At 42.3% G+C, this 102,943-nt stretch overlaps 5 protein-coding genes and 1 non-coding gene across 7 annotated transcripts; 3 read left to right on the top strand and 3 right to left on the bottom strand.

Moving 5' to 3' along the window:
- The first annotated feature begins 14,158 nt into the window (after positions 1-14,158).
- Positions 14,159-31,097, top strand: LOC120058269 (serine/threonine-protein kinase 24-like). Its single transcript, XM_039006808.1, has 11 exons — positions 14,159-14,659; positions 22,125-22,355; positions 24,983-25,039; positions 25,462-25,570; positions 25,682-25,839; positions 26,504-26,689; positions 26,840-26,985; positions 27,193-27,325; positions 27,648-27,716; positions 28,867-29,006; positions 29,177-31,097. The coding sequence occupies exons 1-11, from the start codon at positions 14,618-14,620 to the stop codon at positions 29,208-29,210; spliced, it is 1,305 nt and encodes a 434-aa protein (XP_038862736.1). The 5' UTR covers positions 14,159-14,617; the 3' UTR covers positions 29,211-31,097.
- Positions 31,098-32,306: 1,209 nt separating this feature from the next.
- On the bottom strand, positions 32,307-44,600 carry LOC120058268 (INO80 complex subunit D-like). Of its 2 annotated transcripts, none has more exons than XM_039006807.1 (10): positions 44,266-44,600; positions 42,596-42,842; positions 41,669-42,480; positions 41,079-41,184; positions 40,766-40,990; positions 40,352-40,455; positions 40,017-40,150; positions 39,691-39,911; positions 36,535-36,692; positions 32,307-36,218 (listed from the first exon to the last, which is right to left on the bottom strand). In XM_039006807.1, exons 2-10 carry the CDS (start codon positions 42,811-42,813, stop codon positions 35,212-35,214), a joined length of 2,985 nt encoding a protein of 994 aa, XP_038862735.1. In that variant the 5' UTR covers positions 42,814-42,842; positions 44,266-44,600; the 3' UTR covers positions 32,307-35,211. The 2 variants fall into 2 exon arrangements, with proteins under 2 accessions (XP_038862735.1, XP_038862734.1); XM_039006806.1 differs by having other exon boundaries at positions 44,370-44,600.
- A 755-nt stretch (positions 44,601-45,355) lies between these two features.
- LOC120057885 (NADH-ubiquinone oxidoreductase 75 kDa subunit, mitochondrial-like) lies at positions 45,356-52,006 on the bottom strand. The gene is made up of 19 exons (XM_039006361.1): positions 51,966-52,006; positions 51,337-51,413; positions 50,865-50,959; positions 50,631-50,738; positions 50,444-50,520; positions 50,261-50,342; positions 49,973-50,103; positions 49,680-49,865; positions 48,762-48,896; positions 48,557-48,671; positions 48,050-48,195; positions 47,823-47,951; positions 47,503-47,632; positions 47,245-47,405; positions 46,982-47,136; positions 46,673-46,848; positions 46,451-46,585; positions 46,113-46,185; positions 45,356-46,033 (listed from the first exon to the last, which is right to left on the bottom strand). The coding sequence occupies exons 1-19, from the start codon at positions 51,977-51,979 to the stop codon at positions 45,942-45,944; spliced, it is 2,217 nt and encodes a 738-aa protein (XP_038862289.1). The 5' UTR covers positions 51,980-52,006; the 3' UTR covers positions 45,356-45,941.
- A 3,574-nt stretch (positions 52,007-55,580) lies between these two features.
- LOC120057884 (G-protein coupled receptor 1-like) lies at positions 55,581-58,862 on the bottom strand. Its single transcript, XM_039006360.1, has 3 exons — positions 58,656-58,862; positions 57,921-58,037; positions 55,581-57,678 (listed from the first exon to the last, which is right to left on the bottom strand). Exon 3 carries the CDS (start codon positions 57,642-57,644, stop codon positions 56,556-56,558), a length of 1,089 nt encoding a protein of 362 aa, XP_038862288.1. The 5' UTR covers positions 57,645-57,678; positions 57,921-58,037; positions 58,656-58,862; the 3' UTR covers positions 55,581-56,555.
- A 2,668-nt stretch (positions 58,863-61,530) lies between these two features.
- On the top strand, positions 61,531-98,885 carry LOC120057787 (disintegrin and metalloproteinase domain-containing protein 23-like). The gene is made up of 25 exons (XM_039006252.1): positions 61,531-61,750; positions 62,612-62,838; positions 63,610-63,686; positions 68,063-68,126; positions 70,218-70,300; positions 73,346-73,418; positions 75,106-75,115; positions 75,148-75,173; positions 75,481-75,546; positions 75,930-75,998; positions 76,844-77,010; positions 77,276-77,360; positions 77,446-77,533; positions 78,832-78,883; positions 80,529-80,628; positions 80,751-80,822; positions 80,911-80,997; positions 94,387-94,467; positions 94,559-94,609; positions 94,743-94,806; positions 94,949-95,054; positions 95,214-95,333; positions 95,474-95,642; positions 95,910-96,021; positions 97,925-98,885. Exons 1-25 carry the CDS (start codon positions 61,675-61,677, stop codon positions 98,017-98,019), a joined length of 2,220 nt encoding a protein of 739 aa, XP_038862180.1. The 5' UTR covers positions 61,531-61,674; the 3' UTR covers positions 98,020-98,885.
- trnae-uuc lies at positions 91,132-91,201 on the top strand. The gene has a single exon. It is a non-coding gene; the product is annotated as a tRNA-Glu (tRNA).
- Positions 98,886-102,943: the final 4,058 nt, after the last annotated feature.

The raw sequence follows: 102,943 nt of genomic DNA, 5'->3' as shown, positions 1-102,943 counted from the left end.
ATGTGGATATATTGAAACATCTCAAGACATCAGTCAGGAAGTTAAAGCTTGGCCGCAAATGGGTCTTCCAAATGTACAATGACCCCAAGCATACTTCCAAAGTTGTGGCAAAATGGCTTATTAAGGACAACATTGGAGTGGCCATCACAAAGCCCTGACCTCAATCCTATAGAACATTTGTGGGCAGAACTGAAAAAGCGTGTGCGAGCAAGGAGGCCTACAAACATGACTCAGTTACTCCAGCTCTGTCAGGAGGAATGGGCCAAAATTCACCCAACTTATTGTGGGAAGCTTGTGGAAGGCTACCCGAAATGTTTGACCCAAGTGAAACAATTTGAAGGCAATGCTACCAAATACTAATTGAGTGTATGTAAACTTCTGACCCACTGGGAATGTGATGAAAGAAATAAAAGCTGAAATAAATAATTCTCTCTGCTATTATTCTGACATTTCACATTCTTAAAATAAAGTGGTGATCCTAACTGACCTAAAACAGAGAATTTTTACTAGGATTAAATGTCAGGAATTTTGAAAAACTGAGTTTAAATGTATTTGGCTAAGGTGTATGTAAACTTCCGTCTTCAACTGTATTTCATGGATTTATTGTGATGATTGATTTATTATACTTTTTTAAATGTAGATGTTCCATCTTTTTAAATGTAGATGTTCCAAGCTGCTTGTGTGCAATCAAAATTGCGTATAAACTATTCTAAAATACTACTTATGAACGGAATTTAGAATGTTCGTAGGCATACACACTGAAAAATGCAGCGTGTGCCAAATCTTCCAACAGAGCAAGATCAGGCATCTCTCATTTGATTTCCATTGTCGCAGTATTTTATAGTATTTCTACAATGGTTTCACTTTAACATGTGCCTCTAATTCAACAAATTACTGTAGGCTACTTTATATGGATTATTATCATAACAAAAGCACTGATGTCAACTTAAATATGTATCCTGTCAACAGTTGTTGCATGAATTCACAATGGAAATACAAGTCAATTAAAAAAAATATATATATATATTACTCTAACAATTTCCCACATTTTCAACATATTCTCCCCATTCTTGACAAGCAGTTCCCTTATTCCACCACTTGGCACTGTGCCTACACATGGCCGTGTCTGTGCTTAAATGTACACTCACAAGCAAACATTTATATTGATATATCTCACACTATGCGTGGAAATGATCCCACGCATGGTTTACGCACAGATTTGTGCCTTTGCACGGTTGATAAAAGAGGCCCCTGGAGATGCTAAATGTGTTTGTTAATTAAGGGTCACGGCAGGCTTTTGTATGACAATCAAATCCAATTGTATTTATCACATGCGCCGAATACAACAGGTGTAGTAGACCTTACCGTGAAATGCTTACTTTCAAGCCCTTAACCAACAATACAGTAAAATATTTTCTAAGTAAAAAAATCCAATCAAAAAGTAACACAAGAAATGTACATAACAGTAATGAGGCTATATACAGGGGGTACAGGTACCGAGTCAATGTGCGGGGTACAGGTTAGTCAAGGTAATTTGTAAAGTGACTATGCATAGATAATAAACAGCGAGTAGCATGTAAATAGTCCGGGTGGCCATTTGATTAGTTTAGTGGTTCAGCAGTCTTATGGCTTGGGGGTAGAAGCTGTTAAGGAGCCTTTTGGTCCTAGACTTGGCCCTCCGGTACCGCTTGCCGTGCGGTAGCAGAGGGAACAATCTATGACTTGGGTGACTGGAGTCTTTGACAATTTTTTGGGCCTTCCTCTAGTATACAGGTCCTGGACGGCAGGAAGCATGACCCCAGTGATGTACTGGGCCATACACACTACCCTCTGTAGCGCCTTACGGTCAGATGCCAAGCATTTGCCAGACCAGGCGGTGATGCATCCGGTCAGGATGCTCTCGATGGTGTAGCTGTAGAACTTTTTGAGGATCTGGGGACCCATGCCTAATCTTTTCTGTCTTCTGAAGGGGAAAAGGTGTTGTTGTGCCCTCTTCACAACTGTCTTGGTGTGTTTGGACCATGATAGTTTGTTGGTGATGTGGAAACCAAGGAACTTAACTCTCGACCTGCTCCACTTCAGTCCTGTCAATGTTAATGGGGGCCTGTTCTGCCCTCCTTTTCCTATAGTCCACAATCAGCTCGTTTGTCTTGCTCACATTGATAGAGAGGTTGTTGTCCTGGCACCACACTGCCAGGTCTCTGACCTCCTCCCTATAGGCTGTCTCATCGTTAACGGTGATCAGATTGTGTCGTCAGCCAACTAATGATGGTGTTGGAGTCGTGCTTGGCCACGCAGTCGTGGGTGAACAGGGAGTACAGGAGGGGACTGAGCACGCACCCCTGAGGGGCCCCAGTGTTGAGGATCAGTGTGGCGGATGTGTTGTTGCCTAACCTTACCACCTGGGGGCGGTCCGTCAGGAAGTCCAGGATCCAGTTGCAGAGGGAGGTGTTTAGTCCCAATATCCTTAGCTTCGTGATGAGCTTTGTGGGCACTATGGTGTTGAATGCTGAGCTGTAGTCAATGAAAAGCATTCTCACATAGGTGTTCCTTTAGTCCAGGTGGGAAAGGGCAGTTTGGAGTGCGATTGAAATTGCATCATCTGTGGATCTGTTGGGGCGGTATGGTAATTGGAGTGGGTCTAGGGTTTCTGGCATGATGGTGTTGATGTGATCCATGACCAGCCTTTCAAAGCACTTCATAGTTACCGACGTGAGTGCTACAAGGCGGTAATCATTTAGGCAGGTTACCTTCGCTCTCTTGGCCACAGGGTCTGTTTGAAACATGTAGGTATTACAGACTTTGCCAGGAAGAGGTTGAAAATGTCAGTGAAGACACTTGCCAGTTGGTCTGCACATGCTTTGAGTACACGTCCTGGTAATCCATCTGGCCCCATGGCTTTGTGAATGTTGACCTGTTTAAAGGTTTTGCCCACATTGGCTACGGAGAGCGTGATCACATAGTCGTCCAGAACAGCTGGTGCTCTCATGTAGGCTTCAGTGTTGCTTGCCTCAAAGTGAGCATAATAAAATAAAAAATACAATGTATGCTTGATCCGAAAATGTGGTCGGAGGCTTTGTATGAAGGTTGTGATGCAATTGCGGAGCCTCCGGAGGCATGCAGAGGCTAAACTGAGCTCCGTACCTCATCACCGTGCGCTTCTCAAATTTTGTAACAATGCGGAAGGCTCTGTATAGCTCCGCATTGACATGATTGGTTGATGGTAGGTGGGGGCGGGAGGTCTTGTATAAACAAAAACTCACTTCCTTGACAACTTCCTTGAAGCTCAAGTATGAATGCCCTGACTTCTGCAGAGGTCATTTTACCGTAAATGCTACATGGCCAATGCAGACGTCAGATTGACCATTCACTTTTGCATGACAATAACTGGCTGACAAAATTCCATGACTACCATAGCCTTAGCCACGATATGTCTGGAAATCACAGGACAGGTGAGGGGCCGAGCAGACAGGTTGCAATGTGAGAAAACTCATGTAATCTGAGCATGCAGGTCGCAGACTTCAGGATGACAAGATTATGCAGACAATTTGCATTTTATTGCTCACAAAATGTCAACATTTTTGTCATAGCCTAATGTATGCCTAGGGGCTCTTTTCAATCGGGATCGAGGAAGTTCAGCATTACTGTGATTTAAATTTAAAGACAATGATCCCGTGTTAGAAAAGACTGGATTCACGGTAAACGTGGCATATGTTGGCTCAATCATAAAGTAATTAAACATTTATTATCAGGTATCAAGGTAAGACCCAGATGCAGACTGTGTCGAAGTAACAATGTTTATTACAAGGACAGCGGCAACGGTACAGGACGGCAGGCAGGCTCAGGGTCAGGTCAGGCAGAGGTCAGTAGTACAGAGGTGGGGCAAAGGTACAGGACGGCAGGCAGGCTCAGGGTCAGGGGCAGGCAGAGTGGTCAGGCAGGTGGGTACAGGGTCAGGACAGGCAAGGGTCAAAAACCAGGAGCACGAGAAAAGAGAGACTGGGGAAAAGCAGGAGCTGACACAAAAACGCTGGTTGGCTTGACAAACAAGACGAACTGGCAACAGACAAACAGAGAACACAGGTATAAATATAATGGGGAAGATGGGTGACACCTGACACATGGAGGGGGGTGGAGACGGTCACAAAGACAGGTGAAACAGATCAGGGTGTGACAATTTATATTGCGCAATCTGTAACGTTTCAGAGATACAGATTGAATAGAGCCCTACTAAGAGATTTCACTGTCTTTCAGTTCATCAAGTGGTGGGTCGCCTTCAATTTCTTTGCAATACTTAAGCCAACCTGCTAGCTACTGTAACATTGCTACTGACTCAAGGAAGTCAACGCACATCCACACTAGCTAGCTGTGTTAACTAGTTTATTAAATTACTAGCTATCCAACTATGGGAAGACATAAGATATTGAATCATTTGCACCAGAAAAAGGCCCGCTGATAAGGCCAATCTATTGAGCCATACACTGAGTGTACAAAACATTAAATTAAGGACACCTGCTCTTTCCATTACATAGACTGACCAGGTGAATCCAATAATCCCTTATTGATGTCGCTTGTTAAATCCACTTCAATCAGTGTAGATGAAGGGGAGGAGCTGGGTTAAATAATGATATTTAAGCCTTATAACAATTGAGACATGGATTGTGTATGTGTGCCATTCAGGGTGAATGGGCAAGATGAAAGATTTCAGTGTCTTTGAACGGGGTATGGTAGTAGGTGCAAGGTGCATTGGTTTGAGTGTGTCAAAAGCTGCAATGCTGCTGGGTTTTTCACGCCAACAGTTTCCCCTGTGTATCAAGAATAGTCTACCACACAAAGGACATCCAGCCAACTTGACACAACTGTGGGAATTATTGGCGTCAACATGGGCCAGCATTCTTGTGGAATGCTTTCAACACCTTGTAGAGTCCATGTCGTGACGGACTGAGCCTGTTCTGAGGGCAAAAGGGGGGAAAACTCAGTATTAGGATGGTGTTCCTAATGTTTTTTTACACAGTGTATATGTGCAAAAAAGGCAGTGTCTGGTATGCTGATGTTTTAATCATGTAGTCTTGTAGATTGTATTATCATTCTTGTCAAGCGGTGTTTCACTAATTTCTCTGTCTTTTTATCTAGATAAAAAGATTTGCAAATGCAATTTGGACTGCAGGACAGCAGTGGCATGGTGCTAAGGGAAGCCAGGCTTCCCCCCAAAAATGTACAAGGAAAAACATACAAAAACATACAAAATAGTGTATCTTTCGTCTCTGTGTTTCATAAATGTCTTTCAATTGGCTTGACTGTATCTCACCAGATAAAGCATCCGAGCAAACGAAACAGCGCCCATCTGTCTCAGTATGTGTAGCCCGTCTACCTGATGCTGTCTGATCAAAAAGAGTATGACATTGTTGCCGCCCGTAGCATTGAATGCAAGGGAAGCCAGCGAGTATTTGGCCTCCCTTGATAAAAAAATTATAAAATAATAGCCAATCAGCGTTGAGCTAAACTGAGTGAGGTCAGCTGTGAATTGTACTGGTGTACCCAAAAAAGTGTCAAGGGAAGGGCTTCACACCAATCACAACACATCAGAAGCCATTGACAGAACAAAATTGAATTGTTGCATCATCTCGTTGTGTTGTTGTTCTCCGGTGGCTGGCTAGCTAGCTAAAATTGTCCCTTTCCTAAATTAGCCATAGATGGAGATAGGGATTTGGACTTGTGGTTTAATGCTGGCCAAGGATTATAATGCCGGTTCTGATCAAACCATAAATTCATACATTGTGCCCCTGGCCTGAGAGTATTGAAGTTCAACAGGAAGCTAGATGTAGTAGGCTAATGTTAATTAGAAGACCCTGCGCACCGCTGCCCATGAAATAAAGTTAGGCTACGAGCAGAAATCAGTACATATGGACAGCCATATTTAGTTTACGTTGATTGGACTAAATCATTTTTGGTATATTTTAGTTGTCACTATTAGACTAAGCATAGGTGATTAGATGATGTTGAAGTTGAAATGGTGCTCGAATAGTGACAGTAGTGCCTGTTTTCTTTGCTACTTGCGTTAACTCTCCGTGGCTCTAAATCAGTAGTTGTTTAGTAGTCAGAAATGTCGAAAACATGAACTCTATTGACCATGCTGTAGGTCATGTAACTGTTTGTTACATGCAATATGTTTTGTGGACTTCACCGGACAGATGTTGCTCTCCGGTTTTGTGATGAAACAAAGGTGTGGTTGAATTTATTCTGCTGCTGTCTCCTTATTGTCTCAGCCTTAGCCATATATACCACGGTGTCAAGACATATGAACTAACAAGATATTATAGACCAAACAACGCAATTATCACAACACAGGTTGTAATATGGATTTCCCCCCCTGGCTTGGCTTCTCTGGTGATCTTACCCATGCACCGCTACTGTAGGACAGATGGCCATTATCACTGCCCCCAGTCTGAAAAAATTAGGGGAATTAACATGACAATTCACCTGCTGTCGACTCAAGGGGCTTCTCTTGTTACGTCATCTACACTGCCCTCCATGCCTGCTTGGTTGTCTATGACAAACAGAAAGTGTTTTTTTTAATCTATGAATTATTTGAGATTAATGGCTATAAATCAATCTGTGAATGTGCTACCATGATGAAACGACTCTCTCCTGGTGCACTACGATGTAACAATTGCAGGCACATGCTTTGTCAGTGGCTGTGACGTATGCTTCAGCCAGGAGTTGATGGACAGTCGGAAGAGCGAATTAAAGTGTAGGGAGGGACATCCCAGCTTCAGGTGATTTCAGATTTCACATCCTACGTTATAAAGGCTCAGAAAATATAGTCTGTGTCCGTGGGAACCAATGCAAGCCATTTTGATCTATGGTTTCCACAGATCTAATTGTAAATGAAAATGTTGGTTGGAACTGATACCAGAACCACACAGGTCCCCTAAACAGGGGACTTTACAACTAAGAGGTTTTAAAAGTAATTTTGCCACCCACATAACCCAAAAACATACAGACACTTCCAAAGATTGTAACAGTCACAAGCCATCTAAAACGCATCTGTGTAGATGCTACAAATAGGATATTAGCATTTAAATAAAACTGAAAGGATTTTCAGTACCCATACACGTACAGTAGAAAACCTGGGGCAAAAGTCATTCCATCAGGTGCGAGTTAGAGGAGTGTCGACAGTATCGTTTCTTTGCACAAAGGAGTAATCTACCCTTCAGTCAGTGTGAACATGTCCGTTCACTTGATTACTGTGAACACACACAGTCTGAAGAATTTCTTGAAACAACAGTTTTCAATGAATCGGTTGCATGCACATTTGTGGGAGAAACTAAAAAGGCATCTTGCCTAAAGAGGCAAAAAGCTGCCCCAGAAAGCTCATGCACCATTTTCTGTTTTGGTCCAATTTGGTGAATCCCCAAAACAGATCGGTCTGTCAATCCATGAGCACGTAATAAAGCATTTTAGTCGGCTTGGCAGAGGTAAAGTGACCTACAACACAAACAATAACACTTGGCATTGTTTGGCATATCCTGCCATCACAAAAAAAACATAGGAAAATTGCACTTATTTGAGACAGACTGATTCACCACAAGAACCCCAAAATTATGTCATCTGTCCGCTCACCAATGATTTGGAATGCATTGTTCGATATATACACTGAGGAAAAAGTTCCAGGCAACCTCCCAGAAGAAGTAATCCGTTTTTAAACACCAACTGAGTATGCTACACAGTTATTTCCTGCGTATACCAAATGCACTCTCTGTCCAGACCATCCAAAGCTTCAAAAACCAGTTCAGATAACTAAAAAATGTGTAATCTCTTTCTCTCTCGCTCTCTCTCCCCCCCTGTTGCTCCTTCAAATGTTTCCCCTAGGGCTTGTGTGATGGCCTCACTCTCCATGGATGGACACACGCCTGAGGCTATTGTGGGAAACTGTTTTACTATGCAAGGGTCTACTGTTATGGTTGTGAATGGAAAGGTATCATGTAGTTATGAAAGTTCAATCAGTAAGGCTGGTCTGAATGGATCGTCACTTTTCATTCATCAAGTAAACTCATAACTCATATCACTTTCTCTCACTCATCAGCATAGCAGGTATTTCTATGGTGGTGGTTATAATGTTACCTCATCAGCTTAGCGTCATGTTTCTCCTCCTCCTTTACTATTAGCAAGTGTTCGGAATGTCATCCACCTATTTAACTTCGGCCTATAAGCATGGCACACTAAGTCAATTCCACCACGGTTGCTGATTAACCTATGGGCTAACTCATGCAATAATCACTTCCCTTTCTTTCAACCAATGGGCGTGAATCTAGGGGAGTATTTATATGTCATCTCAAACCTCATCTCCCACTTGATGTTTTGCAGCAAAAGTCTTCCAATGACCTTCCACCACCCCATCACCACCAACTGAAGGCCCGTCATCAGGGTCCCCGTTCTCCCATTGGGTTCCGATGCCAGCTGTCCAGGGCAACCTGTCATCAGCATCTGGCTCTGAGGAGCATTCCTCGGAGACGAGGCCTACCCCAAACTATTCAATAAAATTCCATAATGTATTCTGTCTATATTGTCATTCAGTTAAGACTTTACTCGACTGAACTGTTGTGCTTGAATGTGTAAGTCTGGTTCAGTATGACCTACAGTACCAGTCAAAAGTTTGGACACACCTACTCATTCAAGGGTTTTTCTTTGGCTTCCTATTTTTTACATTGTTGAATATTAGTGAAGACATCAAAACTATGAAATAACACATTTGAAATAATGTAGTAACCAAAAAAGTGTTAACCAAAACAAAATATATTTTATATTTGAGATTCTTCAAATATCCCCCCTTTGCCTTGATGACAGCTTTGCACACTCTTGGCATTCTCTGAACCAGCTTCACAAGGAATGCTTTTCCAACAGTCTTGAAGGAGTTCCCACATATGCAGAGCACTTGTTGGCTGCTTTTCCTTCACTCTGCGGTCCAACTCATCCCAAACCATCTCAATTGGGTTGAGGACGGGTGATTGTGGAGGCCAGGTCATCTGATGCCGCACTCCACCACTCTCCTTCTTGGTCAAATAGCCCTTACACAACCTGGAGGTGTGTTGTGTCATTGTCCTGTTGAAAAACAAATGACAGTCCCACTAAGTGCAAACCAGATGGGATGGCGTATCGCTGCAGCCATGCTGGTTAAGTGTGCCTTGAATTCTAAATAAATCACAGACAGTGTCACCAGCAAAGCACCCCCACACCATCACACCACCTACTCCATGCTTCACGGTGGAAACCACACATCCAGAGATCATCCTTTCACCTACTCTGCGTTTCACAAAAACACAGAGTAGGTTGAAACCAAAAATGTCCAATTTGGACTCATCAGACCAAAGGACAGATTTCCACCAGTCTAATGTCCGTTGTTCGTGTTTCTTGGCCCAAGCAAGTCTCTTCTTATTATTGGTGTCCTTCAGTAGTGGTTCCTTTGCTGCAATTCGACCATGATGGTTTTTGCGACTGCACTTAAAGAAACTTTCAAAGTTCTTGAAATTTTCCATATTGACTGACCTTAAAGTCTTAAAGTAATGATGGACTGTTGTTTCTCTTTGCTTATTTGAGCTGTTCTGGACTTGGTCTTTTACCAAATGGAGCTATCTTCTGTATACCACCACTACCTTGTCACAACACAACTGATTGGCTCAAATGCATTAAGAAGGAAAGAAATTCTACAAATTAACTTTTAACAAGGCACACCTGTTAATTTAAATGCATTCCGACTACCTCATGAAGCTGGGTGACGGAATGCCAAGAGTGTGCAAAGCTGTCTTCAAGGCAAAGAGTGGCTACTTTGATACTTCTCAAATATAAAATACACTTTTTTGGTTACTATATGATTCCATATGTGTTATTTCACAGTTTTGATGTTATTCTACAATGTAGAAAATATTACAAATAAAGAAAAACCCTTAAATGAGTAGGTGTGTCCAAACTTGTAACTGATACTGTATACCTTTCATAATATTTTCCCTAATGTTATTAGCCTACCTCCTCTTTCTCGCTCTATCGTTACTTCATTCCTTCCTGGCTTTCAACAGTTAAATGAAATACGTTTCGATGTCCTTATCTTCATCATTCTAATGACATCCTTGAATAATATAGGACTAGAATTAGATGCAGAAGGCCTTCTCTTTTTGAAGATGGAATGGTTATGGGTCAGAAGGAATAACTGCTATAGCGTAGCGCCGTCGTGCATTCGCTCTTCTTTCAAACTATCCTGTGAGTTATATTGTCTGCTGTATTTAACATTCAGCAAACAAGAGCTTGCCTCCCTCTTCGAATAGTCTATTGGTATAAGAAATGCAAAAAATAAATAATGTCCAGCAAGCTGTTTTAGAGCACAGGTGTGTGCATATTGCACAAGAGACGGCTATAAATTAGAAGCTTATTATGCATAACCCATCATTAATTAGATAAATATAAGGTGAATAGTGAATTGAATGTACTACCTGAAAGTGGTAGGCTAGAACATCTATATATAGGCCTATATATCAATCCAGAACAGGATGATCTATTTTGGATGCAATTTGAATCATGGAGAGAAAGAGTTGATGGAGAGAAAGACTGTGAGAGAGTGCTCGCGCGTGCACTGATTTAAAGCAACGATATTCAAGTGATAGGCTGTTTTAAAACTCTTTACAATAGAAAAATAAGGTGACCCCCTAAAGCCAGATGGAGATGGATAAATTTGACGGGCATTCGGTCTTTATATTACTGTAGCATAGACTATGCTGCAGCAAATGCAGACCTACCTGTCACAGGAATAAAAGTTACCATGATGAGATAGATGATAGGTCTACATGCATTGTGAACTGCGCTCCATACTGAGATGGGCTGTCTGTCCCCACCATGAGCATTGATGATTCATCATGCAGAGGCCGTAGAGAAACCAGATTTAGACATCACATATAATTTAACAGTTCCATTTCACTCCATGCTGTTCATATAAATAATTTATCATAATTTACCGGTTTCTAGCAGTTATCATGAAAAAGGGACTGGTTTTGGGCAGTAAATCCCAGTAAATCTCAGCAACCTGTTTCCCTTGATTCAATTCTAGTCTACATGTAGTCATCTTTTAGGCCCTGTGCTGAACTTGAATCATTTTGATCTGCCCAACAACAGGGGAAAGTATAAAGTAATCTCTTGAATTTTCAGTTGTAAAATAATGGGTGGCTGTACTCCAATTTGCAGCCTAATTTACCAAGCTATATTTCTTTCTTCAAAGGCACCGAGCAACATGAAGGCAGTGCTACAAGCAGGCTGGCTGTTCACTGTAGCTATTGGCAACTTTATTGTCCTTATTGTGGCTGAGATTGCACAGATCGAAGAACAGGTACAGTGACACTACACTACACTCTCCTGATAACTCTCTCATAACACTCATAGCACTCCTGCAGCATGTGGTCCGTGTATAGGGCGAGCCAGCCCTGACTCTATGGGTGAAAGAGCTGAAGTATTCAGTGCCCATGAAGCATACCTCAAGGGCCAGATCTGTTCAAATCTTTGTGTTTTTTCCTCCTGCAGTGGGCAGAGTTTGTCCTCTTCGCCTCCCTCCTAGTGGCAGTGTGTCATCTTCTCCATCATGGCCTATTTCTATACCTACATGGACCCTGCAGAGATCGAGGCCCAGTTCAGGGACGAAGGTGGTAAGAAAGAATCAGACAAAGAGGAGCTTAAAATGCAGAAGAAAGAGTCCGTAGCCCATCACAATCAAGATGATGAAGCCAAACAAACTAAAATGTAAACAGCTGAGCATTTCTCAATTCATCTCTGTCAATTTGCATAAGTGTGTGCGTGCGTGCGTGCGTGCGAGAGGGGATTAGAGAAAGCGAAAATTACATGAATTAGAGAAAATACACACATCAAATGCAAGCAGAAAGAAAAACATGGTCATAAAAAACAAACACATTAGTAATAAGGTCCTCAAACAGCTTTCTGAATTGCCCTAGGCACCAAAACATTTTGAAGATTGTTCCACAAATAAGGTGCAAGAAAACTAAAATCTGATTTATCTAACTCAGTAGAGACCAAAGGAATTTCCAGAGTTAGCCATTCTATGTCAAGTCATTTTTTACCAGTTACATGCAGCCTGATCTAGGCCAATTGAGGAAAGCCTCTGAACTAGCAGTGAGTGGTCAACATATTGAAAGCCTTCTGACAGGTCAATGAAGAGGGCAGCACCATGTTGACTTTTATCCATATAGTTAACCACATCATTTATAACTAGGGATGCAGCAGAGATAGTGCCGTGACCTGGTCTAAAACCTGACTGATGTACATTTAGAATAGCTTTCAAAGATAAAAAAAAAAGATATTAGCTGAGAATTAATCAAGGATTCTAAGATTTTAGCTAGGCAAGAAAGGCAAGGGTCACCACCTTTGTGAAGGGGCAGTACATGGGCAGTCTTCCAAACCTTGGGGATAGGACGAGATATAATCATCAGGTAAAAAATATGGGTTATTTATTCAGCAATCAGGGGGCAGACAAAATGGATCAAACATATCAGCCCCAGTGGATTTCTTTTACATCAATCTTTAACAAGGCATCTAGTACATCACAGAAAGTAAATTGTTGAATTGTTGAATACCAATGCTATTATATTGTAGTTTTGATATGCACAAAATAACTGCTCCAAGTATGGTGCAGAGAGGGAAAAGGACATTGGTACTATATTTAAGATACATTTAAAGTCCAGACTTTTTTAAGCTTTCAGCTGTGAAAGAAAATAACAAAACATTACAAACGGAACCATCTGTTATTTCTTAAAAGTCTAAGCCAATGGGGGTGGGGACCCCTTTAGGTATACAATAAATATATATTTTTTAAAAATGAATAGTCTCCATTTTGATAGTCTCCCCTTTCGGACGCTACAGACGTTTTCGTGAGAAGACCGATTTTCGGGATGCGGTGGATTGAGACACATCCAATGCAAAAAACATATCTCTAGCTTAAACTGATGGATTTTGATGAGGATTGTTTTATTATGTTACTTACATTGACCCACAGGCAGTAGTGGAAAAAGTACCAAATTGTTATACTTGAGTAAAAGTAAAGATACCTAATGGAAAATTACTCAAGTAAAAGTGAAAATTACCCAGTAAAATACTACTTGAGTAAAAGTCTAAAAGTATTTGGTTTAAAATATACTTAAGTATCAAAAGTAAAAGTATAAATAATTTCAAAGTAGTACTTTAAAGTATTTTTACTTAAGTACTTTACACCACTGCCCACCGGTGCATCAATCGGCTCTAGGGGGTTATTAAAAATAACTGTAAAACATCCCAATGTCCCTAGATCAGGATTCATTTGTACACTTGTATATGTTGCATTATTTTTATATCGAAGTTAGTGTGTATTAAAAAACACATTTTTTCTTGATTTGATTAAATAACTGGAACAATTTTTTTCCTTGTCATTGCTTTAAAAAACATGGAAAGACAATTTTTGTCATGGCTGTTATTTAAGGTCACTTACATTAATCTAATCTGTCTGGGGATAATAACATCCTGTCCTTGTGATTGGCCTTAGACTATAACAAAAATGTTGAAAGGAGGACTGGGTTTGCATAAGCCAGTAAATTATAACAGTGATATTTAGGGACATAATTAGACAATATTGACCTCCCCACCTGTTCAAGTTGGTACATTTCCATTTGTCCCATGTGTTGGACCAGTGTGCTTGCTCCCCGAAAGCTCCAATGTAACTACTTCCTAAATAGGGCTACTGGCTTCTGATATTTGAAGAAAAATATACACCCGACACACATGAAAACTAGATGTATAGCTAGATAAGGTGTATACATTTTACTGAAGGGATACAGGGCATACCTGATTGTCAGTAGTTACCACAGCCACAAAGTCAATAAATTTAAACAAACATTTGCTTTTTCGTCTTAATGTAAGGTTAGACATAAGGTTAGCAATGTGGTTAAGGTTATGGTTATGTTTAAAATCAGATTTTAAGAAGATAAATGTTTAAATAGGCGTGGTTTAGCCATGACTATGACTTTGTGGATGTGGTAACTAGTGACGACCGTCATCCCTTCGTTCTATGACGTTAAAGCACAGCTGTAGTTTTTCTGGAGTGTGATTGGTTCCCCTTATATGTGAATGACAGCAATCAAGATGGCGGACGGCAATAGAGAAAAGTGATGAGGACAGGACAACAAATGATACAACTAGCCTCAATTTAGACATTCAATATCTTATTACTATCCTCACTGTTCACCGGATATTTGCAGAAACGTTGCGAATTAATCAGACTTGTGTGGAAGGAGCGCATAACCTAGTTTGCGCTTATGTTAAAGATTTAGGTAGCTAGCTAGCCAGCTGCTAACGTTATCTGCGGAAGAAGAGGCACGTTGCAGCCAAAAAACAAGTACTGTTTTTGAGCTGAATGCGTGGTAGACTTTTGTATATTCGGTCACCGATTATAATACCTATAACGCAAGGTAACGTTAGGTTGGCATAAACAGCGTTGCGTTCTCCGATTTGGGCTTGCTAGATAGATAAACTAGCTAATCGACTTCGCTATCTAGCTAGCGTCAACTGAGTGAGGATTTTTTTTTTTACTGACGACATGGCTCACTCCCCGGTTCAGAGTGGCATTCCAGGGATGCAGGTAAGGTATTTCGCCGTCCTTTCAGCTCATCAAGTGGTCGGTCTCCTTAAATTTCTTTGCAATACTTTAAAAGTTTAGCATACTCCCTAGCTACTGTAACGTCGTTACTGACTCAAGGAAGTCGACTTTATTATTGATATTGTCACACCCACACTAGCTAGTTGTGTTAACTCGTTTTTTTTTTACAAGTTAGTCCACTATGGCAAGACATAAGGTATTGGCCCACTGATGAGGCCGATCTATTTAGTCATATGAATGTTGAGCAGAGATGTGGCTATATTTGCCCCATGTGTTGCAGCATGTCTCTGGCAGTGCTGCTGTAAATCCTTCAGAATCCAAGAGTAGAAGACTTAAATATCCCTTTAATACTAAGACATTTTTCCGACAATTTTACCAAACCGCTAACGTCACTACTTTATATCTGAAAGGTATTACCGATATCAAATTAAAAACTTTTATTTCTGCCAAACCACCAAGTAATTATTTCAGTGAAGTTCTACCTGCAGGCTTTAGTATTCCCGAGCTGACAAGTTAAACAGCTGTCGTTCTGCCCCTGTCCCTAGGCCGTCATTGAAAATAAGAATTTGTTCTTAACTGACTTGCCTAGTTAAATAACGGTAAAGTAATAAACGTAGCCGCAATGCTGAGGCTGCATTTGGCATACACTAAACTCTTAAACTATTGGTTGCTAGGCAGCGCCTCGTTACCATCCTTCTGGCAGTTCTAAACTTTGCAAGGCATGTCACTTCGCCCATCGCTTTGCATAGCCCACCACTAAGCAGTGGTGTAAAAATACTTTAAAGTTCTACTTAAGTCGTTTTTTTGTGATATCTGGACTTTACTATTTCAATTTGACAACTTTTACTTCACTACATTCCTAAATAACATGTACTTTTTACACCATACATTTTCCCTGACAAACAAAAGTACTTGTTACATTTTGAATACTCAGCAGGACAGGAAAATGGTTTAATTCACACACTTATCAAGAGCATCCCTGGTCATCCCTATTGCCTCTGATCTGGCATACTCACTAAACACAAATGCTTTGTTTGTAAATTATGTCACTGTTGGAGTGCTATCCGTGAATAAATAAAAACAAGGAAATGGTGCCATCTACTTAATATAAAGAATTTGAAATTATTTTTACTTTTGATACTTAAGTATATTTTAAACCAAATATGTTTATACTTATGTTGTATTTTACTGGGTGACTTTTACATTAATAGAAAATTACTCAAGTATCTTTACTTTTAATCAAGTTTGACAATTGGGTACTTTTCCCACCACTGCTACTACACGTGCACTGTTTTCTTAACTACAACTGGATGGCTCCATAAAGAATTACTGTGGGAAAAATAAAACTGAATAAAGAAAACATTGGGGAAAAAGTAGGCTAATTCAATTAATATAAGGCATGTATCAAATTGTTTCTTACTGAAACTCCCAAACTCATCCAATCCTTGTAATACATTTGAAGCAATAGGCTATATACCCGTGTGTGGTCAGTTAGATGATAATTTCAGAACTGTTTTGATTGGGACAGCTCCATCGCACTGCTTAAGACAAGCGTGGGGACTCATCTTGTTAAATCAATCCATGTCAGATTGTTTTCAATGAATCTCCGTTTGGATATTGGTTAGGCTCAAATTCAAATCAAATGTCACATTCGCTACAGCCCCTTACTGTGAAATGCTTACTTACAATCCCTTAACCAACAATGCAGTTTTAATAAAAATAAGAGTTAAGAAAAATATTTACTAAATAAACTGAAGTAAAAAATAAAAGAGCAACAATAAAATAACAATAAGGAGGCAATATACAGGGGTGGCAGGTAGCCTAGTGGTTGGAGCGTTGGGCCAGTAACCGAAAGGTTGCTGGATCGAATCCCCCGAGCTGACAAGGTAAAAATCTTTCGTTCTTCCCCTGAACAAGGCAGTTAACCCACTGTTCCTAGGCCATCATTGTAAATACGAATATGTTCTTAACTGACTTGCGTAGTTAAATAAAAAAAATACAGGGGGTGCCGGTACCGAGTCAATGTGCGGGGGTACAGGTTAGTCGAGGTAATATGTAGGTAGGGGTAAAATGACTATGCATAGATAATAAACAGCGAGTAGCAGCAGTGTAAAAGAAAATGTCCAGGTAGCCATTTGATTAGCTGTTAAGCAGTCTTATGGCTTGGTGGTAGAAGCTTTTTGGACCTAGACGTGGCACTCCGGTACCGCTTGCCGTGCGGGTGCAGAGAGAACAGTCTATGACTAGGGTGGCTGGAGTATATGGCAATTTTTTTAGGGCCTTCCTCTGACACGCCTGGTATAGAGGTCCTGGGTGGCAGGAAGCTTGGCCCCAGTGATGTACTGGGCCGTAGGTACTACTCTGTAGCGCCTTGCAGTCGGAGGCTGAGCAGTTGCCATACCAGGCGATGATGAAACCAGTCAGGATGCTCTCGATGGTGCAGCTGTAGAAGTTTTTGAGGATCTGAGGACCTATGCCAAATCTTTTCAGTCTCCTGAGGGGGAATAGGTGTTGTCGTGCCCTCTTCACAACTGTCTTGGCGTGTTTGGACCATGATAGTTTGTTGATGTGGACACCAAGGAACTTGAAGCGCTCAACCTGCTCCACTACAGCCCCGTCGATGAGAATGCGGGTGTGCTCTGCCCTCCTTTTCCTGTAGTCCACTATCATCTCCTTTTTCTTGATCACGTTGAGGGAGAGGTTGTTTTCCTGGCACCACATTTCCAGGTCTCTGAGCTCCTCCCTATAGGCTGTCTCATCGTTGTTGGTGATCAGGCCTACCGCTGTTGTCATCGGCAAACTTGAAGGTGTTGGACTCGTGCCTGGCCATGCAGTAATGAGTGAGCAAGGAGTACAGGAGGGGACTGAGCACGTACCCCTGAGGGGCCCCTGTGTTGAGGATGGGCGTGGCGGATGTGGTGTTACCGATCCTTACCATCAGGAAGTGCAGGATCCAGTTGCAGAGGGAGGGGTTTAGTCCCAGGGTCATTAGCTTAGGGATGAGCTTTGTGGGCACTATGGTGTTTTTCACTAAATGTAATCCATAGAAGGGTCCTTCTAGAGGAAGGATTGTTGACTTTTATATTTTACATTTGTATCTTAACTTTAAAACTAACAGAAATCCCACTGGAACTTTGCTATGCCCCTAGAGTATATTATGTTCAACAATATATTGACAAATTTGACAAATCAAAAATCGTATTTTCCATATTCATGTTTATATTTTGTTGCGATGCACGATATATAGGTGTGCCTATCGGAATCGTCCGATATTAGCTAAAAATGCCAGGATCGGTCCGATGTCAAGTTTAATGCCGACGACATCGGTTTTGCACAAAGCTGACGTGCATACCTATATAACGTAGGTAGATGACGTCATGACGCCACGAAAATACAGTGCTACACAGAACAAAAGCAGAAAAATACTAAGTGCACTTCCATCAACTGAACAAGTTCAAGTCGAGCAGTCATTTGAAAGAGTAAGAACATTTCAGCGAGACAACTCAAAGGCGAAATCCATTAATGCCAGACTAATGGAATTCATTGCCCTTGACAATCAACCGTTCTCTGTCGTGGATGATGATGTCTTTTGCCGACTGGTCGAGCACCAGTACACACTACCAAGTAGGCGCTAGTTTTCAGATGTTGCCCTACCGGAGGTACACAGTATTGTTGAAACGCACATCCGTGAGCTACTTGCTATGGGTGTCACTGCTATTAGCTTCACGACTGACATTTGGACCAGCTATGTCAGCCCCATGAGCATGCTGAGTGACAGCACAGTGGGTCGACGAGGATTCAGTGCAGAGGAAAGCCATATTGCATGCTCAAGAATGTTTGTTCTCATACCGCTGCCGCCATTTCAATGGCATTTGAGAACATGTTTGAAACTTGGAAACATGAACACACTCCTAGCTCCATTCGAACAACTGACTTGAGAAATAAGCTAATCAGCTGCGTCTGCGGCAGACGTGATACCATCTGTCATGGCATTGAAACGCCTGCTCAAAAAAACGTACAAAAGTACTCAAGGCTGTAAACAAGCGATTCGGTGGCATTCTCTCTGAGCCTCTTTACTGTGTCGCCACCATGCTCGATGCTAGGTACAAGGACCGCTACTTCGATGCAGACAAGAAACAGGGTTTACGTGAAATGTTACACACACAGCTGGACCAGATGGAAACGGACACAGTGACAATGCGCACAGAGGGAGAGGCCACGGACAGACAGAGCTGAAACTTCACTGCTTGACATGTATGATGAAATCCTGGTTGAGAATGAAATTACTGATCAAATGAACAACGAAACAGCACAGCAAGTAAGTGAAAGAAATAGATTTTGATTGTTTTACTGGTAATGGGGACATGCGTAAATGCCAACTACTTTTTGTGGTGTGTGTGTGACCTTTATTAAACTAGGCAAGTAAGTTAAGAACAAATTATTATTTACAATGACGGCCTACCCCCGCCAAACCCGGACGACGCTGGCCAATTGTGCGCCGCCCTATGGGACTATCAATCACGTCCGGATGTGATACAGCCTGGATTCAAACCAGGGACTGCAATAACGCCTCTTGCACTGAGATGCAGTTCCTTAGACCGCTGCGTCCGTGTGTGTGTTTGCTAACTATTTAACTGTACTAGAATGCTTAAAATCCAGCTAAAATGTTTAATATCGGATATCTGTAATGGGTGTTTTTGGCAAGGAAAATATCGGAATCCGCCAAAAATGGCATATCGGTGCATCCCTAATATTTTCCAATCTTCATAAATTAATATAAGCAAATTATTAAAATGTAAATACTACTCATTACAGAGCAAGTGGTAAAGCTTGTTTTTGCTTTGTAGCACTTACAGATGAAACAACATGGTATCTTAAAGGAGGCCTGGGTAAGGTCATAAGGTCACATGCTCCAACGTCAATTAATTATTTCTCCATTATGCTTTAATGTCAAATATACAAATGTCAACAATCCTCCAAAGGATCTTCTGTTGATTACGTTTTGTGAAATTCCCCAATATCATGGTTTTGTTCTAGTTTCGTGAGGAATCACCCACACGTTATTGAGGTGTCTGCCATTTTATGAGGCAGTGGAAATTAAGTCTTTACTTTTTAATAAGAACTGCAAGGACATGACTTATCTCGTAAACTAGGTCACTTGGTCTTTCCCCAGTCAGACAATGGACATATGACTGACATTCTCATGAGGCACCGTGGCATAGCCTTGAGTAGGGCTGTGACAGTCATGCAATTTTGGATGACAGTTATTGGTCAGCCAAATGACCATGGTCACTGTTACAAGTTTTTTTTTAAATGTAACTTTACATTTTTGAGGCACATTTTCTCTTCGCCGCCGCTCCTGACTTCATATGCTGCTGCTGCAGGAGGGAGGGCAAACACTCGTTTGCTTGTCTCAGCAAGGACCAAAAGTTTCATCATGTTGTAAAGGGTCCAGGTAACTGCGGAAAAGCGCTCAATTGCGCAAATGCCCGGCTGTCCAGTTGTCAGTCAGCTGTTCGTTTCACCCACTTTTTTAAGTTTCATGACGGACTTCGTCCATAATTGTCGGTTACACGATTATACGCTAATTGTGCCAGCCCTAGCCTTGAGCTGCATGAATAGAGCCATGTTTCACCTCCATACTGTCCTCTCCTGAATAGTGGCAACCTGGTTCATGCTGTGTCCAGCATGGGCTTGGAGAGCAGGCCCAGAGAGGGCGATATGTCATTTGTATATGGGGTTGGGGGGGAGCCGATGAGCTTCAGGGCGCGGACTGACTGCAGTGGACCACACAATCGGGTGGTGTAGCTGGTAGAGGATCAAACGCATGCTTTTAGAGGGAGGTTTCGGGTAGCTTTAGCAGTCGTGATAAACCTGCTGACTGTGGGAACAGCACAGTGTTTTTCCAGCATGTGGAATCTGTAGTAACAGTGCCCAGTGTTGTTTTTCCCCATTGTGACCACCAAAGTCAGACTCAACAGGATGATTTTCACCTGGATGACCACTCTGCTGTTGGGCTTTTATTTGCCTTGCTTCATTTTTCTTCACCCCCGCCCCTTTCAGTCTCTTGACTTAAGGCTCTCTTGGAAACTCAAGTTAATGACTCCTCTCTTTCCCTTCTTTGTGGCAGATTTACAACATTCTCTAGGGGATGGCTTGAGAGCAATGGCTGCACAGGCATTGCTTATCTGGTAAATTAAACTATAATTCTGGTGCAAGCAAATCAAGTCAATCTCCAGAATGTCCCTTAATGGGTATTAAAATGTTATTAGTGTGTAGGAATATGAAATCTTTATGCCTGTATTGAAATTAATTGGACATTGTCTGTCGATTTTTAAAGCGGTATTGTGACTGGAAAATGTTCCTTCACACTATTTTTGTCATGCAAGTTATTTTATGCTGCAACAAAAGTGCTTCTGCTTCAGGCAGTTAATCGTTGCACTGCAGGAAGTATAAAGATGTTATTGGTTCCTGCTTTTGGGACTGCAAAGCTGTGACTCCCCCAGGTTAATTTGTATTATAGCATTTCATGATCGGCCTAATGAAGCATGAAGAACTGAACGCAGGCTACGCAGCCCTAATACATTTACATTCTAGTCATTTATTAGCAGAGTACGTTGTGCAAAGCCTATATAGCTATTATGTGCCCTTGCGTTCACGCGCTACAGGTTCATAAATGCAACTCATAGCTTTAGAGTCTTGAATGAAATCATTATCTTGAAGAGCGAGGCACCTTTGCAACCCACTAGTGCTGGACAGGCACGCTTTGCATTGAATAGTCAGCCTGGGTAATATTTGGTAACAATTTATTTTAGCCACCCCTGTCATAAGGCCTAGTAACACAGCAGATCATAAATAGACATGACCACACTAGGCTAATTGAAATGTACCACGGCGTGCTCCTCTGCATTGTCAATGTTTCTAAGTTTTGTTTCACGTCTACAGCCTGCGTCTTGCCATTTGCTCTAAAAGGCCTAGCTGGTTTGAAATGCACCATACACATTTTGTTGACCTTTTTAACCCAGATATGAAACCTTTTTTTTTTAGGTAGGGCTGAGAATTGCCAGGGACCTCACGATACAATGTTATCATGATACATAGGTGCCGATGTGATATGTATTGCGAGACGAGGTACAAGAAAGAGGGATCCATGAGAAAACAAGTTTTGATCAGTCATGGAAATAAGTGCTGAAAACAATTTGGCTCCCTATTATTTTTTTTAAATGTTGGTGAAGGTAGAAAAATAATATTGCAATATTGTCAAAAGGATATGATATATTGGCAAATATACTTTTAGGCCTATGATCTAAACCCAAACAGGCTACAACCATAAACTAAAAACCTATGCTAAATCTCTTGATTGCATGGTCCTTAATTACCTGTAATTGAAACAATGCCTGCTCTGCTGTTTTTACTCCAACCCACTTTGTTTCTCTCCTTCCCTCAGAACTTTAAAGCTGATCCAGAGGAGCTGTTCACCAAGCTGGAGAGGATAGGGAAAGGCTCTTTTGGAGAGGTGTTCAAAGGCATTGACAATCGGACTCAGAAAGTAGTGGCCATTAAGATAATTGACCTTGAGGAGGCAGAGGATGAAATCGAAGACATTCAACAGGAAATAACAGTCCTTAGCCAGTGTGACAGTCCCTTCGTTACCAAGTATTATGGATCATATCTGAAGGTAAGTTGACTAAACCAAATGTAATCTCAGAATGCTGTGAGAAAGGATTTAGGCTAGATGGTCAATCGTCCTTATTTTTATTTGTTTTATGTTCTTTTTCTACACACATTTGAGATGCTGTGCTCTATTTGTGTTACAGATTTGGTGTAGATTTAAGTATAGTTGTCAGTGGTGGGATCTGTAACAATTGCAGACAACTGTATGTGGGTCAATAAATCATTCATACGGGCAATGGGACAAGGCTCCCATGAATTGTGCCTGAGCATTAGGCCTATGGCATGAATTGGCACTGGTGCTGGCGAACAGAACACACAGGCATACATCACACTTCCCTTCACATTGGCCTATATTACCTTCAATGTATGTCATGCAAAGACAGGAACACTATGAAAAACCAAGAGACATTGAGCATCCTGTGTTGACTTGATTGTGAGAGATTGCATCATTTCCTGGCCTCGGTTGCTGTCAACCATAAGTTTGAAGTGAATGTGGAGTAGACAGAGTACTAGTAGACTTACATGTGATGGGGCTTAAGTGGCTCACAGAGCATGTTGTGTGTTAGTGGTTTACTTAAGGCCAGTGGGGAGAGGGCCAGTGGGCTGTCGGGTCCAGTTGTACTGATGGATGCATGAAGAGGTCCCGTGTGGCTCAGTTGGTAGAGCATGGCGCTTGCAACGCCAGGGTTGTGGGTTCAATTCCCACGGGGGGACCAGGATGAATATGTATGAACTTTCCAATTTGTAAGTCGCTCTGGATAAGAGCATCTGCTAAATGACTTAAATGTAAATGTAAATGTAAGAGGGAGGGAGGCTAGCGTTGCGTGCGTGACTAACAGTGGGGCAGGCAGCAGGTGCTACTCCAGCCCTCGGCGTGCTGGATCATACGGCTCAGACCCCAACATCTGCTCAGAGAGAGAGAGAGAGAGAGAGCCGCCTGACAGCCTTCCAGCTCTGCTCTGGAGAAGCCAGGCAGCTAGCAACAGCCGGGCTCATTCTGCCCATACCCTGTTCAGACAGACAATTAGTGCTACAGGCTATCAGGCCTTCCAAGGGCGTCTATGCATACTGATCTTATGCAGTCTCTGAAAAGGTAGGCCAATCATGTCGAACAGGGGTGTCAAACATACGGTCTGTCCCGTGAGGGGATCCAGTCTAGCTCAAGGGTGGTTTTGAGTTGTGGAAATGACAATGGACCTACGTTTCTTTACTGTGTCCAGCTCGCTAATAATCGCCACATTTTGACGACTAGGAAGTATAACCACACGGCCTACATTACCTGTCTATAAGGGGGAAATCACTTCCGCAGCATGCACAGCCATTTAGAAACAAAAATGTCCACTCGGGCAGAATGCCGTTAATGACATAGAAGTTATATTATAAATAAACCATATTGCAACCTGTCAGAGGTTTCAATTTGGTTCATTTTATATATTATTCAGATATTTCCCCCCTGACTTCCAACCTTTTGGTATAGAAGTTTTCTGCAGAGTTGGTCATATTTGTGCTGGATCATTGCTCTTCCTTATGGGCCGTATGAGTGCATGGGCTACTTCCTAATCTCTCGGGTATTGTTAGCTGTGAGGGCTTCGGTTTGGGTCAGTGCATGACTGTATATCTAGTATTGTGTAAGGATCAGCCACCAGCATCTAAAACATGCACTCTTCCACACTGCTACTAGTGAGAAGACACTTCTCAAGACCCCAGGCGACGTGCTCTGTCTGATGGAGGCTATTGAGTGTGTGTAACTCTCATGTCTGCTCTCACCGTAGGCTTGCTACCTCCCTAAGACGACGGGGTTCTTCTACCATGTGATTGGCTCAGTGCAGGGCCCATTACTTCACCTACTGTTTGGTTATGGTTTACATATGAAATTCTCTGTCTGCTCCCATACTGAGGATACTTTCTGGTGAGTTAGTATGTCAAGCTGCTGCTGATGCACTCTCAAAACAGGCTGCATCTCAGACTGAAGAGGTTCCTGCCAGGGAGACTGACTGATTTATGGATCATAAAGTCTGAATGGTCTTGTGTTTTGACGTTTTGGCCTACACACTGGACTGGTATATCTAGAACCTCCGTTAGTATTTCTTTGACCTAATGCTAGCCTCCCTTTTAGAAATGGTGTATAATGCTATCTCAAGGTTATCAAGTCTGCTATAATAAGGTGTAGGCCTAAACTGTCCTATAGGACGCCAGGCTTTAGGCCACTACACCTAATGAAAGCAAAGGGGCTTCAGCAGTACTTCCTCCTCCAAAGCACATTGTTAATGTGCTGCTTTATTGAACTGCACTTGGTCCAGGCATCACTAGGCTGTTATGGCTTCATACCTTAAATGACATAATTGTCCGTTATCTAATATGATCCCTGATGCGGCCAGATGTGCTGTGATTGGCTCCCCTAGACTCACTGGGGGAAGGGATGGCTGAAGTGCTTAGCTTAAGCTGCCTTTTAATATGTATGAAAATGGTTGAATTTTTATGAAAGTGAAGGGAGGAGATTAGCGCTGTCTTGATTTTGAGATTTAATTTCCCTTTCCACTCTATTCCAGTATGATGCTAAATTATAACTGTACAGGTTGATCTGTTTTAATGGAGACTCTGCGTGATTTCTAAAATCATTCTCATTTTCAGGATGCAAAATTATGGATTATTATGGAATATTTAGGAGGAGGATCAGCTCTGGATTTGGTAAGTTTCCCTAAGATTGAGGTGATGTAGGCCTACACAATCCAAAGGCTATAATTAAGCAATCAGGCATGAGGAGGTGTGGTATATGGCCAATATACCACAGCTAACTGCTGTTCTTAGGCACAACGCATCGCGGAGTTCCTGGATACAACCATTAGCAGTGGTTAATTAGCCATAAACCACAAACCCCCGATGTGCCTTATTGCTATTATAAACTGGTTACCAATGTAATTTTAAAGCGGTAAAAATAAATGTTTTGTCATACCCATGGTATACAGTCTCATTCCACGGTTGACAGCCAATCAGCATTCAGGGCTGGAACCACCCAGTTTATAATCACATTTCAGTCACGGTGCATGCAAGTAGCCTAACCAAATATTGGTTCAGGAAGACCCTCGACACAAGCCTTCTTTCTGTTTCAGTTGGAGCCGGGTGCCTTGGACGAAACCCAGATAGCCACAATTGTCAGAGAGATCCTGAAGGGGCTTGAATACCTGCACTCTGAAAAGAAAATCCACCGAGATATTAAAGGTACTGTTCAGAACACTTTAGCAACCCTTTAGCAACATTACATCTTAACATAGTATTGTCTAAGTTTAGATGTCTGGACAACTGTCTTATTTAACTGTGTTTTCCCCCCAGCTGCCAACGTGCTGCTGTCGGAGCAAGGAGATGTGAAGCTGGCAGACTTTGGAGTGGCGGGGCAGTTAACGGACACTCAGATAAAGAGGAACACGTTCGTGGGCACTCCGTTCTGGATGGCACCTGAAGTCATAAAACAGTCTGCGTACGACTCAAAGGTCCGAAATACCACAAGCTCTCTTTCAGGTTCCAGGTTAAGATGAAACGGCAGTTCATAGGTTGATCCACGTGTTATAATGGGTCATAGGTAACGTTATGGAAATGTCAACACAGTTTTGAATACTAACTCTGTTTTCCATAATTGTCTAATGAAGATGTTTTTTTCCCCTGGTACTGAAATGTGCTGTGTAGAGACATTGCAGAGGTAGCTTCAGCTCTGTGACCTGCTTTGATCACACTGGAAGTCCGTGCACAGCGCTGCACACAGATGGAAATATCACCAGACACATTAGGAAAGGCCACAACATGCGGATAACCAGAAACACCACACTATCTCATCCTGGGTTGACTGTAGTTCCTTAAATGGACTATTACAGCCTCCGTTGATATAGGCCTACTAAATTGGGCCTTTCTAGTGGGTGTGAATGTTGTTACTAGCTAGAGTGTTAATGTGTGACTATAAAATGCCACCCTCCATCTTTTGAGTACAAATCTCTAGTCACGTCTCAAGAAGTGTTATTTATCACTTTCATCCAGTGAATCATGCCAGCTGTATATCAGTTGCATCACCAAACCGGCCCTGTTGGTATTTTCCTATGACGTTTTTGAAGTGTGTAGTGGGAGTGTGACGAATTTGTACTCCCTTTTTTATTGTTGTCTCAGGCGGATATCTGGTCGCTAGGCATAACGGCCATAGAGCTAGCCAAAGGAGAGCCGCCCCACTCAGAGCTCCACCCTATGAAGGTCTTATTCCTCATCCCAAAGAACAACCCGCCCACGCTGGAAGGAAACTACTGCAAACCCCTCAAAGAATTCATTGAAGCCTGTTTGAACAAAGAGCCCAGCTTTGTAAGTGGTGTTTGGGGAGAAATTGAGCTCAAATTGCCATTCTGATAATGGTCTTCTTTCTAGAAAGTCGACCCTCTGTACGTTATGCAAAGATGCTAATGTTGAGAACATCCAATATTTACACTTGCTTGACGCTCTGCGCCTCCTTAGAGGCCAACTGCCAAAGAGCTGCTGAAACACAAGCTGATCGTCCGGCACGCCAAGAAGACATCCTACCTTTCAGAGCTGGTGGACAAGTACAAGAGGTGGAAAGCAGAGCAGTCTCGGGAGGAATCCAGCGACGATGAGTCGGACTCGTAAGTCATTCTCATTTGGTCCCTTCGTCTGTCCTCTAGTGTTGTTCAGCAGATCGTGGTCACTCTTTTCTCTGCAATTCACACAGAAGGGCTGGTTTACCAGATTGTGTTTTGGAACAGTTCACTGATATGCTCTTTTTAAAGGTGCATGCTTCAGACGGCGTCTCCATGTGAGGTTGTCTAAAGGTTGTTGCCTTGTCTTGTCAGGGAGCAGGATGGCCAGGCGTCTGGAGGGAACGACTCTGGGAACGATGACTGGATCTTCAACACCATCAGGGAGAAGGACCCCAAGAAGTTCCAGAACGGAGCCGCCCAGCCTGATGAGCTGGAGAGGAACAAGGTAAGATGGAACCTGGTTGAAATGGCAATATAACAAGTCATATGAAAGGGGTTTCAAGAGAAAAATGCTACTTAGTTTTGGAGTTTGATTCACATGGTTATTCTCACCTAAAATGCTGATTTTAAGCATAGTGTATATTCATACCTCAAGCTTTCTCGTTTCAGTTTTTTTATATACATGTTCAAACTACAGTACTTCAGGAAGTGGTTTCTGGGCGTTTTCAATCTCATGTGGTGTCTCTGACCTTATTCTTCTGCTTTTTTTATTTAGCTCTTTCTCTGAGCCGTTGTTGTAAAATGAGTGATTATACTTCCTTTTTCAGGTGCAAGAAAGTCCAAAGAGGCCTTTGTCACAGAGCTTGTCCACTATAATTTCCCCTTTGTTTTCTGAGGTAAGAATATATTTATGCAAATGTAGGGTATCTTCTGACCCCTTGTGGTGATCCCTTTTCTATTTTTATTATTTCACTGAAAGGTATGAGAGAATCTGTCAAGTTAAATTATTCAGTGTCAAACTGTTCTGAGATCTGTGTTGAAGCTATTGAGGCTTCAGCTGCACACCATGCATAGAGCCCTACCGTGGAGGTGTCATAATATCCATAAAACCTAGCGGTCAAACGAGGAAATAGTTCAAATCGTTTCTCCACCATTTTTCCCATATGAGATTTTAGAAACACTTCAAATAAGGGCTGTGTTTTGTGTAGGCGTACCCTGGCGAGATGTTTTGATAACCATGTAAATCTATCTTGGACAAGGTGACGTTTATCAATATATTGGGCTCTGTTTACTCTGATTTGGAAATGCTAATTACCATCGAAGTAGACTTATTGCAAAACTACAAATCCTTGCAAGCTCCTGCACGTCATCTCAACCTGAAACCTTCGCTGATAGTTATTGTGTCAATTTAAAACTTGCACGACAGTTCACAGAATTGTTAATTTTTAAAGAAATGTTGCCAATTTATTCATTACTACATTTAGCTAACATAAGATAGTTAATCCAGAGATTCTTACCTTTGCCTCGATTCTGCAGTCTGTCCACATAATCATGACATTTGTAGTTCTTTATGATAGCCACATTAGCAGCTAATTAGCGTTTCATTTTTGGGGCTTAAATACATGTGAATATATTGATAAAAGTTAGCTTGTCCTAGAGAGATTTACATGGTTATAAAAACGTCACGCCAGGATAAGCCTACACGTAAAACAGCATTTATTTGAAGTGCCGTAGTCCCGTATGGTGGAAATACAATTGGAACAATTTCCCTGTTTGACCGCTAGGTTTTATGGGTATTATGACTTTTATACTGTGGTACTCTATTAGGATGATCCAGTAAACCATGTGTCAAACTCATTCCACAGAGGGCCAAGTGTCTTAGGGTTTTCGCTCCTCACTTGATTGAAGGTGACTAATTAGTAAAGAACTCCCCTCAGCTGCTTGTCTAGGTGTTAATTGAAAGAAAAAAACAAACCCACAGACACTAGGCCCTACATGGAATGAGTTTGACAACCCTGCAGTAAACGGTCTCTCCTTCCCTTGCAGTTAAAAGAGAAGCAGGTTGAGGCGACCAATGGCAAGCCAGAGGCTGTAGATGAGTTGAGGGAGGCCATTTTCCTGGCAGAAGAGTCATATCCTGGCATCTCTGACTCCCTGGTGTCTGAACTAGTGCAGAGACTACAGAGGTAATGGCAATACCATCATTGCCTCCATGATTTGATTTAGGTTATAGCTTCAAGTTTTTCTGCTCATACATTTTCATTTTATTCCAACATTAGGGTGCAGACCTGTTGTTTCTCACACCTCCATTCCAAGCTACGTCTTCCCATTTTTAATTCCTCCTTTGCTTCTGCAGGTTCTCTCTACCCGGGGCCGCCTCCTCTCAGTAAGACCTGCTGTGTCCAGCAACCATCCACCTCCCACCCATAGCAGCAGTCAGTCCATGGCCTCTGACATCAACAGCCAAGATGAAGTCTCCCAGGAAGTTCTCATCACTCATTCGCCTAAAGCAAAACCTCGACCCACTTTATCTCTACTTGTCCACGCCAACATATTGTCACATTGGGGACAGTCAGTGGCTAGTTGATAATCTGCCACCTTGACTTCCACCTGCTGTAAGACATCTTAGTCTCATTAACTCCAACATGAGTGCAGTTTATTTTAGGGGGGGGGGGGAATTTCATTCACAATTCTTCTAAAAGAACCATTGATTTAAAAAAGTTGGTGTGGCTTATTCTGAAATGTCTATCTGCAGCCTTTGGGGGAGTATGTAACTTTCTTTAGTTTGCGTGGTTGTGTGCGAGTCAGTGTGTGCGAGCGCATGTGAGCATCTCCCTTGATATCCTGTGAAATGTGCGGTGGAGATTTGAAGCATTCGTTTTGAAAACTCAGGTGTCCTGCTTTAAGTGGATGTGGTTCTCTGGGAGATGGAGAGAGCTCTGTTGGGTGGCTGTACAAACTTGTATATAGGCACATTTTTACAGATATTGAGAAATAATGGCGTGTACGCAAAGGAATCACTGTGTACAAATGGCCAAATGCTTCTGTAGATATATTCTGTTAGAAAAGGTAAATATTTAAAGAGACATAAATGGCCATAACTGAGATTGCCTTGCCTTTATTACTTGTTATTTTGTATTTCAATCTTTGATTCCCTCTTGTTTTAATACATTTTTCAAGGACACTCATCATTTCAATGGCTGCCCCCTGTCCTGTTTTTATGTTGATTGACACTTTGGGTACCTATGTTACTTAAATGCTCTTTGACCTTTTGAATTCACACTATGTTATGGCTGTCATTGCAATGCAGTGGAGACCATAGAAACAAAACCTTTCTAGCTGGATCACATCTAATCCTCTCCAGTCTACACACTGGATGCTATGTTCCCAGCTCCATCTTCATGAGGCCACATGGTTTTATGACGATGGTTGTTGGATTGTTCCCCTGTCCGTCACATGTGTTAGATGAGCGCTTTAGTTTAGTTATATGGAAGGTTCACCTGCCCTCTCCTTTTAACATAGCAGTAACTTCAACTACTTAATCCTCAACAGACAAGTCTTCCTGGGAGCTGCAATTGATTCCCTCAGTGTACCAACCGCTTGAATTGCACTTGGAAAATAAATGCCTTTTTATTGTAGACAAAGTAGCCATAAGACTGTAGCATGAGAATTCTTGTATAGGTATGTGTCATGCTACGTAAGGACTGTCCACCTGAAGCAGCACAGCTTTGAGAACAGAAGAACCGATATGATCTCCTGTAAATTGGATTTACACACACAGGGTTTAGTTTAAACGGATTGCAGAAGTGCGTTTAGTATATTCATACTAGTTGACGTCGCTGCTCATAGATCTAAAAAGTTGCAGAAAGCCAGCAGCCATTAGGAAACATACTGCACTTCCCTGCTGCTACAGACTCCGTGTAGTTTGAAATGAATGTGCATGGAAAAATAGCTCCTGTGAATTGAACCGCACAGTATGTGTTGTAGCATACTACAGGACTCTGAACATGATGTACTGGACCTTGAGTGTTAAAAGCCTTAGCATCTTTGGCGAGAGGAGTGCAGAGTCACAGCTTTAAAAAGATTTGAGCCAAGTGTTTTTTTTGGGGGTCGATTTTGTCCTTTTTGTAATTGGTAGAAATCCTGCAGCTATCAAGACATGTATGCAGCAGTGTTTCAAATAAACAAATCGTGGCAAGGCGTTCAACTTTTAATCCCATTCTATCGCAGCATGGCCAAATTAACGATTGACCTACGTGTGCTTTAAAAAAAAAAAATGGAATAGTTTTAGTTGCATATTTTAAATGGGGTCAGATCCTATAAAGCACACCAATTCAGAAGTATGTACAGTGGGTCTCCTATGGGATTTCAACAGCTACTGGGAACCTTTATATTAGTGTTCAGACCAATTTTAGCTGTCCACTTTCCCTCTGAGTTTTGGTGTTTGGGGTTGGAATTATCTTGCTTTATTAGTCCAAATTTAACTTGCAATCACATCCATCTAAGTAGTAAGTAGCCTATTATAAAATTATTTAATGTAACCCCCCCTTCACGATCAAATTTTTCCTCTGACATGTCTCCTGCTAGTAGGATTTGTAGGAATGGACTAGACAGCATGTCGTTAATAAAGGAGGTACATCATGCATTTTCATTTTGGACTATAAAAAATATTCCCACATGAACATATTCCAAATAGTTGCCATTTACCCCATTTTTATTCTATTGAACTGTTTGCCAACATTTGACTGGACCCCTGAATCTATTTCCATTTCCCCCCTTTTGTCACATGTATGTACACACACCTTTTTTGTTGTAATTTGCACCTTGTGGAGACTGTCCAGTTTGATTATCTGTTGCACTTTGTAAGCGTTTCTTCAGAATTCAAGAAAAGAAATGGTACTTGAGGCCGGTTCTTTTTTTCATTGTCATTTGTTAAATGATTACTACTGTACCTTTTTGAGTATGGCAATAAAGCAGAGGTCATCAGGTCACAATTCTCAGCGCAGGTATATTCTATGGAACAAGAATATTTTTCTAACTAAAGAGCAGTATTATAGTATAGAATAAAACCAATATTGTCCTGTTATTAATGATAGTTATCACAAAGTTCACATTTCATTTTCTGTAACATTGCTGACCGTTTATAGTCCTGTTTATAATCCTTGCTTATGTCACTCAAACACCAAGGTATTGGACTCTTTATAAGCTTTCAAGTGATTAAGAAAAATAAAAATCTAATGCAAATATAAATGGATGTCTTTGTGTGGAGCAATATTGCTTTCTTAGCACCGGATAACTACAATAGGACACAGGTTACTATGGCACATTCCGTTCTCTTCTAATTTCATTAGTTCCTTGGTCTGTAGAACATCACCACACAGGTGTGTAAATGCGTAGGACAAAAGGCCCTGAAGTTTGATGACTAATCTAAGGCGGCGAGACATATCCGAATTGTCCATCTAGAAATAAAAACACTGCACAACCCCTGTCAGCGAATACCTCACAGCAAGTTTTATTTATACATCCAAAAACAGATCAAATTATCACACTATATACAGATATTACATACAGTGTTTATACACATATTACATCATTTGTACACAAGAAAAATATACATAAAAATGTAAACCTTTGTATACAAAAAAATACCTTAGACAAATTAAACAAGGACCAATAAAAGGTGACTAGATTATTATTAGCTCATCCTATCATGTTTAAAAACAGTAATACAGTACATTCAATGAGTATAGGAATTTGTCAGCCATCTCTCAGATTTCAAGCGCCTACAGAGCCCCGTGGAGTTTGATCTATATCGTTGGTGGGGAATCTAGCTGTGCAAGGTCTCTAATCTCATGCTTTGTGAATACAGCAGTATCGCCTTGCTTGCGCAAATTCAAGACCACTTTCCAGCCCACCTAATTCCTAGGGGCTATACATCTAGGAACAACAATGGGGTGGTCAAGCAAAAGAAACAAACTTGAGTCTGCTCTGGTAATGTGTCTCTTTGGAACTGGGAGAAAGAACTAGGCCTTCAGTTGGAATTGGGACCTGCTCAGGTCTTAAAAATGTGTGTGTGCAGTTGACAGCTGTTAGTAATCCGTATCCTGACAAAATGCAAGATGCCTACTAGGTGAATCTCTGGCCTCTCTCAGTCCTGTTTAGAGCAGGTCAGCGATGTGCTCCAAATCCAAACTGATTACAGGTGCTGTTATACATATCCCTAGTACTTGCAAAAAAAAAAAGGTTAAATGGTATGCAACGCTATAGTTGGATTTACTGCTACCTAGAGTGATCCAGTAGTAAATGAGGGAGAAATGTTGTGGCTTTGCACTCAGCTGTCAGATTGTCTCTCCATGCAATCCCAGTCTTTCAGCAGCAAATGCTTGCCAGAATGTAATAGCTATCAAAATTACTGTCTTACATAATTATAGACATTGTCTATAATTGACAGTGTACAGAAACATCGATCATTCCACTTAAGATAAATGAAGAGTTCTGATAGCCATTAAAACAAGAGAAAGGTTTCCACAAAAGTTTCCATCAAGCACTTTGCAAATGGCAAGATTATTTTTATTTTTTGTTTTACTTCATTTTCAATCCATTGCAACTCGTTAACTCACCAATAAAACCCACTGTAGAGATTTCTACCCTACAAATATATCTAATACTTAACACTGAGTATCTTTCAGTTAAAAAAATATATACCGAACCTCATGGTTTACTGCTGTAATAAGAGTTATTAAAAGCAGATAGGACAGAGTTGTCAGGTAGAGTCCATCCTCATTCCCTAACCAAACAGTTAACAGAGACCCATGCTTCATTGACCTTAATTCACCTGATAATAATTTTGTAGTACAACAGACAGTGCTATACCTCAGAAATGCTCATTGCACCAGTTTACATCAATGGTGTCACTACCACACAGACAGCTAACAGAGGGTTAAACAAGGGGGCCATAATTCCACATCCATATACACATCCACTGTATCCATATACAATGCTAGACTAGTGAAAGACAACGTTCTGGTCCTTTACTGGATGAGTTCTGATATTGAAGAGAACCATCCCCCCCACTGGGTTCCTGAAGTAGAGAGTTTCTCTCTTAGGAGGGACCACATGCATGCATGTCCCTATAAAAACACCATTATTTAGCAAGACCAGAGAGCACCATGGAGAGTTGCGAACAATAAAGCCCCTGGATATGGCCATTACCCTTGCAATAACATTGACCCTTTTTTCCTTCGCTATGTGAAACTAAGTATGACCCAAGAGAAGCTACCTGACCTGGGCCCGGTTTCCCAAAAGCATCTTAAGGCTAAGTTCATCGTTAGAACTATAAGATCCTAACAATGAACTTAAGATGCTTTTGGCAAGCTGGCTCCTGTTTAGTGTTCTGTTACAGACACTCTATATCTCTACTCAAACAGTTTAGCCTTGATTTAGAACAAACTGTTTATGACACAGAGTTATACAGGCCCCAAAATATTTCTGGTCCACATTGGTATGGATTACATAATGAAGATACATAAAGTGAAGACTAATACAATACATTACACGACTGTGACCGAGTATGGCAATGTGTTTATTGCTTAAAGTAACAAGATTTACCTTCAAGTGTCTAATAGGCCACCCGTAAGGAGTTCCCCAAACAATGGTGAGGTCAAAAGACCTTTTACATTTGAGTAAACCGATAAAATACCAAATATATACAAAATATAAAAAATGCTGTTTAAAAGTGGTTCGGCCAAATTCTGTGTCTGTTAAGTCGTAGGAGGAGATGAGTCTACTTCATGATATTCGACAGAGCAATTTCCTCTGTTGCTTCATAATGGGTCACACACATAGATGCCTACAAAGGATCTACCCTAGAATCTCTTTCAAAGGTGAATGGAATGAGGAACAGATGAGGGGATGCAATGATCAGCAAGGCAGGTTATAGTTGAAGACTGTTAGACAGGACTAAACTGGCGATACAAAAAAAAACAAAAAAACAAGACCACTGATTGAGGCTTTGTCACAGAATTCTCTAGCACTGTTGCGGTCACTATGATAGGAATAATCGCTCCTAAGGTACTTCCTCCAATGTTCCTCCACGTCAGTCCATGTTTCTACTGAGCGACCTCCCTCCACACAAACGCTGCCCAACATCTCCCCCTGCTGGTGAAACCCTCGAGCGGCATTCACATCAAACCACTGGACTCTTTGCATACCCTTTCAGATGGCCAAATGGCTATAACATCACCCAAATCATTACAGTTAAGGAATATCTGAAGTTGTGGAAATTCAGATAGTATAGTGCACCGTTACCACATTTCACACTTGAAGTAGATGGAAAATGCATCGACTGTGGGTGAATGAGTGTCTAGAGTCCATGGTTTGACCGACTTGCTCTCAGTCACTGTGTGGAAAAGGGGGTGTTGCACTGTTGGCACTTGCAGCGGTGGCACTAGCTATGGAGAAGCCAGTGGGGGGCGCCGTGGAGCTGTGACTGGGCTGCACGTCCTTGGGGATGCCACTGTGGGAGGCCAGCTGGTGGCCAAAGGCAGCGCTGAACTGAGGGAGCTGCTGCTTGGACTGGGTGGAGGTCAGGAGGTCGCGTGGTGAGGGGTCGGGGGAAGCAGTCAAGCCCGTCAGGCCACTCTGGGGGATCGCTGAGAGGGCAGCCATGGGCTGCAGGGTCACAGAGTGGGAGGTGGAGGAGGGGGGAGTGGAAAGAGAGGTGGATATGAGGTGGCCCTCAGGTCTGATGAGGTTGCCAAACTGTGTGGGGTCAGTGAGGGGCAGGTGGAGGTTGTTCCAGGAGGACTGCGGGGGGCCTGGTACCCCGCTCAGAGGGACCTCCAGAAGGAGAGGAGTCTCTGTCTGGAAGGAGGTGGCATGGGGGGAGGACATGTGGTCACTGTAGGGGGATGGCACATGCTCGCTGCTGTAATGGCTGCCCTGTGGAGACGAGGTGGGCACCTCAGGCTTGGCCAGGATGTTAGGCTGGTGTGTCCGGGGGAACGTTCGCTCTGACAGGGGGCTCTGTGCGACTGTGGGGGTGGTGAGGCTAGGCCCTGGGGGGGGGGCCTGGCCCTGGGCAGGGGGCTGCTGAGGTGACACCGCAGAGGAGAAGTGGCCCCCAGCAGAGTGCAGCAGGTTGTCCTCCAGCTCCAGGCTGGAGTAGTTCTCTGGGGGGATGCGGCCGTTGAGCAGGTCCCCAATCCCACCCGGCTGGACCCCTGGCCCAGGAAACACTGCTGCCATGACCCGATGGTCCACTCCGTCTGCCTGTGCCAGCTCCGCCATGGAGGTCAGGCACACCAGGGAGTCTGGGTAGGAGCCCATCAGCCCAGCCTGCAGTGCTCGCACCAGCTCCTCAGCCTCCTCCGTGGTGGGTAGCAGCTCCCCATTTTTACCTGAGGATATACACAACTTTCTTACCCACACCCTAGGAATCTACCAACAATCTCCCTTTCTCAAGAGATCAAGAAGAAATGGGAGTAAATAGTTGAGACTTCAGTTTATTCAGCAGACAAACCTGATCAAATACAAGAATTTTTGAAAAATAAACTATAAAAAGGCTGACATCACACACATGCTAAAAATACCCCCAATGGGAAAGTCTTAATCTAACGGAGGTTATATAGCAGGTCAAATCTAAAAGTATAAACTAACATTGATGATTAGGACCTTGAGCAGTGAAATCCATGACAATAAGCAAATGAAGTGTACCTTCAAACAAATCAAAGTCCTGCAGGTCGTCGGGGAGCCTGGGTAATACGTCCGAGAAGTCTTCCTGGTTAAGTTCAAGGTCGTTTGGAATGTCTGCCATGTCATTGGTGATGTCATCAGGAAGCTCATCAGTGCTCAGTTCGGGCGTCGAAGGACTCCTGCCACCAAGACAGCTTCATAAAATACAATTCTCAGTGTACACTGATAGGACTGTGCAGTCGTTTGTGACAATATATTGATTAGAGGTCGACCGATTAATCGGAATGGCCGATTAATTAGGGCTGATTTCAAGTTTTCTTAACAATCGGAAATGTTGTATTTTTTTACACCTTTATTTAACCCAAGTTTAAAATAGCCTTTGTCCTCATGGGGATGTGGGAAATGTCCACATGGGGATCATTTTCCTTGTTTTACTATCCTTGTGGGAACTTTTAGGGATTTCCGGTACCCACAAGGATACTAATACAAGCACGCACGCATGCTCAGAGAGACGCAGCTCAGAGAGACGCAGCTCAGAGAGAGACGCAGCTCAGAGAGACGCAGCTCAGAGAGACGCAGCTCAGAGAGACGCAGCTCAGAGAGACGCAGCTCAGAGAGACGCAGCTCAGAGAGACGCAGCTCAGAGAGACGCAAGCTCAGAGAGACGCAGCTCAGAGAGACGCAGCTCAGAGAGACGCAGCTCAGAGAGACGCAGCTCAGAGAGACGCAGCTCAGAGAGACGCAGCTCAGAGAGACCCAGCTCATGAATTCCATCATCAGCAGATTTTAATTTAGAATGGATAATGAATGTTTTTATGCAACCAATGTTAGTGCATCGAATCGCATCGATTTGTTCTCAAGTCAAACAGAATTGCACTGAATCGTTTCAAACTAAGACTTGTGGTTCCTGTATAAATGGGAGCCCATCTATCTAGATACGTATCGAATCGTCTTGAAAGGGAAAGATGTACATAAGTAGTATCAATATTAGAGGTCGACCGATTATGATTTTTCAACGCCGATACCGATTATTGGAGGGCCAAAAAAGCTGATACCGATTAATCGGCCGATTTAAAAAAAAAATAAAAAATAAAAAAATAAAATAAAAAATTAAAATAAAAATTGTAATAATGACAATTACAACAATACTGAATGAACACTTATTTTAACTTAATATAATACATCAATAAAATCAATTTAGCGTAAGAAAGCTAACGTTTAAGTTCCTTGCTCAGAACATGAAAACATATGAAAGCTGGTGGTTCCTTTTAACATGAGTCTTCAATATTCCCAGGTAAGAAGTTTTAGGTTGTAGTTATTATAGGAATTATAGGACTATTTCTCTCTATACGATTTGTATTTCATATACCTTTGACTATTGGATGTTCTTATAGGCACTTTAGTATTGCCAGTGTAACAGTATAGCTTCCATCCCTCTCCTCGCCGCTACCTGGGCTCAAACCAGGAACACATCGACAACAGCCACCCTCGATGCAGCGTTTCCCATGCAGGGGGAACAACTACTCCAAGTCTCAGAGCGAGTGACGTTGCATATACCCTGACTCTGCGTGCAATGAACGCAAGAGAAGTGACACAATTTCACCTGGTTAATATTGCCTGCTAACCTGGATTTCTTTTAGCCTAATATGCAGGTTAAAAAATATATACTTCTGTGTATTGATTTTAAGAAAGGCATTGATGTTTATGGTTAGGTACATGTTGGAGCAACGACAGTCCTTTTTTGCGAATGCGCACCGCAACGATTATATGCAATGCAGGACATGCTAGATAAACTAGTAATATCATCAACCATGTGTAGTTATAACTAGTGATTATGATTGATTGATTGTTTTTTATAAGATAAGTTTAATGCTAGCTAGCAACTTACCTTGGCTTCTTACTGCATTCGCGTAAAAGGCAGGCTCCTCGTTAGACTAGTTAACCGTAAGGTTGCAAGATTGAATCCCTGAGCTGACAAGGTAAAAATCTGTCGTTCTGCCCCTGAACAAGGCAGTTAACCCACCGTTCCTAGGCCGTCATTGAAAATAAGAATGTGTTCTTAACTGACTTGCCTAGTTTAGGTTTAGGGTTAGAATTAGGCTAAGATTGTGGGGAAATAGGATTTTGAATGGAAATGAAATGTTAGTTCCCCACAAGGAGAGTAAAACATATAACATATGTGTGTGTGTTTAAATGATGTATGTCAGGGATGGGCAACTTAGATGAGGGTGGGGGCCACAAAAATATCTAATCATGGGGGGCCGCAGTGGCTCACTGGTCTGCATACCCACATATGTAGATATGCTAAATTAGGGTTGGACTGAAAACCTACAGGACAGTAGATCTCCAGGAAGAGGGTTGGCCAGCCCTGATATACACGGATTGTTTAAAGCTGCAATATGGCACTTTTTGGGCGACCCGACCAAATTCACATAGAAATGTGAGTTATAGATCTGTCATTCTCATTGAAAGCAAGTCTAAGAAGTTGTAGGTAGATCTGTTCTATGTGCGCTATTTCTATGTTTCCTGTTCTTAAGGTTTGTTTTTGCATCTTTTACTTTCGGTTTTGTACAGCATGATTCAAACAGCTGAAAATACAATATTTTTGGTTATTGAAAAGATATTTCACAACGGTTTAGATGGCACAATGATCCTCTAAACTTGTTTTGTCACAAACTGCAATTAGACAAAATATTAGAATTTTAGCAACCAGGAAATGGCGGAGCGATTTATGCATATTGTACCTTTAAAGCAAATCTATTGTTGATCGTAAACCTGAACAATCAAAATAAAATATACTGTAAGCCCAGTTCAGCAGGTATAGCCAGATGAGAGCTGGTCAGCGCGCCAAGCTTGGCACAGTGCGCAGTTTGACTAGGCTACTGATATGCCTGTCAACAGTTACATGCTTAGTTCGACAATGAAGGAGAGGACGCGTCAGTTGTCACAAACGACTACGTAGAAGAAAGTAATATGAGCAACAAAACAAAATGATTAATCGGAGATTCGTAACATTTGAATCTATTTTCTGACCGATCCATGGATTGGTGTCCGTGGACCGAGGCAGTCATACCTTATCTTAAACATTTGAATCGGGGACAGATGCGTATCGTTACATTCCTAGTTAATACTAGAGCTGAGAGAGGATGAGAGAGAGATTAAGTGAGTGGGACAGACCTGATGCCAGCCTGGGTGGGCATGGTCAGGCTGGAGGAGGAAGGCATTCCCAAGTTCCCCTGGGGCAGAGCCGGCGGGATGGGCTTTTGGGGCCGCCATGGCCCTCTCCTCCTCTTCTTTTTGTGTTTCTTGGTGAGCGCCGGCGGTTTGCTCTTCTTCCGCGGCTTCCGCTGCTGCTGTTGCTGCACTCTTCTGTTACCATCCCCACGCAGGAAATTGTCCTATAAGAAAAACACATGTTCACAAGTATAGTAATACAGAGCAGATACTGTGCCATAGGTATTACAATGGCAACGCTCCAATTAACTGACTGAAGGGGAACTCACCATCTTTTTGGCATGCTCCTCACAGAGCGGTGTCTGATGCGTGATGTCAAACACAGGGATGGAGCATTGTTGTCCATCTGCAAATTTGGCTGTACAACTGGAGAAGAGCTGCTGGGAGCGATTCAACAGAACGTCTGCAGAGAAACCGTGAAGGAAACACTCCAATGGAAAAGATAGCACACAGTCATGTGTCAAAAACAGAACATATTATTTGAATCTGTTCGCTAAGTTGCAATAAAACAAGTTAAAAAGCCATATTCCCCAATAAATTACAGTTTAGCTATAAGAGTCCAGTGTGCCATGTAACTGATGTAAGGGGTTGGTGAAAAGGATACGCTGGAAGCAGTGTCGGGTGAAGGGTAGAGCTTGGCTACTGCAGGGCCGGCCCTTGGTGCTTCCAGTGCAGATTCCCGCCTCTGTCTCCTGTTGCCCCATCGCACTGAGCAGAGAGACAGACCTACGCTCAGGACACAACCACATCAACACTTCCTCAGCTATTCACAACACATCTAGCATATCAACACTCCCTCAGAACTCCCTTAGCTCTTCAGAACAGAATTATCATTACTGGGGACAGGTGCTTCTCCTGATCATGTGACCAACTGACCAGGAAAGACTCGAGTATCTAGGGCCTGGGCACTAGTTATAACTTACGTCACGAATTTTGGTAGATTATCCATTGACAGATGGTATTGAAGGAGACTAACCAGGCCCTAGGGAGTTTTGAGTCCAGTGTTGAGTGTGGGTACCTTGACGAGGTCTGGGAAACCTTGCGCAGCTCCTGGATCAATTGGCCAGCACAGTCAGGGTCTTTACTGGCGGCATGCAGCAGGGCTTTGCGGAAGGCATAGCGGTATCTCTTCTGGCGCATGGTTGCCCTCTCCTGCCTGCACAAGTGCTTGTATTTATCCTGGAGGTACGAGCACAGCCGCGCCAGACGTGTTCTCCGAGAGCTACCAGCATCTTCATCAGAGCTGTGATGGGAAAAAATAAACAGTCATAGCCTATCCATGTCTGACTACAATGAGAGCCTAACTATGAGCATGTGAGAAAGCAACATACACGTCCTGTGTGTGTCCTTCCTGTAGTCTCCAGGCGTTGTGATATGGTGGAACTCTCTCGGCCTCCACGTCATCATCCTCTGCACTGTCTTCAGACCAGTCCAACCCTGAAAGAAGATAGCCTGTTAGACCAGCTGGCCTCAGCAGCATAGTGTCAGATCATCTATATTACACAGACCCCATGTCCCACAACTAATAAGCCAAATTTTTTTTTTTTAAGTTATAAATGCCTTTTGTAAACTAACACGTAATAAATGCCTTTTGTAAACTAACACCTACACTTGTCTTTTCCTACTTAGCACTGACTATGCTGATACCTACTTTGAGGTAAAAATGTACTTACTATGACTGAGATAAGTGGTTGTTCCACCTAGGTATCTTAAGATGAATGCACCAACTGCAAGTCGCTCTGGATAAGAGCATCTTCTAAATTACTCAAATAGATTTTTCCCCCCCATTAATTGGTCTACTGACCAATCAAATCAGATATTTTCACATCAGATCAAAAGAACAATTACATAGTGAAAAAAATGTATCAGAATTGTGCTGCCTGTGTAAACTCTATTTAACATGGATAGGAAGAAGAGGTACCTAGATGAGGGAAAAGGTCTCCGTGCTCCTGATGTCTTTGGGCGCAGAGCTGTACCAGATGCTGTAACCTGGCCAGGCAGGCAGGGGGAGGTGAGAAGGCAGCTGGGTGCATGGCCACCATATGCCGCTGAGTGCTGTCCCAGCTACTGGATGGCAAGGGCGTGGCAGTGAACAGAGCTTTCCTGCTGAGGGGGGGACCAGAGGACTGCACCTGACTGGGAGCCGTGTTGGGGGGCAGTCCGACAGGCAGAAAGGCGGGAGTCTGAGGTGGAGCTGGCTTGCATAAAAAACCCTGCTGCTGTCCTGGGAGGACAAACGAGGGCATGGTGGAGTGCTGGGGGGGCTGGAGGAGTCCTGTCTGCTGTTTACGGGGGAGGTGAGGGTGGAGGGGTGAGGAGGGGTGCACACGGGGAAGAGGAGAGGGGCTAAAGTGCTCTAGAGGTGGTTGGAGAAAGTCAGTGTCGTGATGGTGGAGCTGGAGTTTCTGGCTGAGCACCAGCCGACTGTGTAGTTTCTTCCTGACGGCGGAGCCCTTCCGAGCAGCGCACTCTTCCCCGTTTGTGTCGTCCTCATAAAAGGCAAAAGGGTCCAGGATCTCCCCGTCTGGGAGGGGTAGGAGACGGGTACAGGGTGGAGAGGGTGGCAGCTCATCCAGGCCGTTGGAGGCCTTCAGGGCCAGCGAGGGCACAGTTATGTTAAGAGCCACTGACTCCAGGTGAGGTCGTGAGCGCATCTCCTCCAATGTATCATGCTTCTTCTTCCGCTCCTTCTTGGGGATAAACCCAAGAACTTGGAGGTGGCTGTTACAGTATCTGTGGAACACACAAACGTTTAACAAGCTGTTCACAACTATGACAGATGGGTCAATGACAAAAACCTACCGTCCTCAGTGCAGAGGACAACTTTCTATTGTATTGTCACACCTACCTGCGGTCCTCAGACTTGGGGATGGGGTTGGTGCACTGTTGGCTGTTGTACTTGGCCACATATTCACATTGCTTGAAGGGGGCAGTCTTATCCTCCAGAACATGACGGATACAGAAGGCATAGCCATTGAGCCTGCGCTGCTTGCAGAGCTTTGGGCTGTATGAGCACAATGGCTTATTGTCCACCTCCGAGAAGTGGATGTGTTTGCCCTCATACATCACGTGACTCTTGTCCTTGAGAACATCAGCTGATGGGAGAGGAAGATGCCAGGGGAAACCATAAGTCTTACATCATGCACAGTAATGCAGAGACTGCCCTGAATATGCAAACAAGACAAACAGACTGGGGGTACAGAAATAAACATTTACAGCTCCCCTGACTCTATAGTTTGACTTGTTAGCAACATCACCGTGCACAATTCAGGAATCAAATCAATAATTTGTTCATGAGGTACGCCAAATAGTCTACTAGCGTAAAACATGCACACATGACCGAAATAATCGGAGGATCTGTGGCATATGACTTCATGATTGTTTAATTTGTTTTTTTAACCAATGCTGTAAAGGGACATTTTTGGCTTAGGGCAATCAGTTGTAGAAAGTACTGTAATGCTTCCCCATACCTGTGGCCACAGTACATTCATGCGCACGAGGATGCAGTCAGACTGAAGTTGCCCGTTACATGCAAATAAATACAGGATGTGGAAACGCTGTCCTGTATTGTCACTTTCAGAATGTCACCAGTTATTCCATTAGCTAGTTAACCTTGAATTAAACGAGGCTCTCATAAAAATATAACTATTACCTAACTAACGTTATGATTAAAACTGAAGGAATAGCTAGCTAGCTAATACATGCACACTTCTTGAGCAAATTGAATTAAATAACGTTAAGTAAACTACGTGTCTAATTATCTACTAAACAGCCCGACAAATACTAGTTAGTAATCAAAACAAATAGTTAGATACCATATTTACCTACTTGCTACCTATCTTACGTTAGCTAACGTTAGCTAGCTAGCTCGGTTCGCTATCTAGCTAGCTACATTTCTTGGGCAGCTAGCTTGCTAACGTTAGTAGCTAGTTAACTAGCTACATTCTGGCCAATTTACACACCTCCGAAAAGTATTGGCATTGGACAGCAATTACAAATGTATATGTTAACGACATACTTTAACATCATACATAACTAACTAACTAGTTACCTTATACAATTGCCACTGTAGCCTACTGTCTAGCGATATGTTGTTAGCTAACGTTAGCACATTAGTTAACATTAGCCAACTACGCTAAAAACACAAAAGTTGCGGTAGCCAGGAAACGGAAACATCAATATACACCAGAAAATGTCTATGAAATATTATGCTCCATTTTCAGTAAACTGAAATATATTTGATAGTATAAAAACATCTTCAGACTAGGATTTCACGAGAACCAAACATACGGCAAGGGGAGGCACAGAGGCCCGGTCAAAAAGGCCTTCAAAACAAAACATTGCATGCAAGTCATCTGATCATTTTCTGTTTAGAAAAATACATTTAGGTGATTAATGAAACGTTGTGAACGTATGTATATTATTTTACAGCTCATTAACCAGCTATAATTATCATATGTTGTGTGATACAGATAACAAATCAAACGTTTCAACATTAAACAATAAGGCCTACCAGACCTAATAATCCTAGGGCCTCGAGTAGCAAAGTCGTCCTTCTAGTCCAACGCCATAACCGGGCTCCCCAAAAATCGAAGTCGAGGCTGTGAAGAGGCTTCGCTTACCTTCAATTGGTATAGGCTATGTAGGGTATTCACTCCGGAAAGACTGTAGAAGTGCCAGAAGAATCAGCTTGCCTATTTGTGCATCAATAATCAATATTTTAGGATACTAATAATGCTCCTATTCGAATACAATATAATTGAAAATACTGATGCATGTAAATTAGGTTTATCCACAGCAAATATTAGCAGTTGGGAGCTGCTGAGGATTTTAGCTCAGTCCACAGTAGACTCCTCACAGCACCACTACAGGCACTGCGGAGACATGACAACAGTCCACTGTACAACAACAACCTCTCTACCATATTGGAAATTCAACTTTGTATTAGCTACAGCAGTGAAGAAATGCAATTTTATGCATTGCCGAGTACATGCATGGCAATGCTAATTGGAGTGTAGAGTAGCTATAGTTATGCGCTTTGAAACAAGTTACATTTCCCTACTTATATCAACCTTATTATAACACGTCACGGTTCTATCTGGCAACGGCTGATATCACAGCATTCTTTATGAATGAGTTCTCTCTACCCTAGCTGCAACACGGTTGCCCAATGCTGATGCAGCTAGTACCCATCACGTCTATTCCTACTAACAGCTTGTAACTATACAAAGTTATAGGGGAACACAGCTTTAATGTAATACTCCACATGAAAGTATTCTTCTTTCCTTTGGAAAATAAGTCAAAGTTTGATTTTTTTGTTAATTTCTCTGCTGTAGAAATGAACATTTCTGATAAGCCTGCCTTATTTGGTTCGCAATGCACTTGTGACATTCTCACCAGTGCAATTTGGCCATTACAATACATGCATTTGTGGGTGTGTGATTATAAAGAAGTATTTCATGAAGGTTACAAATATGTACATTTAATCTATTTCAACAGTGTAATAAAAATATTTGTGATCACCGATATAAACTGTGCTACAGTTTAGATTGTGCTGACCAATGGCTCTATTCAGGCTCTATCTCCAAAAATTAAGAAGAGTTTGTGCTTTACCATTGACTCCTAATGAAGAAAAATAGATTTATTACATTTATTCTTGTATACATTATCTACAAAGCAGCGTATTCTCAATCATTGGGGAAAATACAATCTATACACAATTCACAGTGGTACGGTAATATACATAGAGGAAATAAATGATCTATGCCGTTGTCAGCTGGAAGACTGAAAGGTGCTTGTACTGCATTTGGTCATTAAGGGTATGAGGAAGTTGTGTGTATACTATAGCATAGGAAGTTGTGCGTATAGTTAGGAATGGAATAGGCATCTATTACAATAACTTTACTGCATAATAAATGTTTCTATGGATGTGCCACAGCTGTTGTTAAAGTGAGAATTGTATTAGGTACTGCATCTATTGCATTGACTTTACGACATACATTAATATATTTTTGTAGGTGTGCAAATTATTTCTATAGGTGTGTGAGAGTTGAACAGGCATCTATTACAATGACACTGTACGGCATATAGATACATGTCTATGGATATATGTAGGTGATTGGTTATTTCTGCAAGTATGTGAGAGTTGGATAGACATGTTACATTTAGAGAGGAATGACCCTCAAAACAGAGCTTTAGCATATGGATGGTTCCTCTATAGCTTGGGCTCCTTCTGTTACAGCCTTCACACACTTAGCCATTGTCTGAGAGGCTCTGCTGATAGGATCTGTGGAGAAGTGAGAGATTTTAACACAACATTCACATACAGTAGTAAAGAAAAGACAGAGTCAGTAGGCCTGCCTCACCTGTCATGTAAAAGTCTCGAACAGTGAGCTGTGGAGGAACCAGAGGCTCTGTGAGGATGGTCTGATTCACAGCCTGAGGGAGAAGACAGAGACCATTAGTTTACAATCTAATTAACCATATGGAGCCGACACGAGGCACGAGAGTGTGTTTAAAAATGTAAAAAATAACATGTTCATAGGATAGGTTTTCCTCAGGCCAACTATTTTTCCTACTTCCTAAGAAGAACAATAACAATATTCTTTAGGGAGTTCCAGGGAAGACAGAGGCTTTTGTGTGGGTGTATATAGTATTATTGTATACTGTATATACTATATATATATATAGTGTTACAACTGACCTTGGCCAGTTCATTTGCCTGCTTAAAATAGTTAGCCTCCTCCACGTCATCATAGCGCACCAGGTTGGGTGAAACCTCCGCCAATCTGTCACGCACCTCATCCATGGTCTCATAGGGCAGTGTCAGTCCAGCAAGCTATAGAAAAACGCCAACACAGTTAAGTCATGAAATTGCTACTGAACACATTCACTGACTGATAAGTGCGGTGAACCAGTAGTTTACCTCAGATATGGCACGGATGATCTTCCAGTCCTCCCTGGCCATGCCTGGAGCAGTCACAGCCAGCCTAGTCTGTTGGGCGCGCCCCTCAGTGTTCACATAGGTGCTACATTTCTCTGTGTACGCTGCTCCAGGGAGAATGATGTCAGCCATCGTCGCCCCAGCGTCTCCATGGTGCCCTGTGTAGAGTTATGAAACAAAAACGACATTCAGTCTGGCGCAAGACTCACTTAAAGATCATGGATATTATTGTTGAAATTCTGCACACCAAAGAATAGTGTTATGTCTCTGTTGTGGAGGAGCTTTGCTGACCCTGATAAATGATGAAGCTGTCCTTTGCCAGGTCTTGGCGGGTGATGCAGCCAGCATCGGCCCCAAGGAGGAACAGGACTTTGGGAGGATTCTTCCTGATGGCCTCCACGCCTGGCTTGTACCCAAGATCCAACGCAGCTACTTGACTGGCCACCCTGTAGTAAGAAACAGACAACAAAAAAATACGGATTTGCTGTGAAAACTAATAAAAACAAATTCTACATCAATCTAAATGTGAGATCAAGTACAGTAGTAGTTATTACCTGTGAAGCACATTGAGAACCTTCCAGCTTTCCTCCACTCCACTGCTGACACGGGCATTCTGAGCAATGGTAGACACTGCTGCGTGTATTGCACCCCCATCCTCTCTCTGCAGGGAACCACTGCCCAACACCACTACAGGACGCTTTGCCTTGGCAAGAACCTGGGAACGAGATTTTAAATAACTGTTGATGTAGCAAATTCTCAATGACAGCACTAAGTGGCCGACCATGAGAGATCTGTAAATAATACATGACTACCTTAGAGAAGGGGTGAGTCCCAGCAGCTATTTCCTGCAGGACCTTAGCAGACACCCCAAGATGATCGTATGTGTAGGTCAAGTCCACCTCCTGCCCCACCAAGGCTACCTGCAGCTCGTTATGAAGCCAACTACCCAGGGTACAACATGAAGCATGCATACCAGTCATCTCAATGGTGTAAACATGTTTAAGATTTATAGTTTCCACTTAAAGAGAGTGCGTAAATCAGGAGCTGGATGCTGCACACAGCTCTGACAGTTTACATGCTAATTGAGATGCCAGTGATTTTTGTCAGCACTTAAATCCCATCCCAGCTATACCTCTTCCTGATGCGTGCGTTGAAAAGTGGTGCCTCATAGCGTGGGTTGGTGCCAACTAGGAGCAGCAAATCAGCCTCTTCAATGCCAGCGATGCGGGAATTCAGTAGGTAGTTTGAGCGCAGGTCAGAACTATAGTAAATAGAACCCAAATCAGGAATGTTCCACTGAGGTCTTATCTTAACTAGCTCTGTACCACTGTATTCCCCTCAGGCTCAGCCTTGCCTTACCCAGCCCCAGCCATGGGGAAGATCTCCTCAGTACATAGGCTGTCACTATTCAAGCGGTTCAGCATGTCTTTCAGGGCGATTAGAGCCTCTGCATCCACCATCCCTCCTACAACGGCCGCTACACTGGTGCCTTGGGCTCCTTGCAACTGCAAAAGTAAACACTGATGTAATAGGCTACTCGTGTCTACACACCATTTAAAAGACTTGCACACAAACACAAGAACATCAACATGGAAATGCATGAATCACAACAGATCAAACTACATCTCAGGTCATGAAACACTGTGGATAAACTGTTCTCTCGTTGCTGATAAACTTTTAAAAAATTGTTTTTAATTTAACTTTTATTTAACTAGGCATGTCAGTTAAGAACAAATTCTTATTTACAATGACGGCCTACACCGGCCAAAACCAGACGACGCTGGGCCAATTGTGCACCGCCCACATAACATGGAGGAAGGTCCGACTTTAAACAGAAACGTTCAATATGCCACAAATATCACATACCACCCCAGCCACTCTAGTCAACACATCCTCCCAGGAAGTGGCCACCAGCTGACCAGACGCATCCTTCACCATGGGCTGAGTGAGGCGCTGCCGCTTCAGCCCATCGTAGGCAAACCTGCCATCGAGGGAGAGAATGAGTTCACTGTTAATTCAGACAGACAAGGGAAAGCAGTGTGGTTTTGACATGAGCTGGTCCTCAGCTTACCTGGTCTTATCTGAGATCCACTCCTCATTGATGTCCTCGTGGAGACGGGGCAGAATCCTCATGACCTCACCACCCCGGGTGCTCACCACGATGTTGCTGCCCACCGCATCCAGCACGTCAATGGATTCAGTCTTCCTGTGAGGAGAGAAAGGTTAGTTGATAACCAACAAGGTCTATATACAGTGATCCCTCGCCACTTCGCGGTTCACTTATCGCGGATTCGCTATTTCGCGGATTTTCATAATGCATTTTTTTTTTTTTTTTTGTGCATTGTGCTCTGCATTCTGATTCGCTAAAAACTCACTCCCGCTTCTTGTATCAAAACATGCTACGAATTGTGCTATCATTTTGTCGTCTCGTGCAGTTATGTGTACGTACATAAAACAGCTTGGCAAATTTACATTAAGTTGGCCAAATTATCTTGTAATTTCGAACATCTCCTAAACCCATAATGGCCACTGAACTTAAGCGAGTAGCTGAGGAATGGGACCCTTTGATGAGCCGTTCATTACAGTTCTCCAACGTAATCGATGGTGGCATGTCGGTGTACAAGGATCTTTTTGCAAAGAAGAAAAAAGAGCGACAACAGCTGCCTATCACTATGTTCTTCTCCCGAACAAACACACCTGCACCGCGGGCTTCAGAAGAAGAGAACACTGCAGAGCGCAGTCAGGATGCAGCGGCCCAGTCTGAAGAGCAGTGAAACGGCCTACACGTGAGTCACTGTATTTGTATACATGTAATAGTTGCTAATTGTAAAAAAAAAAAAAGTTTTCTATTTCGCGGATTTCACTTATCGCGGGTCATTTTCGGAACGTAACCCCCGCGATAAACGAGGGATTACTGTACTACTACTTGGATTCCATTTCAAGAGCTGGCTTGTATTGTATTCAAAACAACATACTGTAATGCACATACCTGGTCTCCCAGGGACGGGAAGTGAAGGCATACGGCTTGGAAGTCAGTGCTCCCACAGGGCATATGTCAATTACATTCCCAGACAGCTCCGACATGAACATCTTCTCCACATAAGTGCCAATTTGCAAGTCATTGCCCCTTCCAGTGGTTCCCAGATCCTCCACACCTGCAATCTCACTGGCAAAGCTGCAAAGATGGAAAACATTATTTAGCACATAGATATCGGCCCCCTTTTGAAATTATTAGTATAATTAATCCTTCCAAGGTGGACCATGATTACTAGTCTGACTCACCGGACACATCGGGTGCACTGGATACAGCGGGTCATGATGGTCTTGATGAGGGGACCAATGTTCTTGTCCTCCACAGCTCTCTTGCTCTCTAAGAAGCGGCTCCGGTCACTGCCAAACTGCATGGACTGGTCCTGCAGTCAGCACACAATGGCAAAAACATGTTACTTTTACAAGTCCAATGCCAAAAACCTCATTACCAGTTCCTTTCACTTGATGAATCATCATCATTACTATCCTCTTCAAGAGGAGATTTAGAAGTTCTAGGAAACAACGATGACATATTTTTACCTGAAGGTCACATTCTCCCCCCTGGTCACAGATTGGGCAGTCTAAAGGGTGATTGGCCAACAGGAACTCCATCACACCCTCTCTACCAGAAGAGGGTAAAAAAAAATGCTATAGTACTGGTGATGATTACCAAATAAGAAGGTAATGAAAAAGGATTATGTGTTTGCAGGTGATTCTTCCTACCTAGCTTTCCTTGTTTTGTCAGAGTCAGTTAAAATGTTCCAACCCTTCATGACTGGCATGGCACATGCTGCCACTGGCTGTAAAGAGATGTGCATGTGTTAATATTAGAATAAGAGTGTACATCATAAACAAGGGTACAAGTACATGCCAGCCAATTGAAAAGCTTCAATAACCCATAAGAACATACCTTTGGAGCTTTCTCGATCTCCACGAGACACATCCGACAGTTCCCTGCAACTGACAGGCGCTCATGGTAACAGAAGCGAGGAATCTGCACTCCCACCTTTTCACATGCCTAAAACAAGATATCAATAAAGTCTAACGTAATTGCCAAAGCAGTTACTCTGTATAAACATCTGACAAGACATTATATTCTAGAGTCAAGTATTTGTCAAATATTAGTGATTAGAGCCCCCGCTACCTGCAGCACTGTGGTTCCTGGTTCCACCATGAGTGGCTTCCCATCCACAAATACCTCCACCAGGTTACTGGCTGCTGCTGTAGCTGCGTTGTGAACTATAAACACATATTTTTTTTTTAAACACAGTCTACATCCTTGTATCTAAAACCACCCTCCATCTTACTCTTTGTATTTCACACAATGGCATAGACTTTATTATCCCAATTTTAAATTGAACTAATGAATTATGTAGTGCGCCATCACAATAAAAGGCCATTTTAACAAACCACCTGCACTAAATAGAGCAGATCGGATATCACCATTCCAGCCAAACCCTGGCAATTCTGTTATCCTGCAGATAATCCGTGACAAGAATAAAGTAACAAGGACAACATGGGCACATGTGCCATACGAATTGTTCACATCTTATTCCTTCATGTATAATAACATATCATGATATTATTAATACTGTTGGTAAATTGATGAGGCCTACCATTTTTTGTGATTGCCACGCTCCCTGTAGAGTGAGCGACTCCGAGAGCCCGACTCACCCCAGGTAGACGCAACATGCTGAAAACGAAAATATGTACAGGTAAAATAGCCAACTAAAAAGGTAATTTCATCAACTTTACTTGTCATTTAGAAAGTGCAATCACTTCCATATTAGCAAGCAGCATCACCTGATATTTGTGTATAAAGATTGCTTGTGTTCAGACATACGCTAAATACGCAAGTGATGCATTTGGCATTAACCCGTCTCTCAGATTAGACAGGAATAAAAAGATTAACGTTAGCTGTGTAAATGGCTAGCTAACGTTAGCTACAAGGTAATCATTCGCATATTTATTTGTAAAGCTACATAGCAGTTGCGTATTTATGATAAGAAAACAACAGCTTGCAAATGCATAACTGCTATCCCTGACAACACTGATCCTTTATTTTACTATGGCCATGACCCATCTATACTAAACCGCTAACGTTAGCTATCTATTTTTACAACCGTCGCACTTCGTGGTGCTTTGTCCTAAACTAGTCATGATGGATTTCAAAACACCTTCAAATATCACATTCCTCTTATACTTTTAAAATGTAAACACGAGAGCAGTCATTGCAAGTCCTTACCTTGCCACTAGCATCGGCAGTACCCCAATGGACACCACTGACTGCGCACTTTCTCTATTCAAATGCGACACGATTTGGTAATTCCCGTAATATATGCCGCGTTCAAAACAACTGGGAACTCGGAATTCTCCGACTTCAGTGCGTTCAGGACAACTGGGAACTCGGAAAAAAAGTGCTCCGACTGGGAAAAATCGTTTTTAATGGTCATCCATTAATGACCATTAAATGGTCATCAACTAGGAATTCCAAGTTGGAAACTCGGGCATCTTTCTAGAGCTCCGATTTTCCAACCTGAAAAAAAACGACGTCATGCTTTGACCTCGTTCTTTTCCAAATTCCCAGTTGTCTTGAAAGCATCATCCTAATGTAGCCTAATAATGTTGCCATTTGGTCAATACATTACCATATCTCTATGGGGATGCATTCAGTACCTAAAAAGTGAAGACAGCCTCTCAACAATAAACATTGTTGCTACCATGTTGTTGTCATGTTGTGTTGCTACCATGCTGTGTTGTCATGTGTTGCTACCATGCTATGTTGTTGTTTTAGGTCTCTCAATATGTAGTGTTGTCTCTCTTGTCGTGATGTGTGTTTTGTCCTATATTTTAATAAAATGTATTTTTAATCCCAGCCCCCGTCCCCACAGGCCTTTTGCCTTGTGGTAGGCCATCATTGTAAATAAGAATTTGTTCTTAACTGACTTGCAGAGTTAAATAAAGGTTCAATAAAAATAAATAAATAAAAATAAATTATATGAGTATTTTCCAATCTGTAAATTAGTAGTAGCTGAACTACTAGTCTTTTATAAATCTGTAATTAGTAGTAAACTAGTCTACTGATTTCTTTGCATGTGAGAACTTCAGACATTCTCCCTAGCTGAGCAATTCATTTCCATCCAGGACATGCAACTGGATTTGCTTCCCTGAGATGCACTTGACTATAAAATGGCTTTTCATTCCTATCTCTATTCAGTTTAAATCCCCAATTAGGTGTCCAAAAATCCCAATCTGGTTTCATTCATTCCAGATTATTTTTCAACAACACCCCTCATTTGCCTAATAAATTAATCTGAATCAAATGTCAATAGCCCACTATTCCAAGTGTTGTGTCAAGGTATTGGCAGAAGAAATGGGGTGATTAATACAACAATGATACAGTTGATGTTTCCTCAGGCCATGGTTCCAGATGTGGACCACATTACCCAACCAATCTCAACTCATCTGGGTTTGTTTACCAATAACATTTACATTGACAACAACGGGACTGAACTTCAGGAAGACAGCAGTTAGGATTAAGTGATATATTGGAAATCCACATATTTGAGAGTGGAGAGTGGCAACACACTCTCTAGCTATAATTGAATGCGTATTAGATGTTCACGTCTTCTTGTGTATTCTTCTTTGATCAACTACGCATGTGGTATGTTTATTCCATCCTCAGTGTACTCTAACCTTAATGAGGTTACAGGCAATATCCTGTTAGTTCCCTGGAGATTGAGCACCACTTTATATAGCAGCACTCCTGGCACTGCTTCCCTATAACAGATGCAATAAATATTTAAACACACTACCAATAAAGATAAGGGATTGGATTTATTTTGTATTCCTTTGACTCAAATATATTAGAATTAACAAATAAATTGCATTTCAAATTTCCCTCATAGATTGCAAATTCCCACACAGTGAAAGCAATGTGAACACTATTTGAAAATGTAATGTAAACATAAGTGATTCATTTATAGATTTATTATAATTTGAGAAGGAAATAAAGGCCAAATAGAATTTGGCTCTTGTGTACACCAGCCATACACTCGAAAAAATGCTGGGTTAAAAACACCGGGTCAGATCAGAAAACTGGAGGCGTGGCCTAGTAGCGGCGTGGATTTTATATAGATATTTTTGGCCACCCACGAGAGTAAATGTTGTAAATGAGAACTTGTTCTCAACTAGCCTACCTGGTTAAATAAAGTTTAAAAAAAATAATAATAATTCCGGTTAATCTGTTCTGTTGTATTGTGTGTATACCTTCAGGTTGAGTAGTGACACTTTTGTAGCTTAATAAATTAAGTTGTTCAAGTGCTGATGCATATCCCAATGTTTGGATAGTTAAATAATGTTATTAATTTCATATTCAAATATGTAATGTACAAAAATATTAAAGGAATGTCTTTATTATAAGTGAACCAAACATAACATGATGAACAGGAATGACATTTACTCTCATGAAAGCCATGCCTCTTGAAAATAACCTATGGATTACATTAAAAAGACATCTGCTGAGTCAACCCAGCAAGGAAGTGAATAGTCCCTGTGTCCAAGAAAGCGAAGGTAACCTGCCTAATTGACTACCGCCCCATAGCACTCACGTCGGTAGCCATGAAGTGATTTGAAATGCTGGTCATGGCTCACATCAACCACATCACCCCGGAAACCCTAGACCCACTCCAATTCACATACCGCCCCAACAGATCTACAGATGGCGCAATCTCAATTGCACTCCACACTGCCCTTTCCCACCTGGACAAAAATAACACCTATGTGAGAATGCTGTTCATTGACTACATCTCAGCAATCAACACCATAGTGCCCACAAATCTCATCACTAAACTAAGGACCATGGGACTAAACACCTCCCTCTGTAGATGGATCCTGGATGTCCTGACGGGCCACCCCCAGATGATAAGGGTAGGCAACAACACATCTGCCACTCTGATCCTCAACACTGGGGCCCCTCTGGAGTGCGTGCTTAGTCCCCTCCTGTACTCCCTGTTCACCAACGACTGTGTGGCCAAGCACGGCTGTGTGGCTCTAACACCATCATTAAGTTTGCGGACGACACAACAGTGGTAGGCCTGATCATAGACAACAATGGGACAGCCTATAGGGAGGATGTCAGAGACCTGGCAGTGTGGTGCCAGGACAACAACCTCTCCCTCAACGTGAGCAAGACAAAGGAGCTGATCGTGGACTACAGGAAAAGGAGGGCAGAACACGCCCCCATTCACATCAACGGGGCTGTGGTGGAGCAGGTCGAGAGTTTGAAGTTTCAAGTCCACATCACAAGCAAACTATCATGGTCCAAACACACCAAGACAGTCGTTAAGAGGGCACGACATCACCTTTTCCCCTGCAGGAGACTGAAAAGATTTGGCATGGGTCCCCAGATCCTCAAAAATTTATACAGCTGCACCATCGAGAGCATCCTGACCGGTGGCATCACCGGCTGGTATGGTAACTGTTCGACATCCAACCGTAAGGTGCTATAGAGGGTAGTGCATATGGCCCTGTACATGACTGGGGCCAAGCTTCCTGCCATCCTTAACAGCTTCTACCTCCAAGCCATAAGACTGCTGAACAATTAATCAAATGGCCACCCGGACTATTTACATTGACCCCTCTTTGTTTTACACTGCTGCTACTCGCTGTTTATTATCTATGCATAGCCACTTTACCCCTACCTACATGTTCAAATTACCTCGACTAACCTGTACCCCTGCACATTGACTCGGTACCGGTACCCCTTGTATATAGCCTTGTTATTGTTATTTTATTGTGTTACTTTTCATTTTTTAATTTAATTTAATTTAGTACATATTTTCTCAACTCTATTTCTTGAACTGCACTGTCAGTTAAGGGCTTGTAAGTAAGCCTTTCACGGTAACCTGTTGTATTCTGTGCATGTGACTCATAAAATTTGACTTGATTTGAAAAGTGTTATTGCTCAACCTTAACAGGTGATGACAAGAAAACAGAACAGATTAACCGGAATGACATTTGCCCTCACATGTGGCCAAAAATAACTATCTAAAAACCACACCCCTACTAAGTCAAGCCTCCAGTCTTCTGGTCTGACCCGGTGGATCATAGCTCAATAACCGAGCATCAACAACCCAACCTTTCTCTTTTAAAGAAAACAATGGGTTGTTTGTGACCCAACTGGCTGGGTCAAAATAACCCAACATGTGTTCTGTCCAATATTTACCCAAATTTTTGTTTTGTTTTTAACCCAGCATTTTTTATAGTGTATAATAACAGAGAACACTATAACAGGAAATTAGCTTAGAAAGGAAAACATACCTTTTCAATGTAATATATTCCTAAGGGAAAGAGAAGGCCTACTGAGATTTGCACATTTCCATCAGGGTTAAACTTGGATTTGTTTAAAGATCGAAATCTAAATACAAAGTGTTTATGAAAATGGTAGATCTGCTTCTAATAATTCCTGTTCCAGAGGCTGTGGGGATGGTTGGCCCCCTTTCCTGTTTGTTTTTGGGGTAATTAGGATCAGATTATTCTTTCAAATCATTAAAGTTACCTCTTTTTCCCTGTGCAAGTTATACTTTTAGTGCACGACTTTACTCAGGTTTTCCACTGAGGGCAATTTACAGTCAACAGAAGTTGGCACTCTGAGTAATTGCTGCTTGGAAATATCCAACTGAAACAACTAGCAGAAATGTTACACTGAAGTAGAATATAAAATAAGTCACATCTGGTAAAATAATGGTCAGGCTGGCTCTCAAAGGTAAAATAGCAGTTCTTGTTGATTTCTGCTTTACAGGTAACTGTGGGTTTAGGAAGTACTGCATTATAATCATACAGTTGATGATTCTGTGGGCTCCTCTGGTGGAGGGATGTCTGAAGGACTGATGTCTGCTACAGTCACCGATTCAGTTGCAGAGATGGACTGGCTGAGCTCCCGCAGATAACTCTTTGTGATGTCCAGACACGAGCGCTTCAGGAGCTGGCGAACCTTCTTGCCCACCAACATGTAGAGGAGAGGGTTGACACAGCTGTTGAAAAAGGCTAAGCTAGTAGCAAGAGGAAAGCCTGTCTTCAGAACAGTATGTAGAAACATTGAAGAGTGCATGGAAAGCTCCATTAAACTAAAGGTATGGAACGGTGCCCAGCAAAAAAAGAAGGCCAGAATGACAGCGGAAACTGTTTTAGAGAAGCTGGATAGGCGCACAGAATCTTCAGACTGGTGGACTTTGATTGCCAGGAGAATTCCAGTCACGCAGATGGCACTGAAGGGCAGTAAGAAGCCCACTGCTGTACGAACGGCCACCAGCGTGATATGTATCATAGCAGCTGTATGTCCATCCTGGACATTGAAGTTGTTGAAGCACACCACCCTGCCATGTATGTGCATAGTGTCACGGAATATCAGAGTAGGGTGGCTCAGTAGAGCAGACACCCCCCACACACAGCCACATACGATCCAGGCTCGCCGTATAGTGCGACTCCTCTGAGACCAGCTAAGGTGGACCAATGAGACATACCTGTCTAGACTGAGAATCATGAGGAAGAGCACACTGGCGTACATGTTCATCACAGACACAAACGAGTTGAGTTTACACATGACCAGCCCAAAGGACCAGTGGAAGTCTCGAAGAACGTAGTCGATGGAGAAGGGCAAAAAGAGCACAAACACAAAATCTGCGATAGCCATGTTCAGCAACCATATACTGTTCACTGTCCGTTTGCTTTTAAATGCCGTCACCCATATGACTATTCCATTTCCAGTGACACCGAGCACGAAGGAAATACTATATATGATAACTGATATGATGTGCATAGCCTCCTTCTGAGAGTATCCACCTTTGACCTTTTCTTCTTCCAAGTCTCCATACTCCAGATAATCGTAGGTGTAATTGTCATAGTCTTGCGAGGATTCTTCCATTACTGCAGCGCTACTACCTTTGTAAGCAGAGGTCCTGTAAGAAAGAAAAAGCAATAAGACGCAGTCCTTCAATATGTGTCATTTGTTTTGTCAGTTAAAATGTAAGTTGCATTAAGTTGCTCTTGCACTTCTGTAGTCACCCTGTAATTACTCATGTTGATAACGTGTTAACACAATATTTTTAATTGCCGTGTACAATACAACATGCAGATGTTCCGCAAAAGAGATATTGTTGTCATTAATAGCCCATTATGTTTTTACATCATGGCTTCTCACCTGGTACTGCAAATGTCCCTGCACTTCTTTTACACAAAATTTGCTTTTGTTAGTGTCCTGGTCACAGTTCCTCCAGTTGTTTGAAAACTGAAATTTAATTACAGCTGGGTCCTTATCCTGGAAGAGTGTCATCATTAGTGAGCTGACATGAAAAAGAGGGTAGGTGGAGTGCCCACACCCTTCACACTCACACACACACGCGTGCACACACACACACACCCACAACACGCACACACACAGTGTCACACATTGTTAAATCATGACTACATCCTGCTTATCTGTTTCTTCCGGGCCTCAACGTGAACTTATGTGACCCGTAAACACAATAAATCTTCAGTACAAACGGACCTCCAACCCACAAAATTGCACACAACACAGTCTCTTCAGTCTAACTTTGGCCTTAAAGGTCTATGGTCAGATAAACTGAAGGCAACAGTAGTAAAACTCAAAAGCTAAAACACAATGACAACAGAATTTAACTGTAGGCATAATTCAAATATGTTTTGTTTTAAAATAATTTGCCACATGATACAGTACTTGAGTTATGAATCTACTATTAACATATACGTTCGTGATGTATGTTCTATATACATATAACTATTTAATAAGTAATGTTAAGGTCAGTCTGAATGATCAGAAAAAACTGCATCTGATATTTTGCGATTTTGCTATCCATTTTCTTATGCGGTATCCAACACCCATGAAAGCCTCCTAGTCTACATACTGTATGCATACCTCCCAGTTGCTTCTCTATGTCCCGCGAACCGTCTCGGAGTCGAAATCACCCAAACGAAAACTTTCAGAGTTAAAGCAGCATAAAATAGTTAGGCTCTCACTAACTCTCACTATTTTACAATTTGTCTCACTGAGTGATAGGTTTAATTGAAATTCCAAACTCCATCCCTATGTTATTACTGGGGTTGGAGTATCGTTTATGTTCGAGTATCCTCGTTAGAGTCTGTGCGTAAACCCGTTACACCGTATAAATACTGGAGAGTTGGGTCGTTGTCCAAGTGGGCGCGTCCACTGACGCATCACTTGCACTGTATAGGAATGAGGAAAACTTGGGGTGCTGGCATGGGGAGGAAAGGAATGCCTTGTTTAAGAGAATAATCACTAAATTACTTATATTAAACATTCCTTTACTTATAGAATAGGTGAGGACAGATTTTCCGACTGGCTGACCACTAGCAATTCAATCTCAGAAGTTCCAAGCACCAGTAAGCCTATAGTAAGCATGATTTACTGCAGTGTATGGTATTTAAAAAGAACATCAGGAAAATATACAGAGCAAGTCTAAATCAATAACACAAAAACGTCAGGTTTAGAGTAACCCTGGTCTTCAGGAATCCATTATATTGCATTAATTTATTGTTTTTACAATCTCTGAGCATATATGATTATCATCTTGTGCAGATACTAGATTTGATGTCAAGTATAAGTTACGAAATTTAAATCCTCCGCATACCAAAAAAACCCTCCAAATGAAATCCCCCAAAGAAGTAATTAATGTGAAAAACTGCTTACTTTTACCACTCTTTGCCTCTTAAAATAACAAAACAGGCTTTTCTCTTTATCTCTGCCAAGCGACCCTAGCTGGCCATCCTACTGCGGCCCATTTAACCCAGAGGGAGGAGCTGTCAGATCCTGCAGGACCGATAGGGGGACAGTGTGTGTGTGTGTGTGTGTGTGTGTGTGTGTGTGTGTGTGTGTGTGTGTGTGTGTGTGTGTGTGTGTGTGTGTGTGTGTGTGTGTGTGTGTGTGTGTGTGTGTGTGTGTGTGTGTGTGTGTGTGTGTGTGTGTGTGTAAAATACTGAGAGTGTGTCTGTTTGTGTTTGTGTGTGTGTGCGCACGGTTGCGCAACAATCATAGATTTGATCAAGAGGCCTGCCGGTCGTGCCAGGCACACATGAGTAGTCCTGACAAACAATCCTCCTGGAGGATACTAAGTGCTAAGGAGGGTCTTACTGGAAGGATGGACAGCAATAGCCTATGGCAGCAAAATGCAGAGATGGTGCCCTCTAAAATGCCTACATTTAAGGGTATTTGTAAAAAGAGGGTAGGGCCTACCTTCATACACTAGTTGTAAGAGCAACCCCTCATAGGGATAAAGTAAAGCAATGAATGTGACCATTTAAGTATTTCTCACCCTATGTAATTACACACGGTTGGATACATTATTTGAACTGGACATACTGGGCACTACATTAAAATCATGATTGAAGTGCAGCTCTCTGTGTGGATTTTATTTACTGCTTAAAAGAGCGTGATGGACATGAAATCTGGAGGTGCCATGTGTTATGCAAAGGATACGCAAAGCTTTATCAAATATTTAAAAGACAGCAACGCAGCCTTAGTGAAGCAGACATACTCTCCCACTAGCTCCGATAGTAACTAGGATCTGTCTTGGGCAATTTTGTGTGATCTTTATGTGATATAGATCCTATCTGTATCACACAGAATTGCCCAAGACTGATCCTAGTTGGGATGGCACTTTTTCATCTGAAGTAATTTGTCTGATTGGTATGATCCAAAATTAAGCTTTGCTCAGGTCAACCTATTTTATTCTATTTGTCTGAAATCAAATAAATATCTAGTTTCAACTAATGTCATTTTTAAAAATTGAGAGCGCCTAACTCATTTACTTGCAACCAGTTGATGTAGTTATTTTTAGGTTGATCCAAAGAGTAATTTATTACAGTGTACCCCATTTAGGTTAGTCTATAGCAGGGTTTCCAAAACTAGGCCCGATGGACCCCAAGGTATGGACATTTTGGTTTTTGCCCGATCACTACACAGCTGATTCAAATAATCAACTAATCATCAAGCTTTGATCATTTGAACCAACTGTGTAGTGTTAGGGCAAAAAACAAAGCGGGCACCCCTTGGAGTCCCATGGACTGAGTTTTGGAAATGCTGGTCTATAGACTTCGGTCAAGCAGGTAGCCCATTGGGCCAGTTACCAAAAGGTTGCTGGTTTGAATTGCCGAGCCGACTAGGTGAAAAATCTGTTGACGTGCCCTTGAGCAAGGCACTTAACCCCAATTGCTCCTGTAAGTTGCTCTGGAGAGCATCTGCTAAATGACTAAAATATGATTTTTTTTTAAAGGAAAGCCAAGATGATTAACAAAACAATTAAATAATTCCCATCAAAATAGCTCTCCAACTGTTATGATGCTTACCAATTTGAGTTTAGACCGAGATAAAAACTGTGGTGCAGAATACAGTAAAATACTCATCAGCCTTCAAAATACGTAGGCTAAATACATAGGCCACCATATCATAAAACTGCTCACCATTTACTTTGGACCATGTAAAATAGAGTGTGAATCAGAATAGGTATGACCTCATACACTATAGACAGAGTACATCATTGCAGCACGGATGTGATGCAGTTTAAGCAGATGACCCGGGCTCTCTTCTCTCTGAAAATCACCTGCATGTAGGCTACTTTAAGGCTCATGCACGAGCCTGTGCTATGTGCGCGCGGGCAAAGGGTGGACTTGTGTTGAATTGTGGCAGACTCGGCACTTGCGCGGATGCAGAATCAGGAGGAGTCTGCTCGTTGAATTCGAGTGGCTGGCCACCGCCTTCCATTCGCCCCCCCGCCCGTTGCTGCAGGAGTCCTCTCCCCCACTGACTGGATACATGAAGAATTACCCGTAAACGACATCTTCCCTGCAATAATGGGCCGCCAGCTAATTACTGCGTTGACGTGTTGATATAAAGATATTTCAGATATCAAATATGAATCATGCATTTGATATTTCTGGCAAATTTGCTCGTGAGCATTCTTGCGTCCTGGCTCCATCCATCCATAGCGGCAATTGGTATGTACTGCATATTCTTAGCCCAATCCTGTCCCTTCATAACGGTATCAGTTACATTTAATAACTCGCATGCTTCTTTGTGTCATTATCTGATATTTATGATAGATATGTTGGTTTTTCTCGCTATGCCGTTTCTATTTTGGGACGGATCTGTCTGTGTCCGGAGGACAATTTAATATGCCGAGCCCTTTTAAGTGACGGTGAGAGAGGGGGCAGACGAAAGCACCTCAGCATCTTTTGTTCAGGTTTATGAACATGAAGTATAGCTAAATTAACCCGAGACAAATGTTTAAGATGAACTCGTTTTAGCTGTATAATTGTGTCTAATTATTAGTACCTCAAAGATCAAAACACCTTTATAAACTGCTGTTGCAGTTTACCTTAACGTTGACCTTAACAAGGCACTCCTTTATTATATTAAGCGCTAATTTAATGATGAATTGAACTGTTCTATTTTCATTAGTAGAATAATATTCAACATAACAACATGAAGAAGCCTACCCAGTCGGTCATATTCAATTTATATTTCAAATATAGATTTTTGTAAAGCAATTTAACACTATTTTGAGTTTATGTACATTTGTATTTAATTGTTTATGGGAATCCCCATATAATTATTTTTAGGTAGACCTTGAAAAAGGAATGTCATAGTTTACTGCCATACGCTAATGGTACACATACACAACATTATACACTTAACTCTCTCAATTGTGTCCTGGAGGAATGGTGAAGTCATAATCACTTCCTGCAGTAGCAGCAATTGTTTACATGATTAGATTATGATTGACAGGCTTCCTTATGTTGGGGCTATGCAGAGTATAGACTGACTGTCATGCTCGTGTGGTATCTTCTCTTCTGCAGTTTCTCAAGGAGGAGAGAATGAGGTGGTTGAGAGGGACGCAGTGTCATTATTGTTGGAGCGAGAGGCAACTGCAGCAGCGGCCACAGACAACACAAGTCACCATGCGGCTGAGCATGTGATCACCTACCCCTCTCGGCTCATCTACTACCTGAACGAGGACTCAGAGAGCACTTACCATGACCTGGACACCCGGGCTAGGAACCAGGCCACAGAGGGTCATGATCAGGTAAGACTTTTGGTCAGAACTTGGGATTGTTATCCTATTGGGGAAAGGGGGATACCTAGTCAGTTGTGGAACTGAATGCATCTTCCGCATTTAACCCCTCTGAATCAGAGAGGGCTGCCATAATCAACATCCATGTCTTCAGCACCCGGGGAACAGTGGGCTAACTGCCATGCTCAGGGGCAGAACAACATATTTTTACCTTGTCAGCTCAGGGATTTCATCCAGCAACCTTTCGGTTAGTGGCTCAACGCTCTAACCACTAGGCTACCTGCCGCCCCTGAACCTATTGGAGTGCAGTGGTGGTTATGCTTGCCAATGGCAGTACACTTGTCCATGTTGGCACACTGGATAAAGTAAACGGATGAATGGGTATAGTTTGATTTAAATGATAGAAGGAATCATCAATGAGAGCATTGTCTCGCTCTATCCTCCCCTCCTCTCCCATGTTATGAGGGCATTGCCCTATTTTACTTGATATGCAGGGGAGTTTCTTAACTTGGCTCGGCAGTGAAGTTGGCATGGCATTCCTTACAGTCATTACAGTTACAATTTCTCAATTAAATAACCATAGAAATAAGATTATAATTATATAACTATTAATAATAATAATAATAATAATACATGTGATTTTTATAGTGGTATCACTAGTCTTACCATTACCCTTACCAATGGCATCCATTCTCCCAATAAACCTACAATTAGAAAAGAAAACAGCCTGATAAAAACTGAAAACAAGGACCTGTGATTTTGTTAACATTCTCTCTCCCACAGGCAGTCCACCTTGCTCAAGCCAGTTTCCAGTTAGAGGCCTTTGGGTCCAGATTTGTACTGGACCTAACGTTAAACAAGTAAGTGTTTTTGTCTACTTCATACCTTGCTTCTCTTACTCAATACGGTTTGGTTAGCAGGCGGATCTTTTAGCTTATGAAATAGGCGTGGGTATTAGCTAACAGTGATGGATATAGGCATTTGGGTGTTGCCCAGCTCTTGTTATTTCATGGTGTACAGCAGAGAGGTCATTTTATATAAACATAAGGAGTAATTTTCTGAACAGTCTTCCATTTTCATCCAGATCCAGTGTGTGGAACACATCCAACTACAATTTCTGTTATCAAGGTCATGGTCACAACAGTAGCCACGTTCTGCAGGGCCACCGTGCTAGACTCATTGATACGGAGAGCACCATGTTGGGCTGGATGGGTCATCTTTAAATCAAAGTGACAGGTCCCCATGATTCCAAGGGAGTTGTAGGTGATTTTCCTCACTAGTAATGAGGTATACTATCGGTCAGGTTAATGCAGGGCCTCATGAGTCTTTGCTATGGTGATTGAACAGGTCCTCTTGGCAGAGACTGCCTGTGTGTCTCATCAATGGTAGACCTCATGTTGTGTTCACCATCAGTCTTCTCAGAGCTGTCACATGAAGAACATTAGCTCCTATGACCGTGAACATACATTATGTTGTGGGCTGATTATAATATCCTAAAGCTAAATGAACACTCAATGGAGACTCTTGGCAGCCATTGACCTTTGAAGGTAGTGTGGTTTGGTGACCATGTGTAGGAAGGTAGTAGAGATGGGGGAAGTGGTCATGGTGACCAATGCTGTCAGAGGAGATGGGATGATACACACACACACAATAAACTACAGCAGGAAGCATGAGGGGTCGGTGCCCTGTCCCTGACCTGATAACTTAACCATCTCCTTGCCTCACAACACAAACTAGTTTTCCTGTTACTCTCAGTCCCAACAGTCAGGCTTTGAACAATAGCATTTAATCAAGAGAAAATGTGTTTTTGTTCAGACAATAATTACACAATAAGTAACCTTGCGGAAGTGAAGAGAAGCTGTTCTTTGTGACCAGATCCTATGTTGTTTTCATTGATTGTGAGTATTATGTGAGTGTGACTTTTTGGTGCAGGTCTTTTTAGTCTGTGTCTATGGGTAGGATGAATTCTGCTCACTGTTGTAGCTGTGAGAATGCTGATCTAAATATAGATAGGTCTGCAACCTGCCAATGGGTGCAACTTGTACTGCTCGCTGTTCCTCTTACTTCTGCACCTGGAGAACATATTTTCAGCATAATAGAGTTGACTATTTTTAAAGGGATACTTCGGGATTTTTCTACTTCCCCAGAGTCAGATGAACTTGTGGATGCCATTTTATGTATCTCTGTCCAGTATGAAGGAAGTTGAAGGTAGTTTTGCGAGCCAATGCTAACTACCATTAGCGCAATGACTGGAAGTCTATGGGTATCTGCTAGCCGTTAGCGCAATGACTGGAAGTCTATGGGTATCTCCTAGCCGTTAGCACAATAACTGGAAGTCTAAGGGTATCTGCTAGCAGCAGATACCCTTAGACTTGCACTAACACTATTTAGCAATTGTGCTAGCGCTAGTTAGCAGCTTCCCAAATCCCAAGGTATCCCTTTAACAGTGAACTGTGTTTTATTGTCATTTCAATGTCAAAACCGATATAGTTTTCATGGAAAACCTATATGCAGATGGTTTAATGTAGGTCTAGATTGAGTATCTACTGGTCTCATAATATCTCTGTGTTTTAATTAGCATTGATCTGGGGCTGATTCAGTCATGCAGTGGTCTGGGCTGCAGTACAGTATGTCTTGTCCTCCCTTTCCCAGAGCATCACTATTCAATTAGGCGCAGACTGATTATTTCCATGTGCCAGGGCTATAGCAATGATAGCATCATGTGTCATTGGGGGATTTGGGCTGGAGCTGGTCTTTCGCCAGGCCCCAGAACCTCCTGCAGTTTCTGGTCTTTCCCCTCTCCTCTACCACTGCATTGTGTAACTCAGTCTCCTGTGGACTCAAATACCTCAGGGTAGGACTCCTTGGCCCCAAACACATAAACACTCTCATACACACTGGCTGCACATTACACATTGCGACATGTACTTCTCCGGCCTCCCTTCTCTACACACACACATACACACACTTCGGTACACTCACGTTCCACTGCTCCAGCCCTCCACACTCTGTAATGCCGCACTCTCCCCTCTCTCCCCTCCACGCACTTTCTCTCTCTCTCTCTCTTCCTCACTCACTCACACATATACACACACTCTGTCTCTGTCTCACACATACATACATGCATGCACGCACACATACACACATTTTCTCTCACGTACACAGACATTCACACACACACTCACAGTGCTGTGGCACACTCTCCTCTCCCTGCCTCATACGTCAAGCTAAAAATAGCCCCTCACTCAGGAATCTCTCACAGACACTGCACTGGTGCTTTGACTCTCTCTCTCTCTCTCTCTCTCTCTCTCTCTTTCTCTCTCTCTCTACACTCAACTGTGCACAGCACTTCCAGCCCACTCGCTGAGCAACGCTTCAAAATGTCACACACGTACAGTACATTTCCAAAGACACTTCTTTTGTATTTTTTTTCTACTTTTCTGCAGCAAAAGGTGCTGTATGTCCAGGGGTGGGAGGGTGTTTTGAATGAGATCTACAAGGTTACCCCGAAAAGCGCCATTGTGGCAGAAATGTCAGTCTCTTGAAGTCAGTCGTCAGCTAACAGATTGAGTGTGTGTAACGGTGTGGTGTGACATGGCTCGCTGAGTCAGACGGTGGGAACAGCCTGGAGGACAGTGGTGCTCAAGGTGAAGCAAAAGCCTCACACAATCATTTATCATGTCTTGCTTCATTGACACCATTTTGAAAAGGGATATGATATTCTTAGTTACTTGTATCAATGTCATACTTGTCATGGCTGTTGTTCTATGTTCTTTGCCTGTCATGGCTGTTTTTCTATGTTCTTTGCCTGTCATGGCTGCTTTTCTATGTTCTTTGCCTGTCATGGCTGCTTTTCTATGTTCTTTGCTTGTCATGGCTGCTTTTCTATGTTCTTTGCCTGTCATGGCTATTTTTCTATGTTCTTTGCCTGTCATGGCTGCTTTTCTATGTTCTTTGCCTGTCATGGCTGCTTTTCTGTGTTCTTTGCCTGTCATGGCTATTTTTCTATGTTCTTTGCCTGTCATGGCTATCTTTCTATGTTCTTTGCCTGTCATAGCTATTTTTCTATGTTCTTTGCCTGTCATGGCTGCTTTTCTATGTTCTTTGCCTGTCATGGCTATTTTTCTATGTTCTTTGCCTGTCATGGCTGTTGTTCTATGTTCTTTGCCTGTCATGGCTGCTTTTCTATGTTCTTTGCCTATCATGGCTGCTTTTCTATGTTCTTTGCCTGTCATGGCTGCTTTTCTATGTTCTTTGCCTGTCATGGCTGCTTTTCTATGTTCTTTGCCTGTCATGGCTATTTTTCTATGTTCTTTGCCTGTCATGGCTGCTTTTCTATGTTCTTTGCCTATCATGGCTGCTTTTCTATGTTCTTTGCCTGTCATGGCTGCTTTTCTATGTTCTTTGCCTGTCATGGCTGCTTTTCTATGTTCTTTGCCTGTCATGGCTATTTTTCTATGTTCTTTGCCTGTCATGGCTGCTTTTCTATGTTCTTTGCCTGTCATGGCTATTTTTCTATGTTCTTTGCCTGTCATGGATGTTCTTTCTAATCAATGTACTTACTCATTTTAGAAAAAGTATTTGTTTTTGAAATAATGATACAATTTCAAATTATGAGTTGTTTTAGATGTTCTCTTGCTCTAGATGGTGTTTAAAGGTTAGAATAGATTTGTCATTGGTTTGAACTCCAAAAGAGCATTTCTCCTTGTTTGTTCACTAAATGACAGCTTTGTGATGGATTCTCTATCCCTTTTTTGGAAGCAGTCTGTCACGACTGTGTGTTGACTGTCTTTCATACTCTTTCAGAGTATGCAGCTTGGTGTATGTATGCTGTATTATACTGTACGTATCTTATACATATTCTTGTACTGTCTCAACCACCTGGCAGCCTAACAAAAATAATGTTTCCCTCCCTCCCTCTCCTCATTCGAACTGAAGCATCTTACCTACTCTTTTTATAGCTGCACAGTATTCAACGTTTAAGCTACCTTTTTAACTGTGAGATGGTGTGGGTGTATTTTAAGTTCATGTGGGTGTATTTGACATTGGGTTTTTGAAGAGGATTACCTAAGGTTTGTGGTGATTGTTGAATGTAGCTGTTTAACAGGATACACGCCTTTAACCCGCCAAGTAAGTCACAGTACTAGGCCAGACCACAGCCAGACGGTTAGGGCAGCAGGTCATCACTACAGACACACATGTCACTAACCCACACCCTTCTCCTTTTACTTCCTAGTGACTTGTTGTCGTCGGATTATGTGGAGATCCACTATGAAGAGGGTAAACCTGTTCTATCAAAGGTAACATCTCCAGTCAGAACACACACTCTGTTTGGGTACCTGTTTTTCGTTTTCTCTTTTTTCAGAGGAGCCTAATTGGTTCCCTGTGGAAGGTACAGGGCCTGCAGCTGTTACAGGATGTATTGTTTTGTTTAACTGTGGCTAGTTAGGGGCAATCAAAGAACAAGTGGAGAGTTAAAGCAAAATGCAGAAAAATGCTTAAAGACATCCAAACTATTCATCCTACTATGTTGACAGGACCACTGGGGTTCACAGACATGAAAATAAATAAAATGGCCTTGTATAGTACAGAGGTACTTTGACATTTCTATTTTGATGTTATTTATTGACTTGGTCTTGATGTATCCTGACATTGCTGTTATTGATTACCATTAGCTAACCTCATCAAATCAATGGTGCTCCATCATCAGTACAACTATACTTTATCTTATCCACCCTGATGTTGTGTAAGTGTTGCATCTGTTTTAGTGATGTAAGAGAAAGACCGAGCGAGGGAAGGAGGGAGGGATAGACTGCTAGCAAGAGAGAGGTAAAATAGGCTAGAGATGTGATAGTTGGCTGATGTGTGCCTGTGTTAGTTACTGTACTGCTGCTGCTGCTGCTGCTGGTGTTGCTGAATCAGGTTGAGGCAGAGGGGCTGGGCTGGGCACAGTGGAGCTAGCTGACTCAGCACAGCTCCACTCCGCTCCCCTGCAGCCTCCTGTCTCTCCTGCCTGCCTGCCTGCCTGGAACCCAGGTCACGTGACAGGGGAGCTAGAGACGCTGGTGCTCTGCAGTAGCTATGCAGTGTGGGATGGTGGGAGTGAAAGAGAGAGTGTCCTCTGCTCACCCTGGGCCTAGTTGATAACTGAGTCACAGATGAGGGAGAGGGCGAGGGAAAGTGATGTGGACCATTGAGGTCTGAAGAAGAACAGTCATTAGTTTGAGGCCCACCACCACAACCCACACTGCAGAAAGATATTATTTATAAATGTGAGCTGAATGCGTAAACCAGGCTGCAGATGACATATTGCACACATTTATAGTCTCTCCAACTGAATAAACAGTCAAAGTCGACAATGTTGCAATAATCCATCAAATACACCCTGGGCCTAGTTGAAAGTAGGCTACTCCATCTGAGTTACGTTGCATTGCTATATATTGACTCATATGGTACAGCTGTGAATGTGATAAGTACGCCGTGTATGTATTTGTTTGATGAATATTTTGAAGGAAGCTCCACTCCAAACCCATGGAGTAATGTTGGTATGTACACTCAGTGGCCAGTTTATTAGGTGCACCACCCCGTTCACGAAAATGGTTCGCTCCTACTGACAGTGAGTTACATGGCCGTGGCTTGCTATATAAAGTGGGCAGACAGGCATCGAGGCATTCAGTTACTGTTCGATTGAATGTTAGAATGGGCAAAACAAGTGACTTAAGCGACTGAGCATGGCGATGATTGTCAGTAGCAGGCCCGCCAGTTCCAGTATGTCAGAAACGTCCGGCCTCCTTGGCTTTTCACGGATGACAGTGAAAATAATGGCAAATAACGGCGCAGTACAACAGTGGTGTGCAGAACGGCATCTCAGAACGCACAACTCGTTGATCCTTGTAACGGATGGACTATTGCAGCAGACGACCACACCGGGTTCCACTCCTATCAGCTAAAAACAAAAAGAAGGGGCTCCAGTGGGCACGTGATCACCAAAACTGGACAACTGAGGAGTGGAAAAAAATTGCCTGGAACCAACAAATCCTGGTTCCTGTTGCTTCATGCTGATGGCAGAGTCAGGAATTGGCGTAAGCAGCATAAGTTCATGGCCCCATCCTTCCAAGTGTCAACGGTACAGGCTGGTGGCAGTGGGGTATTGGTGTAGGGAATGTTTTCCTGGCACACGTTAGGTCCCTTGATACCAATTGAGCAATGTTTCCATGCCCTGAACAATTCAGGCTGTTCTGGATGTTTTTCTGGAGGCAACCCCATGCTAGATGTGTGTACCTAATAAACTGGCCACTGAGTGTACAGTATATGTCTCATATTTGCCTTCTGCTCTACAGTAGGTGATGTTGTATAAGTATTGTATAAATGTTGTTTCTGTGTATCCTCAGGGTGGTGAGCACTGTTACTACCACGGCCAGGTGAGGGGGGAAGATGACTCTAATGTGGCCTTGTCTACCTGCAATGGGCTGCAGTAAGTGAACACCAGCAGTTTTACATAAAAGTCCGTGCACGGAATACTTGTAGATATCGGTGCTTTCCACAGCTGCTATTGACTTAGTATTGACTGTCTTCTCTCTTCACTTTTCCTCTCGCTCCCTCTCTCTTTACCTGACAGCGGAATGTTTGATGATGGACTCTATGTGTATCTAATTGAGCCTTTGCAACAGACTCACTCAATTGTAAGTTCTTCCTCATATTTAGGTTTTTCAAAAGCTTTGCTACACAAATACTATTTGTTCTACCTCTACTTGTGCTACTGCTAGGATCGCTTCTGCCACTTTTACTGTTACTAAAGCCTCCTTTTTCCTGTAAAGCACATTAGGTTATCTAGTAAAGATTGTATGTTTGCCATTGACAAGGGTGTTCTTGTTTTTAAAGGAAGTCCATGGTTTACAATAGTGAAGGACATAATGATAACAAAGTGCTGCAAGTGTGGAAATGGTTATACCTCACTAATCTGTATTGAGCTTTTCCAAAAGTTATATAAGCATAGAATGTACAGTGCCTTCAGGAAGTATTCACACCCCTTGACTTATTCCACATTTTGTTGTGTTACAGCCTGAATTCAAAATTGATTCAATAAAAAACAAGTATCACCCATCTACACACAATACCCCATTATGACAAAGTGAAAACATGTTTTTAGAAATTCTTGCAAAACAAACAAACAATGAAATACAGAAATATCTAATTTACATAAGTATTCACATCCCTGAGTCAAGACATGTTAGAATCCTCGTTGGTTTAAAAATAATCACTTCTACCTTAAGTTAGAGGCCAGGAAATAGATAGGTGATTACAGCTGTGAGTCTTTCTGGGTCTTGAAGTTCTTTGCACACCTGGATTGTACATTTGCCCATAATTCTTTTCAAAATTCTTCAAGTTCTCTCAAGTTGGTTGTTGACAATATTTTTTTTTATTATTTAAAAAAAAAAATATTTGTATTTTTTTAAATAATTGTTTTTTATTATTAACCCATCCACCATCCCCTCTCTTCGGAGGACACATATATTTTGGGGTGCTTACAGGTTCTGATACATATACATACATTTTACATATACATTTTACATATACATTTTACATATACATTTTACACATACATTTGACATATACATTTTACACATACATTTGACATATACATTTTACACATATATTTTACATATACGGTACTTTTATGTACAGCAATCACATAACAATAATACGTTACCGACATAAGCTCTTTAATCCCTTCAGCCACTCTCAGCCCATCCCACCTAACACCCTAGACCCTCTTTTGGTTTCCATGTTCCATATATTTTTCAATTGTGCTGTGATGTTTTACATACATGTTGAACCTTTCTAATTCATAGTATCCACAGATTGTGAGCTAAAGATGAAAACCTTTCCTACGAGTATTATTATATTATTGATTGACTGACTATGGTTTTCCAAATCGCCCAACACTGCTATTTGTAAGGTTAATTTTAAGTGAATGTTGTGATTTTTTTAAGTGAATGTTGTGAGCAGAAACAAGCTACATAGGGGCAATACCAGAATAAATGATCTAGTGATTATTTCTCTTCGCAGCAAAATCTACAGAGCTGAGATTTGTGTATGCCCGATATTGTTGACCATTGCTAGACAGCCATTTTCATGTCTTGACATAGATTTTCAAGTCGATTTAAGTAAAAACTGTAACTAGGCCACACAGGAACATTCAATGTTGTCTTGGTAGGCAACTCCAGTGTATATTTGGCCTTGTGTTTTAGGTAAATGCCCTGCTGAAAGGTGAATTTGTCTCCCAGTGTCTGTTGGAAAGCAGACTGAACCAGGTTTTCCTCTAGGATTTTGCCTCTGCTTAGCTCTATTCTGTTTATTTTTATCATACCCATAACACGATTCAGTATATTTATGTATTCAGTACATGAAGTTCCTTTCTTTGCCACATTTTTTTGCATTATTACTTTAGTGCATTGTTCCAAACAGGATGCATGTTTTTGAATATCTTTTTTTCTGTACAGGCTTCCTTCTTTTCGCTATGTCATTTAGGTTAGTATTGTGGGGTAACTACAACGTTGTTGATTCATCCCCAGTTTTCTCCTATCACAGGTATTACATTTTGTAACTGTTTTAAAGTTACCACTGGCCTGAAATCCCTGAGCAGTTTCCTTCCTTTCCGGCAACTGAGTTAGGAAGGACACCTTTATCTTTGTAGTGAATGGGTGTATTGATACACCATCTGAAGTGTAATGAATAACTTCACCATGCTCAAAGAAATATTCAATGTCTGCTTTTTTTCAAGGAATTGGAAAACCTCCCTGGTCTTAGTGGTTGAATCTGTTGGAAATTCACTGCTCGACTGAGAGACCTTACAGATAACTATATGTGTGGGGTACAGAGATGAGGTAGTCATTCAAAAATCATATTAAACACTATTATTGCACACATAGTGAGTCCATACAACTTATTATGTGACTTGTTAAGCACATGTGTACTCCTGAACTTATTTAGGCTTGCCATAACAAAGGGGTTGAGTACTTATTGACTCAATACATTTTATTTTTTCATATTTTATTAATTTGTAAACATTTCTAAAAACATAATTCCACTTTTACATTATGGGGTATTGTGTGTCGGCCAGTGATACAAAATCTCAATTGAATACATTTTAAATTCAGGCTGTAACACAACAAAATGTGGAAAAAATAAATGGCTGTAATACTTTGTGAAGCCACCGTATATCAGTCAAGGTCCATGATGCAAATGGAAAGAATAATGGTAATGTAATGATAATGATAATGTAGTAAGCTTAATAAAGTATTGAGTTTTACATGTCTACCTTAAATATTGATTGATGTTGACTAGTTGTGAAAATGTGATCATGTTCCTTGTCATGCAGACCAATGTCGATGCCCTCCGAGCCAGCCAGTCTCTACCCCGTTATGACCTATCTTTTGTAACTTGACCCCTGTTCCCTGTTCCCTGTATCCACCACATTTATCACACCCTTGCTGACGGTTAATGGTTTCCCTCACAGGATACAGCTGCACGACCCCACTCACTGCGCAGGAGGCCCACCCTCCAGAGGAACAATGACCAAGAGGAACTGGGTAATGAGTTATGCATCTTTCTGTCATCATGAATCTTGCATAACCTCCAAGAGGCCTCCACCACTTTACATCAACACTCTCAAGGCCTGTCTACCTGACATTCCAAAACCGTTCTTATCCTCTCCTACTAACGCTAACATTAGGTTCCCCATATGACAGCTCTAGACCTGGGTGAAATACATATACACATACTTTCAAATAGCTGTGTTGCGCTTGATTTGGTTTGCCCAGTAGGTTGGAACCAATGGAGTGAAAGGGAAAGGGGGATACCTAGTCAGTTGTACAACTCAATGCCTTTAACTGAAATGTGTCTTCCGCATTTAACCCAACCCCTCTGAATCAGAGAGGTGCGGGGGGCTGCCTTAGTGAAGAACAAACTCCAAGGTAAATCAATTGTCTTTTATATGTATTTGACCTATGCATACTTCAATGTATTTGACCTATGTATTTGACCCAGATCTGGACTGTGTCACAGGACACAGCAGGTTTCCTTCCTATGGCAGCTGTATCTTGCCCTATACATTGGTGTGTTTCTCTTCCCGGGTCCAAAGGTCCAATGCAGCCGTTTCTATCTCAATATAAAATAATTTCTGGGTAACATTGAAAGTAGCTTGCTAGCTAGGTTTCCATCCAATTGGCGACAGATGTTCATGTAAACTGACTTGTTGGAGATAAAAATCACTGCATAATGACGTAGTGCACCCAAAATGTACTTTTTAGTTGAAGTTAAAAATCTAAAGTTCAATGTGATTCCATCGCATTTTCAACTCTAACTGATAATTGTCACAAAAACTGTTGTGTTAAATAGAAAATGTGCCTACTCTGGTCTTGGTACCTGGGCTCTAGCAAACAGCTCGCAGATACAGTAGGCCAGTCTACATGATGAGATAATTATGGATACGAGCGAAAATATTTGTATTTGTCAAGCGGCAGTCAAGCATCGATCATCATTTCAACAGAATAAGACCGTTGATATTTATTGGAAAGGAGCATCAAGCTTATCACCTTGCACTTTCACCACGCAGTGAAGTTCATCATAACTTATTTCATCTGTAGCCTAATAAACTGTATGGTTTCCTGAGGACCACACACTATATCATCGTGTGATCCAAGTTTACTTCTATACGATGGTTATTATATCAATATTTGTGCAAAAAGGCGTTCCCACCGCCATTTCTCGCAATTGTACCAACACAAAAAGATCCCACCATATCGAACAAACTAATTATCTTTCCTTATTTATTCAGTTGTATCGAAACTTCCTGTTTTCATCACAACTGTCATGATTTTTTTTTTATACAGTATGACTGTTTTCAATTAAACTTGTCAAAAATAAACAAAATAGCTTCTTAGCAAAGAGCCATTTTTCAAGAAATAATTTTCCTAGGACTGTCTGGGAGTGGTCTGAGTGGGAAGGGGAAAACAGAAAAAGAGCTGTTATTAGCAGAGAGGTTTGGAACTCTCTTTCTTATTGGTCTATTAACTAATTCACTGCCTGGTGATGTCACCAGGCAGGCCAAAACTCCATCCCAACAAAACAGGCTGAAATTTCACTTCAATAACATTATCATAATTTTCACAATTTCACAGTATTATTCCAACCTCATAGCGTGGAAATATATATAACATACAGGCAAATCACATTTCTGACTGCACTGGGCCTTTAATGTGTTCTATGTCTCTCTAGTGGAGGAGGAGCAGCTGCTTTCGGAGCTGGATGACATGTCCTGGCTGAAGCGCAGGAAAAAGCGGGCTGTAAGTCTGTGACCTCATCAGTCCCTTAAAAGGATTTTGTAACACACTCCACCTACTGTAAGTTCATTCACTCCTGCTGTATTATGTAGTGTGTTAAGTTATTGTGTTATGTAGCCTTGTGTTACAACGTAGCCTCCCAGTATAGGTCCATCATTTAAAGTGACCTCTTTTAATTTTGTTTATCTCTCACATCATAATTTGCAACTCAACTCAGCACCACACAACATGTTGTCTTTTGTTGTCTTCCTCTATACATCTTTCATGTCTGTGTGTTATGAAAGTGAACTGATCTGTGTTTTTCTTCCAGATGCCTCGGAATGTCTTTGAGGAAATGAAGTATTTGGAGATTATGATTGTCAGTGACCACAATATGGTATGTGCCCTCAAAAAAACAAAACAGTCAACACATAGACACAAGACAGGAAATATGAGTGAGCTGGTGTGAAATATTTCAGCAATGTCTTTTACTGTAAAGAATGACTCAAAATAGTATTCAACCAACTATGCCCACAAGAGGGTGCAACACGATTGAATGTGGTGGATGCATGATTCATATCCTATCTAACATAACCATTGTCCAGATTTGAAAACACCAGTCTTATTCTATTGTTGGACCGTCATAAAAACAACATGCATATTTTATGCATTTTTAAAATGGTGTCGGAGAAAATTGGTATATTTATGTATTTATTCAAATTGCACTTAATAATCCTTTTTAATCAAAGCTATGTGCCATTGTTTTTGTGTGGGGTGCAGTATAAGCGACACAAGGCCAAGCAGCACACCAGGAACTTTGCCAAGTCAGTGGTGAACTTTGTGGATGCTGTGAGTAACCTCTTCAGTTGGCTCTGAGAACTGATTCTTTACTTTGTGTCTCTTTTAAACTCTACAAATATTCAGTCCTCTATTTCCTTTTTCTGGTATATGTATCAGGGTGCCCACCAGAACATCCAGAATAAGGCTAAACTCTGATACTTTACTGGCTGTTGATATGTTTGTGTACCTTGAGGTATATTTACAGTGTAATCATAGTTGAATCAATGATTGTGTTTTTTGCAAAGTACAGGAATACCTAAACGTTTATGTGTATGCGTCCAGCACAGGAGGTTGGTGGCACCTTAATTGGGGAGGACGGGCTTGTGGTAATGACTGGAGCGGAATCAGCGGAATGGTATCAAATACATCAAACACATGGTTTGATGCCATTCCATTTCCTCCATTCCAGCCATTATTATGAGCCGTCCTCCCCTCAGCAGCCCCCAGTGGTGTATATCACGTTATGCGTATGTCTATTGAGAAAAGTTGTTCAACATGTTATTAGAGAGCCCCTAGAGGTAGAACCCAGTAATGACCACTTCCTCATGTATCACACTGTACATCTCCTGTACCCTGAGTCGGCCCCATACTCGTGTCTGTGCTATTCAGATTTTGTACTGTATCACTACGGTGTTTGTTGTTGCTCTGTGTAGCCGTGATGTGCAATAACAGTCCCTTGTCTCTCCCTGCTCCCAGTGTGCTTTGTCCCCTGTCCCATGTCTGTCCTCAGACAGTACAGATGATCATTCACACCCAGTGTTCTTCTCCTGTCCCTGTGCTGTCATTTCTCTCTCTCTCGCGCTCTTTTTCTCTTTCTCTGTGTCCTCCCACTACCCATCATGCGCCGATGACAGGTCTTTAAGGAGCACCTGCACACACGGGTTGTTCTGGTTGCCGTGGAGATATGGACGGACAAGGACCACATTCCCATCAGTGTGAAGCCACTGGACATGCTGAAAGATTTCTCTAAGTACCGGGCGCAGAGCATCAAGCAGCACGCTGACTCTGTGCACCTCTTCACGTAAGTGCCCTCTCCTCTCTGTCCCTCGGGGCCAACCCATGCTGCTACTCGCCAGACTGCCATTAGTATATCTTACACACTGAGTCCTTATGGCTTCCCAGAATATTAGAGCATGTCAGAGGACTAGGCCCTAATACTTTGGCTTTAGCAATAAAGCAAAACATTTCCATCTACTTCCATTTGTCTTCCAAGGGCAGCTGAATACCTCTCACTTGTCCGTCTACCTGTCTGTTTGATAGTTACTCTGTGTCTCTTTGATGCACAGCAATGTGACCTTCCACTACCGCCGGAGCAGCGCAGCGTACTTCGGGGGCATGTGCTCTGTGAGCCGTGGAGTAGGGGTCAACGAGGTAAGATGTGCTGACTAATGTACATGATCGTACTGTTTGATTACAGCAGAGCAGACGAGTAACTGCTGATTTGCTGTACCTGCAGTATGGCACCACGTGGACCATGGCTTCATCACTCTCCCAGAGCTTGGCACAGAACCTAGGCATCCAGTGGGATCCAGCCGCCAAGAGAAGTACAGAGACTGGCTCCCATTCATCACTGCACATTAATTTCTGCCTTACAGACAGACACTATTTAAGGAACAGTTTAAAACATTTTAGGCACATACACTACCGTTCAAAAGTTTGGGGTCACTTAGAAAATGTCCTTGTTTTTGAAAGATAATTATTTTTTTTGTCCATTAAAATAACATCAAATTGATCAGAAATACAGTGTAGACATTGTTAATGTTGTAAATGACTATTGTAGCTGGAAACGGCTGATTTATTTAAAAAAAAAAATGGAATATCTACATAGGTGTACAGAGGCCCATAATCAGCAACCATCACTCCTGTGTTCCAATGGCACGTTGTGTTAGCTAATCCAAGTTTATCATTTTAAAAGGCTAATTGATCATTAGAAAACCCTTTTGCAATTATGTTAGCACAGCTGAAAACGGTTGTCCTGATTAAAGAAGCAATACAACTGGCCTTTTTTAGACTAGTTGAGTATCTGGAGCATCAGCATTTGTGGGTTTGATTACAGGCTCAAAATGGCCAGAAACGAAGCACTTTCTTCTGAAACTCGTCAGTCTATTCTTGTTCTGAGAAATGAAGGCTATTCCATGCGAGAAATTGCCAAAAAACTGAAGATCTTGTACAACGCTGTGTACTACTCCCTTCACAGAACAGCGCAAACTGGCTCTAACCAGAATAGAAAGAGGAATGGGAGGCCCCGGTGCACAACTGAGCAAGAGGACAAGTACATTAGAGTGTCTAGTTTGGGAAACAGACGCCTCACAAGTCCTCAACTGGCAGCCAGTCTCAACGTCAACAGTGAAGAGGCGACTCCGGGATGCTGGGCTTCCAGGCAGAGTTGCAAAGAAAAATACATATCTCAGACTGGCCAATAAAAAGAAAAGATTAAGATGGGCCAAAGAACACAAACACTGGACAGAGGAACTCTGGCTAGAAGGACAGCATCCCGGAGTCGCCTCTTCACTGTTGACGTTGAGACTGATCAATTAGCCTTTTTAAATGATAAACTTGGATTAGCTAACACAACGTGCCATTGGAACACATGAGTGATGGTTGCTGATAATGGGCATCTGTACGCATATGTAGATATTCCATAAAAAATCTGTAGTTTCCAGCTACAATAGTCATTTACAACATTAACAATGCCTACACTATATTTCTGATCAATTTGATGTTATTTTAATGGGCAAAAAATGTGCTTTTCTTTCAAAAACAAGGACATTTCTAAGTGACCCCAAACTTTTGAACAGTAGTTCTTTGTAAGATAGCCATGTTGTGTGTTGTTCTTTCACAGAGGAATGTGGCTGTGCTGACTCCTGGGTGGGCTGCATCATGGAGGATACTGGGTAATGTTCTACTGCTCAACTGTTATTCTCACTTTCTCTCTCTGTTTCTGTGTCTGTCTCTATGTCTTTCTCTCTCAAACGCACGCACGCACGCACGCACGCACGCACGCACGCACGCACGCACGCACGCACGCACACACACACACACACACACACACACACACACACACACACACACACACACAGAGACAGAGACAGAGTATAACACCATGAAGCAGATGTTATAATTAAAGGTTCGATTAGGAGAGAGAATAGATTCTTTCCGTGGATTTGTGTGACGGTAATGTGCAATAACGAGCTGCTATCCCCCAGTCCCCCAGCCCCTCTCTATGATAGCAGGGTATGGCTCTCCCTTCGCGTAATGACAGGGTGTGCAGAGCTGCAGCTCAGCTGAGTCTCTCCTGGGTCATGACCAGCATTAGCATGTGAAAGGTGCCCTGGCGTCATGCTTGTGTTGTTGACAGCGGCTCTTTAGGCACACTGGCTCAGAGTGCGTCACCTGACGTGATTGACTGCTCATACAGCCTCTTGCTCTAAGCTGACTTATGGAATTGTTTTTAAGTCATACCATGGATCATTTACAGTTCCGGGAACCTATTGTTGATACTGAATGTAATCAGATCTTCAACCAAAACCTAATATTAGATAAAGGGAACCTGAGTGATCAAATAACATAACAATTACTGTACATACTTACTTCATTTATTTCATAAACAAAGTTATGCAACACCCAATGCCTCTGTGAAAAAGTAATTGCCCTTTTACACTCAGTAACTGGTTGTGCCACCTTTAACTGCAATGACTACAACCAAATACTTCCTGTAGTTGTTGATCAGTCTCTCACATTGCTGTGGAGGAATTTTGACCCACTGTTGCATGCAGAACTGCTTTAACTCAGCGACATTTGCGGGTTTTCAAGCATGGACTGATCGTTTCAAGTCCTGCCACAACATCTCAATTGGGATTAGGTCTGAAAAATAAACAAAAATAATTTTATAAAATATTACATTTGGCCTACTATAGCCCATAGAAATGCATTGAATAACACATTCATAAATTACAAAAAAGACAGTCAAAAAATAAATCATAAGGAATAATATTTTGAAGTTTCTGTCCTATATCTATGAGATATAAAAAAGCTCAGGAATTGTACAAAAAATAGTTTTGCACTTATTTAACCACTTATTTTTGCTGGCACAAAACTACCTCCGTACTTCCCATTCATTTGTATGGGTTACCTTCAGACGAGTCCCGTGACACTTGTGGGAGCCGTAGAGCAAAACGGAAAACACCATCGTGTCGCCCTACGTCCCCTTTCTATAGAAAGGTCATAATACATTGTTGACCAAACCGTTCGAATGCTACAGATGTTTTCGTGAGAAGATCGATTTTCGGGATCTCACCTGGTCTGACAGACAGCGCTGTAGCTCTGACACTTTCTACCACAGATGCAGAAGGACGCCATTGGTGGATGTGATGAATTGAGACGCAGCCCATGCAAAAAAATGATATCTTTAGCTTAAACTGACAGATTTTGATGGGGATTTTTGTGTTATGTTACTTAGATTGACGAACCGGTGCATCAATAGACTCTAGGGGGTTTAAAAGCTGGATGTTAAAGGTGGATGTATCCCTTAACCCCCAGGGTCCAGCATCCCCGGATGTTCTCCAAATGCAGCATCTCAGACTACAAGGAATTCCTGCTGAAAGGTGGTGGATCCTGTCTTTTTAACAGGCCAAACAAGGTGAGTCAGACGAGAATAGTTCATGTTGTGGTTGTCATACAGCAGAAAATCAAAGACAGATACTGTATATAACCAGTAATAAAAAGACCATAATAACCCTCTGATTGTGTTTGCTTTGGCAGCTGTTTGAATCCACAGAGTGTGGGAATGGATACATTGAGGTGGGAGAGGAGTGTGACTGTGGTGCTAGATCCGTGAGTTACGATGCAATATTATTCTATTTACATCACAGTTATATTATTTGAATAAAGTGTCAGACTGGTGGTGTCGTCTGTGTTGTAGGAGTGCTACAAGGAGTGCTGCAAGAAGTGTTCCCTAGCTAATGGTGCACATTGTGCTGATGGACCTTGCTGCAACAACACTTGTCTGGTAAGGGCTTTTTAATCACTGTGTAAGTCTGCTCACTAAGAACTAGAATGGCTTTTTTCTTAGTGTACAAAAGCTGAAGAACATAGGCACGTCCAGGTCATTTCTTGCAGGTGCTGGAGTTATAGGTGAACTCGTGAAAGATAAAAATAAAATGCGGCACACTGCTGTTCATGCTCCCAGGAGATTTTATTGATACAACGTTTCAGGTCTTCATTAGGCATCAACATCTCAGGTGGGGTGGAAGGTCCTATATACAGTGGGGAGAACAAGTATTTGATACACTGCCGATTTTGCAGGTTTTCTTACTTACAAAGCATGTAGAGGTCTGTAATTTTTATCATAGGTACACTTCAACTGTGAGAGACGGAATCTAAAACAAAAATCCAGAAAATCACATTGTATGATTTTTTTTTTATATATATTTTATTTTTGCATTTTCCAATTAACAAAATTCAAGACAAACGTGAAAAGATATTAGACAACAATAGTACAAAGTGACAGTAACAGATGAGCGTAACAAAGAAAGAATTATAATTATATATACAAACATACAATAAAAAAAAATTATAATGAGACATTGGATCATATGGTCACCTGCCGTAGGCTACATATTATACATTACGTGTGAAACATTATATAAGGATAATATAGAGATTCATTCAATGTGATGTGGGGGGAGATTCTCCATATAGTCAATAAAAGGTTGCCAAATTCTGTAAAATGTATTTAACTTATTCCTCAAGCGGTAAGTAATTTTCTCCAGTGGGATACAACTATTAACTTCTGATGGCCACATTGCAACTGGCAGGGGGGAATCCAATTTCCATTTCAAGGCGATACATTTCTTGGCAATCGCTAGCAATATTTCTGTTAGCTTTATAGTATGGCTTTGCCTAAGATTGGTGTTAGTAAAGTTGCCCAGTAGACAGACCTCCAGGTCTAAAGGGAATGCAACCCCATGAATTGAGGATATGGTATCGCATACCCCCTGCCAGAAACCGTGTAGTTTTGAACACTGCCAAATGGAATGGAGGAATGTTCCTTCATCTGAGCCACATCTAAAACATAGGGAGGAGATATCAGGGTTGAACTTGTGCAGTCTAGATGGGGTGATATAGAGCTGATGGAGGAAATTAAACTGGATCAGTCTGTATCTGGAGTTCAATGTGGATGTAACACCATCCCTGCATAGGTCACTCCATAGACCCTCATCAAGATCAATACCCAGATCTTTTTGGGGTTTATCTAGCCCAGGCAGTGTTAGTCCTGACATAAGAGCATCGTAAACACGGGAAATGGTCTTGAACAGTGGTTGGTCTGCGTGGCAGAGTTGTTCAATAGGTGACATCTTAGGTAGGTTCCATTGTCCCTTGAGAGACACCCTAATAAAGTTTCGTAGTTGTAGGTAGCTAAAGAAGTCCCTGTTAGGCAAGTGGTATTTCTGTTTCAGCTGATCAAAAGACATAAGAACTCCCTCCTCGTAACAATGTTCCAGAAGAGTGATCCCCTTATCAGACCATGGTCTAAAGTTACTATTCTGGAAAAACATAGGAATCAATCTATTGTTCCATAAAGGGGTATTAGGGGAAAGGAATCCCCCTCGTCCGAACAGCTCATGCAGTTTGCACCATGCCAGGACAGAATGTATGATTAAAGGGTTGTCTGTGATGGTTTTTATAGATTTTCTGTCCCATTTGTAAAACAATTCTGCCCCAGTGTCATCATTTACCTCAAGCTTTTCAATGTTCAACCATGAGGGAGACCTCTGAGCCAGAAACCTAGACTGTGCTGCCCAGTAGTACATTCTAAAATTGGGGAGGTTTAGGCCCCCTTGACTGTAATCCAGGGTCAGTTTATCCAGGCCAACCCTAGGGGTTTTGCCGTGCCAGATAAACCGTCTGGTCAGCTTGTCGAGAGAGGAAAAGAATGCTGCGGGAACAGGGATAGGGAGAGATTGAAACAGATATAGAAATCTGGGCAGGACATTCATTTTAATTACATTGATTCTACCCAGTAGAGTGAGAGGTAAGTCCATCCATTTACAAAGGTCACCCTCCACCTTTTGCAACAAACTGGCCAGATTGAGTTTATAGAGGTTGTTCAGGTTACCATCCACCATTATGCCCAAATATGTGAAGCCCATAGGCGACCATCTAAAAGGAAACTTGTGCTTGATGGTATGATGGTCAAAGACAGACAACGGTAAGATTTCGCTTTTATCAAAATTGACCTTATATCCAGAGAAAGAACTATAACACTGTAGTAGGATCTGCAAGTGAGAGAGGGAGTGTTCTGGGTTTGTTAGAAATAAGATAAGGTCGTCCGCAAAGAGTGATAATTTATGGGTATGGGGGCCCACCTCAAAGCCATGTATGTCAGGGCACGTTCTAATAGCCTCAGCCAACGGTTCGATGGCGAGGGCAAAGAGGTGGGGGCTAATTGGGCAACCTTGTCTGTTCCCCCTATAGAGAGGGAAAGAGGAGGAAGTAATCCCATTGGTAGCAATCCTAGCTTTAGGAGATTTGTAGAGAGATTTTATCAAATTTACAAACACGGTACCTAAACCAAACTTTTCCAAGACGCGAAAGAGGTATGGCCATTCAACCCTATCAAAGGCCTTTTCAGCGTCGAGGGAGACTGCGACACTAGGTATTTTGTTTTTGTTAGCAAGGTGAATTATATCAAAGAACCTTCTGAGATTATTGGAGGACAATCTATTAATTATGAAGCCAGTCTGATCTGGGTTGAACAACAGGGGAAGACATGACTCCAGTCTCTTAGATAGCATCTTGGTGACCAGTTTACAATCTGTGTTAAGGAGAGAGATTGGTCTATATGAGGCGCACTTTAGTGGATTTTTCCCTTTCTTGTGGATTACAGTAATCACTGCTTGAGAGAAAGACTCTGGAAAGCAGTTGTCTTCCCTGGCTTTTTAAACATTGTATGATTTTTAAGTAATTCATTTGCATTTTATTGCATGACATAAGTATTTGATACATCAGAAAAGCAGAACTTAATATTTGGTACAGAAACCTTTGTTTTCAATTACAGAGATCATACGTTTCCTGTAGTTCTTGACCAGGTTTGCACACACTGCAGCAGGGATTTTGGCCCACTCCTCCATACAGACCTTCTCCAGATCCTTTAGGTTTCGGGGCTGTCGCTGGGCAATACGGACTTTCAGCTCCCTCCAAAGATTTTCTATTCGGTTCCGGTCTGGAGACTGGCTAGGCCACTCCAGGACCTTGAGATGCTTCTTACGGAGCCACTCCTTAGTTGCCCTGGCTGTGTGTGTTTCGGGTCGTTGTCATGCTGGAAGACCCAGCCACGACCCATCTTCAATGCTCTTACTGAGGGAAGGAGGTTGTTGGCCAAGATTTCGCGATACATGGCCCCATCCATCCTCCCCTCAATACGGTGCAGTCGTCCTGTCCCCTTTGCAGAAAAGCATCCCCAAAGAATGATGTTTCCACCTCCATGCTTCACGGTTGGGATGGTGTTCTTGGGGTTGTACTCATCCTTCTTCTTCCTCCAAACACGGCGAGTGGAGTTTAGACCAAAAAGCTCTATTTTTGTCTCATCAGACCACGTGACCTTCTCCCATTCCTCCTCTGGATCATCCAGATGGTCATTGGCAAACTTCAGACGGGCCTGGACATGCGCTGGCTTGAGCAGGGGGACCTTGCGTGTGCTGCAGGATTTTAATCCATGACGGCGTAGTGTGTTACTAATGGTTTTCTTTGAGACTGTGGTCCCAGCTCTCTTCAGGTCATTGACCAGGTCCTGCCGTGTAGTTCTGGGCTGATCCCTCACCTTCCTCATGATCATTGATGCCCCACGAGGTGAGATCTTGCATGGAGCCCCAGACCGAGGGTGATTGACCGTCATCTTGAACTTCTTCCATTTTCTAATAATTGCGCCAACAGTTGTTGCCTTCTCACCAAGCTGCTTGCCTATTGTCCTGTAGCCCATCCCAGCCTTGTGCAGGTCTACAATTTTATCCCTGATGTCCTTACACAGCTCTCTGGTCTTGGCCATTGTGGAGAGGTTGGAGTCTGTTTGATTGAGTTTGTGGACAGGTGTATTTTATACAGGTAACGAGTTCAAACAGGTGCAATTAATACAGGTAATGAGTGGAGAACAGGAGGGCTTCTTAAAGAAAAACTAACAGGTCTGTGAGAGCCGGAATTCTTACTGGTTGGTAGGTGATCAAATACTTATGTCATGCAATAAAATGCAAATGAATTACTTAAAAATCATACAATGTGATTTTCTGGATTTTTGTTTTAGATTCCGTCTCTCACAGTTGAAGTGTACCTATGATAAAAATTACAGACCTCTACATGCTTTGTAAGTAGGAAAACCTGCAAAATTGGCAGTGTATCAAATACTTATTCTCCCAACTGTATATATCGGCAGTGCTCAGTGACATCACTTCCTGAAACAAGAGGTACAAATATATAATATAGGTTCACAATATCAACAGTCAATATATCAAATATTAGCTCAGCAAAAAAAGAAACGTCCTCTCACTGTCAACTGTGTTTATTTTCAGCAAACTTAACATGCGTAAATATTTGTATGAACATAAGATTCAACAACCGAGACATAAACTGAACAAGTTCCATAGACATGTGACTAACAGAAATGGAATAATGTGTCCCTGAACAAAGGGGGTGGGGGGTCAAAATCAAAAATAACATTAGTATCTGGTGTGGCCACCAGCTGCATTAAGTACTGCAGTGCATCTCCTCCTCAAGGACTGCACCAGATTTGACAGTTCTTGCTGTGAGATGTTACCCCACTCTTCCACCAAGGCACCTGCAAGTTCCCTGACATTTCTGGGGGGAATGGCCCTAGCCCTCACCCTTCGATCCAACAGGGACCAGACGTGTTCAATGGGATTGATATCCGGGCTCTTCGCTGGCCATGGCAGAACACTGACATTCCTGTCTTGCAGAAATCACGCACAGAACGAGCAGTATGGCTGGTGGCATTGTCATGCTGGAGGGTCATGTCAGGATGAGCCTGCAGGAAGGGTACCACATGAGGGAGGAGGATGTCTTCCCTGTAACGCACAGCGTTGAGATTGCCTGCAATGACAACAAGCTCTGTCCGATGATGCTGTGACACATAACCATACTCTTTTTTAGTATGCTGCTATAGGCAAACTGCCAGTATCTGTAGAATATGTGTGTGATGTTAGATAAGGTCTCTAATGCTAACAAATATATTTATTTTCTTGGTAACCTGAACATTGTCTGGTTATCATCTAGTTCTCCTCTCAAGAGGAACCTTCTTACTGTGACTAATGCCTGTAACATGACCCAGGTTATCACTCAACCAACTGCAGTGTATACCAATAGTGTTGGATCTGTTACATCCACTTGTATTGATCGTATCTTCACTAATTCTGCTGAGCTTTGCTCCAAAGCAATATCAGTTCCCATTGGCTGTAGTGACCATAACATTGTGGCAATAACAAGGAAAGCCAAAGTACCAAAGGCAGGGCCTAAAGTTATGTATAAGATATCATACAATATGTTTTCTCGAGACTGTTTTGTTGAAGATGTAAAAAATGTATGTTGTTCTGAAGTGTATAAGGAGGAGAATCCAGATGCAGCACTTGGAGTATTTGTAAAATTATTCTTGCCAATTGATGACAAACATGCACCTGTTAAGAAACGGACTGTGAGAACCGTTTGAGCCCCCTGGATCGATGATGAATTGAAAAAGTGTATGGTTCAAATTAACTATGCAAAAAAGGTGGCAAACAAGTCACACTGCTCAGCTGATTGGTTCACATACTGTCAATTGAGAAATTGTGTGACTGAAGTACATGAAAAACAATGGGGAAAGACTTTGGAGCACCTTTAATAGTTTTTTTTTGCCCAAAATATAATTTATCTCCATCGTTCATTGAGGTTGATGGGTCATTTATAACAAAAACTTTTGATATAGCCAATCATTTCAATTACTATTTCACTGGCAAAGTGGACAAACTGAGAAGTGAAATGATAACTTTGAACAGTAAACCATCATATTTTGTGTATTGAAAATAATTAATAATAAGTAAAAGAAGGATTGCTGTTTTGAGTTTGGTCAAGTTTGTGTGGAAGAGGTGAAAAAATTATTGTTATCCATCAATAATGATAAGCTACCAGGTATAGACAGCCTAGATGGGAAACTATTGAGAATGGTAGCAGATTGTATTGCCAGGCCTATTTGCCATGTCTTTAACCAAAGCCTAAAGGAGTGCGTGTGTCCACAGGTGTGGAAGGAAGCTAAAGTAATTCCACTACCTAAAAATAGTAAAGCACTCTTTGCTGGCTCTAACAGCCGACTAATCCGTTTGGTGTCTCTTCTTAGTAAACTGATGGAGAAAATTGTGTTTGTAACAAATACAATGCTATTTTTCAAAGAACAAGTTAACTACTGATTTTCAGCATGCGTATTGTGAAGGGCACTCAACTTGTACTGCACTGACTCAGATGACTGATGATTGGCTAAAATAAATAGATAATAAGAACATAGTTGGAGCTGTATTGTTAGATTTCATCACCGGCCATCACATGGTTGGAGAGTTACTTATCTAATAGAACCCAGAGAGTATTCTTCAATTGAAGCTTCTCTAACATCAGATATGTACAGCGCGGTATCCCTCGGGGCAGTTGCCTTGGGCCGTTACTCTTCTCTATTTTTACGAATGATTTGCAACTTGTCTTACAAGAAGCTAAAATTACTATGTATGCTGATGATTTCACACTCTACACATAAGCACCTACAGCCAATGAGCTCACTGAGACTCTTAGCAAGGAGTTACATTCAGTGTCGGGTATTTAACAAAAAACTGGTCTTAAATACATCTAAAACCAAAATCAATCAATCAATCAATCAATCAAGTTTATTTTATATAGCCCTTCGTACATCAGCTAATATCTCGAAGTGCTGTACAGAAACCCAGCCTAAAACCCCAAACAGCAAGCAATGCAGGTGTAGAGGAAAAACTCCCTAGAAAGGCCAAAACCTAGGAAGAAACCTAGAGAGGAACCAGGCTATGAGGGGTGGCCAGTCCTCTTCTGGCTGTGCCGGGTGGAGATTATAACAGAACTATGCCAAGATGTTCAAAATGTTCATAAGTAACAAGCATGGTCAAATAATAATCAGGAATAAATGTCAGTTGGCTTTTCATAGCCGATCATTAAGAGTTGAAAACAGCAGGTCTGGGACAGGTGGCGGTTCCATAACCGCAGGCAGAACAGTTGAAACTGGAATAGCAGCAAGGCCAGGTGGACTGGGGACAGCAAGGAGTCAACATGCCCGGTAGTCCTGACGTATGGTCCTAGGGCTCAGGTCCTCCGAGAGAGAGAAAGAAAGAGAGAAGGAGAAAATTAGAGAGAGCCAAGATTTTCAAAATGTTCATAAATGACAAGCATGGTCAAATAATAATCAGGAATAAATGTCAGTTGGCTTTTCATAGCCGATCATTAAGAGTTGAAAACAGCAGGTCTGGGACAGGTAGGGGTTCCGTAACCGCAGGCAGAACAGTTGAAACTGGAATAGCAGCAAGGCCAGGCGAACTGGGGACAGCAAGGAGTCATCATGCCCGGTAGTCCTGACGTATGGTCCTAGGGCTCAGGTCCTCCGAGAGAGAGAAAGAAAGAGAGAAGGAGAGAATTAGAGAGAGCCAAGATTTTCAAAATGTTCATAAATGACAAGCATGGTCAAATAATAATCAGGAATAAAAGTCAGTTGGCTTTTCATAGCCGATCATTAAGAGTTGAAAGCAGCAGGTCTGGGACAGGTAGGGGTTCCATAACCGCAGGCAGAGCAGTTGAAACTGGAACAGCAGCAAGGCCAGGTGGACTGGGGACAGCAAGGAGTCATCATGCCCGGTTTGCCGTGACGTATGGTCCTAGGGCTCAGGTTCTCAGAGAGAGAGAAGAAAGAGAGAACGAGAGAATTAGAGAGAGCATACTTAAATTCACACAGGACACTGGATAAGACAGGAGAAGTACTCCAGGTATAACCAACTGACCCTAGCCCCCCGACACATAAACTACTGCAGCATAAATACTGGAGGCTGAGACTGAGACAGGAGCGGTCAGGAGACACTGTGGCCCCATCCGAAGATACCCCCGGACAGGGCCAAACAGGAAGGATATAACCCCACCCACTTTGCCAAAGCACAGCCCCCGCACCACTAGAGGGATATCTTCAACCACCAACTTACAATCCTGAGACAAGGCCGAGTATAGCCCACAAAGATCTCCACCACAGCACAAACCAAGGGGGGGCGCCAACCCAGACAGGAAGATCATGTCAGTAACTCAACCCACTCAAGTGACGCACCCCTCCTAGGGACGGCATGAAAGAGCACCAGTAAGCCAGTGACTCAGCCCCTGTAATAGGGTTAGAGGCAGAGAATCCCAGTGGAGAGAGGGGAACCGGCCAGGCAGAGACAGCAAGGGCGGTTCGTTGCTCCAGAGCCTTTCCGTTCACCTTCACACTCCTGGGCCAGACTACACTCAATCATATGACCTACTGAAGAGATAAGTCTTCAGTAAAGACTTAAAGGTTGAGACCGAGTCTGCGTCTCTCACATGGGTAGGCAGACCGTTCCATAAAAATGGAGATCTATAGGAGAAAGCCCTGCCTCCCGCTGTTTGCTTAGAAATTCTAGGGACATTGGGACATTGTAGGGACATGGACATTCTAGGGACATTGTATTTGGTTCAACGGATTCTCTTAGACCTAAAACTCAACTGGAGTTGTGCATAAAGGGCGTGACCATTGAACAAGTTGAAGAAGCTGAACACCTACGAGTAACATTGGATGGTCAGTCATCATGGTCAAGTCATGTTGACAAAGTTGTTGTGAAGATGGGGAGGGGTATGTCTGTTAGAAAAAGATGATCTGCGTTTTTAAGACAAAAATCAACTGTACTAGTTGTTCAGGCTCTGATCTTGTCCCATCTTGATTACTGTCTGGTAATATGGTCAGGTGCAGCAAAGAAAGACAGCAAAGCTGCAGCTGGCTCAAAATAAAGCAGCTTGCCTGCACACACAGATGTTCCTCGTAGGAGTTCAGCTTCTTCAACTTGTTCAATGGTCACAACAACAGGCATGATAGTCGTTCATGGTTGTGGCTTCTCTTTTAGTCTTTTTAAGAAACATTTGTGTGTTGAAAATGCCTAACCACTTGTATAATCCATTTGTATACACTTCAAACAGACACAAATACCCTACCAGACGTGCCACTATGGGTTTCTTCACTGTACCCAAACCAAAAACAGATTTAATGTGTCGCTCAGTTATGTCATCATGGAATGTCATCATGGAATGTTATGCCACCAGAGATTACTCAGACAAAAAGCAAGTTTAGCTTTAAGAAACATATTATATCACAGCTCTTCTTTCTAAAAATCTTTATTTAACTAGACAAGTCAGTTAAGAACAACTTCTTATTTTCAATGACAGCCTAGAAACAGTGGGTTAACTGCCTTGTTCAGGGGCAGAACGACAGATTTTTACCTTGTCAGCTCGGGGATTTGATCTTGCAACCTTTCCGGGTTACTAGTCCAACGCTCTAACCACTAGGCTACCTGCCTCCCCATCTAATTGATCTGTAATGTATATAAGAATATGAATAGGTACAGTGCTTTCAGAAAGTATTCACACCCCTTGACTTTTTCCATATTTTGTTGTGTTACAGCCTGAGGGCACCTATTGGTAGATGGGTACAAATTAAAAAAGCTGAAAATGTAAAATCCCTTTCACTTTGGATGGTGTATAAGTCACTACAAAGATACAGGCGTCCTTCCTAAGTGGCAGGCGTCCTTCCTAACTCAGTTGCTGAAGAGGAAGGAAACCTCTCAGAGATTTAAATCACCATGATGCCAATGTTGACATTAAAACAGTGACAGAGTTTAATGGATGTGATAGGAGAAAACTGAGGATGGATCAACAACATGGTAGTTACTCCACAATACTAACCTCATTGACAGAGTGAAAAGAAGGAAGCTTGTACAGAATAAAAAATATTCCAAAACATGAATTCTGTTTTGCAACAAGGCACTAAAGTAATCCAGCAAAAAATGTGGCAAAGTAGTTCACCTTTTGTTCTGTATATAAAGTGTAGCTCAGCTGGTAGAGCATGGTGCTTTCAACGCCAGGGTTGTGGGTTCGATTCCCACGGGGGACCAGTCTGAAAATGTTTGCGCTCACTACTGTAAGTTGCTCTGGATAAGAGTGTCTGCTAAATGACTAAATTGTAAAACATGGAAGGTGTTATGTTTGGGCCAAATACAACACATTGCTGAGTACCACTCTCCATATGTTCAAGCATAGTGGTTGCTGCATCATGTTATGGGTATGCTTGTAATTGTTAAGGACAAGAGTTTTTCAGGATAAAAAAGCAATGGAGCTAAACACAGGCAAAAACCTAGTTCAGTCTGCTTTCCACCAGACACTAACCTAAAACGCATTGCCAAATCTACACTGGAGTTGCTTACCATGAAGACAGTGAATGTTCCTGAGTGGCCAAGCTAAACTTTTGACATAAATCTGCTTCGAAATCTATGGAAAGACCTGAAAATGGTTGTCTAGCAGTGATCAACAACCAATTTGACAGAGCTTGAAGAATTTTGAAATGAATGATGGGCAAATACTGTCCAATCCAGGTGTGCAAGGCTCTTAGAGACTTACCCAGAAAGACTCACAGCTGTAATCGCTGCCAAGGCTGATTCTAACACATATTGACTCAGGGGTGTGAATACTTATGTAAATTAGATATTTCTGTATTTAATTTGCATAATATTTCCAACAATTTCTACAAACATGTTTTCACTTTGTCATTATGGGGTGTTGTGTGTAGATGGGTGAGCAAAAAAATATTGAAATACGTTTTGAATTCAGGCTGTAACACAACAAAATGTGGAATAAGTCAAGGGGTATGAATACTTTTGTTGTCTCTTGGTGTCTTTTCCATATATAACTTATTTTATTTGTATTTTGTATTTGAAATGTCATGTAATATCTTATGTTGTTGTTGTCTGTGATGGTTCTGTACTTTGTCATGTATTTGTACATGTTATGTGGACCCCAGGAAGAGTAGCTGCTACATGTGCAGTAGCTAATGGGGATCCTAATAAACTAAACATGAGGAATGTGATAAATATTTACAGTGATATACAGGTATAAAACATTAAGAACACCTTCCTAATATTGAGTTGCCCCCCCCCCCCTTTTCCCCCCTCAGAACAGCCTCAATTCGTCATGGCATGGACACTACAAGGTGTGGAAAGCGTTCCACAGGAATGCTGGCCCATGTTGTGTTGACTCCAATGCTTCCGACAGATGTGTCAAGTTGGCCTGATGTCCATTGGGTGGTGGACCGTTGCAGTTCTTGACACAAACTACCATACCCCGTTCAAAGGCACTTCAATCTTTTGTCTTGCCCATTCACCCACTGAATGGCACACATACACAATCCATGTCTCAATTGTCTCAAGGCTTAAAAATCCTTGTTTAACCTAACTCCTCCCGTTCATCTACACTGATTGAGGTGGATTGAATCAATAAGCAATCATAGATTTCACCTGGATGCACCTGGTCAGTCTATGTCATGAAAAGAGCAGGTGTTCATAATGTTTTGTACACTCAGTGTATAAGTGTATATACAATATTCGATTAGGGTAAAAAGCTGTTTGGTTTTTATTGTCATGAATCTTGCCATGGAGGCAGCTCTGCAGAGTGGTCACTAGCTGGCACAGCCACAAAGTCATAAAATCTTATTTTAAACATGCAGATAATCAGGCCTTGTCCTGTGCAGGGGTGGGTGAAATAGCCACATTTGTACGTGAAACTCAATTTGGCACATTGGCCACATTTTTAATTCCTGTGGGTACCCTCTGGGCACACAATGGTTGAATCAACGTCGTTTCCAAATGACGTTGAACCAATGTGGAACAGATGTTGAATTGACATATGTGCCCAGTGGGTAGTCAGATTTGGCCACAAAGTCTCTCAGGTTTGGGGGTCTTTTGAAGACCATACATGGGGATGTTTAAAGATGGGTTTCAGTTGTGGGTGAATGTCAACAATGTACCAGTGCTTCCTGATAATGTCATTGAATGCCTTCCCCAAGGTGTGAAGCATGAGGGGACATGTTCTGCTTTTCTTTTACTTTTGGTTGAAGGCTTTCTAATTGTGTTAGACTTTCAAAATGATCATCGGCATGTTTGACCCAATTCTCTTTGTACCCCCTGTGTGAGGTCCGTGGTCTGTTTCTGGTAAGAAGCATCAGAGCTACACATGAGACATTTAATGAGTGGAGGTGGATGGAAACGGTCACCTCTAAGGAAAGTGTTCCTTTCCATAGGTTTCCTGTAAAGATCAGTAGAGAGGGACATTTTGTCCTTAATAACCATCACGTCAAGAAAACAGATTTTGATTCATGGTTAAAAGGAGGTGCTCATTCATAGAGTTTAGATAAGCCTAGAGTTCTTCCTGAGTCCCTGTATAGATCAGGAAAATATTATCTAAATATCTAAAAACGAGGAAAATATTGGGGAGAAAGGAGTTAAGTTCTGGATTCAGCACCATCTGTTTTTCTAACCTTCCTCAGCCAAGTCCACAATACAATTGGTGCTGGGAAGAGCATCGAGGTAGAACATGAGGGCCTCTAGTCCACCCTGGTGGGGGATGTTAGTGTATAGACTGGTAACATCAAAAGTACACGGAATAAAATGTTCTGGTATGTGGTCCACAGATTTCAGAAGATTGATAAAATCAATAGAATCTCTGGTGTACGTGGGTAGAGAGCTCGGTCAGGGTTTTGCAAAATCTTCTACAAAGGTAGAAATGTTCTGTTTCAGAGATCCGGGACCACTCACAATGGGCCTGCCTGGTATAGGTGGGGTCATGTTCTTGTGAATTTTGGGGAGGGTGTACATGACAGGTGTGGTTGGTCAGTCAACTTTCATATACTCATATTCTGTCTTTGCAATCTCCACTTCATTCTGAAACTTAGATCAGACCATGGATCAGAGACTTGAAAACATATCACTGTAAATATTTATCACATTCCCGCATGTACGGTTGTATATTATATTGAATGTCGATATTGTGAACCTATATTATAAATGTGTACCTCTTGTTTCAGGAAGTGATGTCACTGAGCACTGCCTCTACATATAGGACCTTCCACCCCCACCTGGGATGTGGATGCCTAATGAAGACCTAAGGGTCGAAATGTTTTATCAATAAAATCATCTGGGAGCATGAACAGCAGTGGGCAGCGTTTTCCTTTAGGGTTTTTCTTAGTGTTGCATGAGACACCAAAGTGGTACAGGAAATTCCACTCTTGTTTTTTCTCCCTCTATGTCAGTTCTACCCGCGAGGTTATAGTTGTCGCTATGCGGTGAATGACTGTGACATCTCAGAGACATGCTCAGGAGACTCTGGCCAGGTGAGTTGGGCTCTAACTATTATACATTTCTGAGAAAGGATGAAACGTTCAGCTCTGTTTCAAGGAAATATTTGTATATCGTTCATTGTAGTGCCCTCCTAACCTTCACAAACAAGATGGCTACCACTGTCAAGTCGACCAGGTGAGCAGCATGATCACTGAGACACAACGACATACTCATATCTATTCAGATTGTATGATTTAGAAAATGGTCGTCACCATAGGCTTGCTTGAACAGATAGGGAATGAATGAGTGTGCCCTTTTGTCTCTTTAGGGACGCTGCTACGGTGGAGAGTGCAAGACCAGGGGGAACCAGTGCAAATACCTCTGGGGTTCAAGTGAGTTCAAAATCCCTTTTGCTTAAGTTGCTTTACTCACTGCAAGATATGCAAAAATATGTAGTCAAAAAGGCATTGAGACAGAATCTGAAACGGCTGTCTGCGCTCCCTTTCCCCTCTCCTATGTTGCGTCTTCCTGCAGAGGCGGGAGGCTCCGAGAAGTTCTGCTATGAGAAGCTCAATACAGAGGGAACAGAGAAGGGAAACTGTGGGAAGGATGGAGAGAAATGGCTCCAGTGCAGCAAGCAGTGAGTTGAACATGATACCAAATATACACTGTACACTGTAGTTATGCACTATACCAGAACAAACATTCGAGTGTTGCTGTATCTGTTCTACATCAATGTAGTACTCACAAAGTATCAGTGTTCCCTTAGCTCTAACTCTCTCGGACTCTCTGTCTGCAGCGATGTGTTCTGTGGGTCCCTGCTGTGCAGCAACATAGGACGCAACCCCCGCATCGGGATAATGAAGGGAGACATCACCCCCACCTCCTTCAACCATCAGGGCAGGCTGGTGGACTGCAGGTGAAGACAACCGTCTCACCTCTCATGTCCACACACAGAGACACCAGCCACGGATACTGTCTGACCTCTCTCCTACGGCACCCTCTCTCTCTCTCGCTCTCTGTCTCTCTCTCTCTCTCTCTCTCTCTTTCCGTCCACAGTGGTGGCCACGTTCTTTTGGACGATGAGACTGATTTAGGCTACGTGGAGGACGGGACGCCCTGTGGGCCGTCCATGATGTGTCTTGACCGCAAGTGTCTGCCCATCCAGTCCCTCAACATGAGCACCTGCCCCAGCGGGCCCAACAGCCAGGTGTGCTCAGCCCACGGGGTAAGTCCAGGGGAGGTGTACCCATACGAGCCCAGCCGATTACCGCAACCTTGAATGTTCTATTATTAGCCATAAGTGTCCACAATGGTATCTCCAGTGACAATGTCAATTAAGTGACATATTCACTACAATTTCAACAAGCGTGTAAAATCTTGTCCCCAGCATGCGGTAACCATTGAACCTGGGACGTATTCACTTGTTATGGAGCATAGGTTAATGAAGTCCTCCCTGCCCGCCTCTCTTGCTCCCTCTATCATACCTGGCCAGGTGTGTAACAATGAGGCGACGTGCACCTGTGACACTACATGGGCGGGGACAGACTGCAGCATGCCTGACCCCCCCAAGGAGCCTGCACCCGCAGAAGATGAAGGACCAAAGGGTTTGTTTCCGTCTAGTTTTCAGAACGTCCCTATCTCCTCTCCATGATAGACTAAATATAACGTCCTTTCTTGAGTACGGTCAGTCCATTGTGTTTTGTATCACATTTAAAGTAGATTTGTTAATATGTCAGTTATTATCAAGTGCCCTCTTCTGTCTAAAGATCAAAGCTACATGTCACAGAACATTTGCACATGTCAATGTGATTGAAAGGTCATTCAAGATGGCGCTGGCTTTTAACTACTGTGCCATTTAGTTCTTGTTTGTCTGTTTTTAATTTGTAATTGTTTTTAAATTCGTTTTTTTTATTGCTGTTTTTATTGGTTTACTTTTATTGCTCTTATTGTTTTACTACCATGTTTTATTGTGTTATTTTATTGTTTTTTTTAAAGTGCTAATTGTAAAAGCACTTTAAGCTGCTATTGCTTGTATGAAAGGTGCTAAACAAATCAAGTTTATTATTACCATTAATATTGTTATAATAACATGGAACAGGTACACAGATACGTCTAATGATTCCCAGGAGAATAGAGAAAGATGTTCTAGCTGAGGCCTCTAGCTGCTAATATCACCATGCATCACAGATATAGAGAGCCTTTTGAACATAAACACATAGTCATGTCTGAGTATTTCTATTGGCTGTTATAAGTCAGTGGATTTCCTAGGGCTTTCGACAGCAGGTGGAGGGGAGGCGGAATGGACAGTTGCCAAGGGAACGGCATCACTCTACCCATGTTACTGAAGCAGAACAGAAGCCTGCTGTTTGTTGTGACCAGGTGGTAATAATGATAATGCTCCTTTTCCCTCTGCGCAGTGAGCGTGGCAACTAACAGGCTGATAGGGGCAGTAGCAGGGACCATTCTGGCCCTGGGGGTGATTTTTGGAGGCACAGGGTGGGGAGTAGAGTAAGCATCTTTCTCCGTTTCCACAGCTCTTCCTCTCATTGTGGTGCCTCAGTGTGCTGGCTGAGGGTGTCGTGACCCGGCCTGAGCCCGTGTGTGCGTCCTGGTGGCTTTGTCTCGTGTTGGTGGTGACCATATAAATGTCATGTGATTGGATGTTTCAGTGTCATGTGATTGATCGATGGATTCCCCTTATCCCGCCATTTCCTGTTGTTCCCCCATTATTATTAGTTTCCCTATTCCTCTTTTTTTCCTCTTCTTCTTCCTCTTCTTCTTCTTCCTCTTCTTCTTCCTCCTCTTCTTCCTATTACTCGTCATGTGGCTCCTCTTCTGATCCTCTCCTTTCTGGGGCATGTGGGGCATGGAGATAGACCCCAGTCAAGGGAAGTGATTCGCAGTGAGATAGCCTGTCTTTCAGTGGTGGGCTGTGTGGTGACTGGGACTCCCAAATAGTGCCATGTGGTCATTTTCCACGATTCAAATCCTCATATTGATCACCTGAGACAGAACCTTTATGTAACCTGTCATCGGAAGCTAATGTAGGTTAGGGTGAGAATGTAGTTAGGTACATGCCACCATAAAGGAGTAAAACAACTCAGTTTAAGATGATACAGTAAGAGAGAGGTCTATGGTCTCCTGTGGTTTGCTCTGTGCTAACCACCATGTTTATCGGGACCATTGCTCTGCCCAACTTTTCGACTTAGTGGTCTGTCTTTTCAGAACCTCCGCCCGTAGACAATAGGGTCCCTGAAATGTAGACTTGACCTTTGAATTTACAAGCAAAGTGCTACATCACATCAGATTCACGATCACTACCATGGTAACATTATTGTCGAAGGGCCTGATGAGCATGCAAAAATATACCATAGACGTAATTAGTCAGTTCAATGGGTATTCTCATGCTATGTGTTCTTGTTCTTAACATCTGTGTAAGATCATCCATGTGTAGAGAAATGCCATACGTGAGGCGCTCATGTCTTTCTCCCCCATAACCCTTCGCAGGTCCTAGTGCCACCAATCTTATAATAGGCTCCATCGCCGGAGCCATCCTGGTAGCTGCCATAGTGCTGGGGGGGACTGGATGGGGCTTTAAGTAAGCAACACGCCGCATGTCTCTCCTACCGTGACTCTGGCATCCCTGCTGCTGCTTATAGACACCAGGGTTTGAGCTCCTGCTACAGAATATAGACCCAAGGGGGCACACAAACATACCTGATACGTACGTCAGCTCAACCACACATAGACTTACATAGTAAGCTGTAAACACACACTTAACATAGACATATTTAAAGTAATCTTGCCTGTGCTCATGATACTTAACATTGTCTTAAAGTAACTGTCCAGTGAAAATCTCCCTTTTAAAAGTTCATATTCTGTTAACTCATAACCAAATAATGTTGTTGACTCATTTTATACTCGTATTTTTGGCCAAAGCATAAATTGGAGGGGGAAAAAACCCTTTAAAAAACCCACTTCAAACTTGTATCTCAAACAGAGCGTTTAAAAAATGCTTGCTATTTCCTCATAGAGGATTATGTCATCCTCCTGAAGAGGCCCAGCTGGCCAATCAATAGTCTACTCTCATTAATATTTTTAATGACCAGTATCCGCCCACACTATTCGAACACAGAAAATAGGTTTTTTGACAGTACAATTGGAAGGAAAACTATTTAACACATATTTCATAGAAATCTGGAAACATTGGACAGTTACTTTAATAAAGGTCCACAATCAGTAATATAGGGTGATTATCATAGAGATTATGTTGGAGAGGTGGTGGGCATCTGTGCGTCTGTGGCAGAACCTCAAACTGATAAGACGGGCACAGCTCAAAGCTTGACGTGCATGTTCAATACAGTTACTAAACCTGCTGGTTAGGGCGGAAGGTAGCCTAGCGGTTAGAGTGTTGGGCCAGTAACAGAAAGGTTGCTGGTTTGAATACCTGAGCCGTTAAGGTGAAACATCTGTTGATGTGTCCTTGAGCAAGGCACTTAACCCTAATTTTCTCCAGGGGTGCTGTACTACTATGGCTGACCCTGTAAAACAACACATTTCACTGCACCTATTTGGCATATGTGACAATATAACATATTTTTTGGGGGGGGTTAGCAGAAAAATAATTGAATCCGTTTTATAAGAGCACTTGTAGACCAAACTGTTCTTATTACTAATTTAGTCTATGGATTAAGATTATACCTCCTTTACACATACTCTTCCAGATTGTACATGTATACACTGAGCATACCAAACATTAGGAACACCTTCCTAATATTGAGTTGCACCCCGCCCCAAACTGTTGAGCGTGAAAAGCCCAGCAGCATTGCAGTTCTTGACACAAACCGGCACCTACTACCATACCCCGTTCAAAGGCACTTAAATATTTTGTCTTGCCCATTCACCCTCTGAATGGCACACATACACAATCCATGTCTCAATTGTCTCAAGGCTTAAAAATCCTTGTTTAACCTGTCTCCTCCCATTCATCTACACTGATTGAAGTGGATTTGAAGTGGAATGAATCAATAAGCAATCATAGATTTCACCTGGATGCACCTGGTCAGTATATGTCATGAAAAGAGCAGGTGTTCATAATGTTTTGTACACTCAGTGTATATACAATATTCAATTAGGGTAAAAACGCTGTTTGGCTTTTATTGTCATTAATCTTCTCATGGAGGCAGCTCTGCAGAGTGGTCACTAGCGTGACATCAATAAGGGATCATAGCTTTCACCTTGATTCACCTGGTCAGTCTATGTTATGGAAAGAGCAGGTGTTCTTAATGTTTTGTGTACTCAGTGTATAATACATAGCCAGCTAGTTTACTGTGTGATGCAGTATGCTATGTTCCCTAATCTGAGGTATCAAGTGCCAATCGCTCGCTAGTAAGCCTGCTGTTTCAAGCAACAGGAGTGTTACACACCCTAAATCTAAATTAGGAAAAATAAGGAGTTGATAAGTATTATATTGCAGCCACCAAAGCATGCCAGTTAGCAACGCATCATGTTTCTCACCCCCAAAAATATTTCTGCATGTAGACTTGGTTGACTTGGAGAAGGTCAGTTCATTGCACAAAGGCTGAGCCCAACTCAGGATGACATGCTCCTGGGTTACCATACTCTTATCACTACCATAATCTTTTTCTCAATCTGGTACGAGGGTTCAAGGGTGAGAGTTTAAGCGGAAGTGGTGAGAGAGAAGCCAGGGCCATATTGTTGGCCGCAGCCTTTGTGCCATGGCTGGCCACACCCACCTGGATGGCCAGGCTCCGCCCTAGAGCAGAGCAGGACTCCTGGACCCGCCCACACCAGCTGCCATTGCTGCCTGCTTCACAGACCTGGTACAGACACGGCGCATTGAGCTGCATGACCCACCACGCACATCAATAGTGCCACCTCCCACTGGCCTACTATTGAAACAGGTGCATGACAGACTGCTAGAAGCCCCACATCAAGCCACATTACGGGGAGGTTATGCATAACTCTCCTGTTGGTGTTATCTTGTTGTTGGTGTTGTTGTCGTTGTTGTTGTTGTTGTTGATGTGTTGTTGTTGTCTCCTCTTTCCCCCTTTAATAGAGTACATTTTTGTTGGCTCTCTCTCCCCCCAGATGGTAATGTTTTGAATGGAACTAATGTATTTTCCTGTCAGAGATGGTAATGAGAGATTCGTGTCCTATCCTTGTCCTTGTGTTTTGGAAAGCTAACTGTATGCCACATGGACAAGCACAGACTCTTCTCATTGCCTCCAGCACCATATTATGGTTGCACATTTGAAACACAAAATGGATGTCATTACAATGCAGAAGAATTGACTCATAGGTCAATCTGAAAGACTTAACAACAGCAATACACATACCAATAGTGAACATATCAAATCAATCTAGGGGATCTAATGACCTCACTGAAGCGCGTAGCTGCAGGGAGCAGTCCAGTACGAAAGGAACAGATATGGCTCCTGTTGTCTAAGAGATGAGTGTGGCTGCTTCTCCACGGTGCACTGACTGTACCACCATCATCAGTAATATACCATGTATTGATCCCTGTCTTCTTTCCCCAACTCTCCCCTGAACGCGAAGAAATGTGAAGAAGCGACGGTACGACCCCAACGCCAGTGCCATATAAGGCCGGAGGAGAGGTCGAAGGGCACAGAGGGATCCTCTGGACTGCACTTACAGCTGCTGATTTTTGGCATTAGATTTACTTGAAAAAGAAATAGAGGACAATTTAACAAATTCCATCTTAGTCATGTAGAAATGCAGCCTTTTTCAACCCCACCCACCTAACAACCCCATCCTGATCTCTAGAGCCACAGAACTCCTCTCCTTTTCCTTTCATCGTTAGTGCCAGTGCACAGGCGTTCAGGCGGAACTCACACCATTATATTCTCTCACCAGGCATGATTTCCCGCACAGAGCGTGCAGCTCGCTGGCTCTGGCATGAGGGGCCCTCGCTAAAGGACTTTGCATGGCTACCAAAGCTATGAACGACACACAGCAAATCAAAAAAAAGAAGAAGAGAGAAATCACTACTGAATCGTCAAATGGAGGAGATAGCCTCATTAAAAAACAAACCCGGTGGTACCCTGAAAAGGCTCCTCCTCCTTAGGTCACCACAATGAGAGGAAGAGGGCTGCATGCTAGAACCCAAATGGGAAATGCAGACCACATTCAATAAATTGAAGTATATATCGGGCAACATTGTACATAAAAGAGGAGAACGAGTTCAGATTCTGAATTATAACATATCATTTTACACTGACACACTCTGCTTCTGTTTTATCTTTAAGCATGTTGTATAGCGGGTGTTTTTGGCAATGTTAATGAAAAACAGTAACGCAATTATGATTTGGGCCAAAATGCTATGGATAACCAGACAATGTCATAATCTGTCTATTAGGTGTTACCACACGCTACATTCTGTATTTATCCAATATAGAGGTCAAGGGTCAGGTTCAGTATACACAGTACAGATGAGAGGTCAGATTTAGGGGTCTACATGTGTCTTCTCTAGAGGTCAGGGCACAGCGATGATGACAGAAAGATAGATCGCAGATTATCCAGTCTATGACTGACGTCATGGGGTTCCTTAAAAGTACTTCCAGTAGTGACTCAAAAGCCAAAGAATCAATCACGTGGAATGTCTGGATGTTGTCGCACACAGAGCACTTTCCCCTTTGTCTGCAATCTGTGTGCCTCTCTCTCCCAGTGCTGCAGACAGGCATGCAGTGTGTCCCTGCAGATTAGTCCCACCTGTGTTATCAGGTGGTGTCACTATTTAACAGTCCTCATCAACACCCACTATACTGGCTAGCTTGGCGCTCTCCATAAACTCTTACTAGAAATCAAGTTCAGCTCTACTGGTACGCTGCATGCATTCACACTATAGTGGGCTTATAATTCTATAAGGGAGTCCCAAAATCCGCAAGCTAAAATACGCTACAAAAGATAGGTGCATGTCAACAAACAAAACATTTAACTTTTATTTCTATGCAAAGAAAGATATTGCACAAACTTATGGGTTATTAAATGTAATAATGATATCACTATAAACATGGAACAAAAACCTTTGCGAATCAGACAACCTTTTGTATTCGGCCACTCCCACATCTCGTTTCATTTAGCTTCAAAGTACTGAAATAAAGAATGGAAAAGCATAATTGAATTCATATGTCCAAGTGAAAAGTGAAAGAACATCCTTTTACGTTTGTGGAATCGAAGGAAAATATTATTTTTGTGTGTTTTTCCACCAATCTAAGATGACATTTCTAATCTGACATACTGTATGTGCCGAGGCCTCAACAGGTTACTTTTCCAGGACTTTAGTTTCCAGCCCAGCTGACAGACAGACAGTTGGTGTGTTCCAGGTGCTGCCATAGCACTGGCATTGTGTAAACCTCCATATTAGTCATCATCTCGTGTCCCTATCAACACTGCATCATGTACAGTTGGACCGACGAATAAACTACTGAAGTATTTTATCCAAGAGCCTCTGTCTTTCTTTTGAGCCTTAGAACTGTAGAACTG

The sequence above is a fragment of the Salvelinus namaycush genome, chromosome 13 (assembly GCF_016432855.1).
Source record: "Salvelinus namaycush isolate Seneca chromosome 13, SaNama_1.0, whole genome shotgun sequence".
NCBI lineage: Eukaryota > Metazoa > Chordata > Actinopteri > Salmoniformes > Salmonidae > Salvelinus > Salvelinus namaycush.
The sequence above is the reverse complement of the archived record's forward strand: the minus strand, read 5'-3'. Positions and strand labels throughout refer to the sequence as shown.

Excerpts from the sequence above, each read along its gene's own strand:
- LOC120057885 (XM_039006361.1), bottom strand. Across the intron at positions 48,196-48,556 it reads TGACTAGAGTGGCTGGGGTG|TTGCAAGGAGCCCAAGGCAC; the intron begins GTATGTGATATT and ends TTACTTTTGCAG. Across the intron at positions 47,137-47,244 it reads GTTCTCAATGTGCTTCACAG|GGTGGCCAGTCAAGTAGCTG; the intron begins GTAATAACTACT and ends TTCTTACTACAG.
- LOC120057884 (XM_039006360.1), bottom strand. The coding sequence starts at position 57,644 with ATGGAAGAATCCTCGCAAGACTATGACAATTACACCTACGATTATCTG.
- LOC120058268 (XM_039006807.1), bottom strand. The coding sequence starts at position 42,813 with ATGTATGAGGGCAAACACATCCACTTCTCGGAGGTGGACAATAAGCCA. Across the intron at positions 40,991-41,078 it reads GAAGGACACACACAGGACGT|CTCTGATGAAGATGCTGGTA; the intron begins GTATGTTGCTTT and ends TTCCCATCACAG. Across the intron at positions 36,693-39,690 it reads CCCACCCAGGCTGGCATCAG|GAGTCCTTCGACGCCCGAAC; the intron begins GTCTGTCCCACT and ends TCTTGGTGGCAG.
- LOC120058269 (XM_039006808.1), top strand. The coding sequence starts at position 14,618 with ATGGCTCACTCCCCGGTTCAGAGTGGCATTCCAGGGATGCAG. Across the intron at positions 25,571-25,681 it reads AATCCACCGAGATATTAAAG|CTGCCAACGTGCTGCTGTCG; the intron begins GTACTGTTCAGA and ends TTTTCCCCCCAG. Across the intron at positions 29,007-29,176 it reads CTAGTGCAGAGACTACAGAG|GTTCTCTCTACCCGGGGCCG; the intron begins GTAATGGCAATA and ends TTGCTTCTGCAG.
- LOC120057787 (XM_039006252.1), top strand. The coding sequence starts at position 61,675 with ATGCATTTGATATTTCTGGCAAATTTGCTCGTGAGCATTCTTGCGTCC. Across the intron at positions 62,839-63,609 it reads CCACAGAGGGTCATGATCAG|GCAGTCCACCTTGCTCAAGC; the intron begins GTAAGACTTTTG and ends TCTCTCCCACAG. Across the intron at positions 68,127-70,217 it reads GTAAACCTGTTCTATCAAAG|GGTGGTGAGCACTGTTACTA; the intron begins GTAACATCTCCA and ends GTGTATCCTCAG.